Genomic DNA, 121896 nt, shown 5'->3' on the forward strand with positions numbered 1-121896 from the left:
CTCTGTCCAGCTAAATCAAGATTGCTACTTTTCCCTCTTCCCTGGAGAAACCTGAGGAAGAAAAGTGTATTTTTCCTCTGGAAAGCTGCTCCCAACCCTGGTTAGCTGGAGGTGAGAAATTCTGCACAATCCATGCTGAGCGGGGCGAGGTTAACTGGGAAACAATTCATTTTGCTGAGAAATAATGTGTTTAAAATGGGCTTTCCCAGCTCTCTGTGCTCACAAGTGGCTGCATACACAACTCAGAGGTGGAGTTTTTCCATTCCTTTGGGCTCCTTGTGGCCCTTTCTACCTGGGCAGATGGGTGTAAAAACCAACTGATGGCACTTTGCACACTGAGCATGGGCTGGATGACACTTTTTAAACAATTGTGTAAAAGCACATTTGGTGTAATTTTGTCCTCTGAATGAAATAAAATATAGAGGAGCGCTGACAAATGTCTAAGATGCACATCAATAAGATTAAATGGTGATTTTTAAAGAGCAATTTTAATTGCTTACAGTTGCAAATAGTTTAAATATTGCACTCACCTCCACATCCAATAAATGCACTGAGTAATTTTTTTTCACTAATCAAGGAAAGGTATTATTGAAAATACTCCAATATATAAATATTTACAAACAATTCAGATCTAATTCAATCTGACTAATTTCCTTGAGGTGCTTTTGTGGTTTCTTGCTGTGTTCTTTAATTGAACACAGCCATAGGAGAGAGGAGAGCAAACTCCAGACTTCTTTACCTCCCATGTAGCAAAACTTATTTAGAAAAGAAATTTAAAAGGCAGAATAAAGTAGTGTCTAAGAGTATTACGTGATGTTGGTTGTTATTTACAAATGAATGGAGATGGGGTAGATTTGAACTAGTGTTATGAGTTATTTATTTAGCACATTAGTTTTAGTACATTGTTAGGACAATGGAGACAGAATGTTAATAGCTCTCTGATTTAAGGGAAATGTTGAGGGGGTGTGGTATTACAGCATAGTATAAAACTATTTTAGTTTAGATTTTAGTTAATCATACTTAGAGTAAAACATATTGATAAGAATTTTATTTAATCATATGAAACACACGTAATGGTAGTTAAAATAAAGGTTCGTTTATGAGAGACAAAGTACAGAGATCTATTTATACTAACTTTCTAAAGATATACATTAAATAACTTTGTTGTAATTTATAATGCTAGTTCTATAGAGGTTTCTTGTGTTATTTGTTATGTCTGCTTTATTGCTTAGAAAACTTTTCGCTGTATTTGCAATGTTCACAAAACTTCTCTCAAGGGCTTGTCTTTTTAAACTATTTTCTCAAAACTCTCTAACTTTATGAATCTCAGCAATTAGAGAGTGAGAAGAGGTGATGGGAGTACTGGAAAGCATGGTGCTTTTCAAGTTGGAATGTTTGGGAATGTTAAAGAAGCAAAATTGTTTTACCCTGATGCTGGAATATTGTTTGGCATCTGGTAAGCTCTGTCCAGTCATCTGTATTTAGGTACATTAAATATCCAGGAGCTTGTCTCTTTACAAACTGTAGGCAGGTTAACTCTTTATGCTGGAGATGCTTTGATCTGGTGCTCCCAGCAGTTTCAGAGGAAGCAGGAGGCGCGGGAGCCCTGCTCAGCCTGGCTGAGGCAGATCCTGCTTCAAAGCCTGCAAAACCTCAAGGAGAAATGTTTTCTGTCCAACAGAACGTTTTTCTGCCTGCTAACAGCCAATTTGGGTGAATCTGCTGTGTGCTCCAGCTCCCAGAAACAGACAGCAAATGTGTTTCAGGGAGAGGAAGAAACTCTCCTTTGAAAGGCTGTTTTCATCTCGGGTGCGTGTTTCACCCACGGGCTCGGGTTTGGAAACAAGTGAGCACAGCTTTTCCTCAGTGCAGCCTTAGATGGTTTCTTCTGAGAGGTGACAACTACACCTACACCAGCCAGAATTGCTATTTCATGTCCCTTAGAACCCGTCCTCATTCAGCTCTCTTTCACTGCTGCAAGCTCCTCTTCAGCTCCTTCTCATGTCATTGGAAGCAGAATTTTGTCCTGCTGCCTGCAGTGGTGGCACCTACAAAATAAACATCTGCTGTTTCAAAATGCTTCAGTTTACTATACCCTTTACAGTAATAAAGCTAATGATTTTCTGTGCTGCAGGCCCACATTTGAATGGCTGAATGCTGCAGAATCTTGGAAAGGCCTGTGTGCAGAGTAAACCACATAACAGGTGAGGAACAAGGTGTGTGATATCAAACCATCAGCTTGGTTTCCACTTTCCTGCAAGATTTTGCCACTGAAATTGCTCTCTAACTGCTCAGTGATGCATCATGCCTGAAAATGCTGTTTAATTCCTGAATTTAGCCACATCTACTGCAAGTGCCTCCTTTTCCATGATAGATTATGAGTTTATACCAGCATTAAACTCTTAAGGGATATACACAGGGAGGTAAACACCCCTCAACTTCTCATTTATTAAAATTTCCCCATTGCATCCTTTCCATGTGTATTCTGAAGAGATCAGCTCACTTTAGCTGGCAGTAGACTCAGTAACATTTTTTCCCTGCTATATTTTTATTCTAAGTCAAAACGTGCATTTGAAGTACATTCATTACCAAGAGTTCAACATTCAAGAGCAGTCTTAAAACAGAAAGATGTTGTGCAAGAAAAAGAAAAATGAAGGGATAAATTTAAAAAAAAAGTAAGTAGTGCACCTTAAGATCTAAAATTAAAGAATTGCTTTTCTTTTGCTTTATATGCAAGAAATGTAAAACCACCTCTGAGGTTCAATTAACATTTTACCTTTCTGTGTGAACGTTTGTAGACAGAAAATTGCTACAGTTCCTGATGGGTTGTATGTGGCTCTGAATCATGCAGCACAGTCAATATTAGTCCTGGAAATCATAGCAATAAATAGAGACTGTCTAGGCAGTATAAAGAGAAAGAGAGGACGTTCTCTCATAATCAAAAGGGGTTTTTTTTTTTATTATGAGCCTTTTTGCCTCCTCTTTCATTAACCAAGGCACTTCATCTAGCTCTGCTTTTTCTCTTCTGGGATAGGGGCAGTGTGATTATACCTTGTTTTCTCACTGGTTCTTATTTTTGAATTGGCAAAATTCATTTTTTCTTACATTATTGAGAGCTGTTGAACTGGCTCTGAAAAGAGCAGATTCCTCTACAGTTATTTCTCAATTGGTGTAAAAGGATTCTAGTTTTTCTGTTAAATATTTATGTGCTATTGCTATTAATTTGAGGCTTAAGGTACATTTTGAATAGTTTTTTTTTCCTTCTTTTTAAGATATTTAGATAATTTCATGACATATCTCTATGGCCAAGAAATAAGATAATCTTCTGGTTTTTATTCTATCACATTTCAAATACATTAGATTAAACTGTTTAGCCTCTGTTCTCTATGCATTATGTAAATCAATATAAGTAATAATCTGATTAATGGTTATCTAAATGTTCTTGTTAGGCTCAGTTACATATCAAACCAAAAATCTGGCTCAAAAAACTTTTGCAACTATTCAAAGAAAGATATGTGATTAATGCCACTTTTTGTAGCCTCAGCGCTCAGCTTGGCAAAGGTTATTTATGGGATTAATTAAATCAGCAATGTGCTATTTGCCATGTGTCTGCCATAAAAATAAACTGCTAAAAAGCTCCAAAGAGCACAGGATGCCTGTGGCAAAACCTCAGTCTGAGCAGACAGCCTGATCTCATTTCCAAGTGATCTTTCCACCCTTCTAAAGGGGAATGCACATTTCTGTTGTACAGTGAGTTCTGTCCTAGCTCCTGTGGTTTGAAAATGAACCAGCACACAGCTCAGGGTGTGGGATCAGTGTGGATTTAATTGAGTTGCTCAAAGGTTTTCACTGAGAGGAAAATTTAGATTCTAATTAAAGTATATCAGCTAACTGGACTCTTCATTTTTCCTGGACAGCACTTCAGAGTTCTCCTCTGCCTGACAACATGCTGCAGAGCACTCTGCTGAAATGAAAAAAGCACTTCTAATTTAGTGTGGCAACTTTCTTATGCAAAGTGCTGCCGAGTTCTGGGGAGCTTTAATATTCATATTTTTTTTGTTTTGTACTTCACAGGTTTTAATCTGATAGCAGCGCATCACTGGAAACGAGAGTTGAGGGTTGTTAGAGAACCAAGTGTGTCTGCTTTGTGAACTTCATGGAAAACAAACCTGTGCATACACTAGATTTTTATCAAGACATTCTGTAAACAAAGACATCTTTGGCGTATATGAAATTATATTTGAATTACAATTTCCAACATCTTCTATAGGATAATGCTTTGAGATTGTGCACCTTTTATGAGCAGCAATTCACAGTGACATTGTGGCTTGTAAGGGAGGACAGAAACCTGCCACAATTCTGTCATACATTGAGATCATGCTTTCACTCTAAAATGGCTTAAAACCCCACACAGAGTGATGAATGTCATTATCAGAATGAATTTATTCCCTCACATCCATTAAGGACCTAAGGCTCTTGCAAGGTCTTGGCAGATCCTGATTGTTCAAGCCTTAATTCTTCCTTCTTTCGTCTGCATGTAATGAGACTCACCATTATTCCTGCACTTTTACAAGACTTTTGGGGGACTCAGAATAGTATTTGTTCTGAATATTTTCCCTGCTGTGGCTGGGAAAAGGGCAATAAATGCACTTTGGAAAGAGGGAAGCAGCAGAGCAGGGGCTGTAAGAGATGAGCAGGAGCAGTGTGTGGCATTGGCAGTTCTTAATTCCCCTCCTGTGGACACCGGGCTGCATGATACTGAGGGGGAAAAAAAAAATCAATTAAATGCTTAAGACTGCTAAAATTCTCATTAGCAGCATCTCAAAAGGCTGAGTCAAGCAGGGTAGCAGGGCTTGGAGATGGGGAAAGGGAAATTCCTCTGGAAAGGCAGCAGTTCCTGGGAGTATCCTGGTTATTGGTCTGTACCAACGGATTTCTATTTCTTCCTCTTCTTATTGATCCCTGTAAAATCATGGAGGACTTAAGAGATTTTAGGATGAGTCCAAGTTTCTCTTGCACTTCTCTGTTCTTCAGTTCAGGTAATTGCCTTCCACAGGAAAGGACTTTGATCAGAAAATTACTTTTGTTTTTTCTTTTTACTTCAGCAATCACACATAAGGATGTAAAAGCTGATTGAAAAAACCCAGGTTATTTATGCTGTCTCTTAGATAACTTTAAAGAAAACAAAAAAAAAAAAAGGAAAAATGTTTTTAAGGTCTCTGACACATGAGAAAAGAATCAGTTTTCCCTCTGCATCTCCCAAGTGCTTGGTGTTTCTGCCAGATTTCTGCAGGGTTATGCCCATTCCAGAAAAGGGATTTGTGGCCCTTTTGCCATTTTCACAGGTGTGCTGCCCCCCTGATTAATCATCCCCATTTTCCCAGCTGCTCCTCCTGGTGGGAATGAGAGGAGAGAAAAAGGGGGTGCAATGGGTGGACAAAATTATTGAGAAACTGCTCCTTCCTCCGCATACCTAAGGAGGAAAAAAATAATCTGAATAAAAGCTGTTTGTGTTTTCTACACAAAAGCCCCTGGCACTATCAGGCACATGGAAAATAAAACCAAGTACCTGGCACAAACTTCTGGGGAGTCTTAAGACCAGAACAAAGCTCTGATCAGCTATTAATATTTCACATAACTGTTCTCCTAACTTCAGTGCTTCCAAAATGGGTATGAAAAATCTTCTTACCATCAAAGGCGGTGAAATAATATGTATTTAATATGCAAATAGGCCTCTGTCTCCTGTTACTCTGATGTTCTACTTCTTAAAAAATGGGCATGTGCAAGCAATATAGGTCACAGTATAAATGGGAGTAAAAATTGCTCTTCTTGTAATATTCATTGCTATGAAGACAGATTAATAAAATTATAATTTAAATAATAATTTAAGTAATCTCTCTTTTAACAGGAGAAATGTGGGATTAAAACCATATTTTTCTTCTCTCTGTCTTCTTCCCCCAAGTCCCATAGTAAATGTCAGAATATGCTGCACTATTGAAGTTTTCCTTTAATATTTCACTCTGATTCTCAGGAAGGATATTTTGGGAAGCAATCCTCCTTGATTAATCTAGGAGAGAGGTATTTTTTTAAATATTGACCAGAAGCTGACCTTTAAACGAAGGCAGCTGTGCCAGCCTTGGGGGGAAGCTGTTGTGGTTTGCCAGGTGGCAAAGCTGATGATTTTCTTTTTTTTGTTTTGGTGGTTGCTTATTTTAGAGGGGGTGCTGAAGGGATATTTTAGTTATTTTCTGATCCCCCTGCCCTCCACTCCCCTTTGATTTGGTGTTGATTTTTTCCTTCCCTCTGCCTTCAAAAACCATCTCTGAGCCCTTGGTTATTTCCTGGTAGGGAGCTGTACAAGCGGGAGGAACGACTGGGGCCAAAATAAATATGGATTATAACATTACTACCAAGATGTTCTGTCAGGATTAAACACTTTGCTGGAATTACTCTGAGTTTCCAGCAATAGAAATGAGATCAAAATCTACATCTGAAACTGCTGAGAGATTCTTTTCCCTAATGTGATGAAAACTGTCAAGTGCAAAGGAGTTTCTGTCGATTCATAGTGTGACTTCAATGCTGGCTATGCAGAATCAAAACTTGTTTTCCTCAGCTATCAAAATGTTTCCTCATTTTTTGATCTTCTGACAGTAAAATAAATCTTATCTTCTTCACTAACAAGAAAGAGAAAAAGTCTGTCACAAAGGCTGGTAATGCTTTTATGGTTCCTTCAGTGCTGTGCCAGAGAGGAGCTTCAGAGACGTGAGAGAAGAAAACAGAAATTATGTGGCTCAAAGCTCCGAGGAGTTTGGAGCTTCCACAGTTAACAGCATTAAAAATGCTATTTTATTACTGCCTAGAGAGTTCTTGTTTTCTAAATAAAGAAATTAAGTGCTTATTAATGGAGTTTATTTCGAGTAGTAACAATTTTCTGCGATTCTTTTCCCCTGTCACATTATGTAGCATTTAATGGTGTTTGGTTGCAATGTTTTATGCATTTCAGGCTCCTTAACATTTCAAACAACAGAAATTATGGGGAAAGAAGGAAAGCAGTTATCACAAGAGAGGTTTTATGTGCTAAATATGCTGGTAAAAAAAATTAAAGCTCTATAAAATATCAGATCTCATAAGTGAAAAATTAATTAGAAATCCTTCTTTATGAGTTAATGTTATTTACCTAAAAATGACACCTCTTCAATCACTGGCTGAAAGCAAAACATTAACTGCTCTATACAAGTAGATCAATGATTTCTCATAAGAAAGGGAAATTATTTTACTGGCAAATACATTATTTTCATTTTTATTCCATGACACAGCTTTCTGAGGAACATATATATATATATATTTTAATGGTGTTCATGGGCAAATTTATTTGCTGAAGAGTCACTGACTGAAATAATTTTTAGCTCTCAACAAAGAGTTTTATTTTGATGCCTGAAGCACACCTTGAAGGCAGTGCAGCATGGTGTCCTGCCCGGTCTGATAGCACTGGTGATAAATATCAAGACTTTCAGAGGGGTCTTCCCTGCTTTTATTCACATATGAAGGGAAATTCCCATGTTTGGGTGCTGTTTTCTGGCCTAACAATACAGCCAGCACTCTTCCTTATATAGAATATATATATATATATATATAAATATATAAAATTATATATACAATTATAATTATATATATAATTGTATATATAATAATACATACATATGTATTATTATATATGCATATAGATATATATGTATATATACATATATATGTACATATACATATATACATGTATATACATATATGTTTAAAGCTTTAGGATTTGCTTCCCTTTTTGACAAACTTCCCTTATTCTTTTAAAGATCTTCTTGCATCTCCTCCACTGCTTGTTGCAATAGTTCAGATGCTTTTTTTGTGTGTGTTTCTCCAAATTAATGAACAGCCTTTACCTGGCATCCTTCTAGTAAATATTTCCATCAAATTTAGCACAACCTCATCAAAAGGCTGGAAGTGAAGGTAGGTTTCTGTTAATGAAGTGGTGATTCCTCTGTTGTCAATGACAAAGAGTCATTGTTTTCTTTTAAATACCTTACTCATAAATTTTCCTACTTTAACTTAAGAGAAACAATATTTTCAGGAAATGCAAGCCCTGTTAATCAAAGAGAACCATTGGTAGACAAGTTTAGAGTTTACAAATTTCTAAATACCTGCTTGTATCTGGCTACTAATGAATATTAATAACTTTCTATTGTTAATTGCCAAATTATTCTAATTGACAAATGTAATTTTAACCCTTGAACTTTTAAGAACAAAATTTAGAATAGCCTCCCACATCACTTTTTGATTTAAGAGCATTTTATTTTTTCCCCTCAGAATTCACTGATAGAGCAATATGTGTGTTTATTCATCTCATAAGGTCTCAACAACTGTTTTGACTGTATTCCAAGTAATTACCTAAATTTTTAATTGTTTTGCTATTTCCAGAGGTTAGAGACAGCATGGCTGCAAAAAATTCCCCATGTCAAAATCAGTTGCTTGGGGTGAAGGAGAAAATATTATGAATGTTCTTCTGCCAGCTGAGCACTGGCCATGTCACCTCCCTGCTTTGTTAGTGCATAGAAGAAAATCTAGAATTAGAGACTCCAAAGAACAAAAGTTGTGTGGTAAAGGGAGCAGCTCCTCTGGTCTTGCAGGAAATCAAAGGGCATCGAGGTCTTTTAGCTGCCACAGCATCACCATTAACCCTTCTGGGGGAAAAACCCTCCCAGCCTGCCCTGCCTGGGCTTTATTTGCTTTGTACCAAGGGCCAGAATGGTTTAATGAGGCTCAGGTGGGCTGAGGGAGTTGTCTCACTGTGAAAGAAGTGTTCAACTACCCTGGGCTGATGGCAAAACAGCTCTTTTTGCGTTTTTTCCTTCTTTTTCTTCTTCCTTCTCCTCCTCCTCCTTTTCCTTCTCTTTTTTTCTCCTTCTCCTTTTCCTTCTTCTTTTTCTTCTCCTTCTCTTCCTCTGATTTTCCATGTACCTTCATCACAAATCCAAAGAAGAATGGCTGCATTCAAGGAAATTACAGGTCAGCCCTAAAGCTGTGTTTTTAAAGTTTAAATAAGTCCATGAGTTCTACTGATGTAATAATTTGTTCTTTTTTTTTTGCAGTATGTGCATTAAATATTTAAGTATTTGTCTGAGTGTGGGCCTATAGCTTTCTGCAGTTCCTTTCACTCTTGCTCATGAATTTCATGTTTGAAATGCTTTTGTGGTCAATGTTTAAGATGTTTTATCATGCATTCCTAATTACTATATAAATTCTGAATTGGAGGGGAATGGCAGCAAGGTATAAAGAGAATTTGTTCTTTGTCATGGGGAGCTGTGTGCTGTAGTGGACCAAATAATTTTTCAGTCTCTTTAAATATGAGTCCCAGCAACTGAACAGGATGACTCTTTCATACCCTGGCACATTTATTTCTTTAGCAGCATGTATTCTGAGGAGATTTTTGAGATATTTTTTGCAAGTTGAAGGGTAGAGCTGTGACTCACATGGTGTGATTTCCCTTGATTATTTTAGGTATGATATCCTGGGACTGGATGAGAAAATGTTACCTCACCATTTATCTGTTGCTAGCTTGCTTTTCTTGGAATTATTTATGCTTTTTAAAGTAACTTCAGGAACTCTCCTATCTAAATCTGGAATAACATTTACTTTTCAGATGATCAGTGCTCTTTATTTAGGAAGTTGGGGATATATCATAACAGATATTTGCAAATTTTTAATGAACAAACTGAAGTTGCTCAGTGCTGGTTTGTTTATCCCCATTTTTGGTTTTTTGCTGCTGGGTTTTGTAAGAGATTTTCACTCAGTATCTTCCAGCTGAAATTTAAAGCAAAGTATTTTTGGGCTGTCTCCTTTATGCTTGCTACTGGATTTCACTGAGTTACCTTGGAGCTGCCTACTGGAAGTGGTGGGATTTTTATTCTCTATTTTAGTAGGCAGGGTATTCAAAGGATTAGATTTTTTAGACATGATTTCTTACCTCTTCAGAGCTTTTGTATAAAACGAGACTGCCTTGTGAAATTTTTGTGAGGGCCTGTCTATTTATCCATCCATCTTTATGAAATATTGTGAGTGAAGTGTATTTATAATAGTCTCTTATAAAGAGATTGCATCAATTTTAGCATTTTATGTGCTACAAAATGTTTTCTTGTTATGCATCTAAAACTACAGTAAAAACTCTCAAGTTATCAATTAAAATACACAAACAATCCCCCTGTCATTCAGATAATTTATTCAGATCTGATCTGGAGGGAATTTAGCCCAGACCTCAAGTCTGACTCCTCACAGCTGCATTTCCTAAGGAAGTCAAATTTTTTTATTAGTTACTAAGCACAGATCAGCTTCTGCCACTCAAGGTTAATTCTCATGCTGATGTCCTCTCTGGATAAGTTTTTTTTTTTTTGCTGCACTAGCAAGCTGAATCTGTGTATTATCAGCAGCTGAATAAATGAGGCATAGAAGGGAATGCTGAATATCTTCAAATCAAACTAATGCGTAAAATCACAAGTGAAACATGGTATTTTAAAATTTGTCGTTTTCTTTGTAATAAACATGGTTTAACTTTATCTCTCGATTTCTCATGCCAGTATTTGAAATACTGCACTATTGCATCTGAAATTGCCATACATTGCTTCGTAATCTTCATATATTATCAATGGCTCATGAAATTCAGTAAGAGAAAACAGGAAAAGCAATCAGGCCCTGGATGGCTATAGATGTATCCATGAAGAAAAGATTACTATCCACGTCTGTAAAATCAAATTTTTTTTTTTCCTTCCCCTCTGACAGTTCCAGCAACCTTTCCACTAAATTTAAAGGGATATGGACAGAGTCCTTCAGTGTCAACTCATTTATCTCTGCTATGAATGGCTTAAAACCAGAATAAGTAACCTAGATAATTGTGAGAAATCATCTTCAGGAAAAAGAAGAAGAAAGCCTCAACAGGACTTTTTCCCACTGTTATATTTCATAAATATTATTAAATGAAAAGCCTGCTAGTGGCTGCAAATGTAGAGATTTGGGCACAGCTATCTTTGTACACCTTACTAAATATTTTCAAATATTTTTTCTTTGATTACAAGAATGTCTCTGCTTTCCTGCAGCTCATGGAAATGGAGGCATTGGTGGGGAGGGGATAATAGTACCATCTCCTATTTATTTCTTACCCCAGTTTGATTCAAATATTCTATTTCTCTGTCTTGCATCAGGCAGTTAAAACTGTGACTAATTTACAAATAATTTAGGTTGATTTGGCCAATTCACAGGCAGAAGTAAAGACTGTTCAGAGTAACACTTTCAGTTGAAAGGTTAGGAGACGGTTTACATTCTATTTCACATAGAAATAATGCTTAATGGCCTGTGCAGGTTGTGTTATGCTGAATCTTTATTTCAATATAATGTGAGGACTGGAGAGGAAAGCCATGCAAGCCCTGTGGAGGGGTTCATGTGGGAATTACTGCTGCTGGCAATAATTAGGCAGGGACAGCACATGTTGTGTGCAGTGACTGGAGAGGGAGATGGAAGGGGAGGGAGAAATGAGGAACTGTGGAATTTGCAGGCAACCCTGCAAGAGGTGAGATGAGAATCTTGACTCCGTGTTTCAAAAGGCTGATTTATTATTTTGTGACATATATTGTATTAAAAGAAAATGATATATTAGAACTATACAAAAAAGAACAGAAGAAAGGTTTTCATCAGAAGGCTAGCAAGCAAAAGGAAAAGAATGCTGATAAAATCTTGTGACTGACCAAAGAGTCTGAGCCAGCTGGGCTGTGATTGGCCATTAATTAAAAACAACCCCATGAGACCAATCACAGATGCACCTGTTGCATTCCACAGCAGCAGATAATCATTGTTTACATTTCGTTTCTGAGGCCTCTCAGCTTCTCAGGAGAAAAGATCCGAGCAAAAGGATTTTTCATAAAATATGTCTGTAACAAGGTACTTGTTTTATTTTGGTGTGGAAAGCTGCGTATAAACCCTAGGTGGTTAAATACAGAGTGAAATGATCTTTTCTATTGCATTGGGAGAGACAGCTTATTTCCTCTTGGGACCTAAAAGTAGCATGTGCTATAAAATGCAGTGTTAATCATGGTGAGGAAAAGAAAACGAAAATCTCAGGGCATCCATTCCTCAAATTTCTGGGCAGACAGCTTTGTAGTGAGAGTGTGAAGGAGGCTGGGAGAGCCTGGATTTCCTTGGGGCAGTGTGAACAAAATGCTGACAGCTCAGAGCTTTGCACTCATCCCATGCAGTGGGATGTTTTGGAGGCAGCAAAGGTTGGTCAGGTCCCACACCAGAGGTGAAAATTCCCCCATCCTGGCCGGACAGCTCAGCTCTGGAGGCGCTGCTGTCCTGTTCTGCCCAAAGGGAACTTCCCTGGGGATCAGACAGACACCTTTGGATGACACCCACGTAAAGCTTGTGTAGAATTCACCTCTGAGAGTATCAATTGCACAGGCTTGTGTTGGTGAGGGTCACCCAGCCATGAGTAACTTTTAAGCTCTAGTTACACTTGAAAATAAAGCAGCAATTATTGAAAATATTTTCAGTTGTTTCTACCCCCCAAGACCAACCATTAAACCAAACCAAACCCAACAATTCAGACTTTATTTTTTGTTTCACTCTGTTTCCTAAGCTACATGTCAGGTTCTGTCTATAGCTGGTGCTCTGCAATACAGTTAATTTTGTATTTATTTCAGATGCTGTTCTGTATGCTCTCTGACTCATTACTTATATAAGAATAACATAATGCTCCAGGGGAAAATATTTAGCTGGTGATTTGCACTGAATTTTGTCTCTGATACTATTTGTTTGTTTGTTTGTGGTTTATTTTATTTAACAACAACAAAAAAAGGGCAAAATCATAAATTTCCGGCTCATTAGTTCAATACCCACTTAGGGTAACCACTACAGGTTCTGAAAATGCATTCAAAACACATAGGAAATATCTGAAATTCCATGTACATACACTCATGATTAACTCTTCAATATTGACTTGGACTTTGTTACAATTTTCAAGACTATTTTGTATGAGTGAGGCTTTCCTTTTGTAAAAGAAGAGTTGTTAAATATTAGGATTTTTTTTTAGTCTGTTTTGATTTTAGGTTTCTCTCTAAAAAGGTTTTGCAGCCTCAGAAGAGAGGAAATCAGCCTTAAAAGAATATTTCAAATTTCAAATATTAAAGAATATTTCTTCCCTCTCTGTGAGAGGTTTCTTTTCAAGTACTGAGACACTTTATTTACCTCATGGCAGTATACTGAAGAACACTGAAAGTGCAGATTCTTCAAATTTGTGCTGTTAAAAAGTGCTCAAAAAGGTTGTGCTGCTGTGAAACAGAAGCATATAATGAACAATTATTTGTTGCAAATTATTTAGCCAAAATATTTCTTAATTCTCAAAAATATCTCGTATTGTCAGGGCAGCAACAATGTGTTATTGTAAAAATCTTGTGTGCTCTGACACTAAAAATGCATGATAAGCACACCTGGTCCTGGGCTTGCTCATGGGCCCTTAGCTCATGAGAAAGAATTGCAATAGTTTAAGAAATTCAGAAATAGTAAGGGTTTCTGGTAATATAATAAAAAATATGTTGTGATTATAATAATATATAATATATAATATATAATATATAATATATAATATATAATATATAATATATAATATATAATATATAATATATAATATATAATATATAATATATAATATATAATATATATTTTTTTTGTGAGGAGGGTATGTTGATTCCTTCCCATTCCAAGAGAACTTAAGTCTGTAAATATTGTACTTCCAAACCCTTGCAGAAAACTGAGATGAAGCAGCTTCTCCCTATTTTGGATGAGCTAAAGAAGAAAGTGGTAAATAAAGAAAAAAAAAAAGAGCTAAAGAAGAAATAAATAATAATATAAAGGAAATAAATTTTAAAAATAAATTTAAATTATTGAATAAAAATATTAATTCAATAAATAAATAAAAATTACTATATAAAACCAGAGGAAGACACTTTTAACCAGCCACTTTAGTCTCTCTCTGGGAGTGAGGAAGGAAACATGAATTTCTCCATTGTTCTGGTATATTTCTAAGCACAGCAGATGATGTGTCCTACAGGCACAAAGTATGAGTACAAATAAACCCAAAGTTGCTCAGGTTCACAGAGGAATAAAACCAGGCTGGTCAGATTTTTTAATTAGAAGATATTTTCCAAGGCTATTTAACCAAAAGAACAACAAAAGGAATGAAGCGCTCAGCTAATTTCTAGCACCTCAAATAATGATCTTACTTTATACCTTGGGTTCCAGTGAGTCTTGCACAGCACACACCTGTCCAGAGATGGAGGAGATTGTGGTGGGGATAGAATGTAAGAAAATAACGATTTGAATAAAGGAAATAAAGAGGATGAGTGTTGTAAAAGAGTGGGTTAGCTGGTGAAGAGGGAGCTGGAGTCTGTTGGTTGTGCTGTGAAGGAGGAGGTGTCAGTGCTGTGAGGTGATGCCCATGAGAAATCACCAAGAAGGTATGGGAGCTTTGCAATAAGATGACATTAGATATTTAAAAAAATGACTTTTTAATGTTCAGAAAGTTACTGTCATGCTGCATCAGGAAAAGCTGCCATCTTATGTGAGTCTTTGGCTTTTTCATTCCTTGCTCCAAGCCTCCCTCCAAGCTGCTTTCAGGTGGATTTTGTATCCCTTGAAATTGCAGAGTCTCAAAAAATAAAGTGAAATGAAACTCCTGTTGTCCAGGAAACGCAACAGAGTTGACATCTTAACTGCTTTGCAGTAGAGAGAAACAACAGAGAAAGGCACTGGCACGAAGAAATTAATGGAGATATATTTTCAATCATACAAAAAGAATTCACCCAGAGAAATGAACTTATTGTCAGCTAGAATCCAAATGAGTTTTAAATTGATCACTTATTTATGGAAATTTCTAATTACTTTTTTCATAACTTATTAGATTTATCAGAAACAATTTCTTTTTCCAGACTGAATCCGTACACAATAATTATTGCAATGGTTCTTATATATCTCCTTCTGGCAAAAGATTATTTTTCCAGTGTGGGATGGCAGAGCCAACTAGAATAATTTTGTGTATCGTATTGTGCAGTAGCTACACTGCTCCAAAATCAAGAGGCTGAGGTGCTCTTGCCAGTTTATACTCATTTTGCCAAAGAAAGGCTTTTTACTTTTAATTTGCTAGAATCACAGTATAATTTAGGTTGGAAAAGACCTTTAAGATCTTTCAGTCCAACCATTAATCCAGTACTGTGTCCCCACGTGCACATTTTTGTGCACATTTTTTAAACCTGCTCATTTTTTAAACACCCCCAGGGATGGTGACTCCACCACTTCCCAGTGCCTGACAATCCCTTTGAGGAAGAAATTTTTCCTAATATTCAGTTTAAACTGATTGTTTCCCCAGCCTCTGCAGATACCGTGGAAGTTCTCAAAATTGACTTGTCCAAGTTCAAAGCTGCTTAAAATAAATTAAAATCAGTTTATTGCTGACCTCAAGTGTTATAAAGCAGTGAGTTTTTTGTTCCAGATAGGGAGAAAAAACAAAGTAAAGGAGGAAGAGGAGAAAAAAAACCCCAAACATGTGCACAGTTCCTTCAGGTATGTGAACAGTGACACAAAATTGGTATTTTATTGAACTGGACCTGTTTTCTGGGGCATGGCTGAGCTGTCTTTGTGAGCAGACACTGAATGGTTTCTGCACAGCCCCACATCCCCTTGGGCAGCAGTTGGAGCATCCTGGTGGAGCTGAGGTTTAATTCCATGTTGGGGGCAGTGGGGTAATGACTTTGTAAACCAATATCACCATGATGTCTTATGAAAAATCCCTTTGCCAGGATTTTTTCTCCTGAGAAGCCTCAGCAAAGAAATGCAAACAATAATTATCTGATTGCTTGGAATGTGGTTTGGAGGTTGCTCACCAACAGGTGCATCTTTGATTGGTTTCATGTGAATTGTTTTGATTTAATGACCAATCCCAGTCCAGCTGTGTCGAGACTCTGGTCAGTCACAGGTTTTTATTATTCATTCTTGTCCAGCCTTATGATGTCTCCTTGCTCTTTCTTTGGTATAGTTTTAGTATATAATTTCTTTTAATATAATATCATAAAATTATAAATCACCCTTCTGAAACCTTGGAGTCAAGTTCTCATCTCTCACCTTGCCCTAGAAACCCTCACAGCACCACAACAAACCAACATCTGTCTCACCTGAGTTTCTGACTTCTCTCTGAATTTCACATTTTGGCATTGCCCCCAGTTGTGTTGTCATCAGTGCACCATGTGAAAATGTGCAGTGGGTCTTTGATTTCACAGCAGTGATTGCCCTGCTCGTTGTCTCACGTTGTCAGCTGCTGTGTTTGGGTGACTCTGCAGCACCCTGCTCTCGGGTTTCTGTGGTTGAGATGACCCCTGAGGTGTTAGAAAGTCTTTTTTTTTCCAGCCCTGCAACCAAAGAAGTCAGGATTCCTTGGCTCTGCTTTTCAAGGTTGTTTATTTTCTCTTATCTATTACATTCTTTCTCTGACCCGCTGAGGTCTGCCCAGCAGGTCGGGTTGTGGCACAGTCCCTGCCCTTGGGGTGGTGTTGGCTTTTTATACTAAAAACTACATATACTTTATTTACAATAATTTTCCAATACCTGCCACCTATGTTAGACAGTCTGTCTCTACTCTAAACCAATCCAGAAGTGTCACCATCACAGCAGAAGATGGAGGACAAGAAGAAGAAGAAGGACAGGACATGCTCAGATTCTTCCATCTTGCCTCTTGAAACCCCATTCTAAAAACCCCAAAACTCTACTTTTTCACCCTGTGACAAATTCACTATCACTCTATTCAAACCCTTGTGGCTTGTAACTCTTCACACAAGGTTGGTCATTGTTTCCATGGGCTGAAATCAAAGGCACAGGGGTTTGTGACTCCGTGCCAGGGTCTGGAATCACCCAGGGCAGCCGGAGGGATGTCCTGTGTCCCTGCTCCTCCAAAGGTTTCAGCTGGAGCTCCCAGAACTGGCAGCTCTCACCTCCCCTTGTTTCCAAAGCTCTGCTTTTCCACTGAAAGGACATTCAGACATGTGTTGTGTAGACACCAACATAATTATTTCACCATCAGAGAACATATGCTTGTGGAACATATAGCATTGCCTCGTGTTACTCATTGTTCAACACATGCCAGAGATGTTTAATTATGTTTTTGCCCTAGCTTATGTCAGATATTTAAAAAGATGTATTTTTTTTTTTAATATCTCCACATGCTCAGTGTTTCCTTTCCTGAAGTTAGCACTAAATTAATTGATTAACCAGCAGAAGTTGTTTTCTGTGCTTTTCTTTTGGATTAACAGTGCAATTGTGGCACCCTGACATATTTAATAAAAACCACTAACAACACCCTCAGTGAGTAAATAGGCTGCAGAGATGTGAAATCACACGTGATAGTTGCCAGGGAATTTATGACAGAATATAAAGTAGATTTCTTTATATATTTTGTAACATTTTTAGGCCTGTGTTTTTTGGTTGGTGTTTTTTTTAGCTAGCGGTGTACTTTATCATGACAAGGACCTTTTTCTTCTCCCAAAACCTTATTTAAAAGAAGTTTTCTTAAACATACAACATAAAGCCTACTCCTTATTCTGAATTATAATGAAGAATCTTATTAATGCTGTTTACATTGAAATATTTGCAAATAATATTTTACATTAGTTGGCATGACAATGTGCTTCCTGGCACTGCACACAGATGCTTTCTGCACTGATAATCAGTTCTGCTGAGGCACTTCAAAGAAAATACATCAGCAAAGAAAGCATCAGCTTTATCAGTGCCTGAAATTGCATGCACTGTGCTAAGCAAACATTGTAAATTATAAACTAATTTTATCTTCAGGAAAAGGAAGCTTTTATTTAAAACTGGAAAAAGTTAATAATAGCTAAAAACACTGTGAATTCATCAATGCCAGAGTCATGGGCACTGAAGGAAACACTTGCTGTTACATTCAAGTGAACAGGCATTTTCATTGGAAAAAAGGATTAGCATTTGTTAATGGCATTTTCCAGGGAATGTTATTAAATGCCACCTCATTCAAAACCAGAGCTGGGTGAAGGAATTAAAACCCAAGCTGCAGGAGTGTGCAGTTGTGGTGTGTATAACACTCCCATGAGGTAATCAGCATCTCCTGATGCTTCATAAAATATAATCACCAGCCTGATGTGGAAGAAAATTAATTTTATCTATAGATCCACACATAGTATTTGGATATTGAAGGAGTTATGTTGGGCAGGTAGTGTGCTCAGCAGTTTTAGTGTTTCGAGGTCTGAAAGTGAGAAGTTGTGATGAAATTATCTTTAAGGTTATTAAGACAAAGTAAAGGATTATGTGTTCCACTCTTTTGGAGAGCTTTGCAACAGGCACACAATACATCTACAGAAACTGTTTGTGAAAATTGTTTTTTCCTTCTAATTACTTAGATGTTCCTTGAAATATAATAAAGCACATTGCATGTGTTGTAACTATTTTTTAATCTCTGTTATTCCCAATTTCCTGCAGTTTTCTCTGAGACTTAATGAAACTGTTCTTTCTTGGGCTATGTGTGATGGTCTAATTATCTTCCTCTAAGAAGTGTAAAGTTTCTATAAATATGGCAGGGTAAAAGGAGTAATGAAGCTGAGGGAAAGAAAATGAAATAATCATGCATCTTTATTAAGATGCCATAGCAATTTACTAACTTTACCAAAAGTATAAACCTTTGCTGGAGTGCTCAAGAGACATCAAGCTCTGAAAATATATTATTTTTGTTTTAAGGCTAATGCACAGTGCTCTGCAATAATGCAGCCCTCCATTCCAGTTATTTTGCATATTTTATATTCCATATTCCTTATTTTATATTTTATTATTTTATTTTTTATTTTTTATTTTTTATTTTATATTTTTTATTTTATATTTTTTATTTTATATTTTTATTTTATATTTTATATTTTATATTTTATATTTTATATTTTTATTTTATATTTTATATTTTATTTTATTTAATATATTTTATTTTTATTTTAATTTATATTTTATATTTTATATTTTATATTTTATATTTTATATTTTGTATTTTATGTCATATTTTATATTTTATTTTATTTCATATTTTATTTCATAATTTATTTTCATTTTTTAAATTTTATTAATTCTGACGAGTATTGTGGAATCCAAACTGCAGAGTATGAGTAAAACTAACTGAAAAACAAGCTGACTTTGTAAAAGGGAAAATAGAGTTAAAAATAGGTTTTTAGTGCTCTGGGAGGCATTGTTCGATTTGGGAGGCCCATTAGGGTTTGGGAAAGCCACAAATGATCTGTTTATGGCAATGCTTAACTTGCACTGTTTGCAAATGAGTGGTCATTGCTGGGGTAACCCAGGCAGGCACAGGGAAATTGGAAGCTGGGAATAATGAGGATCATGATGAATCATTCTGAGCAGGCAGCTCACAGTGTAATCCAGGAGAAAACTCAGATTTTAAAGCTCTGCTCACCACAGGGAGACTTTAATTGGCTTTGCTTGACAGATATAAAAATGTATTGGATGTTTCTGTATTTATTTTTAAATCATTTCAGAACTAGTTCCATACACTTTTTTTTTTTTTATTATTCCTTTCAATTTATCAGAATTAAAATAACCTGAACAGTGTGGAAATAGTAACAGGAGTTCAGTCTGGAATAAGAAAAGCTGCATTTTGAAAGCTTTAAATGCCAACCATGGCCATGGTGAGATCAGTCACTGTGCTTCTGGGCCATGGTCATTTGCCAGGTAGCTCTGGGGTGTTTGTAGGCTGTTTTTTTTTTGTTTGTTTTGATTGAATTGAGCAGCTAATCCAGTTTGGGACATGGAAAGGTGGAAATAAAGCCCTGACTAGCTGTGCATACATTACTGTCCTGAAATTGTTGTTGTACCTTCAGTGGGACACTCAAAATGTGGTTTTATAGGCACACACAGCATTTATTTACTACAAAGATGACAGATTATGGCTGTGTAGCCTCTGTTGCAGTCCTTTCAATGCTGTATGAGAATTCAGCAGGTAGGCACAGGTAAATCTCGATGTACCATGCACACATCAAAGAGAAAATCAGGTTTGCAGTTCAATGGCAAATGTAAACAAACAAAAAAAAATATGCTAAGGGCTGGTGTTCTGCTTTAATCCTGTTTCTGCAGCAAAAACAAAGAGAAGTGGGGCACAAGGCAGTCTTGAGAAATCATCTTTATGTTGACTTGCAGATAAAGAATTGTCTTAAGAACTGAAAGACAAACATTTTTAAAGGACAGGTTTCAAGGCAGTGGTAATCCTTACCACAATAAATGCTTATTTGGCACATTCATAAGGTATTACCAAGGTGGTTGCTCTCTTTTGTTTTGGCAATTTTTAGAAACTTTATACTCTGGAGTTAAATTACTGTCTCCTTGGAAGACAAAGTGAACGTTTTCTTCTGAAAGCATTCACAGTGTAATGCATTAAATAAATGATTGAAAAAAGAGAACTGAAACAGGGAAAGGGATACCCACCCAAGGTCATATTGATTTGTTTTTATTTACACATTCTATAAATGTCAGGGTTAGCTTAAAGAAAGGTTGGAAATAGGTCTGCATGGTGAAAACAAAAATCAGGAAGCCGAAGTGTAAATTTATGCTGATCTAGACTCTGTTTGTGTGACTGCAGCCCTGCCACTATTGCTTTGCTCTGAACTTAAAAAAGAAAAAAAATCTGACTGTTCCTTCTAAGATTGCACCCATTTCCTAGAGATACAGATTTTCTATACATATAGATTGGCTCCTATATCTATAGACATAGATTTGCTATACATATAGATTTCCTATGCGTTGCATCTGAATAAATAGGCATCTTGATTTTTATTTATTTTTTTCATTTTGTTGGACTGCTTTTCCTTTAATTGAGAATTTAAGGTGTTGTATGGATTTTTATGTAATTCCCAATACCATTGTGTACTCTCAAGATCCATCTTTTCATTTCAATCCCAAGAAGCCTCAGTTTATTTTCCCTGTAAAAATTTGTCTGAAGCCACAGCAGTTTTTTCTGCTTCAAAAGCTGTAATTACCAATTCAGCTCTCCACTATTTCAGCAAGAGAAATGTCAGAGTTTTGCTTTTCACTGGTGCCAGCTGCTTACCTAAGTTCAGTCAGCCTTCTGTTGGATAAAAATTAAATAGACATGTTGGAAATGAGTCACACAGTGTGTTCATCACCTGGAACAGGGGCAGTGAGATTGTCACTGAGATTTTGATTTGACAGAGGACTCCTGTAAAACACAGAATCCTTGCTGAAAACAGCACATAGTGCAGAGTTGTTTCATTTACATTTAGACATCAGCAACTGAGGCTGTTCTGGTCCTATGATCAACACTGCTGAAGGCAAAAGAAAATAAGGAAAAATTGTCCACTTTTCTTCATAAATTAATGACTATATGAACCAAATGATCCTTAAACTTCAGAAGGATAAAACCTAGTGAGAATGTTTGTTGTCCCAAGGAATAACTGGACAGATATCCATCTACACTATCCCAGACAAACAAAATCCTGCATGCAGCCTTGTGAATTAGGACTATGTTTATTCCCACAGCCTGTGACTGTGCAAGATTTTAACACTTTAGAACAAACAAAACCCATCTTATTAGAAAACAGCTGTAATAGAACTAAATTTTTATACCTTTGAATGAATAGTTGTTGGAAAGGCTTTTACCCAGAGGCTGTGCTGTGTCTCAATTCCCTTCTCCTTCCACAGAGTAATTCCTTGTGTATTGAACAAAACCCCAAAGCAAACAGAGAGAGAGAATAAGCTGATAAATATACTTCAGATCCTCATGTTCTGCCACAGCAAACATTCCTATTCTGTTTTTATCACTAGATAGATAGATGTAGGGCACAGAGTGATGATGTCAGGTATTCCCAGAGTCACTCACCTTTAGGCAGGGCAGGGTCCTGTAATGATGTGCACAGGCCAAGGAGGGAATTCAATCCACTTGTGTCAGTGTCTTGTCAAAGGGATGATCCCTTTCCCCAAGGGCTGGGGATTTCTGTGCCCAATCTCCCACAGAATTCTGCGTTGGGAAAGCAAAAATAATGAACTCATTCCTTGCACCTGTTTCCCAAAGGTCACCTGAGCATTCCTGTCTGAGAGCTCCCTTGCTATTGCACAAATGTAGAAAATGGATGATTTCTCTGGTGCTTTTCTCGTGAACTGTATCCCCTTTGTGCTGTTGATGGATGTTTAGTATCAGGCCCTTCTAGAGAGCATAAATCCAACATTATACATGATAAATGTTCACCACCTCACTGATGAGCTGGTAGTACATGTCCAGGTGCACTGCCACGAGGGCCAGGGTACAGCAGAATAGCCAAAATAGCAACCAATTTCCACTGCAGAATAAATCAATCTCCCCTTTCAAGTAATGAATGCCTTTGCAAATTAACCAAAAGTTGAGCTCCACTAGAAACAGGAGATATGGAGGCAGAGACATTCAAAGCTTTGAAATACAGAGTCCCTTATGTTTTATCACCAAAATAAGCAGCTCTTATGTTGTTGAAACAGATTGCTTATGTAGCATCTGTTTTGAACCTCACAGTTTGTGATTTACAAGCTTGGTCTAAAAAAAAATAAATAACTCTGTAGGTATGCTGAGGTCCTTTGCTGACCGAATTCTTGTTAAACGAGATCAGGAAAATTCTACCCTACTTGTGAAATGTGTGGATGGTTGGAAAGCAGCTCTTTGAAGCATGCAAAGTGTTCTCACTTTCATGTGATTTGTGAGCTATGACATGGGTATGATGGGGCATTTTCTCTTCTGCCATGTAAAGTACTCTCTAATAACTTTGCTTTGCTGGTGGTTCTTTGCATGGTTTTATCAAGTGATTGACCTTCTTTATTATGTAAGAAATAATAGAAGTATTTTCTTCTGATAGCTCTTCCAGGAAGAGAAGTTCATCTGAGCAGTGTGGCCTGCACAAGAAAAAAAAATATTTCCCATATTAAAAAAGCTATATCATCTTAATATTTTATTTTAATTAGGAAAAATACATTCAAGCAAGCCTAAAATTCCTCATGTATTTAATAGTCTTGCCAGTCCTAGATGGCATTGTCTTTCTCTGGCTCCCCATCAAATTCCAGAATATTAAGGTGTAACTGTGTTGGAATTAATGTAGGTTAGTTTGTGACTTGCATCAAAAAAGATTCTCTCACAGCATTGCAAATAAATTATGTCACCCATCTCAGTGCACGTTCTACTTTACATCTTTCATACCACTATTTTCTAAAAATGGCATCCCAAGCTCTTACTTATTTACAAGACCATCTGGATGGTCGATGTGTAAAAGAACTTTGAAATTTGTAAGCATGAATTAATTAAAGAACAAGTTCTGCTTTATTGAGTGCCTGTTTCTTGCTTTTCCTTCTATCATACTTTACAGGAGCCATAGATAATACGGTGAATTTCACAGGTAAATCTGGTTTTAATTAAAAAAAAAAACCCACCAAGTTTGAATTCTGGTAAATAGGGAATGAAACCTAGATGTTCATGAGAGACATTTTGTCATGAGACACAAAATATTTCGAAATGCTGGTCCCTTGTGTGCTTTCATGGCTCATCCCATGCTGTTGCTATCTCATGTGCACGTTAGAGATAATTTTGTGCTTTGTAGATGCAAAATTCCTTTAATTGATGGGAATTCTAAAAATGTTGATGGGCTGGGAGAAGCAGGGGGAGGAGGAAAGAGGAAATGAATAAAAAAGGGATGCATTCATGCTGGCTGATTTGAGTAGGAGGGACTGATAACTTTAAGGTATTGAGAGAAAACTTCAGTAGTGCTTGGATAAGGAGAGTGAAAGTACAATAGAAATAATAAATCTGCAGAAGAAAATGAGATTAGAACAAAGAAAAAAGAGAAGTGCATTAGGGACGTGTTGGCTGCAAAGACAGAGAAATTATTTTGCTGGGGTGAAAAAATGAACATATTAAAGAAAATTTATTTGAGAGGTGGAATGGCATTAGGAATCCTCTACCCTCCTTTCCAGTCTAGACAGGAAATACCTGTGACAACCTCCAGCCAGAATATAGCACTCTTGGCAGGGTTATTTCACAAGGAACCTGACAAGCTACTGCTTTTATTGCATGAGATAAAATACATCTTTAATGTATCTGGTGGAATGCTGTCTGGAGCAGCTCTGTTGATGATCTACATGCATATAGATATGACATGATGCAATTAAACCTCTGTAATTCATAGTCTTTAAAAAAGAAGATTATGCACAGGCTTCTCCTTTGCTGTTGTTTGTTCAATGTCAAATTATCTCTCCTGTCCATGTGCAGTGTGATACTGCCTGTAATTGAACTAGCATGCACTGCATCCCCACCAAACTGCTGTCTGCTGGGGTGCCTTGCAGCTAAATCAGGGCTGGGAACACGCCTTGGGTTTCAATCAGCATGGGGAAGAAAGCTGTCATCTGTGGGACAGCAACACAATTGAAGAAGTTGGGCGTAGAGTAAATGAGGCAAGGATTTAAAAGATTAAATGTGGCCTAGTGGTAAAACGTGGTGGGGCTGGATTTTGTCCAGTGGTGGCTCAGAGTGGCTCATGACAGGATGCCAAGCCTGGCCTTTTATGCTAAATGCAGATACTGAGACTTTCAGAGCCAGCCTACGCAACAATTTGGATTCAAAACAAAGAATTCTGAATTCATTCAAATTTCTTCTTTATTGCCTTGATCACTATGCAGTACCAAACCCACGGTTTTCACAGTTAGCCACTCTGTGGCCTTCCTTTCCTGCATATTTACTTTGTGGCTCCTCAGATCCATTCTGGGCTTGCAGTTATAGTTGCAATTAGAAGTGAAGTACTGAGACAATTATAGATGTAGTTGCAAATAAAAGAACAGGTATACAGCAAAGTTGTTTGTCTTGATAAAATTAGGTCTTATTGCAATGTGATTAGGTGTTTCCAACTCATAGTTTATGTTTTAGTCTTTCTTACTGCATCTTAGTGAATCCATTTGTCTAACACAGAAAAACAAAAAAAAAATTGAAATGTACAACACCTTGAAGCAAGGATCTAAGCCCAAAACCCTCAAAGAAACCAATTATTCTTTCTTGAGTGCTATGTTTGGTGTAAGATCAAAACCGTGCAATGTCACAAATGAAACTAAACCCCAAAAATACCAGGTGCAGAATCATGATCCATTCCAGGGGGTGGCAGCATAACTGAGGTTGGAAGGGTCCTCTGCTCTGCTGGTAAAATGCTGAGCTGTTTCTTGATGGCCATTCTGAACCTCTTCCCTTTTGACTCCTGCCTGGGATCTGCTGCCACCCCACCCCTCTGCTGGGAAAAGGCTCACGTTGTCCTTGGGGCTCCTTTCTCTGTTATTGTCTGCTGAGATTCATTTCAAAGGTAGAAAAATTGGCCCAATTTGCAGGCACAGAACTGTGTAAAGCAAATTTTTGCCAGGGCTTTCTCACTCTAAGAGGTGTGGGGAGAACCTGGGGCAACATCTTGCAGTCTTTTTAATTGTACTCATTGCGGTCTCAATTACTTGCTTTGTGCCAGGAGGAATAACTTTGTGCCAGGAGGAATAACTGCATTTTACTTCAAGGGGATAAAAAAGAATCCTAGCACTTGAGTGGTGCATCCTAAATCTAAAATAAGAGCAGCAGATATTCTTTTCTGATGATCCTGTGACCTGCTCCTCATTCATTCCCATGTGTGCTGCCCGAGTTCTGGAATTATTCATTTTAGTTCTTAGGAGCTTGCCCAGCTGCATCATGCAGAAGAAAAAGGGCCTTTTTTCTGCTTGCAGGTGAATGATCATGAGAACTCAAACAACCTGATTATCTTTTGAAAATATTTCTGCTAAGGTGTTTTTTTTTAGCCCACCATGTTATTGGCAAAGTTTCTGAAATAGCCAAAGTTGATGAGATGTGGCAATAGTTAGAATGCTGCAGGAAGCAGTGAAGAGTAACAGCTTTTTCTCCTAAAAAAAAAAAATGAAATTAATGAGAATGTCAGTTAATTGTACACATCCAAATGTTTTCAAATCTCACCCTGTGAGTGTTCCCAATGACAAGTGTGCTCAGTAAAACAATGAACTTGTTTGTTCAAATGTGAGGAGGGGGGGACTCCTTGTTCATCAGCCTACAGCTTGATCTTTTCAGCCAGATCAATTTGCTACATAGATTTTCAATAGTGCAGAAGGGCTTTTGCAGAATTAACTTTGTCTGCAGAAATTTATCTTATTGTGCTTTGTGTTTTGTTGGTTGGTCATTGCTTATAAATATCTGAGTGAAGGAGACTTTTTCCTTTTGTTCTTCCCCTTGTTTCCCCTCCCTACTGTTCCCTGTGGTTGCTTGAGGTTTTCTGAGGACAGAGGCTCTCCTGAGGTGAGGAGAAGAGCCCTTTCATTTGAAGATGTATTGCATTGGACTCAAAATCTTAAATAAGTTGACACATGAAAAAAATATCAACTGGAACGATAAGAATCATTTACTGCCTTGAAGACCTTATAATGCAAATTGTCAATAAAAAAGAAAGGGGAACAAAGTGCTACACTGCCAGCAATTAATAGATTGAGGCTCAGGGGGAAAGTAATGTCTTTATACAGGACAGAGTTTATTTTGAGTTTAGTTTTGGGAGTTTTGGCTTTACTTGGGCTTAAATTTGCCTGAGTGTCATAAGCTTGTTGTTCCTCTGCTGGTTTTAAGTTGTCTCTCACTCCCATGAACTTCAACAGCAAAATTGGGTTTATGCTGTCCTTGGCAATTGGTTTGTCCACCATTTACCATTTTTATGCACCATTTTTATGTACCATTTACCATTTTTAGGTGCCCTCTCCCCCTGCATTCAGCTGTGCAGTGCTCCAGGGAAAATCCCTGTGTGTGTTCTTGGGAAATCCTTCTCTCCTAAAGCAGGAGCAGGCACAGCAGGTGATGACATGGGGAAGGAAGCTCACTGTGATGACTTTTTTCCTGAAAAAAAAAATACCTGAGTGGTTTTATGGAAGTGGGATATGTCAAAGGTTTCTCTATGACTTCTAATTTTTACTGGAATTGAGCAGGGGAGGATTGGTTGTTCAAAATTGGATTTCTGCTCTGTCTAATGAGAATTTGGATGCAAATATTAAAGCAGCTCTAGGCTTGATTCTCACAAATACCAACAGCCCACACAGGCTTGCTCTGGAAGAAACTTGTTGAGTTTTTTTGTTTTGTTTTCAGAATTTCAACTAATTTCTGATTCAGTATTATGATATTTTGATAGTTCACATATTTCTTACTCTCTCTTCTTGTCACTTATCCTAAAAACTGAGCTTCAGTTTAGAATGTGTGTTAATACAATGGGTTGGAAAATCTTGTTTTATAAAAGTCTACTGAAACAAATAATTTACTGCTGCTTGGATTTCCTGAAGAGATGTTTATTTATAACCAAAACCTGATGTGGAACCAAGTGAGCTGGTGCTAAAGGAACAGCAGCTTACATGATTTGCTTTTTCAATTTTTAAGTTTACAGTGTTGCTACTGAATAGAATAAAAGGCCAGCTTAAAACACAAATAAATCAGAAGTTAATACACTGATAAATAGGGAGGAATTGTACTCTTATTAATAAATCTTAATCTTAACAAAAAAATACACGAATAAATTAATTAGGATATTAGTTTGTATCTATCAACTGGATGGATAAAATGTTTGTTGCACAAGGATAATTTCCAGAAAATATTTTAAAAACTCCGAAATCAACTAAGCAGCATATAATTTTGAGAAACCTTGTATTTTATTGCCAGAATGTCAGCTATTCAGAAGAATTATTTCTATTTTCCTGCAGACAGCAACAATACTCTTTTATGATCAGACTTTTCTTTTTTTCTGAGATGATGCTTTCCAAACATTCTGTTCTTTGATTTATTCTGCTCCACCTGAAGCCACGTTTGTGTGGCAGAGGCATTGTTGAGCTAGGCACATACTCTGCAGTTTTATGCTTAATTTTTACCACTGTGAAACAAAAATCACCTGTGCAGAGCACAGTCCCCATTTTTACTTTCTTCTGGTCTGATGGCAAGAAGTTTTCCCTTCTCTCTGCTGTTGATTGGTGAAGAACAAGATATCATTTGTTTTTTATAGGGTTTATATTGTGAGCTAAATAGTGTGACACGAAGTACAAATTTATATTGGAAAGCAGTTTTGGTTTTTTTTCTTGTATTTATTTCTCTGATTTCTTGTCACTATTCTTCACCCCTTCTCTCTTTGTTGGTGGTAAGTAGTAAGATGCTTGTTGAATGTAGCATAAAACCAAAATTATTAAAGAACAATAGTCAGTGACATCTACACCATGTAGATACATAGGTTCAAACACTATGTTGTATAGATTTTTTTAATGACATTTTTTAAAAATTAAAATGCTAGGAAAATTTATTTTCTATTACTGTGAAACTAGAAGCATATTTGAGTGAATAAGACGCTGGAATTGGAAGATTTCTTAACGTTTTATGGAAAAATAGCACCTAACATATCTCATTCCACTACTTTTGCAAAGTTCTTCCATAATTAATTCTGTCCATCTGCTTCTCTTGTTGCACTGCAGGTTGTGGTAGGATTTACTGAATTCAAATACAGCAAAACCACTGACTCCTGATATTTTGTTAAATGTGCAACTGCCCTTTCCTGTGACATCTCAGTTGGACTGCTGCTCTGTTAAATTTTGGGAGAAAGAGAAAATCCCTGCATGGGTCTCTAGACTACACCATATTCAATGCCCTAAACTCAAGAGAACTCTTAATTTTATCTTTTTTTTTTTTTTTTTGGTACGGGGGAATTACATCGTGAGCGTGCAGGCTCAAATTTTTGTGTTCCCTCCTGGTAATGCCTCTTGGCTGGAAGTGCTGGCAAACCCAGGCTCTTGAGGAAGGCAGAGAGGACTCTAAAGCTGATGCACAGCAGCAGAGAGGATTCTAAAGTGACACAGAGCAGCCTCTTTCTTTGCAATCCTTCCTCGTTTGTGCCTGACAGGAATGAGCCTCACCCCTCCTAACCGGAGAGTTGCCTGTCAGACGCAGGAGTTCGAGGTCAGCCCTTATCATTCTTGGCCATCAATTGAAAGTTTGCAAAGGGCTGCTGGCAGCATCTTTTCCTTTCTTCTTTATTGCTGAAAATGTCAGAAATGGATCACCACAAAGCCTCCTGGTGCATGAAGGGAGGAACAGTGTCACCAAGTGCTGATTCTGTTGTTCTTAAGGTTTTGTTCAGATATGTTTGTCATCCCCATTCAGACTTTACTGCTGAAAGAAGGTGGGAGGAGAAATTGCTGTAAATATCTGTAATCTCCTACTGTAGTTTGTGAAAAAGGAATCTTTAAAAAAATTTATTTTATATATTTTTAGCACAGTACTTCCCTCATACCTCAGTCCCCTGTAAACCAGGGTGCAATGTGGGATACTTAATTCTAGGATGTGGGTTCAAAATGCTGAATAAAATAAGATTATACAGACACTTTAGTTTCAAGCATGCTTTTCTCACACATCAGCTTACAACAGCCATCCCTTCATCCACAACCACATTTCTTCCACCTGGATGTGCAGTGTGCAGTAGTTTTGCTTTGGGGCATTTTTCTGCCAGGAGATGTAATTCAGGAGAAGAATTTCTTTTGAGAACTGAGAAAACCAGATTGTTATCTCTGTAAAGTCATGGTTTCCTTGAGATTTATGCATAATCCCAGACTGGCTTGGTCAAATATTTGTGTTCTGTCACCACAGTCCTGAGCACCTTCAAACATGAAGCATCTGAAGGATTTATCCTGTGGCTTGTTTTGTCGTTCATTTGGGGTTTAAACAAGCCAGGAGCAGTGCTGCAGTGGTTCTTCATCTGCTTTTGTATATGAGGCACTTGTTTAGCCAAATGCTGTTAAAAAACTCAATTTCTTTGGCTAAAGTTAATTTTTCAACTTTGTGCAAAACAAGCTACGGCTCAAGAACCACTTCTGTTTTGATAGTAAGTGCCCAAAGCCTGCACCTGTTCTTAGATAAATCATCAAATTTGATCTTGCAGCCTTATTAAACAAATATTTGTCTTTAGAGTAACCTTTTCCTTCGGGTTCAAGGGGTAAGAAATTAACAGTGTGTACAAAGAGTGGAACTCCTGTTTGGAAAGGAGTTTTTAACTTTCAGTTGAGAAAAGTTGAATTCAGCATTTCCATGGATGTGATAGCCTTCATTTCAGACTTTCACATGGACAACATGAGTCCTGCTGACAGTGTGGGTGGTGATACTCTGTGGAAGTCTTTAATCTGTTCCCGACCTCAGTCAGAGCTGGAGATGCACAGGATGTTACAGGCCAGGCTCTGAAGTTGGGAATTGGGCCCATTTCACCCTGCTAAACACATCCCAATGAAGCTCCGACAAAGAGAGGGGGAGGAGGTGTGAATTGTGCTTCTGAAAAGAGGATTAGCCGAGTTTTTCTTAGGAAACTCGGCTGTCTGCTTTGACAACCACGGAAATGAATGCTTAGGATGCCTTTTCTGTCCAGAATCACTGTTGTTCCAAAATCTGTGGTTTTTCAGTGAGAACAGAGATTGTGTGTGTAGGTAAAGATTCGGAGTATCCTCAATTATTGCCAGCTTTACAAGTCACCCGACCTGTGAAGAATGCTTGACTGCATGCATGAGGATTTCTGGTCAAGAGGATAATAAAAATAATGCTTGTTTATTTATTTATTTATTTATTTATTTATTTATTTATTTATATCCTTTGAAATCACTCTTGACACTGGAACTGAAAACTGGGAATTCAGACCTCACTGTCCTGGTGATTCTAGCTGTGGCCTTAGCAAATTAGAAACAAACAGGTTGTCCTGTTTATCCTCTAATCTCCTGTGTCATGCCTTTTACAAATAAGAAAGAGAACCAAACTCCTCTTTGTGCTTTGAAAAAATAAAAAGGCTTTCCTTGAGACTCCTAGAACATTTGGAACCTGAGGAGAGTGCTGTAATTGCTAATTACTGCTGTATGTTAGCACTGCTAATAAACATGCTTCTCAAGCTTATTACTGCTGTTCAGAAGAGCTCCGGGCCAGTAATAATATATCTAAGAATTTAAATAGGCTGCTAAACTGTTTGTACAGCAAAGGTATTTTTGAAATGCAACAGCAACTCACCACCATTTCATATTTTACACAACAGCACAGGAAATTTAATCAAAAGAGCAAAATGTCAACAGAACAGCTGACAAGCTTTAAGGTATTCACGCTTTTCAAGCACAGAGAGCTCTCAACAGCAGTAGTCTCTTGTACAAAGATTTATTCCCTCTGAAGACTTTTTTCATGGCTCATAAAGAGTGATGGATGAAGTTAATTTTTAGTTTAATCTCTTTCTTCTCAGTTCAATAATTTCTTTGATACTTTGCAAAAAATTAGTGGGGATATGGAAGCACTCACCAGTCATTAGTGATTGTGTGTTACACACTGTGCACAGGCCACAACAGGTTCCCTGACATTTTTGGAGAGTGGGAAGAAAGTTTTCCTTTCAGTAATTTTTTTTTTTTTTAAACAAGCAGCATTTTATTATTTATTCTTCACAACATATAAAGATTTTTTTAAAGTATGGCAAAGAAAGAGCATCAAAGTGTGTCTGAACTTTCGTTTATCTTGGGTTTTATGTTCTAAAAACTCTGTATTGTGCCATCTTTGCTTGGCACATTGCTCTTTAACTATGTATCTATCCTTGGAATGGCAGAAAATGTTTTCTCCCCCAAGTGATGTTTTTCTTAGCTCAGTGGACAATATTGCATCAAGGCCATGCTGATGTTCTATTCAGATTTTCTATCTTGCATCTTATGTTGGCTGAAGAACTATAATCAACCATTTTGCTCTTTTCATACATTTCAAAAATATTTTTGACTTCAAAGCTTGCAATTAGTGGAGTTCATTGTATTTAGAACTTTCCAGCTCTTCTTTTTGAAGAAATAATCTATTTTAATTAGTTTTCTTATCAGAAGAGGGAAAAACAATGGAGAAAAAAAGAGAAAACAGCTATATGTGAAGGAGATAATTTTTATTCATTTGAAGCTCCACATTGAAAATTGGCCCCTCAAAAATCAACTTGAATGAAACAAAGCAGGAAATTACTTTTGGGCAAAGATAGTGGAATGTCAGACTCAGCTTTGGCTGTGGAACATGTGCACTGCTTCCTTCAGACCATTGAGGAGGCTGGGGTGAAGTCACCCACAGACCCTGACAAGAAGATTTTCCTTATGCTGTAGTTATTGTGTTATGCTTGTAGATGGTGAAGGAGCCCATAGGAACAGTTCATTTGCTTTAGGCTTGTGTTGCACTTGAGGCAAGATACAGAAAAATTTTAAAGTCCAGGAAAGGCACTGAGCTAGAGCGATGCAATAAAAATCCACAGAACATTATAAATAAGGTGCATTTGCAACAGCAGAAATATGCAGGACATTTAAAGTAATTTTCTATGAGATACAGCTACTGCAACACCTGTGGGTGCTATAGCAACATTAATTTACTTTTTAATAAATGAAATTATTCTTTTCCCTAGGCTTAGTGCCGTTCTATTTATTTTTCCTAACTATGGCTAGAAGTATCAATAAAAATTATATGCAAAAAGAATACTTTTACTTTTCTTCTTACCTTTTTTGTTTTTGTTGTTGATGTTTTGGTGTTTTTTCCTCTTCAACATGGTTCTTTGCAGTGAGGACCTGCCATTTGTCAAAATCACAGTCCAGGGCCCCGTCAGTGCAGTGGATCCCCTGAACAAATGTCATTTATCTTTAGGAGTTTTAGCAGCTGCTTCTCCTGTTTCTTGCTTAGCTCAATCACATCAAGATGCACTTCTAGATCTGATCATGCACTGAAGGTAAAAGTTACTTAAACTTTCTAATTACTCTTACTATGGAATTATTGGATTGTTTTTCTAACTATTGAATTATTTAGTGAATCATTCCATCTACTGAATTCTAATTATTGAATTATTCAAACTATCCTAGCTGTTACTATTCCAGTTATTCTAATAAAATCGCATGTATGAGGTCAGAGGTCTGTCCTAGGTATAATATGTTCTTTTTATTAATTTCTTAACTTATAGTTCAAATGGAAGGTAATAAATGGGAGAAATTACTTGAAATTAGGGTGAAGTTCTGGAAAGATTGCTGCAAAAGAGTGCTCTAGGTAATGATAGTTGGCTAAACACCAATTTGCCATCACAAAAAAGAATGATACATTTGTGCTGCTTGTGCAAAACTCTCTGAGCTTAGAAGGAATTCAAGGGTTATTTATGCCAGGTATCTTTACATGAGTGAGGGGACAGCAGGAGGTGGATAATTGTTTTATTCTCTTTAAGCTAACTTTCTAGTTCAGTATTGCCTGGAACCAACTTTTGGTGCCTCTTTCCTAACACACAGAGCAATATGTAGAAATTGCCTTGCCTGCCTTTGCCAGTTGAAAGCCCTGTTGCTGATCCTTTTTCTCTGGCAGGATTCTATCAGGGAAGATGGTTGTACACATCCACTTCTACCATCCTGGCATTTTTTAAAATTGCCCTGGCATTCTAGTCCCCTGTCAAAGCAGGCAGGAGGAACTTTTGCCCTGTAAACTTTATATGAGTGTTCAATAATTTCCCCATTCTCTCATAAAATTTCTTAACAGATCAGGAGACAGCCTAAAGATCACCGACACCAGCCTTTTAAGATGTCATTTTTATTGACAAGAACATTTCATCTTTTTCCATCTTATACCATAAAAAGGGGTAGCACTTCTCTGAGCATAATATTCAAGGAAACAAGGAATGGTTCAGGTTGCATTTCATGGAATCACAGAATGGCCTGGCTTGGAAATGACCTTAAGGATCCTCTAGTTCCAAACTCCCTACCTTGGGCAGGGACACATTTAACCTTTAAAGGGACACCTTTAACTAAAACAGGCTGCTCAGAGTCCCATCCAATTGTGACCGTGTTCACAGGGATCTTAGGATGAGGATCTGACTCCATGTTTCAGAAGGCTTATTATTTTATGATATATAATATATTAAAACTATACTAAAAGAATAGAACAAAGGATTTCATCAGGAGGCTAGCTAAGAATAGAATAACAAAGAATAACAATAACCATTGTTTACATTTTGTTCCTTAGGCCTCTCAGCTTCTCAGGAGGAAAAATCCTAAGGAAAGGATTTTTCATAAAAGATGTCTGTGACATCCAACCTGGCCTTGAACCTTTCCAGGGATGGGTTTGCCACAGCTGCTCCAGGCTGTGTTCCAATGTCTTCTCCCATCCACACAAAGAACTTCTTAATGTCTAATCTAAATCTCCCTTATTTTATTTAAAGTCCTTCCCCCTTGTCCTATCACTGCATGCCCTTGCAAAAAGATGCTTTTAGGCCCCCTTTAGGAACTGCAAGGCCACAATGAGCTCTCCCTGGAGCCTTCTCTTCTCTAGACTAGACAAGCCCATTTTTCTCAGCCTGTCTCCAAGGTGCTCCAGCTCCCTGATCATTGTGGCCTTGCTCCAACAGGTTCACATTCTGTTTATTCTGGGGAGCCCAGGGCTGGATGCAGAGCTCCACTGGGATCCCCAGAGCAGAGCAGAGGGGCAGGATCCCCTCCCTGCCCTGCTGGGCACATCTGGCTCTCTGGGCTCTCACTGCTCACTGCCAGGTCCTGCTGAGCTTCCAACACCCCCATCCCTTCTCCTCAGGGCTGCTCTCCATCCATCCATCCATCCATCCATCCATCCATCCATCCATCCATCCATCCCTCCCATCCATCCATCCCATCCATCCATCCATCCATCCAATCCATCCATCCATCCATCCATCCATCCATCCATCCATCCATCATCCATCCATCCATCCATCCCATCCATCCATCCATCCATCCATCCATCCATCCATCCATCCATCCATCCATCCATCCATCCATCCATCCATCCCATCCATCCATCCATCCATCCATCCATCCACCATCCATCCATCCATCCATCCATCCATCCATCCATCCATCCCATCCATCCATCCATCCATCCATCCATCCATCCATCCATCCATCCATCCATCCATCCATCCATCCATCCATCCATCCATCCATCCATCCATCCATCCATCCACCATCCATCCATCCATTCCATCCATCCATCCATCCATCCATCCATCCATCCATCCATCCATCCATCCATCCATCCATCATCCATCCATCCATCCATCCATCCATCCATCCATCCATCCATCCATCCATCCATCCATCCATCCATCCATCCATCCATCCCATCCATCCATCCCATCCATCCATCCATCCATCCATCCATCCATCCATCCATCCATCCATCCAGCCAGCGTTTGTCTGGATTTCCCACCCAGTGCAGGACCTTGCATGCCAGCCCTGCGAACTCCATAGTCTCCTCCTCTTGCCAGCTTTTCTGTCCCCCCCGGCTGTCAGTGTCCCTCTGGATGGATCCCTGCCCTCCAGAGGCTGCACACAAAATGTGCTGCTGGCAGCTTGGTGTCCTCCATCCCACTGTCCACAAGAACAACACGGATGTAAACAGTGACAGTTCAAATATCACACCCTGAGGAACACCACTTTTAACTGGTCCCTACTTGGCTGACCACAACTCCTTGTGTGTGAGCACCCAGCCAATTCCTCATCCACCAAGCAGAGAAACTGTTGAAGTGGAATTGTTTTGCAATCACTTGCAAAAATTTACTTTCATTTAAGAGAGATGCTGCTGATTTTGTCAGATGTCTGGATCAAAGGGAGTCAGCATAAGCTTTTGGAATTTGTGTGGCTCCAAGAGCTTTATTTTATCATCAGGGTGCAGCATTCACACTGTGGGGAAGTATTTCTCACAGAGCTTCTGCTGGAGTGCTGGCTTGGCCCTACACTGTGAGGATTTTTCCATCTTTTTCCTCCTTTCACACAGCCCCTCTGCCCCCCTTCTCTTTTCCTCTTCCCTCCTCTTCCAGGCTGAGCTTCAAGGCTGGAGAGTGCAGACACATTTCTCTGCATTGGGAATGCTGTAATTAGCAAAAATTCTCTGGAATTTGAAAAGACAAGGAAAGGTCTCATTCAGCAAATATCCATTTGTTTATGAGAAAAGGAAGCAAACCCAGGAATTAAAATCAGTGGTATCTGAGGAAGCAGGACATTTTCCAAGGCCTTGGCATTTGATAATTAGCCTGACATTATGATTTTTCTAAGAGCTCCCTAAGTAGGCTGATGTAAGAGAACTAACAGAGGGTAAAGAAGTAGAAATCCTTTAGCAATGGCTTTATATGGGTTTATGTAACAAATCTCATTTCAGATTAAGTAATTGTTTCTCAGCTCATAGTTTTCAACTACACCAGTGGAAAAGGATTTTTCTTCCAGCCTCATTAAAACCATATGTCTGCCAAATTAGCAATTACAATGCTGTTTAGGAGACAATCTCCTGCATTGAATGACACTCCTTTTTCGAGGTCTCATGTATGAGGAATTTTGAAATGTAACAGGCTACCACTAGTGCTGTCCCTTTTTGTTTGTCTCAGTTCATCCTTTAAAGTTGACAAGCTGAGGAAATAAAAGTAAAGTATATTTAGATGTGCAGCCTGGCTCAACTTTAAGCTGGATAAAAAGGCCATTTGGTCTTCTGTGTGGTGGCACATAGAAACAGCTGCATAGATTGATAATATTGCTGGTACTGCACTTCCTGCTGTCACTTCTCCCCACAGATGTCACAAATAAAATATCGTGGGATGTCTTCCTAACACAATGAAAGGGGAAAATCCCTCAGTAAATCAGAGCTCTTAATGAAAGCAAAAAAACCCTCAAAACCCATAGCATATAGTTTTAAATGAAGTGAACATGTTAGTGCTCACACAATGTCTTGCACAGGCAGAATTTTCTTCCAGGTAACTAACCTGATGGTGGGTGGGAGCTGACATTTGGTATTACCTCAAACATGTGCTATTTTGTCTTCAGCTTGAGGGTCTCAAAGATCTGATGGTCAATCTGAAAAATTAATGCCTAATTAAGTATCACAGCAAAAACAGTCTTGATTCAGTGAAATGAAAAAAAATTATTTCATAATCAGGTATCTATAGTAAAAGTTGGAAAAAATGCATTTTTGAAAACAATATGGAAGTGGTAAATGCTTTGGGTAAATCAGAACAACTTTTAGATGCAGTATAGGTTAATTGCAGTAGTTGTGAATTTGTGACTGGCTCGGAGGTGGCACTGCTATAAAAAGCCACAGTGGCTACAAAGATGATTTTTGCCCTGTGTTGCCTTTGCCCTCTCAGGCCACGCTGGCCATTTCACATGGGCTTTGCAAGTCCCTGGAAGCTCTGGCAGGGCAGGGAGCAAGCAAGAGGCAGCACTGCTGTGCCTGCTTGTGCTCCCTGGGGAAAAACTAAAGATTCTGCTCATCCCAGACGCTCTGCAGGGCTTTGGCACCGCACAAATGAACTCATAGGACATGCAGAGCGCTGTGCTCTATGAGCAGTGGGAGTTGCCCACTGGAAATCAGCACCACACTTGCTCATCAGCCCTGGGAAATGCCCCTTTGCAATCGAGGTCCTCTTGCTGTGGATCAGCAGGAACAGAGACCCTGCCATGGACAAGCCAGGTGCCAAAGTCATGGTATTCACCACTGCACACCCAGGGCTGTCACTCAGGCGCCAAGAGCAGCCCCACAAGCACAGAGATCAGTACCCACGTTGCAGTGAAGTAGAAAAATCATAAAGAAAGGCTTCATAATATCAAGCCTGCTCTCCTTGTCAGGCTAGCCCTTTGCTAGTTCAGATGTGAAAGCAATCTTGGTGGGAGCAGTTTATTAGCATAGCAATCTATTCCTGGGTAAAAAACGACTAGTACTTGTATAAACTGTTTTTACATAGTTAGATTGAAAAAAGAAAATTATGGCTCACAAAGAACTTTTCCTGCACTTCCACATTGGGAGTTTGAATGACCAGTCAATACAGTGTAACTTGTTACTAACCAATAAAGTATGTTGGAATTTACTGCTAGAAATGGAAAAGTACAAAACCATGGCTAATCCAAGTTCTTCACCTGCACAGATAGCAGTGTCCTTGGGCCTAGCTGTGGTAGGATAACAAACAGTGAAAGGAACATGAGAAAAGAGAGATGTAACCCCTAAGGAATGAGGAAGAGTTGATGGGTAGTTTAACCAATAGATTGCTTAGCTTACAGAAAATTCATAAGTTATTACTCACTGTATAAGTGTCTGATGCTTTCTCAATAAACGGAATTGCTTATCACTCATATTGAGTGTCTGAGTCTCCCCTCCCTGACAAATGGCTCAACGCCGGCAAGGCCTTCATTCTCGGTGACAAAAGTAATTGGCAAGAAAGCTAGTAAACCATAGGAGTCACACGCGATGTCTGCAAAACTTAATGAAAATGAGTTATGTGAATAAAGAATGAGTGTTTTCCAACATGAAGAAAATGGAATAATTTATTCCAATACACCACACCAAGGGAACCAGTTGTGTCTGACAGCAGGAGATTTCCAGGAACAAAGCATTCAGGGTCCATGCCACCCAATTTCATTGAAAGGGTCTGGGGGGTTCTGCCTGTTTGGTGCAGGGAAGCCCTGGGGCTGGAAGATGACCCGTGGGTCTGCCCTTGGTGTGTGCCAGGTGTTGGATGGCCCGGGGCCATTGGGAGTCCCTGAGCTGAGGAGGAGCTGGAGGGCAGGGCTGGCCTGGCCGGGATGCCCTGTGGCACCTGGGACATGCCAGCACAGGTGTCACAGTGGGGGCAGCTGGGCACAGAAGCAGCAGCAGCAGGTGAGGCTGCCCCAGCGCAGCCGTGGCCTGTGGGCAGGGTACTCGCAGCCAGGAGCAGTGCTGAGCGCTGAGCCAGGTCAGGGCAGAAATCAGGGCAGAAATCAGAAACCAGAAGTGAATCCTGGAGAATCACTTCTCACAGGGCATCCAGGGGCCAGTCCCTGGCGGGAGAGCCTTTGGCAGGGCACACTGCTGGTGCTGGTGCTGGGGCAGCAGCACAGGCCTGCCAGCCCAGCTGCCCAGGCCCTCTGTGCTGCCTTCACATCCCTCGGCTCCTATTCCCACTTCCCTTGGCAGCGCCCCCCTCCCTCTGTCCCTGCCATCCCCAGTGAATCTGCCATCTGCCATTGTCCCCTGCTGAGGCCATGCTTGCCTCGCCCTTCCTGCTGTGGCTTGTGCAGGGCGTGGTGCAGTGGCCGCAGCCGGCGGGCGAGGGGCTGGATGAGGCCGTGTGGGAGCGCATGGGGCAGCGGGCTGAGCAGGAGAAGGCTCGGCTGAGGCAGGAGCTGGAGTACCAGAGCCTGGAGCTGGGCCCTGGCGCCTGGGGAGCACTGCTAGCCTGGCACTTCTGGGCTCTTGTGGCAATCCTTGTCCTTCTCCCTGCGATGTTCTTCGGAGTGCAGGCATTTAGACACCATCCGGGCAACAGTGGTCTGAAGGACAGCTCTGGCAGCAACCTGGAGGAGGAAGAAGACAACGTTGTTGCAAACATAGAATGTAAGGATGGAAACTGGGAAGACTACAAGGATGGAAATGAAGGCATGAAGGCGGCAGTGGTGTTGATGTAAAGGAAAAAGGCCATGGTGGAAACGAAGCAAAACAAGGCTCCAGTGATGCAAAGGAAGACTTGAACAATGAAAAGAAGGGAGTGGAAGTGCTGCTGGAAATGGTGAAGACAAACACAATGCAACTGAAGGAGAGGAGGACCACAGTGTTAATAATAACCGTGGAGGCCTTTCAGCAGAGCACATCCAGTTGCCTGTTGTGGAGCTGGACAAAAGCTGCTCGGTGATTTGTGACCTGATGGCCAGACTGACAGACGTCTTAGGACAGGGCTTGTCACACAGCTTCTACCCAGTGCCACAAGAAGCCATTGGAGTGGGCAGTGCCTTTGAAGGCTGGAGTCCCCGTGCAGAAGACGTTGTGTACCAGGTGCTTGTACCCCTGAGTCCCCCTCCAGGACACGCCTTCCACCTGGAGCTGGACACTGCAGGCATGGCCCAGAGGAACTTCTGGGTGCATGTGGAGTTGCTGTGCTCCTGCAGCAGCAGGCAGCTGAGGGAGGACATGCTGGGTTTCCTCCACCATCGTGAGCAGCAGCTGAGAAGGGAGCAGGAGCCCAGCCTCCTGCACACCCTGTGCACTGGCTCCTATCTGGATGTGGAGAAAACTGCCCAGTGGTTCTGTCGCTTTGTGAGGTTAACCTGGATGCTGTTGCCTCAATCCTGCCACTGGCATTTAACTCTGCTGCCCTCCAGGCAGTCCTGCTGAGTTCAGCTCAGCAAAGAGAAAGAAAGCCTCATGGCTGAGATGATCTTTGGGGTGCAGAGAGGAGACTCTGACATCTTTGTGGGCAGCCAGCCATCAGCAGTAGGCACGGCAAGCACCACGTGGGTTGAGACTTGTGCAGTGGCAGAGGCCAAATTCTTCAGGCACATTTCCAGGCAGGCCCCCCAGGACAGCTGCCACTGCAAGTGCCTGCAGCTGCTCAGCTACAGCCTGCTGTGTGTAGGTTTGTCCAGCTACACCTTGAAGACTCTGCTGATGCACCTGCTGAGCACCGTGCCCCTGGCAGGCTGGCACAGCAGGGATTTCCCGTGGCGGATGATGGACATCGTGGAGTACCTGCTCTGCTCGCTGCAGGCAAAACAACTGCACCACTTTGTCATAGGCACTGAGGGCTTCCTGGGGAGATCAGTTTGCCCTCAGACTTGAGGCTGGCTGAGCCTCCCAACCTCTTCCAGCAGCTGGCGAGCGATCCCGCTGCCCACGGGAAGGCTGTGCAGGAGTGCATTCACCTGCAGCATGGGCTCCAGCAGCTGCTGCTCTGCAGCCACCGACAGAGATGCTGGAGCCCAGGGCTGGGCTTGTGGGGCCTCTGGACAGGGCCTGTGTACATTAACCGCTTGTACTTAGGGCCTCTACTGTATATATTAACTTCCTATAGTTTTGTATTTCTTGTGTGTATTATTTCCGCATAGTTAATGCATTTCTTATATATATCGATACTTCTTATTTTGTGCTATATATATGCATGCACTGTACTATATATATACTACTACTATCTGTAGGGGGATAGAATATAAGAAAATAAAGGTAGTGTAGAAAGTAATCTTAGCCCTAAGGAGTTGCAGCTGGGCTAATTATCAAAGATTAGGAACAGGCCTGACTTTAACAGGCCACAGCTGTACCCAATGAGAAGAAGAGTGCTATAAAAGAGTGGGGTGGCTGGGTGAGAGGAGAACTGAAGTGACTTGGCTGCTTTGTGAAGAAGAAAGAGGCAGTGCTCTGAGGAGGTGCCCATGAGAAACACCAAGAAGGTATGGAACTTTTGTGATAAGGAAAGAGCTGTATGGAACCCCTGTAGTCATATGTCAACAAATATATATATATTGAGATCCTCTAGTTAGTGTATTCAGGTTTCCCAACTTTTGGTTTTTTTATTTCAGTAAACCAGGGCATTTCATTATCTGGATTGTGCAAGGTCTTCTTCAGTTCACCCAGACCTGTAGTCTACACACTGACTGTTTTTCAATTTTATTTTTATAGCTGCTTGTACTCTAATTTGGTGGGTAAATATGTGTACAGAAATACTGACAATTAGTGATGAAGAAAAGATACTTCTATTTATTGGGTCTCAAACCATCTTTGCTTTGGTATAGTTTAATCTGCACATGATGAGAACAGGACTGTTTTATAAAAATGTGTGATACAAAATATGTGTGAGATACATAGGGCTCAATTATAGCTACTAACGGGATATATAAAGAATATTTTTGAGCTAATCTGTCCTTATTTCATTAACTCTGGTAATAGATTGCACAAGTCTGTTCATAGTGGGAGCTCAGACATATCAGCCTTTAAGGTCTTTGTGTAAATACAGAGTAAAATGACAAGGTAGAAATTCATTATGTAGTTTTTGGTTATTAGATTCAAGCTCAGTAGCTTTAGTAGATTTATGGATGTCACTGTAGATTTACAATGTGGAAAGATGATAACAAGGTCCAGAAATCTGATGTTCTGTGGTGGTTTCAATATCTCAAAGGGATTAGCTGTAAGTTCTGATTTGAAGTAGTGAAGTAAATTAGATATATAATTTTCACTTATCATTTTGCATTGCTGTGTGTTGTGCTGTTTGTACAGAAGATACTTGACCTGGATAGTGTATATTGCCCAACTCATGAATCCGCTGCTGACACATATATATGTATATTTTATTTTCTATGTATGTATATATAGTGTTTATACAGACATGAATATAGAACACAAACTGGCTGTCTTGATAATAGTAAGGATAAAGACTACAGTGTTATTAATGCCTTTTTCTTTGAGATAATCCTTAGTTTCAAGATATATTTGCATTGGAAGTTACTGTTTTATATATATTGGAGGCTTTGGTGTCTTCTCAAAGTGCTAAATATCTTAATTGCTTTTAATGAAATTAGGAAAGAAGGTTTTCATTAGAACACTAAATCCCAAGATAGCAGAGGCTATCATTTATTAGTTAATTATTTCCTATTGATTTCCTGGGATGACAGGCTTTTTCAAAGGCTGTTCCTAATGTCATTTTTGTCTGTCATCCTTTGTGACTTGAGTTGATGTTTCTTTTTAAAGAGTAAAATAGGATCTTTTTGAAATCTGCTCTTTTATACTGAATTCCTCTGCCAGAGGCCTGTCACTCTCCCACTGAGGTAGCTGTTGACATTTACCAAAGCACAACAATGTTTAATTTAATATTTTGGTGCTTTAATCTCGTGTTCCCAAGACAAAAGTTGGCCATTTCTCTCTTCTGATATGGCTGATGACAGCTAAGTTCAGACCCTCCTTTCATTCTTCAGCATTTGGGCTAATTGGGGTTATGTTATTTTAGGGCCTGAGTTCAGGGCCCCTATTTGTGAAGCATTATGGTGTGAGTAAACCCTCTGAAATAAGCAAGGCTGGGTGCACACCAAGAGACGATGTGTGACATGCAAGGGAGAGCTGCAGCCTGGAAAAGGCAGGATTTGGTTGTTCAAGTTTGTAACTCTACAAAGAGAAAAATCCATTATAAAATCTCTCTAACTCGCAGGAAAGTCTGGAAACTCCCAGAGAAACTTTTATTTAGTATTTCTGGCATCGTTCCCCTTTATTCATCCTGTAGGGGATGTGAATAAAACCTTAGGAAGGAATTTACGCATCAGCTGAGTGTTTTGGAGTCAGCTGGACGCAAAAAGAGAGGATTTGAACAACAAATGGGAGTGTGAAGAGATGCACTGACAAAAGCATAAGTTCAAAAATGACAGATCACTTGCATCTACCAGATAAACAGGGAAGGAGCTGGCATTACACTGCTCAAAGCTCAAATGCCTGAAAGAGAGTGAAGACAACCACAGAGGGTAAAGAGAAGGAACTTTGTAGTGAGGAAAGACTAAAATTGGGGAAAAGGCTGAGACAGCTATGGAAAAACCCCTATTGAGTGGAATGATTTGGTGACATGGTGACTGTATTGGTGGTTTCCAAATAGAAATTCATAGCGTGTTATCAAGAAACAAGGAAAAATGAAGGAAAAAATCATGGGACTGCTTCTGGGGGAAAAAAGTAATGGAAGTGTCTGAGTCCTTTGTCCATCCCTGTTGTGTGTTATCCCATCCCTGATAATTATACTGGTAGTAAAGTAATTCAAGTAGTAACACCTTACTTTTTGGAAGGAATAAAGGTCTCGAGAAATGGGTGGAAAGTTTACCAGCTTCTAGTGAAAGAAACCAATAGCTACCGAAAAACGTAGGAGAGGGTGCCAGCTGGTGGGGAATGTTGTTTCTCTGTGGTGATGCTTCAAGGATGGTAACCCCTTCTCATTTGGGCAATTAAAACTGGAGCCAGTAATAAAGCAATGAAGTAGGACCAAAAAGAACGTGTTTTCTTAGCATAAACCTAAGTGTGGGACTATTTCGTAAGAAATAGCTGTATCTGTCTTAAAAAGGAAAAAACCCAAACCCATATCTAGTAATCTATTGGTGGGTGCTTTAATTAGATTTTATAATTAAAAATGCAATTTATCAAGGTCCTTCACCTTTAAAAAACTTTGACTTTGGATTGAAAAAATTAACATTTTTACCTTTAGAGATCAAATTGTTCTTTGTGCTTCGGGAAGGGAAGGATGATTTAAGATTTTTAGAGGCAGCTCAGTGGGGAACCACATTCTGACTCAATGAGCCACCACAAGTTAATCAGTACTTTTTATTCTGTATTGTTTTCTCTTGCCTTTGCAAGTCTCATGCTGTTCTTGAAATGCCTGGGAATTAAAAGAACCAATTCACTGTCAGTACTTGGAAAAAAAAAGCTGGTATTTCACAGTGAGAGGAATGTATATATCCTTCCTTTAAAACTTTTCACATTTTTTTTTCTTTCAGTATTTTTTTTTAATGTAACTGTTAGAACCCCCAGGAAAGAGAAATGCTCCTTGTGGAAATAAATGTCTTCCCGTTCCCTGCAGAGAAAATTATTAAGAACAAATTTACTCATAAAGTAATAAAATAAATAAAAAAGAAATTGCCACAAGCAAAAAGTGCTATTAATTCTGAGTAGCTTCAGGCAGAAAGCTGAAATAAACATTCTTAATACTTAAGAATGGCTTAGGACCTGAGCTATTGCTCATTCTTTTAAAGGCTCAGAAATACAGTAAGAACAGTTACAGCTCTGGATGTGAGTTCTGGATACATTCAGCTGTTTGAGATGCTTACTGTTAGAAGTTTATCTCATTTTTTCTCCACTATTCTTGCCTTTCCACATTACTCCCTCCCTCCCCCAGCTCAGGCTGATGTAAGGAGAGCAGCAATTCGCATAGTACCTTTGCACATACTTAGAATAAAAAAGCAAGGTTTGGGGAAGCTCAGAAAATCAAATTTTCCCATTCCTTACAGCACCTAGCCACATTTTGTACATTTGCTAACAGCTCCTGAATCCCTATGACCACTCACCCTTAAGGGGAAGGAAACATGTAGGATTCAGAAATGCTCATGATTGAAAGGAACAACAAAAATCAGAGGGGCCACAAACAATCAGATATTTTTATTGGTAAATTACACCCTTGGCAAGGAAATTGGTGTATTAGTCCCTAGCTGCTGTGCAAGCACGTGGCAGTGGGTTCTGGGTTATTGGTAAAAGGAGAGAGAAAAAGGAAGAGAGGTATTAAAGGGGAGAGAGAGGAAAATGGAGAGAAGAATAGGAAGAGAGAGAGAAAAAGAGATCACCAGTGCAGGTTGAAGCTGAAGGGATGTCAGTCCTGATTTCAGCATCAATCCAGCTGTGCTGCTCTGGCTGAGGAGATGGCCAGGGTCTTGGGGGCAATGCCCAGGCTTGGCACATATTTGTGGACAGGTTTTTCACTTGCTGTGCAAATTAGTTCTCATGCACAGTCTGTTCTTTGAGGTCTTTTGGAAATGGGTCAGAGGCTTTGGGGGTCTTAATCCTCCCCTCCAGTGCATGGCCACTTCTTGGCCTCATTCCTGCACTTGTGCTCTGCTGGGTTGTGCTGCTCTCCAGGAGCTACAAGGGTGGTGGGAATAAGTTTCCAAGGCTGATGGTTTAAAAACCAGGTGCTCTTTGGACACCTGTTAATTCTGGGCACAGTGATTGTGAGGAGCTCAGCAGCATTTCTCAGCTCATGGTGAGGATGCACCTCCACAGTCCACCCTGTGCATAAAGTCAGCTTCTCTGAGCCTCTACAAACCCATATCCCAGCTCCAACCTGTAATCAAGTGAATAATGATCTGAAAAATGAAGTTTTCCACTCAAGTGGAGTGAGGAGGAGATGAATTAATTTAAGATGTATTGTTATGTTTTCTAGAAAAATATGGATATACAATGAAAATTATTTGTAATGTGTGTATTTGTATGCTAGTAGGAGCAAGTGCAGTGACAGAACAGTGGGACTGAACCCGGGGTATTATTTTCAGGAGACAGAGGCTGGACAAGCATAAAATAGCTTTCAGACAGTCCAACCAGTTTCTGTACAGTCTCTGCTTGTGTGCTATTGGTGAAATGATTGACTTTTCCCCCTCTCCTCAACCCCCATCTGGCTTTCACTGCATCACATTGACTTTGGGATGCACAAAACAGATTGAACAAAGCGAGTCATTAAGTTAATCCCTACAGGGTAGGAGTACAAGCAGCTCAATTCCTGAAACCTGACTGAGGCGAGAGGAAATAAATCAAAACAATCACGCAAATGTTTTATTCCAGAACATGTGCCCAGGGAACTATCTGCTGGTGGTTGAAAGTCTTGTGTTTTATAAAAAGGAAATCATGTAAGCCTGAGTCTTGACTAAATAAAAAGCATGAGAATAAAAATCACTACCTGAAAAGTGGAAGGTAGTGATAGCTGAGACATGTTTTCAGTGCCAGGCAACATTTTGAGGGGTTTGACATAGAATTATACAACCTGTCATTAAGATGATGAGGTGAGATAAGCTTTCATTAAAATTGGCACTTTAAGATATGATACAGCTTCTTCAGTAGTTTCCTATGCCAGTTAGGAAGCCTGATGCCTTTGTTGTTACAGTACCTGGAAGCCATGGAACTGTTTCAGCAGATTGTAAGCTTAAATTCTTGAGGAATAAAAAGGGACTTGTAAAAAAACCCAAACTCCCATACAAGATAACAACCAACTACACCCAAAAATCCTATGAGATTTCTGGCATGTTTTTATTTGATTTGGAAATTCCCCTGGTAATGACATTAATAGACCTTTTGTATTCATTACCAGTTCAGTTTTGGTTTCTTGGTTTGGTCTTTATTTTAATGTTACTGTTTGTGGGAAGGGTATTCATGCACAACACATGGAGGATTCAGGAGCACCAGTGCCTCAACTCTGATTTCAATGCATGAATTTCAATTCATGGCATGAATGAGCTTTTAAAGACTTACAAAGCAGAGATTCCCAACTGAGTGCAGTGTTTAAGGATTTCTTGGTGGTGGTGGTGTGTGTGTTGGGTTTCTGGGTTTGTTTTTGTCAGTGCAGAGGGAGAGTTTTGCTGTAAATATGAAACCTGGGAGGAGTGGTGGGACTGGTTTCCCCACCTGCTCTGCTGCAGATGTGCTCCCAGTGATCTGAAATTCTAATTCAGATCTTCATCACTAATTATGGGAGACCTCAGAGCACAACCCAGGGACAGCTTGGGGCCAGCACTTGAGTTCACATTTTTAATGATGCATCTGCCTCTGCCTCCTCAGAGCTGATTTCACACTAATGTGGGAGGAAGGATGCTCACCGTTGTGATCCCTGCTGCTGGAAAGAATGAAAATAAACAATTTTTGTGAGGAGATAGAAGTTACATGTGTATATATTTTTTGGTGAAACTCTGCTAGACTCTGGTCTTTTTTCTGCTTTGAAAATCTGCACTACTCTTACTGATGCCACTCTTCTTTCTACAGTTTTCCAGAGGTGATAATTTGAACCTCCAAAGGCTTGTTTTTCACTTAGCACCAAGCTGACTCTTGCCAGGATTTAGTCAGGAAAAGAATTTCCCCGAACAATTAGAATTTCAATATGCTACTGCCTCTTCTGAGATGCAGAAGGTAATTATTTATGTGTCTGGATTGTATCAAGGTGTACAGACCATGGAGAAAACTTGGGAAAATGGGCCCAAGCTCTGTTTATTCAGCTGTGCATTTTGGAGCCAGCTGGACCTGGCTCTGCCCAAGGTGGGACAGCTCCTGCTGCCCTCTCACAGAAGTCACCCCTGCAGCCCCCACTGCCAAAACCTTGTCACATGAACCAAGTTCCTTTGCAAATAGTGCAGCCAGTTATATTTCTGTAGACAGAATTTGTCTCTTGCCATCAGCATCAGGCTGTGATGCTTTGTCATTACGATGACAGGACAAGAAGGGTTTGAGTCTCTGCAGAATTTGAGGACAGGTTGTTGCCAGAAACATCCTCTTCCTTTGTACAGCACAAAATCTCAAATCGAGCATGAAATGGAAGGGAGTAACAAGTAGGTGACAAAGTGGGTAGCAGGTTTTGAGGAAGCAGTTTTCCTTGTCTGTTTTTGGAATGAGGTAAGGAGCTTTCTGTTGAGAAGAAATTCATTGTGAAATGAATACCCCTTAAAAAAACCACAAACTTCATTGCTGTGGTTGGATGTTGCTTTTCCCCTTCATTTGTTTTTTAGGATTCCAAAGGTGGGTTGTTTCTTATTGAAAAAAATTTCTGCACTGTTGAATTGTTGGTAAGGAAGAATGAGGTTGCATCTGCATTGGAGTTGGCAAGATTTTTTTTTTGTGCTGTTTTGTTGAGGACTGAGGCCTTGCAGATAGTGATGACATATAATTACTTAGACACATTTGCCCTCTTGAGTGGGATGCTCACTGAGTGCTTCCTTCCTGTTGCAGTTCTTTGTAGGGAAGAGGTCCACATTCTGCAGAAAATTCATCTATCTGTTCTCTTAAGCTTGCAAACAACTCAGTGAAATGAACTGGTTTTGCTACAATAATCCTGTGTTCTTTGAATAACATCTATTTTCAAGCTGCCATTCATGCTAGGAGAAAATGCATTGAATCAAACTTTTCTCATGAGAAAGCTCAGATTTTTATTTTTGAAGTTCAAATAAATGATGCTGCAGCTTTTAGGCCAGTACATGTATGCAAGCCTTAGTGTCAGGAGAATTGCAAATGCCAGAGATGATTTTGTTGCTATTTTTCCATGAGCTTTTAAATCATGGTACTGCTTAAATACAGTCCTTGAAGTTTTGGTTTGATTGAACCCAAACTGAGCTCTAAGATAAGTTCATTTGCAGTCCACTTGAGAGCAAGGTATATAAAGATCACATTTAGACAGAGTTTTTTAATTCAATTACAAGAGATGAGGATTTTATTGATAGTTTGGTAGCAGCAGAACACAGAATGGCACAATATTTAGGAATGAAACCATTGTAAGTAACTGATCTGCCAAATAATTCTTTTTTATAAGCTGAAATGTAATTTCAATTCATGCTTTTGTGAGAAGCTGAAATGTAATTTCATTTAAGTATGGAGGTAGGATTGTATTGTTTTGATTTTAATTGGAGCTTGCCCTAGAAGGTTCCTTGCCTTTGATTAGACCATTCCTAGACCATTTTAGAAACTGATCTGTCAGGAATCAATTTTTACACTGCACTAATCAACTAATATTAAAGGTGATTCAGTAAAACACTGTGAATAACCTTGAAGAAATTGCAGCTGAGAACTTCATAGCAAAGTATGTTCACTATCATTATCAGCTGTTGAAAAAAGCCTGAGATTAAACAGTGTTAGGAGTTAGAGAAAAAAAAATGAAGAAGCAGATAGTCCTTTTTTTTCTATAAATTGATGACAGATTTGTCAACATATCTCAGTTTGTGTATTCTGAATAGCAGCTATTTATGGAAAAGATCCAAAGTTAAAAATATTAGGGAATTTTTCACACAAATCACTGAGCTGAGTGAAGCAATAAAGTCTCTGTATATGGTTCCATCAGTGGCGTACTCAGGAATGAGCTAAAAAGTTATTTCTGTAATGCAAAGTGGTAGGCTTTTCATGTATTGTTACCCAATATGCTGTGCATATATATGAGCTTATACATAGTATGCAATATGTAGAAACTTTATGGCATTTAACCCATCAAATTAGTATGAAGAGAAGTTTGCCCAGTAAAACAATTTTGGTGGCCAAGGGGAGGCTATATCAGCAGAAATATGAATTGAGGAGGAGTGGATGATCAAGCAAGCATAGGGACAGTTGCTTAAATCACTTCTTTTAATCCTATGGCATTATATAATAACTGAGCTTTTTTAAGCAAATTTACAGTCCCAAATTTTTACTTGTTCCTTTCCATTCAAGTGCATATTATCCCCATTTCTGCAAATTTGTTCCCCACAAGCTTTCTTTTAGTTTTTCACTCATTTTTCTGCTTGCCCTCTTTGCAGTACATCCTGGTTTCTTCCTCCTCTGTATTTGCTGACCTGATACACACAGATCCTGAAAAATTATGCTGCTAGATCACAACTCTGTGTGCTCACTGCCTAGCTCAGGGAAACATGGTGCTTCAAGGTCTGAAGCACAGCTCCCTCAAAGTGCAAATCTTTATTTACAGCTGTTTACTTACATCATATATGATGTATGGGGGTTTTGTGTGCATGATCAGGCCAGGGGAACCACAACTGGTGTATTTATTCTAATCTAAAAATATGACTCCAATTCCTCCTTGATTTACTCTGGCCTTGCTGAAGAGATTATGAAAGCGCAAAGGACCTTAAGTTTCTCACTCAGGAGAGAGATAATGCTCAGAAGTTTGCTGTGAAGGTACCACATGTGACGTGACAAATGCTAGCGGTGCAGGCAGGGCGGGTGGGATACGTGAAGCAGCCGGTGTGCTGGTCCTTCTGTGCTCACAGAGCACCAGCATCCAGGCACCACCCCGTCAGTTCATCAGCTCTGCACTTGGTCTGTCTGTAGGTGTGAATTTCAGTGCTGGTTCCTGGCCCAGGGCTCCTCACAGCAACAGGAGCTGAAATCCTGAGAATGAAACCACAAATGGGGAGAAGCGGCTTTGGCTGAGCCTGTTACAAACTCGGTCACTTGAGTGCTACCCTGAGGCACTCAACTCTGAGGTGTTTGCTATTCTGGACAGATTGTGGGAATCCAGGGCTCTGTGTGGGTGACACTTCCCCTAAACAAGCTTGTTGCAGCACTTGTCATTGATCTAGAAAGACTGATATCTCCTGTGTTCTGGTGGCTCTTTGTGAGCTGAGGCCTTTGCTGTGGGGCAGCACAATCTGCTCTGCCCTGTTACTCTTGTCAGGTATCATCCCCAGGGAAGAGCTGCCACCATCCCTTGTTCTGTGTATTTCCAGGTGTAGTGGGTCATGGCTGAGTGATGCCAAGGGCTCTGTTCCCTGGGTGGTCCCTTGCTTTTATCATGGATGCTTTCTGTGTGCTTTGGTCTCCCTTCCTCTCTTCTTTAACTGAGATAGTGACTTTTACCAGTCTGCTTATTCTCTGAATCTCATTTTTATCTTGACCTTGAATTAAACTCAAAGTTTTGTATAGCATTTGGCAGAAAGTTATGTGGCGTTTGCTTTTTTAAATTTTTTCTTTTTGCTACACTTTAACTGAATTCACTGGGATCCTCTCAGCCTTCAGACTTGGAGAGTTAAACTATATCAACTCTGAGAAACATGGAGCCTCTCATTTTATGCAGTTCCAAGTTTCAGCAGTTGGACTCAGATTTGTATATCACTACATAAAGAGCTGGCCAAATTTACAGCAAATGTGAGCCAGTTTAGTTCTGTAGGCAAGGAGCTTATGCTGATTTATTCTAACAGAATAGCAGGACCCAGCATTGTTTATGGGGTATCAATGGACATAAAACACCTCATGGAAACATTGCTCAAGCTATGAAAACACTAAAGGTTACTTCAGACACGAGTATGGGAAAGACTTCAGCTCAAAACATTCTACAGAAAATAGGGTGAGATAAGGGGGAAAAAGTAAATCTAAAAATATACAGGGGAAAAAACCCTATAAAATGAATTCTGTTGCCTACAAAGGCATTTTTTCCAGGGCATAGCCCAATGATTAAGTAATATTTAAACTCCAACTTGAAGCCTCACATGGAAACTAAGAATGCCTCTTGCTGAATCTCTGCCTTGTTTTTCATCCCTTCTATCAGGGATGAGAACTGTTTGAGGTTATTAATCATCTTAATCACATTGATCTTATTAATAAATATACAACCCTCAACCATATAAAAAGAAATAATTCAAATTTGGTTTCAAAAACCTGATAAAAGGAGGATAAATGGAAGGGAACTGGACTTTAAGGAAAAAAGTTGACAATGCTTTGTTGTTTGATACTGAAGTCTAAATTGGAATTCTGTAAGCACCAGTGGAGTAGATGTGTGAAGGTTTTCTTTGAAGGGAAATCTATATTGGAGCCTTTAATTAATAGATGCCTGAATGGGACAAGTGGCTTATTTGTAAAACAGAGCATGGTCTGGCTGTTAGAAGTGCAGTCTCAAGTGTTTGTATCCATGTAGGCTGGAGATTTTGGAAAGGAGGGTTTGTCTTCTGCCTCTGCAGTGGGTGGGAGAAGATAGAACACCCACCCCTGCTCTGTTTGTGTGGTTGATTTTAGCTTCAGGGAAATTAGACATCTTTCCAGTTTACTTTTATAAATATCAAAAGAATTTGTAGTAAGTTGGATACAATCCAGAAATATTCAAGTGAACAGGAAATCTTCCTCCTTAAAAATGCCATAATTTAAAAAATAAAACCTATGTTTACGTACAAAAATCCGAAAATGTTTTTAGATTACTTCTGCCATGCATGCTCAATCCAGGAATCCAATTGAGAGGCTTGTACCATGAATATTTTATTTCAACACATTTTTCTGAATTGATGAACAAACAGAAGAACTGATTTGGCTTAGATTTTATGATGATAGACAGGTATGTTCACATTTTAAGTCCCTAAACCTTTAATAGCAGTCTAGCTAGTCTTTAATAACCCTTTACCTTTAAAAAAATCAAAACTTAGGAAAAAAAAGTAGCTAAAAAGAATCCTTAAAACGAACTCTTCATTAAAAGTGGACATGAATCCTATCCCTTACCTGTTAAGGTGTAGCCTCTGTCCTTAGCAGCACTCCTTGGAATGTTTGTTCTTTCATGGATATGAATGAAATCATACAATTCCATGTGGATTTTCTTTCTGCACTTCTTTCCTTCAAGTCTCAGTTTAAAACCAAGCAAAAAAATCTAAAAGGTGTAGGGTAGGACAAGAATTCTTGTAATTCAGCAAATTAGAAGTGGGGTCTTTTCTAGTTATATTTTTATGCCAAGTTTTGATATGTGTGCTGGTGTAGTGTGATTTAATTGGATTTGTAAATGGGCAAAAGTTAGACATGCTACAGGCACAAAAACTCTGCAAGTAACATCTCTTCCATGGGTGGCTTACACAATTCAGTTAGACAGAGGGCAGTAATTCAGAATTCTGGTGATAAAGAACAAAAGCACTTTAACCTCCTCTTTGCAGAGAGATGGGAGGTGTGGATCCACTGACCTACAGCTACTGGAGAATTGTGGGCAGGAGGCAGCACACTGGCACTCTGCACTCATCTGCTTGCCTCCTTTTTAAGTTGCTTTGCATGTGGAAATGGACCACATGAGAATTGATGTTTTCGTGCCAAATGAGGATTCTCCTAATCTTGCAAAGGGGTGGATAAACTTGCTTTAAGCTGATTTACTCCTGCAATGTGCTCAAAACAGATGGAGAGGATCAGTGCCTTGATATAAAGCCTCCTAATGAACACTGCCAGGCAAGGAGCCCCCCGACACAAAGCAGAGCAGTGAGTGCTCAGGAGGATTTGTATGCTGAGGCAGGTTTTTATCTCTGGTACTTCTCCTGCAGCTGCTGTAAAAACTGGGCAGAAGGTTCATTTTTTCCCATGTGTTTCAATGCAGGAATGCTCTTGCAAGGGTGTCATCCTTAGTTTACCTGATTTAGAGGGGTCTAAGAAAGACACTTGCTTTGGAATGCTCTAGACCAAGCAGATTGGCCTGTCTGCAGTTAGGAAGTGTGAGGTAAGATCAGTTCAAGAGCTGTCATATTCTGATTTGATTTCTTAATATGGTTTCTGCAGTGCATACATATAACCTATCAAGTAATATAAATAGACATGCATTCCATTTTATATACAGCCAACTAATCATTTGAGACACTTGCCTTTTATGCTTGATTTCACAAGTAAACTGCTTTATTTCCTATGATAAGACAACAGGGGCATATTGGCTAATATAATTTTTAAAGTAGTTTTCTTACAAAGATGCAGGTAAAAGATTTTAAAATTCTAGATTAATAATACAACATGACTAATTATCTTGACATCACACAGTTTGGTGTCCTTTAAAAAGAGAAGAGTCAATTCAGTGTCTAACTATGCTTCAGCAGGTGTATTAGAGCTGGAATTACATTCTCATTCTTATGCTATTTCACCCTAAGCTATTTGTGTGCAGTCTCTGACCTTCCAAAACAATATTTCAAATCAAATTAGCATTTGTGATGTTGGTCATTAACTGCAAATTAATAAAAAAAGTTAGGAGGGGAAGACATTCAAGGACAATGTTGGTTCTTACATAGCTTTTCTGTCCTGTTCTTGCTCAGGGTTTTGCATTGCATCCTAGTTATTGTTTCACACTCATGGCTTTTAGGTGATTATACACATGTTGTAAATTTAAATATTTCAAACACCCTTGCTTTTGGAGTCTCCTGGAAGATGGAACCTAAAACTGAACTTGTTACAGTGATGTTACGATTTTTTAATTTCAAGAAAACAATGGCAGCATTGATCTTTTGGGGACTTTTTGTTTGTGTGTGGGTTCCCCCACCTCACATTTCTCCCTGTACTCCCCCGAGGGAGGATTAATGCAAGATGTTGAGGACATTTCTTTTTTCTGTGGCACAATAGCCTGTTGTTCACATGCAGAAGAGATGCCTGTTAATGACAAGTGGAATATTTGTTTTCCCACCAAGGCTGACACACAGTTTCAAAGGTCAAGCACTGTCTGATGCTGCATTTACTGGCTTAAACTTTTCTTTTCCCACAGTGGATGAATTTGTGTAGCTGCCCCAGCTGCTTTGCCATTTGCTGCAATGTGTCTCTAGCAGTTCTCCAGCTTCTTTGCTTTGCTCAAAGCTGAACACAGCACAAGCAGCTAATTAGTCTGTCCTGATAAATAAAGCAGTGCTTTATGGGAGACTGGGGCAGACCTGGGTAAGCATGAGCAAATGCCTTGGCTTACAAGTTGATTTTTGTTCAAAGGCTCCAATTAAGTGTTTTGATCCTCACTTTGATTAACAGGTGAAAATGCAAAATGAGACCGAGCTGGGGAATTGTGAGTGGGAATTTTTCCCCTGTCTTATATTAGGTCAAGTATTTCCACAATCTATAAATGTTTCTAGGACGTGCTCCAATTCAGGCACTTCAAGGAAAAGAATGTCCCATGGGAACAGCTGGGGGATGCTTTTCTGTACCAAAGACCAAATTTTGTGCTGTGTTTTGGAGTGGTTCCCTCCACAGAAAGCACGAGCTGCTGAAAGGAGATTTCTGTCCTTTTGCTGTCCCCCTCATTAAGCAGCAGGTTCTGGCTGAGCACTTTGCACATCAGTCACACAGGGCCTTTTTCCCTTTCTCCATAGCTGTGGCACCAGTGAGATAATGTCCTCTTGTATACAGGCAGGAAAAAACTTGGTGAGGCATAAAATCTGTTCTTTCCAAGCAGCTCGCTTCTGATGGAAAGAACAGCTTCCAGTCTCACAGTAAGAGGACTAACTTGTCACTCACTGCAGCAATTTACCTGTTCCAAAAGGCACAGCAATTGTTTCCAAGCATGAAAGCAGCCACTGTTAAAAATAGAAGTAACCAAAAGTGGGCAGAATTAAATTAACATTACTTAGGAATGGGTCGCCCTGTTTGTTTTGAAGCTCTCATTGTTTAAAATTTTTGTCTAAAAAAGCATCTAATTAGTGACCCGGAGGGGAAAAGGATGGTATTAAAATTAAAAATAAGGCTCAATCACAACTGTATTCAGAAGTACTTCAGGGTAAGATTTCAAGCAGCTAATGTCATGTCAGTGTGTTCCTTTATGCTTTTGAACAGTTCTTCAGTCAGGTGGTTGAGATTATGGTGTTTTTAAGAAAATAAATTATTTTTAGTTTAATTTGTTTTACTGCACATATTTTTGCCATTGAAATGGTGTGTCACTGACCCCCTTTTATAATATTGTTAGCTCAAGTGCAATAATTGCTTTTTCTTGCAGGCTGAGTGAGGCATCGACCTGTGAAGTATGAGTTAAAGTTCAAATTACGCAGCCTTTGTTCTTTGCTTCAGACTATCTGCTCTGAATATATAACACAGCCAGCAAGACATCAAATAAGATGTATCAAAAATGTATTTTCCAGTTCTGAGGGTAGATCGGTATCTGGGCAGGAGACAAGTGCAGTATATCTTTTTTAAAAAAAACAAGAACTTTACAGTGAGTTTTAGTAATGTATCTTATTTTATAGACTATTTCTTCTCTTTCTCTCTTTCTTAACCAATTAGCCCGAGTGTTAAATTGAACTAAGAGCAGTTAGAGGTTTTTGTTATAAAATAATATTGCAGCAAACTCCCCCTTAAAGCACCAGTTGATTTATCTGTATGGAGTATGTGGAAGTTCTTTCTGGTCAATAGGTTAAGACGGTAGAAAATAACAAGCAGGGCTCTCACAAGTGCAGGGATGAACTATCACAGGGAAAGGTCAGCATTGTGTCTGCTCCAGCAGTGTGGCTTTTCCCATCTATACGAGTTCCATGCCTGTCATCAGAGCCAAGCCATGGAGCTTAAACCAATGTCTAGCTGAGACTGGATATCAGAGGAGGGCTAGGAAGAAGGTAAATACTGTTTGCATTCTGACAATTCATTGTGGTTTCCACAGCAGTTTAATAATGTAGGCAGCCCCTTATGTCTTTCCTCTCCCATTTCCAGTAGGATCAGCCAGGCCACTTTCTGGAATATTGTATTTAAAACACCCTAAAATAATCACATTACATATTCAGTAGCATCTTGATTTCCCCGAAGAGCAGAATATTGCCATCCCTGGCACATTGATATGGTCCACATGTAATCAGATGTGTAGAGTAAGACCCTGTTCCTCAGAGGCCAAAACTCTTCTGAAGGCAAAGCCTCTGCACCCACCCTTGTTAAAATGCAAATCCTGCCCCTATGGAGTTGTTATTCTGGGCCATTCTTGGCTCCAAGCTTTTCCCAGTGCTGCTGAATGAAGATGCTCTTTCTTCACTGTCCAAAGCTGTCCATCAGTGAATTCCTCTGTATCTAGGTAGAAACCTCCACTGCTGTTGATGATCCTGGGAAATAGGATGCAAGGCTAAAACCCTTTTATGAAAATTAAGTGACCAAGCAGTGCAATACAGCCCTGTCTGTGAGACTGCCAACTTGTGCCAGCTTCGGTCAACATTATTCTTTGCTCAGAGGTTCCTCAATGAGATCAGATTTTCTAAAACACTTTAGTCTTGTGCATATATAAGAAAGAAAGGAGGGAAAACATTTTTTAGGTGGTGCTGATGTGTTGTTATAGTAACTCCAAAAGTCTAGGAATCTGAGTTGGCCTCTTGCAATATCCCAATAGCCAAACATTCCCATTGTGTTATTTCTACAGCACTATCTCCTTTGTTGGTGATTCAGTGATTTATCCAGTTCTCTACACTTAGCACACATACTGGAGGTAAATTATAAATAGCTGTACTGGTCAGGCCAAAGATCGTCTCAGCTGGTGTTTGTTATCCAGCACCATCCAAACAGAGGAGGCTAGGGAAGAATGGAAACATTGACCATGTTTTACCTGAGTCCTCTCCTTGTCTCCCAAATCCTCAGAGCCTTCCTCATCCAGGAATGGTTTCTATGTATTAAGTCATCTTTGTTGGATTCTGTTCCAGGAACATGGTCATTGCTCTCTGAGCCTGTTAACTTTTAATATCTTATATTAGAGGAGAGGAATTAAATCAGAGGATGGGTTAGAACTGGATGAAGTAATGTAGCTCTGTTCTTGTTTCAACCATTCTCTCACTAGGAGACTTTGGGAAATCATGTAATCTCTCTAAAGGTTTACAATACTTTCTTGTAAAATGTGACTAGTACTTACAAGTCTCAAAAGCATTTTCCTTCTCTGTACAAGGAGCAAACAAAATATTATTTTCCATTCTCACCTGTGTCCTCTATATCAAAGAAGCTCTGTGTAAAAAGCATAAGTATAAAAGTAGAAAATTTATTCCATTTAGACAAATTGCTGAGAAAGAACGCAAGACAGACTCCTGTGAGGTGGCATGCTTTTGCTTGAATTCCCTATTTTAAGTACCTAAATAACATTTCTACCCACACATTTGCGTCAGGTGCAGCCTAAGGTAAGTTTGGAATTTCTGTACCCTTGTCATAAAGAATCTATAAGTTGTGAAATTGGTTCTTCTCAGGATGCCTAGATAATTTACTCCATCCCGGAGCAGAGATTTTGAACTGCGGACAAAGGCTATTTAAAGGCTGTTTTATGCTAATGACAATATCTTAGAGAATGAGGCTGAAATTGTCCCTGTGTTGACTCTGCAGGAACAAACTGCAGCAGGGCTGCTGTTGAGTGAGGGAGGCACCTGCAGGAATTCTGAACACTCCTCCAGTACAGGCTGTGGACACAAGGACACAACTTCACAAGGAGTCTATGAAAACACTGAAATGCATTCTTTAGGGAGGTTGTGTGGTCTCCACCTCTGGAGTTTTTCGTGATCCAACAGGATCAAGTGGTGGGCAGACAGATCTGATCTCCTAGCTGACCTTACTCTGTGAGATCTCCTAAGGTCCTTTCTGACTTGAATTATCCTTTGATACTATTCCTCTTGGACAAGAGACAACCAGATCATATCTCTCACATCTTGAATAGTCTGTTACTGCATTTAAAATAGAGGGTCAACAGATTTTTCTCTGACAATTCTTTTAGTAAAACAGTGACCCTGCACTCATTTAATGATAAATCTTGTCAATGGTGACCACACTTAGGAAGGATTTCTAGGATTTAGTCTTGGAATGTCAGAGAGGCCTTTATCATAATAATGTAGAGTATCTTAAGTGAGTTGGAATTGCAGAAATTCTCCTCCTGTGTATTTTAGTTTCCAGTTAAACTACATGCCTTGCTCAGAGTATTGATATTATGAACATTTCCACTCAACATGTTAGTTTCTACTTTCCATTTCTGAGGGTTCACAGAATTTTGTTCAATTTGTAGTTGGAACAATTTTTCATTTCTGCTACTGAGCTGGATTCTGTTCTCCAAGTAGTCAAATTGGTGTTAACAGATTCTTTGAATGTTTCTAATCTGTTTTGATTCAAAACCAAAACAGATGAGCACAGCATACCTTAAGTGTCAATTTAAAATAACCTGGCTGTCTTCAATGTAATCTCCTGTGGTAGTTTAGCTGCTGGTGGGGGTTAATATCTCAATTTGCCAGGGCTGTCTCCAAAAGAGCTGTGCAGCTGTTTTGTGATGGGAAGGGCAGGATTCAGACTTCCACCTTAGAGGCCAAAATTCTGACAGTACTGTTCTCTCAGCTGCCATGGCAGAGTTCCTTTTCTTTTCTTTTTCACAGTTTCTGGCTGCCTTCTTCCTCATGTTCCTCTGTGAAAATAGGACTACTCTTGTCTCTGTTACAAGGAATTTTGGGAGGAGTTCTTAACCAGGCCTGCCCCAGACACTGCTGTAGTTTTCTCTCTTAATTTCTGAACTGGCACTAAGACACTGTTGGCACTGAAGTTGTGAGAAGCAGTGACATCAAAATGTGATTTAGACTTGAAGCTCAATAACTTTGTAGAAACACAAAGGTTTGAAAACAATAGCTGAACATATTTGTATAGATGGAAAAGAGTTTTTTTGCATGCCTGCAGCTGATTGCTTTATTACCTGTGAGAACTTAGCCCTCTTCTTTCTAATAAGTGACATTAATCCATGACATTATTTCCATGGATTAATTCTTAGATGTATTACAAAGGAGGGTAAAAAATAGCAAATATGTTTTACAGGCATAAAAGACAGGATGGTCCACATTCCTAAGAGGCAGCAGGGAGTGACTTTCCCATTGCACCTTTTTCCAAGGAGGTGTTCTTTGTGCAGAACATAGATTTAAGGAACACCCATTAGCCTGTTTTTCCAGGGAAAATGTACCCCATAACACAGCATGCTAATCAACAAGTTGCTAAATGTGAGTGCTAACACAGAAACAAGTCAGCCTAAAAAGGCTTTGAGATGGTTTTGCATGTGAGTAGAACACACTGCAAATGCTCTTTCAGAATCCTAATTTGTAGGGGGATACAATATAAGAAAATAAAGATAATGTAGAAAGTAATCTTAGCCCTAAGGAGTTGCAGCTGGGCCAATTATCAAAATTAGGAACAGGCCTGACTTTAACAGGCCACAGCTGTAAGCAATGACAAGAAGAGTGCTATAAGAGAGTGGGGTGGCTGGGTGAGAGGGGAACTGGAGTCAGTGGCTGCTTTGTGAAGAAGAGAGAGTCAGTGCTCTGAGGATCTGTCCATAAGAAACACCAAGAAGGTATGGAACTTTTGTGATAAGGAGACAGCAGTATAGAAGCCCTGCAATAAGATGACAACACTAATTGACTTTCCCTGATACAAGCACATTAACTGATGGGGGATATGTTTTCTAACACAATGTCTTTTCCTGGAGGCAGAATTAACAAATCCAAAATCTCACCAGTGTTGCACTGTCTTTCATAGAGAACTGTTTCAAGAAAATAACGCTGACTAAAATGAGGAGGAATCAGAATGGTCTGTCTTTTACAGTAGTCCTTGAATTATCATTTTGAAGGATTAGTTGATAAATGTAGAATGACTCTATCTTAAAAAGTAATCCAAACTGTGATCATGATACTTGCCCTTTCAGGAACCGATATTATAGGAATATTTGAGGATTTTTATTTATCATGTTGCTGGCAGTTTTAGGTGGGGTAACAGGGTGAAAGAACATGCTTTCATGACTTCTGGGAGGGTTCTTTTCTCTGTGTGTTTTCAAGGATTTTTTTTTCCATTTCAGAGTTTTCAGAATACTGTTTTATGTACACAAGTCCTTCTAGACTGTGAAAAGCTTTATGGGTTTAGAAGACGTTAGAGGCAAGTGAGCTCTCTTAAGATAGAGTTCCAAATGTGGAACAACAACAAGAAAAAAAACCAACCCAGCAGCTTCTTAGAAAGCCTCCTTGTGCTTTTGAACTTTAAGTAGTGCTCATATTCTAATCACTCTGACAATATGAAGATAGCTTGTAACTGAAAATCTTCCAGATGCATAATGTACAGTTACATAAGAATCTCAAGGCTTTTAGTTCAAAACAGTTATATTAAAAAACAACTTTTAGTCATTTCAAGAAATACCCTTACAGCATTGACTTTTAGTGATTCTGAATCTCAGCTGATATTTGTTTCATATGGAAAAACTGGCAATTTATCCTCTCTATTCTTGTGTTGTTGTTGGAATAGGTCACAACATTCTACCCTTTAAATGGATAAATGGTATGGCCTGGTTTGTTGTTTTTTCCCCACTGGATGTCCTAAAGAGAATGGCTTGAATTCAGTGATGTCAAACATCATTTGTACACATTAAACTACTTCTTGTCACGTTTTCATCTAGAGGAAGCCAGCCAAGGAGGAAAGTTGTCTTGTAGTAGGAACTCTACTGACAAAGAGGAGAGTCTGTTTCCCAGGGCACTTTCACACACCAGATCTGTCTCTGAATGTCTCTCCTCCTCCTTTGTGCTCCTTCCTTTCACACATGCATATTAGCAAGGAGAAGAATTTGATTGCAAATTATTTGCTTTGCCTTTTTCTCGTTGTTTTATCCTCATCCTATATAATTGTCACATGAAGTGTCCAACACTAGCTTTGTGTCTTTACACTGGAGTAAATCCCAAGCTCTTTAATCAAAACTCTTTGCTATCATTATAATCACCCTTTAAATCACCTAGTATCAATTTGAGTTATTGATTAAAAAGAAAAAAATTTCTATTTTATAGCTTTTCCACCCCAACCCATGCTATGCGGTCAAATTATTTTGTAAATTAAAAAATAAAATGAGTCAATATTTTTCTTCAAAAACGCATTTTGTTTTTCCTAGCATCTTATACTAACAGTGTGCTTCAAGATTTTAGTGGTTGTAAAATTTGCTTTGTGATGAATTTGGCAATTATATTCATCTGTGTAACAACACTTCAGAGATGCTACTTAAAAACTGGAAGGTAAAATGCACTTTCATAGGTAGAAAGTTTAGGGGTTTTTTATGCGTCAGCATTGTAGGCTGACTTCCAAGGAAGCATAGTTAGAATAGTGTCTTGTCAACAGATCAAGTACATCACTGAAATAAGTGTTTTTTACTTTAAACCATCTGATCTGGATTAATTATCCATTACAGCATCAAATCAAATAAAACACCCGTGTTATTTTGCCAGTCTGGGCAGAATGAAATGTGATTGTTGCCCAGGGACAGCACAACCTCAAGACTAAATGCATAAACTAAAGAACTGACAATGGGCTTTGTTACTTGAGTTTGCGTTTTATAGGGAATAAAACCCTGAGGACCATGTTATCTCTAAGAGGACTATTCCAAGCTCTGAGTGCAACTCTGAAATTTGATACTTCCATTGCTGTCTGATACTTTTTTTATTCAAAGAACTACATGAGAAGAATACTCTGTATTTTATTCATGCTGTCTTTCTATGAAGTAGAATGTCAATTAATCAAAATGGAGTTTGAAACAGTCATGCAAGCATTACTTTATGAGAGTTTTTTTCTCTAAGGTGTCTGGGAGATTGATCATTCTGCCTTGTTTAAGAAAATCAACAACAAAAAACCAATAACAATAACAAACCCCCCAACACTGCCATTATAATGACTGAAATTGTATGCCCTGCTAGTCAGTCACCCAGTAAATGAGTAGCAAGCCTTTTGCTTATCCCATCAGACAGTAGCTTAACAGATACTTCTGTAGTGGGAGGTAAAGGTTACATGGGCAGCTGAGTTTCAATTTACATTTTTAATAAAGGGCTGTGCCTATAAAGGTGGCTGGATTCCTTTTTTATTTTTTTTTTCTCAGAGGAATTATCTTTTTTTTAGTGAGGAACAAAGTGAAAATACTTAAATACTTGTCTTTTCCAGGTCTTCAGACTTGCACATGTACTTCATTTTAAGTACAATTTCTTATTAATAACATTATTTTAAAATGCAATTACTGGCAATAAAATTAATCATGGACTTAACTTTGAAGGTCAGTGACTTTGACTCCCAATTGTTTTTAATGGCTTTGGGTGTGTGTTAAAATTGTCCCCAAAGTGGCAGCTCTGGAGGCTGTTCCCTGTCCGTGTGTCCAGAGTTACAGAGCTGGGCGAGGTGTTCCTACCTCCTGCCCAATTTGTTGCTGCCTCTCGAAGGAGAGAGATAGTGGTGACTCTCCCTGGAATTAAATCAGGGCTAATGGAGTTATTAATTCATCCTTCAGAACAGGTATTTCTCCTAATTGCCATGCACCATGACAGAAAATGAACTTCTGGATAAGTAAGAGCAGACATTTCAAACCTTGGCCAGCCCTGTCCTAACTCTGCTGATAGAAATATCAGTGGGAGCTTCTACATCAAATTCTAAAGCAATACAAATGTTTTAAGTGCTTTGGAATAATAAAGAGTAGTTATGTACAACTGTAATCTTATATAAAATATTGTTTGAACTCTTTTAAGGAAGCAAATTGAACAGAAGTGGTATGTGCACAGTACCCTTAACATGGGTCTGCTCTATGTGAGGGGAAAAAAATCACAATCAGAATAAATCAAATGTAAGGCTCTGCTTTTAACTAGAGTTCTCATAAATTCTCAGCATATCATTCTGAATGTTGATTAAATTTTCACTTTTAGAAGACATAGTAGAGATGTTAAAATGAAGTTTGTCCATGAGGGAGATTCAAACTTTTCTTTACTCCTAGAAGCTGTGACTTTGTAGACTTCCTGACAAAGATGAACATGCTGTTTTAAAAAAAAAGAAAAAGCAAACAAAAACCCCAAGAAGTTTCTTGGAAGCCCTGTTGCTGAAACAGCAGCATTTTCAAGCCATGTGTGAGATGGACAATTACATGAGTCATGCCTGAGAGCAGTGGGAGGATCAGGTTATTTTGGGTCACACTTCTGGGCAGGTAGAGAGCTCTCCCACTGTTGTTAGCATTTACGCTCTTTTCTGTTACATTTTTTGCTTCCTGTGGATTTAAGGTTCCTTTTTATCCAAAGAGCAAGTGCAGGCTGTGTGTGGAGGGCATCCTTGGCTGGCTGCCTGGCTCCCACCCCACTGCTCTCTCACCCTCCTCCTCACCAGAGCAGGGAGAGAAAAGATGGGGGAATGTGGGTATCCTTAAAATCAGAGGGTTTTGGGAAAGCTGCAAAAGGCAGGCCTCAGAGACAGCAGAACTGGGATTAGAGCTAAGCAGCAGCTATAAGATTGGTCAGCAGAAAAATTATGTAAGAAGTAGAAGGGTAAGGACAAGTAGAGCAATGGTCTGTGTATTAATGCTTGTCTAGAATAACTCCCTAAGCTACACAAAAGTTTATCTTGGGAGATATTAGGAAGTTCTAAGCTTAATAATGGAGCTCTGTGCATTGTGTTTTAAGGCTTACAAACAGGTATTGTAGTCAAAATAAGCAAGCATTGTTTAACCAAAGATATGTGAACTTTTTTTATAGTGGTTGGATGCAACTACTCTCAATGTGCTTTTGCTTTGTGTGATTGGGCAAAAAACTTAGAAAGCGAGTTGTAGCATTAAGTTCTTGGTCTGCTGCCTGGGATGTGAGCTGATGGCATCTTCCCATTCATAACCATGTAATGAGAGTGATGCTGGAAAATAAACCAGCTCAAGGCACGTTCCCAGCAGTCCTATCCTGTTTGTGATTTGTACATAGCCCCCAGCTGGTGATACAGGAAAAGCTTCTAGCTCATATTAAGGCCAGGGACAGGATGCATCCATTTCTGTCATGGGCAAAACAGGCTCAGCTTGGCAAGGTTAAGCTATTTCCAATGAAAATAGATTTTTACAGCATGGCAAAAGATTAAAGCACTAATTCTGAGCAGTGAGAGGATGCTGAGTGGCAGCTCCTCCTTCATGCTCTCCCAGCCCTGGCCACAGGGATTGTCATGCTCAGTCAGGCCTTGTCCCTTCCCCTCCGGTTCCTTCGATGTCCTGGCCACTTGTCACACTTGTCCCTCACCCTGGGTGCCCATTTTTAAGTGATTTTTGGTTGGTTTTTTCCCCCCAAGGCATTGCCAGCAGAGCCTGCAGGGCCAGGCCGTGCTTCCCCTCACACGGGCGCGGTTATAAAAACACAGCAATCCTCTGTACACCGGCTAATTGAGACCTTTCAAAGACAAAAAGAGAAAAAAAAAAAAGAAAAGGAAAATTCTTTTGGTATCACATATTTGCTTTTTTAGGCCTTGTTCCTTAAAAGTGCTGAAATTTACAGCTTTTCCTACAAAAGGGAGCAATTGCTTGTGCTCCCAGTTTTCTGTCTGTACTGAGGCTGTGGGAAAAAATACTGTGATATCTTACGATTAAGATATCAATCTTAATCTTGATATCAATCTTAATTTTATCAATCTCTGGGATTGCTGTGTTTCTGATAGAAATGATGAGGCCTTGGTGTGCATTACCTCTCCCTCCTTGTGACAGAAACAATATTGGGACATCCACAGAAAGCCAACATCCTTGTTGGGTGCTTCCTTTTTCATCTTCAAAAAACTGAAGCAAACACTAAACAATCAAATAAAAAACCCAGAAACAAATACATCATTTAAATATGTATGCTACTCACCTCACTCCCTCCCAGAATTTTGGAATATCTTAGCTTTCATATAGTATGGGGGGGGGGGAATATCAGTGTTCATCTTGACTTTGCCTGAAAATGCATTTACTTTATTTATATTTTGCTAACCAGTTTCATGTTTTCATTAGACACAGGGAAAAAATTCTCTGTTTTTCCAAAGCAACATTTGTTCCTAAGTCATTTACTTGGTCAAAAAAAGTTCCTTCTCCTTAGTCTCATAGAAAATTCTGTAAACAGGGTGTTCTGTGGAGCAATATTTATCTATGAATTGCACTTACATCAACAAAATCAATATCTGCTGGAAATGCCTTGCAGATAGCTGCGGCAATGTCAATCATTTGAAAGAATCTTTTTATAGAAGGCTTCTCAGGCTGTCTTCTTGAACTTTCCTTTGAATTTTTGCATAAAATAAATTAGTCCTTCCATCAGTAAATTAGAAGATTGAAGCGAGTAGCTGTTCAAATCAACATGTTGTTATCATTAGGCACTTCAGATCCATATTAAAATGTGGATATATTAGCTGTCTTTCCTCCTCATTCCCTCACACCTAATCATAAAGCTGTCTTAGGTGCATGATTTGCAGCTGAGCTGTAAAAAGGGCATCAGTCTCTTCAGGCTGCCAGGAAGGCACAGCTTCAGGTAGTTACTCTGGCCATGGGGTGATTGAACTAAGAGGTGGAAAATGCCTAATGAAATAATGTTCTGGTCAGACAAAGCAGCTCAGGAAAAAAAGTGTTTCCTTTTGTTCTGGGTGTTGTTTAATCTTCTGGCACTTAGCTTGCATAGAGCTTTGTACGGTTTAGCTTTGATCAGCTTCAAATGTGAAAGAAAAATCTGTGTGTTGGTTTCATGTCTCTCTCAGGGTGCTTTCCTGGTGTGCCTGGAATGAGGTGTTCTCAACCTAATTTGAATCTGTTTTCCCTGTATTTGAATCCATCTATTCTTAACGTCTTTTCTCCTTTCATGCATTGATATCTGTGGCATGAAGAACCATTTTTTAGAGTTATTGCTAAAAGAGTTTGAGAGTGTTTAAGGCAAGGCAAGAGTTCTTAACTACTTTGAACTTAGTAAGATTTAACTGTGATGTTTTTGTGTCAGCTGTGATTGCTAATGTGTCCTGGTTTTGGTTAAAAAGCCACTGTCAATGGGTAATTGTTGTTTTTTAACAAGCCAATCACATGTATTTATACATATAGAGAGAGATCACCTCTTGTCTTTGTAAATACATTATTAAAATTTCCAGTGTCTTGTATCCTTGAGCCCAAATAGGAAAAGTAACAGACAAGGAAAAAAACTTGAGGCTCCCATTTACCAGTTGCTCATAGATAACTGCTTTCATGCTTCCCTGTTACGTGTAGACCATCCTCAAATCCACAGGACCAAATAACCTTTTCTTACTATTAAATATTCAGAAATTTCTGGGGAATACTTGGGTGCTAACAGGAATGTCAGAAGCACAAGTGCAGCTGAAATAGCCTCTTGTAAAGTGTTTCATTGCAAGTGCTTTAGGAGTGGTCACACAAATGCTTCTGCAAGCCTGTCAGGGTGGCAGCGTACAGAGTAATAGATGCTGTTATCCCAGGCAAGACAAGAGAAATTATTTCCTTCAAAACTTTCCTTGTTTTGCTTGGAGGGAGCAGTTCAGGACAAACAGCGATCTGGGGACATGATCAAGTTCCTAAGCCAGGAGTTTGATTTAATATGTTGTCTTTTCTCAAAACACCAAGGGAATGCATGCTATTAGAATGCACCAAGGAAGAAAGCTTGCAGAAAGGAAGCACTAAAAGCTTGCAGTTTGTGAGATAAGCAAGTTTCATCTTTGAGTATCTCTATAAACTTTGTGAAGAGAAACCACAGACCACTTTAGGAGTAGTACAAGAGAGAAGAAAAGGATGATGAAGTAGATAATTCTTAATACATAAATATGGTGAAACAGCTGTTTAGACAAACTCTTTAATAAATAGAGTAGAGCAGATAAAAAAGGAAATTGTGCTATTTTGTCACTGACTGGAGCTAGATGTGATATAGAGATATTTCAACCTAGTCTCATCAAGGTTGATACAAATGTGTATTGAAGCTGACTTGCTGATATAAAGAAGCACTGAAATCAGTATGTTTCTGAAAGAAATTGAAGTCACTGATAATGATTTAAAAAAACCCCAAAACATAACAGCTCTACATTGGAAAATGAGTAATTTTTAGCCAAGTGTGTTTTTCAAATGTTTATAAAAGAAGGTTGTGTGAAGAATTTTCTCTTTTTTTGTGCTTCCTGGGTGGTTGGTGCAGCTGTGTATGAATGAAAGTTACTTCAAGCCACTTCAGCTACAGAAAGGAAAAGCCCCAGAAGGCAGCAGTGTCTTTAGGTGGTGTAAAGCTCTGTGTGACTCTGAAAGCTATCTGTAAGGATATATGATGCTGCATGTTAGGATGTACACTGGTGAAATTACTTTTTTATCTCTGTGCCTGTATCTCAGGGCTTATTCAGAGACTTTTGGCCACAGTTTGTGGTTTTTCTTCTTAAGTAGCTATGGAATGACTGACCAAAATCTGCTGAAGTTGCTGAAAAAACTTATTTAAAATTGTGCTCAAGTGAGCCAGGTCTTGTAAAATCTTGAGTTGAAGCTGATGTCATGGAACTTAAATAGTTCACAGAAAACTTTTCAAACTTCTTGCTTTTTAGAACTGTAATCTAGATACTAAACCCTTTTAAAAAATCTTTTTCTTATCCTTTTCCTCAAGGGCCCTTCATTCTGAAGTGTGCTCCACTGACTGATTTTAATGCATTTAGGTATGAGAACCAATTCATTTTCTCTCTGCAAGGTAATGATTAAAAAAAAAAAAAGATAATTATACCAGCTGCAATCACAACCCAAAAAGCATAAAAAAAAAAACCTAATAGGAATCACATTCATCAAGATCTTAAAGAGAGAATATGATTGTCCCAATAACTGCTTATGACTGGTAGAAATGTGGAAATATTTATCTAGTCTATAGGTTTGCTTGTGTATTGCTCTCAGTAGAACACTGTGTACAATCTGTGGGCTTTTTAGAAGTTTTATCAGTTCCTTTATTGTGGGAGCAGCTCAGGAAAGCAATGCAACCTGTTCCTGTAGGAATGTCCCTCTCAGTAACACCTGCAGCAGCTCTGGCACCCAGGTGTGTGTGTGACACAACAAACAGGTGAGCCCCAAGTACTCCAGAGCAGCACTCTGCATTTGGGATGTCGGTGAGGAATTCTGGTTGCAGTTCTCCACGTTTGGATGATTGGAGGAATGTGATTTGCCCTTCATAAACACAGCTGGGTGGGATTAGGTACTTTGCTTATTGTCTAAGTGCTAAAGGTCTTGCATGTAAACTCTTGTTTTGCATGTAAACTCTCAACCCATCTTAAAATAAGAAAATTCCTGTAGAAGGAAAGTATGGTTATGTTTTCTGGAAAAGCAAATTTTGCCAACTTCTCTTCAGCTTTTGATAGATCTGACTGAGAATCTGCTGCTTTTTAAACCTATATGAACCTAGAAGGCCAGGAAATAAGAGTTTTTTAAAGATACTGGGTTAGATCTTGCCCCTTGGATACAAAATGGAACAAGGACGTGCTGTTTGTCTACCGTGGTAACACTTGGAGCCAAAATCTTGGCTTAACTTGTGTTATTTCACAGCTGGATGAAAGAATGCATTAAGAAAGATTCAAATCAGGATTTGGAGCACTGTGCTTCTTTTAGGGTAGCACAGGTCTAGGTGACTGCGTGGGACACCAGTAAAAAAAACTGTTGCCAAACTTGACTGTTTTCAGTTTCTTAGCCATTATTGGTGTTGTTCAGCTCGTGGTGGCTGTGGTGTGTGGTTGTGCAAGCAATGGCTTTGCACCAAAGCCAGCTCTGATTGAGGCAATAACTGGCTAGGGATTCATCCTGCTCTGCTGTTAGCGGTTCTAAACCATGATACAGATTTGGTCTGGGAGCCTGTAGGATGCTGTAAAGCAAGGAGAGGGGTGGATTGGAATGACAAGTTAGAAGATGAATCCTACAAGGGATAGATAGCCATTATAAATCAGTTAATAGTGGAGAAGCACAGTAGATGTTGTCTGAACTCTTCTTTGTTAAAATAAATGGAAATGTTGTGATCAGATCCAAGGAAGAACAAGAATAAACACTCTTGAAAGCCCTGTCCCTTGATGCCAGTTCCTTATCTACTTGGCATTGTTTAAATCTGTTGATGCACTCATGAATTACCTCAGGAGCTGGCTCTTCTGTTTTAATCCAATACACAGTTGGACTGAGGTTTTCAAAGCAGATCATTGATTAAAACTGATGGGAAAAGGGTTTCTAAATTATCTGCGTGTTTTGAAAAAATTTAGTCTTTGGGTGTTAATCTGCCTTTAATCTGTTCTTAATCAAGCAGAATTCTCACAGGGATTTTGTTTGAGTGAAACTATGCAGTTTGATCTTTTGGCAAGGAGGTTTTGCAGGAAACTGGTTGCTGCAAGCAGAATTTGTGCAAGAACACTTCCAAAGTACATGAGAATGGCACCTTTTCCCAGTTATAAGTAGCTCCATTCCTTTTGCTGATTGAGTTGGTGGTGTTTTGGTAAGCAAGAATGTACAAACAGGTAATCTGAAATGCAAACAAAATGGAAATAATTGCTTCAGTTGACATTCTACATGTTTCTAGTTGACGTTTTTTATTTCACAAAAATTTTTTTTCTTTCGTGTGTCATAATTTTAATTTTCAGTGACTGCTTCTTACGAAATGGAGACAATGTTTGCAGGGTGGTGAACATAACATAACTGTGTGTGCTCTGCTTCTGTTTCTGAAGAGACATTCTCAGAAAGATGAGTGCTGTGATCCCCTGTCTAAGCACCATCATTAGTGGTATATTCATCTGAATCTAAACTCCAAAATTCTGTGTGTCTATATATTTTTGCAAAGATATTTGTGACTCAAACCAACGTGCAGCTCTACTGTTAAGAAAATCCAATTTACAGGCTTGAAAGAAAGTAATGTTTTGCATTTTCTTTTTGGCAGTTCAAATGATACCTTATTTATTTTGAAGTGAGCCAGAGCTACTCTTCAGATTTACGTTATGTAAAACTGTTAGAAAATTACATATATCAAGGAAAAAAAGGCAAGATGTTCTGCTGTGATTTAAATTCTGTAAGACAAGAAACTCCAATTTTTTCCTTTTTTTCAGTAAAATAGTGATGATGGGGGCAACATCCCACTCTTGAAGTCTGGAGAAAGTGTATAGGGACACTGTATTACATAATGCAGTGCTGCACTTGAAGTAGGCCTAAAGCTTTTGTTATTTAAAGCACAGGGAAATTGCAGTCCTGTAAATTACAATACAAAACCTTCCAGAGATGCCTGTCTTTCCTTACAGCTCCTGTGCACCTGTTGGGGTTATTTTGCATCAATGCTCCTGGAGCCAGGCTCTAATTTTGCAAGTGCTTTGAACTGCAGTTAACCTCACTTCTGTTTAGAAATGATTCTCAGTAAAAGGCACTTCTGAGAAGTGTCCACTGCCCTTTTGGATTCCTTCAGGACATTGAATGAGGGAAATCTCAGAAAAGTAGTAGAAAAAGAGTGGGAAACACTTGATTAAACAATGAAGTCTGTGCACGTGTAGCTCCCCTACAAAACTGTCTTTGCTAACACAAGCATATCTTTTATTTCTATAAGAATTCCTTGGTTTGGTGGTGATTTATTTGGGGAACTACCCAAACAAATGTCTGGTGGGAAAGGGAAGAGCCAGGTGGCATTTGTCATGAGATACTTTTAAATTTTTCCTGCTGACAACAGTGACAAAGGTCTGTATCACACTTAGAATTTCCAGGGTTCTCCTGACCTGTGTCATGATCCTGTCATGCTTCTTGCTATGCCTTATCTGGCAAATCAGTGATAAAATTCTGCCACAGGATGGGGGCTAGATTCAGCAGAATTCACCTCCGTTTTTACCAAGCGCCAAAGTTGAGTTTTGATCAAGAGGTATTGAGGAAATTCATGCATTATTTATGTCTGTCTGTGTGGAGGATGATTTTCACAATGTATTTGTGTACAGGAGTCAGAATGATTAATGGAAACAGAGCAGTCACTTTATAAGGAAGAGACAAGGCTGGGGAAAAAGGCAGCTAGGCGATAATAAGGCTGAAAGTTGATATGATCAGTGTTCACAAAATCATGAAGGTCATGGGTAAAATGAATTCAGAGTTATTTCCCTATCCTGCAGTGTTTCAGCTGCAGTGGATTGATGAAACTGTTAGGAGTTTGGATTAAAGCTTAGGAGAAAGCTTGGAATTCTGAGATTTATTGCCAAAGGAAGATGTGGAGGCAGATTCAAATCCGTGGCCAACAAGTCCACACAAAGACACAGAGAATCGTCAAGGGTGTTCTTTCCAATATCTTTCACCTAATAAGATACCAGTGGAACATCCCAACAGGGAAATACTTGTGTTCCTGCATTTTTAATCTTCTGTATATTAAAAACTGTACCTATAGATAGACCCTAGGATTTGAAGGGAGATTTTCATTTCAGCTGGATTAATGCTTCGTTATTTCAGGAGTAGAATAATAGGGAAGGTCTTTCAAGAGGGGTTTCAATCTGAAAGTGCAGCATAAAACCACCATTCAGTAATTCTTCAGCATATTGTATGTGGATCAACAAAGGAATGCTAAGAAATTCTGAGGTAAATTTTTGGTGAATCTAAATATGACAGTGTGTTGGCATGGCAATCCCACCATCTTGCTGGTTTACTCTTGCTGTCCCCAAAACAGGGCACTTGAAATACAAAGTATGTCGCAGCTGAGCTAGATGGGGTGTTCTGGTGGCTGGAGCAGGGGGTATTATCTTGGAACAGACGTTTTTGCATAATCAAACAGGAGCTGTGTGTGTTTGGCAGCAGAACAATCGTGGAGGAGACATCTCAGCGTCAAGGTGAGCTTGTAACAAACACCTGCCCCTGTGGGACCATGAGCTGTTGTGTGACTGTAACAGGAAAATTTCAGTGTTCTCACATGTCCAGTACCACTTCATATAAAGGGTTAGTGTCTGACTGATGTCTCATAATGGACATTTGTCTCTGGATCCCCCGAAATGGTGACAGCTCTGAAACAAGCGTCCTGGAGGGGGCTCTCAAGATAACAGAGATTAGATTAACAAAAGTGCTGTATGTTTTAATACTTAATATCTGATTTTGTTAATTTTCTAGACAATGCATCCTTAGAGTTTGACAGGTCTTATCAAAGTTTCTGTGGTGTTTTCTTCTCTGACTTTAACCTCACCTCTGTAAAAGCGAGGGCCTGTCCAGTCTTGGAAAACTTCAAGCGAACCTGATCAGCTTGTCATACTCCTCTGCTTTTCTTTGCTGTGCTGTACTTTTATCTATCCCTAAGGCATCCTAATTTACAACTCCTTTTTTACTAGGCTATTAAAGAGATTTTGTGCAGTGACTTTGGTTTATTATCTGATGCTCTGAAACACTGGGTCAGATAGAACAGCACTGCATCAACTGGAAATTGATTTCAGGCAGGGTGTTTTGGGTTGTTTGTTTTAGGTTGGGGTTTTTTTTGTTTGGTTTTTTTTTTCCTGATTTGAAATCTGTCTGATAAATCAAGCAGTTGTTTTTTGTGGCCTTGCCCCACATGGTAAAGTGTGCAGATGAGGGGGAAATTGCAGCTTCTTGGGATTCACTGTATGCCATGAACTTGGGTTTCCTTGTTGTTTCCTTTTATAACAAAAGAGGTGGTCCTCTGGCATCAAAAAGTGTATTAAGAATCAAAAATTCATGATGAAAGAAAAAGGTGGTTAAATTGCAGTTGCAGATATTTTTTAATTAAATTGTTAGACTTTCATTAATGTGAAAAACAGATGATCCCTTGTTGTGGGAGATTTTAATGAACTCTATTTATGGAATGCATGAACAGCCTAAAGTTTTTTCCTTTATCCACCATTTTCTCAAAGGGCATAAGAAACTTTTGTTTCTCTAGTTTTGATCAGCTGCAGCTGGGATATTTTTCAACTGTGACAGAAAGATTTCTGACCTTGAATCAGTGATTCTGGCTGCAAGTAAAACCTGAATGGATTGCTTGGGCCAGAGAACAATTGACAGCTGTAGCACAAATCTGAGTCTGCTGAACGTTGAATCTCTTGTGGTTGAGACCTCAGGCTGCAAAAAGCAGACAGTCCATCTGAAGTCTCATATTTTTTCCTGGTGAAGGATTATGAGAATGAAGTGGGAAGTTTTTTAGGAAAAACATCAAGAGGAACTAGATTCTGTAATGAGGTAATGGATAGGGTAATAAGGGGATAAATTCTTAAGTATCTGATTTTTTTATAGGAAAAATTCTGGTTTCTAACAAAGGATTTTGTGATAGTCAGAAATAGAAGAGAATGAGAGAGCATGAGCTCTCTCACAAAGCAGAGAAAGGGCATAAAATACTGTTCTGGACACACTGGCAAAGATATCTCCATGTCTTAGAAACATCCAAGAGTTTAAGATCATGAGAAGAAATGTGTAAGGTGAGAAGATCCACAATTGTGGCTGAAGATCTGTTCTTACACCCCTCCATTCTTGAAGTCTTTCATGAGATGGAATGAGCATGTAATTTTTCTGACTATTCTGTAGCACATCTATTAATAGCATTTTTTAATTTTCTGTAATTGCTGTCTAGTTTTTCTCAGCTGATACACTGTCTAGCTAAATAAGAGCTTGAATAGGTGGGTCACCATAAAAGAGGAATAGTTAATGTATGGAGAACTTTCTGACCTACAGAACTGTGGCAGCAGAAGCATTGGGCAGTGCTGGCTCCAGGCTCCCAAAAGCCATTCCTGAGCAACAAAGAAAACTAGTTTGGTTAAAAGGAACGTGTTGTACATGTCACTCAGTTATTAAATGAAAAAAAAAGTTGTCAACAACTTGGATCCTTGTGTGTTACAGTTATTTCCCACGAAGAAATGATGTTTCAAATAACCTGGTACTTCAGGCTCGAGTGCCTTGTAAAAGCAGAAATATTGCCTGTGGCTGCATTATGATGTTGAAAATTTTGTGGTTCTGTGACTGCCAGTCCCATTAGAGGCTCTGTAGAGATCAATAATTGCTATGAAAAGTCATGTTTCTGTGCTGGAAAACAGATGCTTTATAGACAATTAAAAAATAAAAAGGCCTCACTTTTTCTAAAACAGAAAAGATTTATAACAAGACATATATTTGGTTTTATACATTTGAATTAAATAATTCATTTACTTTTGTTGAGATTTAAGTAGTCAAGTATTACGTGTGCTCTCTAGCCAATATTCTTTTTTGTTCTTTGCACTTTTCATATTATTGCATTGGAGCATTCTGCTGCCCAGTGTCCTGCCAATGAGGCTTTGTGTCAAAATTCCATTTGTGTTTTAAGGTAATCATTGCCTGGGGGAGGTTTTGACGGAAGGAGTCAGTGGGACTTGCTTTCTGTCCTGCTCTGCATGGACTAACAAGAGTATGAAAAGATTAAGCATGGCTCCAGTGGCAGGTCATTCCTGGACTTTGGTTGGGATTTCTTGCTTCAGCAATAATTTGACATTTTATTAACTGTGATTCATACCAACTGCTCAGAGTCACCGGAACCAGGAGGATGGAGCCCTTACCCTAGAGCTCAGTAAAGATTTAAGGATTGCATGTATGACAAAGATATTTCCAAGAGGAGTAAGAGCACCTCTGTGTCTTGGTGGGGAAAATGCAGATATAGGACCTCCTTCCTTGAGACACTCAACATTCACAGAATCACAGAATAGTTTGGGTTGGAAGGGATCTCTAGTCTAACCCAAAATTTAATGAGACAAGACTGCAATAAGCAAGCTGACTCATCCTTCATGTTATCCTTAATTTATTGTTGAAGTTATCCCTGCTCGGAGGAGGAAATAACAATAAGCAAAAACATAAATTCTGCTGTGAATTTGTAATTTCATAATAATTTCATAAAAATCTCATCAACATCTGTGAGGTTTCTGTTTTGCTGCTTCTTGGGAATTCCCTCCATAGGAACTAGAAATCCTCCCAGCCCCTGTGTTTACAGACTACTAATCCAAGTCTGGATGCTATTTTGCTGTTCATGGGAGCAAGTACCAAAATACTTTTGTGTATCCTAAATGCTTGAACATGTGACTTTTAGGAGAGCAAACAGTATTTATGTCCTTTCCTGATGTTTCAGAGGAATAGCTTGTATGATTAAAGGGAAATCCTGTAGCATGTGGACCTATTTTCAAAATTAAACAGATTTGTGAATAAAAAGAAGAGTTTGGACATACAGAAAAAATAAAGCCCTGAAGCAAAGCAATCCATTATAAAATCCTTCAGTAAAAATATTCCTTTGATGTTAATTTTTATGGAAATATTGGTTAAAGCTGCATGTACTTTCCAGAAAGGTAGGATATGATTTTATGTTAGTTGTTAAACAGGTCATTAATATTCAGTGCCAAAGTCATTATTTTCCAGCAAGTAATGTAATTCCAAGCTGTCCAGAGAGAAGGAGGGAGTCTGCGGTGCACATGCTGAGAAATGTGGGTATTTGTTAAGGTATTGGGTGTTCCTGGGCACTGAGAATCCGTCATCCTGAGAATGTTCTCTTCTAGTGCATTTTAATGAGTGCTGCTGAGCTCTGAATGGTCTGTCAGCACTTTTATTAGGCATCTTATTATTAAGGAGTTTATAGCTTGGCTGTAAAGCCCTTGCTGTAGGCTAAAAGTAGTTAAATAATACTTTCAGAGGGCTGTTTTGTGCCAAATTTAATCCAGATAGCTTTAGGCATTTTTCCATGTCTGTATCAGAAGGCAATATTCAAGTTCTGATTGAAATATTTTGAAGTAGGGCAGGGCAAAATACAAATGGCCTAGACCTGCAGCTTCACTCGCAGGAGGCAGTAAGACAGCCTAGTGCAGCAGAATGTATTTTTCATGGAATAACCATGTCCAGGGACTGCAGCAGAGGGACCCAGTGCTTCAGGGTGAATGATAAAGTCCTTATTGAAACAGAATCCTGGTTTGCCTGGGTAGGGTCTTCAGAACTGGAGTACCCTGAGGCAGGCTGTGAAAGCTCTAAATGACTCCCTCTGACAGAAATAGATGACATTGTTTCAAATAAAAACTATTCGTTTGAGATGCTCTTGAAACGTCCTGTTACTTTTTTTCTGGGTAGTACCCAGAGAACAGCTCAGCAGTGTAGGGAGCTTGCAGGACTCTGTTTTCCCTTTGTTCATGGAACAAATGCTCTCATTTTGTACACCAGCAATCGCAGTTTGCTGGGGCTGTTCTGCCAAGTCAAAGCAAAGAATTGTCAGGAGGAGGTGACAAAAAGTACTGCATCGTTTTATTTTCACCTCAAGACCTTGGACATGGAAGTGTACTCCTCTTAAAACTTAACAAAGATTGTTGTCAGAGAAGTTGCATCAGCCTGTTGCTAAAGAATCTAAGCTTAACAGGTTAAAAAAAAAAAAAGATCTAATATGTTCTGTGAAAACGTACTGAGTGCTTGTTTTATTTCAGTACAACACGAGGGGACAGATTGCCACATGGAGTACATGTTGCTTCAGTGATTCTCACAAAGTCTTTTTTATCAGCTGACGGTCACAGGCAAGTTCCTGAGGGTGAAAAAATTTCCCCATGTTCTTGTCAGCAATGCTATGTCTGGAGAAACTTTTCAGAACTGATTGGCAGTGCCTTCCTCCCTACCCAGCATGCTGTGGAAATCTCTGGTTGCTTAGGAGAGCTCTGTCATGTGGCAATGTCACCCTGGCCATGAGTTCCAGTCTGTGCAGGCTCGTGGTGTCAGTGGACACAGCTCTGGAGCAACTTGAAATAGAAGTTGGTAGAGGTAGACAGGTTTTATCAAGCCATTGGTGGTTGTTTGGGGTTCTCTGGTTTTTGGGGTTTTTTAAAATTTTTTTTTTTTTTTTCCATAATATTTGGTCCCTGAAAGCATAGAATTCAAGGAAGAAAATCAGAACCAAAGGAATACTTCCTCTGTACATCTCTGTCATTTACCTTTCATCTTTATTGCTTCACCTGTGTCCCAGCAAAGGCAGCTGCCAGTTCCAAGACAAACCATCCCCTGGTAAATAGTTTCAGGGAGCTTCTGTGAGAATCCAACTGCAGTGGAACATGAATTATACAGAAATCCAACCTGTGCAATTTCCGGCCGAAAGCTGATTTGTAAGTTTTTGCAGGTTAAAGAATTGTTTTTAAAATTAGCAGGGAGTGAATATTAAAGGTGAAACCCAAGCACCTCTGAACACAGTCAGGAACCTGATTCTGAAAATGTGGATGTGATTAATTGCATCAGGCTATTAAGCATTACAGCTGTGCTAAATGTTGGACAATGTGAGAGTATCAACCTCTTCAGTTCTTCCCCTTTATTACAGCGGAGAATCCTCTCTGTGGTAGCTTTCAATTTGAACCACAGGTTATTCCTGTTGTTGAGTTTTCATCAGACCTATGGAAAAAGGAAAAAGATAAAGGGCTCTAAAAGATTATTCAGTAGTCTTTCTTCTCAATAAAAACTAAGTAGATGATGTTCAAAATCTCTCAAAATTTCTCAGACTTTGAGAGCACCTTCAGAGTAAAGGAACTGTCAATTGCAATTTAAAATATACCTTTCCTCCTGTCCTGCTAAAGAAACTTGTTTTTCCAATATCCAAGGCAGCTGCACTTGCCTTCAAGTGTTTGCTTCTGTATATTCCTGCACAGAAAATCTAATATGTGGTTGCTGAGCTGCATAGTTTACGAGAGCTCATCTGCAATGTGGAGAGTTTTTCACTGTATTGATTTGTGGAAAAAGGACTGGGTTTTTTGTCCTTCAGTATTTAATTTGTTTTTGGTACTCTTTTCATGAAGGGTTATTTTTGCCATGCATAAAGTGGATTGCTTTGTTCTGCGCATATTTAAGGTTTCAATTAAATATCCAACAGAACAAACATGAAGAGGCATAGATACTTCAGGTACAGACAGCTGGAGCTAAAAGGCATTTACATCGCAGGATGTGACTCAGTCTACAGCATTAATCTCTGTTCTATAACTAGAAACATTTTTTCAACTTGAGGAAATACTCTTATTTTTGAGCCTTTTTAATGCTTTTGTGTCTTTGAAGGAAACTGGTCAACAGTTTTGGAAATGTAAGGGCTGGAGGAGGGAGCATAGACTGGCATAGAGGATGATCATGTTTTCTGCGCTTCCTTAGGCAATCAAGCTCAAAATGAGCAGGGAAGTCTGTACTTACACTGAGTTTGATTATATATTTCAAAGCCCAACTTTGTGTGGAAGTGCTTTGATGAATTTTTAAACAGTCTCACAGAAATTCCGGAAAAACATTTGTACTGCCTGTTACTTCAAAAAAGTGGTACTCAATTAAGGTACTTTTTCTTCAGTTAGTAGTTTTTTGCTTGGTTTTTTTGTAAATCCAAATGCTAACTTTTCATAATTACATCCTTGTCTCAGATGTGATGATTGAGCATAAGCAAATTAGAGTGGAGGTTTAAAGAATATGTATATTCATAGAATATGTATATAAAGTCCGCTGGGATAAAAGAAATATGGCTCTAGTTTTAAATAAATTATTGAGGCACAGGATGAACACCTTATTTACATCACTGCAGATCCTTATCAAGCCTATCTCACTTTTATGAATGTGCAGAAACAAATTCTGTGCCTGAGAGGCATTCTCCAGGTGGGGTGATGTGAGGACAGAAGGAAAAAATGACATTGTCTTAGATAAATACCCCAGTGGCTGCTAAGGACTAGTCAGAGGAAATCAGGAAGAAAATTGATGAGATGACAAAAATAAAAGAAATATGCCCAAGAGAAGGTGTTTTAAGTGCTGGTGAGACAATTAAAAAGGGAGAGAGAGTAATGATGAGCTATATACAGGTTTTCCTACTTTCAGGTGATGACAATCCTGCCAGCATCTGCACTGCCTGTTCAAAAGGGCCTAATATTCATTTAGCCTTCTGAACTTGTAGTATTTATTGTTAGTTTATACCTTACCTTTAACAGCTGTAACTTTTCCAGTAGTCTGAAATATGTCAAACTATTGTTACATAAGCCCTGCAAACAGTGCTGATTAGACAGTGCCTCTTTTTCTAGCTCAGAAGCAGAAAGAGCCATTAGGTTTATCCAACGTGACTTTTTGCATCTCACAGTCCATTACATTTCCTCTGGATGCCCCGTTTTACAGATGAAGACTGCAGTAAACAAGTAAATTAAGCCAATTAATCTGGGAGATATTACTTTGTACAACACACTGTGTAGCAGGGATCAAGATGCATTTGCTGTCAAGCATCTGCAGCAGCCAAAAAAATGGAGTGAGATATGCCTAGGTGGAATCAATTGCTGTTTGATAGATATTTCTGTTGCATTCCAGCTTCCCCTTAATCTAGGATCTTTAATAAAGAGGCTACCTGACAGCTGGAGATGTTCTTATTTTTATTGTTATCAACTAGGATTTCTTGAAACAATAATGGATGTCTCCAAAGGCAAGAGTAGTGATAATTTTATGAGTCTTTCTGCTGGTCTTGTGGCTTCGAGTCTGTGCTTGTGCCTTTCATTGGTAAATCAAAAATTTCAAAAATTTATTTTAAGTGGTTCTGTACCACTTTATTGTAAATCCCTTCTTCCTTTGGACTTTATAACAATCGCAATTGGTCTTTTACTTGTGTTTACTGGAGTCAGATGGTGTTACAGCATTTAGCTGCATTCTCTTTTTCTCAACTTTGTGTTCTTTCAGCTTCTCTGACAACCCTCAAAGACCTGTCCTATGGTATTTTCTGAGCTTCATTTTGAGATATTGCTCTTAGAGGGAAAAGGCAAACTCCCCAAAAATTAAAAAAAAAGCTAAAAATGAATGCAAAATGCACCTTAAACCTTTCCTAAAAGATTGCAAGCGCTATCAGCTGTAGTGTCAATGCCAGTGCAGGATGTGGAACCACAAGGAAGATCCTCAGGAGAAAGGAAAGATGGCCTCAAGCTGCAGGCTCACATTTGCATCTTTCACATTTGCACAATCTGCATTTGATTAAGGTTTGCTGGCAATAGGCAGACCCTTAGTTCAGGTCTGTCTTTAAAATTTCATAGGTTATCCTTCCTAAAGGTTAAATAGAAATCACAACATGCTTGTTGTTTGTGAGTAGAAGAATTGCTTTCAGCAATTCTGAGCAAACTGAGAGAAAACAGGAAATGTCAAATAATTGGGTTAATGAGAAATTTGGCTTTGTATTCCTGCTGTTTTTAGAATGCTCATAACTTGAGAAGGTCCAATTCCCAGGTTACACCACCCTCGCACCTCCACAAGCTCTTGGATCTAGGGAGAAAGGGAATGCTGTGATAATGCAATCCATCTCTGTGGCTTTGCATACTTCATGTTTCAAGAACTAGCTAAGAAAGGTGAACAGTGGTAACCTTAGGAAATAGCAGGTATTGAGCCATTCCCCTGTGCAAGAGCAGACATTTATTTATTTATTTGACCATATTTTCCCTGCTGGTTCACTAGCAGGATGTTCTCAGCTTGTGGCACACTGAGTGAAATTTGGGAATGTGAAACTTTCTCAAACTGTCTTGGGTTCATGACTTTAATTTTTCAAGACTTTAAAGTACTTTTGACAACTGGCAGATAGCTCTACAATTTACCAGAAAAAGACCATCACAGTGTGAAGAGACATTTAAGTGCATATTTTTTCATGCTAAAAATAAATCCAATTATCATTCTTTGTATCACAGCAGGCACTTTACAGAAAACTAATTTGTGAAAACAGAGAAAAGTATGTCCACCAAGGAATATATTATAAAAACCAATATAGCAAGTAGATGTGTATAACTTCACTGCATCTATTCTCTTTCGCTGTATGTTTTTATGTCCCCATTCTGTCAGTCTGCAGTTTTAAACAAACAGTTCCACATGCCACTGATATTTTTGCTTAAAAGACAGAATCTGTAACCCTTCAGAGATTATATTAATAGCTGCAGCACTTTGCTGTACGTGGTATTTCAGCATTTTCCTTACATGCACAATCTAGGAGCACTAAATCTGTAATCACTAACCTTTCTTTTCTTACTAAAAAGCACTCTTAAATTAAATGATGCATTATTAATAAGCATTCTTGAAAATGGAACCTAGGAAAGTTAATGCACTTGATATTCTATTAAAAAGAATGAGCTGCACTGAATTTCTCTGTCCACCTGTTCTGGCATTACAGTGCTTCCCTGTTTATTGTTCACATGATTTATTTTAGCTTAGTTTTTTGCTGCCTTATAGCTTATTCCTTTGCAAAAATATACACATAGGCAAAGGAATTCAAGGCCAGGCTGGATGGAGCCCTGAGCAACCTGGTTTATTTTTATTTCATAAACATATCCAGTAGGTATCTTTTGTTTTCAATTCATACATTAAAGCATAATAATCAAGGAAGATTATAATATCCAAAGATACTTTTCCAATCCTCTTTATTTTTGGGAGTGGGGAGTGTATTTTGAGGAAGGAGTGCTATGTAAACTTTCCGTGTTCTTCAGTATTACCTGGATCTTTTAAAGCCACTGCTGGAGCTTTGTGGTGCCAAGCCAGAGGGACCTTTGGATATTTTAAATAATTTTCTCAAAGTTTGGACACAAATAATTTATCATCAAATCAGGTCTTTAATATGGCATTGATTAGAGAAAGTCGTATGTGGAAATCTGTTGTGAGTTTTGCATCTGCTTTTCTCTTCTGATGTTATGAAGGCATTGGCATGCATGATTTTAGGTTAGTTTCTTCTCAGAGAGGAATAATGTCTCTCTAGTGAGCTGGTAATGAAAGGAGAACTGCTTGGAACATTTGCAATTTATGCAGCCTCGTGGGAATGTATTTTGTACTTTGTAAACCTATCTGGGCAAATAAAGTAATTGCTCACCATGGCAAATGTCTCCTGAATTCCACAGCTCTCAGGAGCTACCAGTTTTTCATCTCAGATGGGTAGCTGTCCTGAGTTTTGAAAAGCCTGCTTACCTGGACTTGAACTCATGTGTTCTGCTCTCATTTTGCAGAATATATGTTGTGTAATGCATGCTACAGCATGCATCTTGTGGGCTCATTCAATGGCCATTGCACACAAAGAGGATACTGTAAGATAAAGTCAGTTTATCTTGTAAATGAAGCACACTGATGCTTTTGGGGAGCTAGAGGCATGAAGCATTTTTAAAATACCTTAAAAAAGAAAGCGTAAAAGAAAATGAAAATGTTTTTTGCAGGGCTTTCGTTGTGTTAAAGAACACAAACCTTGTGTTTGAAAAACCCACATATGCTTGGACAGCATTGAGATTGTTCTTGTGCATGGATTTTTTTGAAATGGTACCAAAGGAAATGTTACATAGCTAAAGTATGATAAAAAGATTTTTCTGTTTACCTGTTCAGAGGAAGCATAAGATCTGTTGCTTTACTCCTTGGGTCTTTTCTCTAATGTAAAGTTCTGAATCCACATTATGCAGATTATCTTCCAGAAGCATTTATAAACAGAGCAGTGCTTGGTGGTAGAATGGATGATGTGGTGATTCAAGCTGTGGCTGGAGGCAATGGAAAATCCAGGTGTGCTAACAGCGCCAAAAAAGCTGGAGTAGATTTGCTGGAAGTTTTTTTAGGCACTGCAAAACCCCTGCTGCATTCTAGGCACTGGCTTTGTTGACTGCCTAGTGGTGAGTCTGATTTGGAGGCATTAGACTTCCATATGTCACTAAATAATTCCATTTCCTGGGGGAAGCTCTTGGGAATCTGCCTCTGTGCTAAGGTTTATATTTTAAATTAGTTAACTTGCTGGTTTATGTTTTAAATTAGTGAACTTACTGGTGCCTGGGATGATGGATTTCTGCCTCCTGATTTCTAAATAAGCTTTTTCACATGCTTGTGTAATGTCTAGCAGCAGCAACAGGTATTATCCATAAGCAAACACCAAGGAACAGACCGGTGCATTTGTATTAGGCTTTAGCTTGGGAATTTTTCTTCCCGCTCTCATATCAGGAACTCTGGAGCTGAAAAGAAATTTTCTGTTTTGACCAAAAGACTTTGGGTTTTTTTAACCAAATAAGCAAATATTGGCACACCTTCATTCATTTTTTAAGGCAGAATTTCAGATCAAGACAAGGGAAGGTGTCATGCCATGTTCCCTTACCCCACAAAAGTTACAGTAGATTGGGGCTAATGCTAATATTCCCCAAGAGTTGGATATTCCAGTACAAAAGCTGGCCTCTTCCTATTCTAAACACAAATTTAAGTCCTTAAACCTCCCTTTCCTGAGTACTCTAAACAAAATTATCTCAATTTTGAGAACATAAGTGGGCATAGGCTTAAGAGCTTTTAAAAGTCTCAACTTGGCTTTACTGTAACATCTGAGATGTTTGCATAAGGCAGGAAAAGTGTTTATCTTTCCATCTCATCATGGCTGCCCTTGTATTATATCTAGCAGCATTTTGCTCCAAATGTCCAGCTGTGTAAATTTGTTGCCTGAAAAAGAAAACTTCATATTTAATGATTCCACATTGAGCTTTTGCAAAGTAAATGATGTGATTGTTGTAATCTTTTCAACTTACGTCAGTTGATTGTTGTAGCATTAATCTTTCAACTTATGTCAGTTGATTTCTTTGATTAAATGACAAATAATTTTCTTTTGTACAAAGCTATGCATAGAGCTTCCACTTTCTACTTCCACACTGTCATTTGGAACCTTTTGGTGCAATGATTGAAGACCTGCTTTGGAGTGGTTTTGATGCCTTTTGACACCTTTTTCCTGTTTTCTGTGGCTGTGCTATGCATTGCAATCTGTCAAGGATAAATACTTAGCCAGAATAATAGTGGATTTTATATACATTATTCTGTAGGTGGTATAAAATACGTGAGCAATTTAAAGAAATCTTGAGGGGCAGTGTCATTTAAAATTCCATGAAACACGTCACTTAGGTTATAAAAGTCCCAGATGCTTTCATTTGCCATTCTAGAGAAAAATGAAGAGAGTTGTCAGGCAAGATTTCCCAACTCGAAAAGCTCAGCAGAAATTTAAAGGGAGAAGTTGAAAGGGAGCAAACCTCTTGGGAGAGGTTGTCCAAACAGTGAGTGGGTGGTTGGTGCCTCTCAGGGAGGAGTCCAAGTACCACAGAATATTTGGGGTTGAAAAGGACCTTTAAAGACCATCTAGTCCAGCACCCACCCCTCCTTTATCCCTTGGCTGTTTTCAGCTTTACTGCCCCAAGGTAAGAAGAACAAACAAATAAAACAAAGCATCAGAACCCAACAGTGATGTTTTTCTCTTTTATTTAGGGGGCAAAAAAGGGCTTCTGTGCATAGAAAATGGCCAGGAATATAGAGCACTGCCATGTAACCATGACAGAAATTCAATATATGCTTTGCTATATCCTCCCAAGAGAGCAGGAATGTGCAGGGTGGGTGGGTGCACTCTCCCAGCTGTGTTTTGCACACAGGGTGTTTATTTCTTTGGTGTTTGTATTTGGGGCTGTAAGAGGAGTTCAAGGTGCAAGGACCCTGCCAGAGGCAAAAGAAAAGAACTCGTGTGGTTGCAAGCAAACAACTCCAAGTTTATTCCTTTGCTTGAATCTTATCTTCTTAACAGAAGCCTAGTAGTTCTGACAAGCAATACAGAGATTATTCCTATCAAGAGAGTACAAAAATCAACATAGGTTATTTATAAGAATAAATAATAGATAAAGATAATAGATACTTAATTATAAGAACAAATAAATAATCTAACTATAGAGATTATCTATAAAGATCAATATGAAGAGTATTTCTAGCAGCTAATACAGAGAATATAACAATCAATAAATAGTCTTTGTATAAATCAATACAGGGACCATTTCTAACAGTCAATACAGAAACTGCAAAAACTACACAGAGTATTTCTAGCAACACAGAGACTATTTGTAAGAATAAAAACAGAGTATAAAAACTCGAGGGTATTTCTAACCATCAATACAGAGTATTTCTTACACCAATAGAGGGTATTTCTGACAAAAAATAGAGTACATCATTATACAGAGTACATCATTACACATAATTATACATTATATATAAACTAACATTAATTATAAGAGTCATTACAGAGTCTATTTAATCAATACAGTGACTATTTTTTAACAATAAATTTGGAGACTATTTCTAATAATCAATAGATACTAAATCCAACAATCAACAGTCTAACAATCAATACAAAAAGAAAACACTTATTAAAGCACAAAGCCTTAGTTAGTGGAATGAACTAATTTGAATGGAAAGTGGAGCAGGCTACCTGCAACTACCCAAATATATATATCCTTGAGTTGGGCCCATGGAGAAGGAAATGGCCCTGAGCAGCACAAAGAGCTTGGTCAGGAAGGCCAGCTCTTTCCAGGCTTTTTCTTTATCTATTATTTATTCTTATAAATAATCTATGTTGATTTTTGTACTCTCTTGATAGGAATAATCTCTGTATTGCTTGTCAGAACTACTAGGCTTCTGTTAAGAAGATAGATTCAAGCAAAAGAAGAGACTTAGAGTTGTTTGCTTACAACCACACAAGTTCTTTTCTTTTGCCCAGGAGCCCCAGGTCAGGGTGTTTCTGTTTTGACCAGAAGACTTTGTGGTTTTTTCAACCAAATAAGCAAGTCTTGGCACACCTTCAGCCATTCATTTTTTTAAGGCAGAATTTCAGATCAAAACAAGGGAAGGTGTCATGCCACGTTCCCTTACCCCACAAAAGTTCCAGTAGGCTGGTGGCTAATGCTGATATTCCCCAAGAGTCCTGTCCTGGTGCTCTGCAGAGCACGAGCAGGGCAGGGACAGCCAAGCTGAGAGTACACCATTATACAGATTAATTATAAGAGTCATTATAGAGCCTATTTAACAGTGACTATTTTTTTTTAACAATAAATTTGGAGACTATTTCTAACAATTAATAGATACTAAATCTAACAATAAGAGTCTAACAATTGATACAAAAAGGAAAGACTTATTAAAGCACAAAGCCTTAGTTAGTGGAATGAACTAATTTGAATGGGAATTGAAGCAGGCTACCTGCAACTACCCAAAGATATCCCTGAGTTGGGCTTGTGTGCTGCTGGATCTTCTGTGCAGGTGTGGTGCAGGCTGTGCCCAAGCATCCTGGGGGGCTTCCAGGGCTGCAGTTTCCCTCTCCAAGCACAGCTGGTGATGCCAAAGTCTCACCTTGCGCACTTTAATCCTCAGGAATTTTACCTTATTGTATTTGCGGGATGCCCCATGGCAGGAGGGAATGATGCATCTGACTCCATGTTCTCAGAAGGCTAATTTATTATTTTATGGTACTATATTATATTTAAAAAATACTATACTAAACTATACTAAAGAATACAGAAAAGATACTTACAGAAGGCTAAAAAGATAATGAAAACTTGTAACTCTTTCTAGAGCCCTGACACAGCTGGGCCGTAATTGGACAATGAGTCAAAACAACTCACAGCAGAATAAATGAAATAATATATGATAAATATATATATTTAGATATAAATGCAATAATAATAAATGAAATAATGAAACAATCACCTGTTGGATAAGCAATCTCCAAACACATTCCACATGTGAGCACACAACACAGGAGAAGCAAATGAGATAAGAATTTGTTTTCCTTTTTCTCTGAGGCTTCTCAGCTTCCCAGGAGAAAATCCCAGGCTAAGGGATATTTCAGAAAACATGAATGTGACATTTCCTCCCTGCCCTTGGGAACAATTCCGTTTTTTTCCGAGGGCTGCAGCAGCTGGTTGATGCCCACCACAGCCATCAGCACCAGGCACATGTGGAGGATTCCTGCACCCATGGCTGATCGAGAGGGAGAAAGAAAGGAGGGAAGAGCCAAGAGTCACCTGTGTTGCCTCAGGAAGAGAAAGAGGCTCCTCTCTGGAAAGAAAGCTCTGGCATCCTTGCTAGCCCTGCAGAGAGGCTGGAGGCCAGAGGGGCGAGTTCCAAAGGCAGCTGCCCAAAGAGGCTCCAGGAGCACGAGGGGAGGAGGAAGGTGCAGGACACAGGGACACAAACCCTGAGCAGCCAGGTTTGAGGAGAGAGAAGCTCAGCATGGAGGATGACAGGAGAAGCCAAGCCCAGTGCCCCAAGCAGGAGGAGGAGAGGAAGGGCCCTCCAAGCTGGCTGCAGGCTGACAATGGAGACCTGGCCTAGATGTTCACAAATGGGCTGGGGAGAGGGAATACAAAGCCCTGCTTTCCAGCTGATCCCACCACTGCCTTGGGCCAAGGCCTGATGGAATCCTGCTCAGCCAGAGCTGGCACTTGAAGGGCTGGCTATGAAGTCAAGGCCCTCTTCCCCTCCCAACACCCTTCCCTTGGCATGTTCTTGTTCCTGGTTTATTTGCATTAACGCCCTACAGATTGGCTTCCTTAGGTTTAACACCTGCACTGGCAGAGATTTGGCCTCCCCTCCTCACCTCTGTGTAGCTAAGGTGGGCAAAAGGAGAGAGCAAATTCTCTTGCTGCTCTGAAATAAAACAGCAAAGCGTGCAACCCAAATTACCTGCTCCTCATCCTATATTATCTCAGCTGTGGAAGGGCAGAAGCAGGCAAGGAGAAACTCCCCTCTAAGGTTAGGGTGAGAAGTGCCTCTCTCCTGTGGTAGTGTGTTGTTAAGTTTCTTGTGTTATTCTCCCAATTTATGTATTGTTCTCCCCTATTATGTGTAAAATGGTTTCGTTCTCCCAGTTTTTCCCGCCACTGCTAGCCTGTCAGCTAAGTTGCTATAGCAACTGCTATTCATAGTTGCCGATATATAATTGCTCCTCCCCTGGTTTCCCTTATAAGTGAAAGTTGTTTCCTCCCTGTCCAGTCAATCACTCCCTTCCTCCTCCCAGGTTTCGAGAACCTTCTCCTCTCTAGAGATGGTGGTTGGCTGGGGTCCCAGGACACCTCCTTTACCTTTTGATTATTGGTCTCCATGGAGTGTCAGTTCTGTGAAGTTCATCCCCTCACCTTTCCTGATTGGCTCTGTCTGTACCCACCCCCTTGCTTTATAATCCTGTTTTCACCCCCTTTGAAAAGAACTTTTTCCCGGATGGTTTCCTGGTGTTTTGAATGCGGCATCACCGTCAATAAACCGATGTTTAACCCCCGGGAAATGGTCAGTTCCGTTCCTCTCCTATACCAGCGAGGTACGCCAGTCCGCAGCCAGCACAGCCCGAGGCCATCAGACGCCGGAAGGGTGCTGGCCAGGAATTGCAGAGGGGCGTCGGCCTTTCGCCCTCAGCTAGTCGGATTCTGAACTTCGGGCCACTTACGTTCATCTCTGCAGATGGCGCCCAACGTGGGGCTTTACCCAATGACCCACAGGAGAACACAGCGGACTGGACTTTAAATCTACTAGCCGTCAGACTTCCTCCGGTGTCAGTGGACTAATCCGCCTGAACTTTTCGTCTGCAACGCTCTTTGATTAGGTGAACCCCGGACTCGGTTCCTCCCCTGCCCTTTTAATTTTCCCTGGGAGCTCTACGAGCGGGACTGCCGTCTGCCGCCTTTCGCGCTCGCGGTGCCCCGGCACGGTGGCGCCGGGCCCAGTAGCGGGGCTCTCGGCGCGGCGCTGACTGGTTGCGGCGGCCTCATTCAGCGCGGGGCGGCTTTTCTGCGCGGTTTGCCGTGGTGGGGTCGCTACACCCCCACGATCATGGGTGTGGGTCAGAGCAAAACCCAAAAAGGAGTTTTTTTTGTAGTTAAGGGTTTATTACTTGGAAGAGGTTTTACTGCCCCCAAGAAAGAGTTGATAGTGTTGATTAGATGGGTATTTTCACATTTCCCTGAAGTTTCCCCAGAAGTTGCGAAAGAGCCGCGCTTTTGGGCAGCCGTTGTGGCCAAATTAGACCAACAGGTTAACGCTGGGGAACCCCAGTTGTCTAACGTGGCATACTGGGCAAGCAAAGTATTAACTTCGCTGCGCCCAGCCGGGAGTTCACGAAACGATCTTTCTTCTTCTTGTTTGTTCCCTAGTTCTCCCAGTTCCCGTATCCTTACCCCCCGGCCCTCTCCCTCTTCACACAGGCAGGAGCCCTCGAAAGGGGTTTTAAAGGCCAACAAAAAGCAGGGAAACCATTCTGCCCCTGCTCCCTCTCGACCTGCTCAGCCTCCCCTTCCCAGGAGCCCTGCCCAAGTTCCTCCATCCTCCCCTTCTACCCCAGTTCCCAAGTCCCCAGTTTCAACCCCTAAGTTTGTTCCACTTAGTAATGAAATTCCACAAAGTAGCCCCTTTACTGTCCAAGATGGCGGGGACCACGCGGTCTCTGCCGCCAGAGCTCCTTCTTCTTCCGTTAACCCGTTCCTCCCAAGCACCAACCCCTTCCTTCACCCTGATCACACCCCTTGCCCAGTTACTCCTCTCTCATACCCTCCCTCCGTCCCGCTCACTCCTCAGCACTCCGCCCCACCTTCAGCTCCTCCTCAAACCCCTCCCCCGGTTCAGCCCCCCACTCCCTTCCCTCCCGCTCCAGTTTCGTTTTTCCCTCCGCCTCCTAACGCCGTCCGGGGGGCGGAGAAGGGTACTTTGCCACGCCCACTCCCTTGCCTTACGTCAGCTCCAAACCCCGCCTCAACCTCCTCTAGTTTCGGTTCCCATGCCACCCCCCCCAGCTCTCACGCTTTGTGTTCAGAGGAGAGGGGGGGGGGAAGCCGGAAACAGGAGCAAGCTCCCCTATTAGAAGCCGCTCCAGTTACATACCATCTAAGGGAAAGGGGGAATGCACAGGTCCGAATAAACGAACTGTGCAAAGCTCAGAAAGATTACTCCCGGGAGTCAGAATTCTTCCGGGGTTTGCTACACAATACCCTTGCTCAGGGAGATTTGGTACCGACGGATTTAAGGTCCCTCTTCTCTAGCCTGCTCAGACCCATGGAATTTAGAGTCTGGGTGAGGGAATGGAGGAGGGAAATAGTGGAAGTACTCCCAAGTTTTTGGGGGAACCTTACACTGTCCCATGACGCAGATGGTCAGTTAATTACCCAAGAACATCTTTTGGGTGAAGGACAGTGGGCTGAAGGGGCAAATCAAGCTAAAGCCTTATTCCCATCCCAGCTAGTAGAGACGGCCCGAGCAGCTGAGCGGGCCTTCTTTAAGTTAGAGGTAGTTACCTCCCAATGGGAAGATGCTGAGGTTTTGCAAGGAGCGCAAGAGCCATACATGGAATTTATCGAACGCCTATACAGATATGTAGAAGCGCAAGCGTTCGGAGAGGATGACAAGGAAAAAATGCTTGAACAGATGGCTTATAGCAATGCCAACGCTGACTGCCGCAAGGCTATAAAAACTCTCCCTCGAAGTCCTAAGCCCACAGTAGAAGCCATGATAGATGTCGTAGTGCGTCAAGTCCCCCTGGCCCCAAGGCCTAAGAGAACATCTGTGCATTTTGCTGAATGCCCCGAGCAAGATTTCATAGAGGCTGAAGCTTCCCCCGTGGCCGGTCCTTCTACTTCTGAGTCCGGCAGGAGGACATCAGCAACCCATCCCTGCCATCTCTGTGGCAAGGTGGGGCATTAGATGCCTCAGTGTCCCATGCGCCAAGACTACATAGAATGGAGGCAGAAGCAAGATAAGAAGAAGACAGAGGAAAAAGACCATCCAAATGAGTCAGGCACCTCATCCCGAAGCAGAAGATGCAGAAGGAAGCTGAGTCACAGGTTCAGGCGTGCTCGCGGTGACGGAGAAAACCCTCCCAAACACCATCAGTTTCCTCAGATGTTTACTTCCTCCCCAATGCTGAGACTGCTGCTCCTACCCCTCTCGTCACTGAACTACTTCTGGTTTATTAATCCCAACCTCCCTCCCCCATTTCTTCTTCTTCTCCCGAACTGGGTTTATTATCTGGGGCAGAACCATCTGTTTAAGTAATTTGCGTTTAACTGTTCACCTTTTGTCTTTTAGTACATTTCCCCAATTCACTTTTGATTTTCATCCTCCTAATTTGCAAGCTAGTCCGGAGAAAACTGACTGCGCCGAGTGCCACTGTCCCTTGCAATGTTCAGAAGACAAAGACACTCGTCATGACCAGCTGCGAGTTCCTGCATTCTAAGCTTAATTTGGACTTTTCTCTTCATTTTAATTTTTATTTGGTAAAAAACGGGGAGATGTGGTAGTGTGTTGTTAAGTTTCTTGTGTTATTCCCCCAATTTATGTATTGTTCTCCCCTATTATGTGTAAAATGGTTTCGTTCTCCCAGTTTTTCCCGCCACTGCTAGCCTGTCAGCTAAGTTGCTATAGCAACTGCTATTCATAGTTGCCGATATATAATTGCTCCTCCCCTGGTTTCCCTTATAAGTGAAAGTTGTTTCCTCCCTGTCCAGTCAATCACTCCCTTCCTCCTCCCAGGTTTCGAGAACCTTCTCCTCTCTAGAGATGGTGGTTGGCTGGGGTCCCAGGACACCTCCTTTACCTTTTGATTATTGGTCTCCATGGAGTGTCAGTTCTGTGAAGTTCATCCCCTCACCTTTCCTGATTGGCTCTGTCTGTACCCACCCCCTTGCTTTATAATCCTGTTTTCACCCCCTTTGAAAAAAACTTTTTCCCGGATGGTTTCCTGGTGTTTTGAATGCGGCATCACCGTCAATAAACCGATGTTTAACCCCCGGGAAATGGTCAGTTCCGTTCCTCTCCTATACCAGCGAGGTACGCCAGTCCGCAGCCAGCACAGCCCGAGGCCATCAGACGCCGGAAGGGTGCTGGCCAGGAACTGCAGAGGGGCGTCGGCCTTTCGCCCTCAGCTAGTCGGATTCTGAACTTCGGGCCACTTACGTTCATCTCTGCACTCTCCCACAGGCCTTTTAAGGCAGATTATTAATATCATAAATTCTCTTGGCTTGTACAGTTGTTCCACCCCAGTTCAGCCCTCGTTCCCCACATTTGTATATTCCCTAGGATATTCTCCCCTCCCCTGATCCCATTGATCCCAGTTTCCTGCAGTGTTCCACCCCTGCTGCCCTACAGGTTCCCCTGTTTGGCTGCCCCTCCTCTGCACCACTTTCACTGTTCCCATTGCCTCTGTCCCTCAGATCTGCCCCTTTTCCCCACAGAAAACCCTCAGTCCGAGTTCTTTTTTGTCCCTGGACTCCCTTAGAGTATTGTCATGGACATATTTTATGAAAAATCCTTTAGGATCCTTCTTCCTGAGAAGCTTCAGCTTCTCCATGTTTTGCTGCTTTGGAATGTGATTTGGAGAATTGTTTACCCAGCATGTGAAATTGTTTTTACTTGATGACCAATGACAGCCACCTGTGTGGAGGTTGTGAGCAGTCATAAGATTTTATCTTCATTCCTTTCTATTCCTTGCTAGCCTTCTGATGAAATCCTTTCTTCTATTCTTTACTATAGTTTTAATATATAATTTTCTTTTAATAAAATGTATATCATAAAATAATAATTCAACCTTTGGAAACATGGAGTCAAGATTCTCATCTCTTCCCGTGTTAGGATTGCCTACAAATCCAACAGAGTATCAGTAAACTTTCTAATGTTTTTCAGCAGGTGGAAATAATATATGATAAATATATATATTTAGATATAAATGCAATAATAATAAATGCATTATTAAATATTAAATAAATGCAATAATAATAAATGCAATAATAAAAATAAAAAAATAAATAATAAATTAGAGTAGCAAGGAGAAGGAAGTTCCCTCTGCTTTTCAGCCTTATCTCCACTCTGTGTTTGTAATGACTGCTGTAGATTTCAAGAATGCAAGTTTTTTATTCATCACTGGTCTTTAACTGACTTACATTCAGAGATTAATGCAGTGATTTTTTTTTTTTTTTTGCTGTTTGATACTTGACTGTTATCAATGATCTAATTAAATCTTCTGTATTCTTTGTGTTGCATTAGAGGAACTCATTCATTTGTGGATTTTTGTTTGGTTTTGTTTGTTTATCAAATTGTGATAAAACTCTACAGACACATAGCACTACAGCATTTTAGCAAGTTACATCCTGTCATATATAGAAATTGTGTAACTATGAAATTGTAGCAAAAAATTTGCAGAATTGGAGCTGAATAAGGTAGGCATCCAAAATTTAGAAATACGGATTTGCTAATGATGGAAAGCCTCAACTGAAATTTCCAACAGTTTCTCTGGAAATGAGATCTAGCTTTAATTTTTTGAAGGAACCACTGTCAAATTTTCAATTTTGTGAACAATATTTGTGACTTTATTGTGATGCTCTTGTGGGAAAAATATTCTTACTGCAAAAGTTTTATTTATCCAAAAATATTATTTACCATCAAAGCCTTTTTTTGCTATATCCTAAAATGTACCATGAAAAACATACAGGTATTTTTATAGCAGCAATTAATCATACAATTGATATCAGGACCTGTCTAACATTTATTCTCCTATTCTAATAGCTTCTCTCCCCCACCTCCATCTCAGGTGATGGAAAAAATTTTCTCTTCAACCATCATCAATGAGCTCCCTGTCACTAGGCTTAATCCACCTATGTTTCTTTTTAAAATATTTTTAAAATTTATTTTCTTGTGTATTTCATGTCTTTTTACTCCCACATTATTGCCTTAATGATTTTTTTAATTTCTAGGTGACTGTTAGGAATTGTCTGCCATTAGACAACATCACACTTTCAATATTTAAAAACAACAAAAAACTTCTGATGCAAGTATTGTTAACTATTAATTAAAAGTAAATCTGAAGGTTGCTCATATTATTGTTTTGTAATAAATGGAGAAGTTGCTCCTTCCTTATGTAAGAAACAGCTGGTTAAATTCAGTGTATTGGCCTCTTCAAAGGCTACTGAGCACTAAAATTTGCCAAAAAAAATTGGGAAGCTGTGTACCAGGGTAATTTGTGTCAAAGCATGACAACTGAGACACATCATCTCGTAGGAGGTCTTGAACATCTTCTTTTGGAAATTTATAGATCCTGTGGAGGTGTTTTTGAGATTGGAATGAGGGAAGAAACAGGCATAAAAATAAAACATTTTTAGCAGTTCCCACTATATTGCTCTTGTCACTACTTGCTTTATTTATGAGCCTATTGGACCCAAATACATACTCACTCTTACCTGTGACAAACTGACAAGTGGGATATAAAAATGAAAAGTTTTTTCCCTTAGCTGGTGGCTAAGGAATCATTGATCTTCCATAAACTAACATTAATCTTGGAAAGGCAACAGGAGGCTTATAGGTCTTCCATGGACTTTGAAAGAGGTAAATTGGAAAACAAACAAAAAAACCACCCTCTTTTGTCCATATTCCTTATTGTTGGTAATATTTTATGACACTGTGGTTGCCAGCTGGTCATAACTTATAGTTCATTAAAGTTTTATGCTTGGATCATAACTATACAGTCTTTAAAATAATTAACTTAGGCAGTGCTCTACAACATAAATGATTGGAAAACTAAACTTCCTTTGCTGCCTGTGTCATTAATAGAAACTCTCAGGTGATGAACTCTTAGACAATCCTCTGAAATGTTCCACTTAACAATCATTAGAGAAATTCCAAAATAGCAACAGACAGGATCTTATTTTCTTGGCAGATCAGGTAATTTAAAAGACCACAAATGTACATAGAGGAAATTATTTTTAGCTTTCTTAAATCAAAATATCAGGACTTGGGAGTGTGATATGCAGACATTTTGGGGTGTAGGTTGTGTGTTTTTATTCCCACGTCATCTAAATTTTCTTCTGCATTTCCCATCCTCAGTTCTACAGGAAAATTTTATGTAACCTGTGATGGCTTTTTTGTTTCTATGAAGAAGGACCTGAATTGGTAGAACTCAATTTGGATTCCAGCTAGGACACAGTCTTTTTGAAGAAACTGTTAGTATTTTAAATTTTATAAAATGAGTTTGTACATGGTTGATAATTCCTTATTACACAGTAAACACATGGACCTTGCTTTTAGCTCAAAACTCCCCTAGAACCTGGCAGCAGCAAATGCAAGAATTTTGTATTTTCTTGCCTCTACAATAAAAACAAGCCCCCTTTCCCAGCCCCTCAGTCTATCACATTGCCATAAACAGACTTTGCAGTTTAGCAACTTTCTTTCTCTCTGGTTAGTAAAACGTGTAGGAAGAAACAACTTGTTCTTGTGCAGCTTGAGAACAATTTCTGAACGCTGATGTTTTTGTCTGGCAGATCAATGAAACATCTTCCTGCCATTTATCTGCTCTTTCCTGTCCACTAATGCCTGTGCATGTAAAAAGGGTTTTTCACCAAATATCTGTGCTCTTCCCTCTTTCTGGAGGCATTCACCAGCCTGTCATCATTGCTACAACACATGGACAGCTCCTGAGAAAAATCTGGACATGCTAGCTGGTGTTAGAAGAGTGAAAAAGGACTGACAGTGAATAAAATGTCTTTCACTGTCCATCTTTGGCCCTGCTTTTTGCAAATATTGTCCATTTGGTTGTAACTTCAGCTCCATCACTGAAGCCTTGCTGATCTTTTATAAATATCCTTTTTTGATATACTTTCAGGTTCTGAAATTGACTATTTACTAAGACTTGGCTATCTTTGTTATTTTTGAGCACCAGTTCAGAATGGGAATTGGTTTTCTTTTAGTGGCAGCCTTGATTCAGATGGAGGGGGTGTCTCAAAACCCCCCTGAAGCTTTGCTACATTGAGGTGCTGTGGTTCTGGATCCAAGGGAACCAAAGCCTGAACCATTCCTGAGCTTGGCTTTGCGAATGGAACAAAGCAGTTTTTGGAGAAGTTCAGGTTCCCCAATTCACCCTGTTTTAGGCAGACACAGAACCTCACAAATTCTTGAAGGGAGGTTGAAGCAAGGTGAAGCCTGGGCGCCTCTCCTGGGTAACGAGAAACTGGACAGGAAGAAATGGCCTCAAGTTGTGCCAGGAAAGGCTGGGATTGAGGGTTAGGAAAAATTTGTGTCAGGCATTGGGAGATGGTGGAGTCACTGTCCCTGGAGGGGTTTGTGACACCTGGGGATGTGGTTTACTTGAGATTTGACAGGGCTGGATTAATGATTGGACTCAATGATGTTAGAGGAGTTTTCCAACCTTTTTTATTTCACATTTGAATTTTCCATTTTTCTCATCTCTCAGGCTATTCTGGTGATTAAATCGCACATTATGCTGAGTTCAGATTAAGTGTTTAAATGTTTTCAATGTTTGCATGACACAGTAAATAATAGATAAAACGGGTAGATAAAAGGGTGTTCTGTGGCAAAGGTTTGGTTTTTACAACCATTTTTATACCCTGCGAAGGAGGTGGAGATGGGTGGAGCAAGGTGCTCATATATGAAAATAGACCTGCAATCCCATAATGATCCCTTTGGTTCAGATATTCTCAGGAAAAAAAAAAATGTATAGAATGTATGCTGTAAGGTACCAAGTCATCTAATCCTAATTATGAATGTTGCATATTTAGCCATACAGTAATGACATGACTGGATAAAGAAAGAAAAGTTTATAATGACAGCATGCTTTTCCATAATGAACACAGCTCCAAATAACTCTGGAAATCTGTGTATTATCAGTTTCCATTGTTCATACATGAACAATGTTTTATTGCTAGGGGAATTAAATTCTTTTGGCTTACTAATTTGGAGGAAAATGTTGAGAGTTGATAGGATTTTTTTTCAATTATGAAGCACATATAATATTCCAAATGTGAACTGTGACTTCTATAGGGAAAGAAAGATGAAAAGATCAGTTTTGCATGGCTGGAAATTTACTTGATACTAAAACTTAATGGATGAAGACACTTATAACAGTATGATTTCACATCTTTTATTCATGTACAATTTTACCAAAGTATTCCCATCAGCCTGCTATTTTCATTTCCCATATATTTACATATACTTTCTCAAATAATGTAAAAATCTCTGAAAAAAAAAAAATTGCTAAATTATTTTTTTGAGAGCAAGAAAATCAAAGTGAAAGAAAAGAGCGTCAAAAGTTCAGCTCTGGTATAAAATATCAAAGAAATTTCTGGTATAAAATAGCAAAGAAATTAAAAGCTGGGGAGGCTGCTAGGTTTTGGCTCTGTATTTTTTATGTCTTTTCATTTCAGATCACTTATCTTGGAGCACCTTTGATTCTCAGTGAGTTAAGAGCAGAACCTCTCTCCATATACCTCATTATGGGCACATAGATTCCTATTTCTAAATATTTGAATATTTTGCACTCCTAGGCCTATCTGTTAATGAACAGACTGTACAAGAAGAGCAAACCAGCACCTCATGGCAGCACATTGGTCAAAGGAAAAGAATCAATTACATATTCTGTGCTGGGAATGTCCCTTCATGGTGCTCTTTTGAAAGGGAGGAGAGGCAAAGTTAATTCACTGAATAATATGTTGCAAGTGTGAGAGAGCAGAACTAATCATTCAAAGAAAAAAAAAACACCTAAATTGCATTAATGTGGTCACTTGGAGGGCCTGAGAAGGGAGAGCAAAGCATCACAGTAGTTATTTGTCGTTGTGCAGAGACACAAACACACCTGGCAGAGAAAAACAATAGCAGTGAGTGATCTTTGCCTTGGGGCACACAAGCACCTGGTGTCCATCACCTGGTGACTTCTGGTGGGGCAGGATGAGGCCAGGGGGTCGGAAAGAGCCCAGGAGATGGTTTTCTTTCAGAAATAAAATGTTTCTTTCTGCAGCCTGCAGTGAACATCCTAAGAACATCCTAATAATCCTTCACTGCCTGAAGAAGGAGGTGTGTGGTTCTGAGGTGCTAAATGAATGTTGGACCAGGGTTATTTTGAGTTCTATAAATAACTGGTGAAAGACACAGGTGTTGGAGAGGGAGTTTGGTGTAATTAACAGATCAGCAAATGTCTGTGTTCAAAAAGGAAGGGTGTTCTGTGGGAAAGGTTTGGTTTTTACATTTTTTTTGCATTTTTATACCCTGGGAAGGAGGTGGAGATAGGTGGAACAAGGTGCTCATATATTAAAATAGACCTGCAATCCCATAATGATCCCTTTGGTTCAGATATTCTCAGAGAATAAAAAAAAAGTGGAGAAAAGGAGGAAGTAGCTCAGTGTGCAAATATGGAATAAACCTGTCTCAGACACCCTTTCCAATGACAGTCATGAATGGAATATTTATGGCATGATGATCCTTTCTTACTCTAGCTTTTAGTCTGAGTACTTCTTGTGCACCACTTTTGACTTTTTGAAGAACAAAACAAAAATCTGATTGTTGATGAGCATAAAATATTGTGCTGGACTTAGAGAAAGGTTAATGTGTTACAGTGTTAAGCACTCTGAACTTGTTCAGTTGTATATAAACCACAAAGCATAATAAGTGTGAGTTTTCATGTCACATGTCAATTCTCACTTCCCAGGCTGTGGCTGGGATTTTATATGAGTACAGCTGATTATTTTGAAATAATAATTGTCTATTTTGGAGTATTGTAAAACAAGATATTCAAGGGGGAAAAACAAAAGCTCTTTAATGGATGAATTGCGAAACTTTTCCGGCTCCACCTGTATTTCTTGGATGTTTTGGAAACAAATTTATAATGATGAGAGGAATATTTGGGATAGTATATGTTGGAATTCAGCAGTTGTATATCAATGAGATCCAGGGAAGACAAAACAGGCCCCTAAGGTGACTTGGGGTGAGTCTGGAAGCTGAAAGAGTTTGGCTGCCTCACTGTGTGATAGTTCTGTCACAGATGAGTTACTAAAGTAACCTTGAGCTTATTGATGTTCTTTAAATGGTCCAGGTCATTAGAGCTCAGCTGGTAGTCCCACTGTTGTTTGCATCAAGTTCATTTGCTTGCTTTTATAAATATATTTCTTTTATTTTAAGGCATTTATTTGTGACCCCATTTTTTTTACATGATCATTTTCCAGGTATGCTACTCACAAATTGGTACAAAGGTAGGTCAGATTTTGGCCTAACCAAACATGAGAGATTCTTTTATCAATAATTTAAAAAGAACAAAGCACTCATAGTCTTTAAAAATTGCAGAAAAACATTCTTTTACATGATGTCATAATTTAAAACAAAATGAGAAATTAATGCTAATTATTAGTGTCGCATTCTGTGGGACTTCTGATTGCAAAAGTTTATGTTAAACATTTCCAAGAAATTCATGGAATGAGCTGCCCTAGTTTGTCTTGGCTTTCTGTAATATTTTTGCAGGAGACTTAGACAGTAATCAAATCCACATCTGCTTTGTCTCAGAGAAAATAGTGATTTCTAAACAACACTAATAGTTATGAGATATTATTTTCATAGCTATAAGGTCATCTAACCATGGGCCAGGCATTGTGCCATGAGCTGGGCAGGCAGAACAAAGCCTTTGCTCCACAAACAGAGAACCTGAGGGTGGGTGAAAGAGAAATCCATATAAGCAGGTCTGTGTCGTGGTTTAACCCCAGCCCCATGGAGCCACTGGCTCACTCCCCCACCAGTGGCGCAAAACTTGGGTTGAGATAAGGACAGTTTAATAGGGGAAGCAAAAGCCACACAGGAAAGGAAAGGGAAAGAATGGACTTAATTCCCTGCTTCCCAAGGGCAGGCAGGAGTTCAGCCTTCTCCAGGAGAGCAGGGCCCCATCACAGGGAATGGTGGCTTGGGAAGGACAAACACCGTCACCCCAAATACTCCCTTTTCCTCATTCTTCCCCCCACTTTATCCACTGCCCATGATGCCACATGGTCTGGAATGTCCCTGTGGTCAGTGGGGTCCCCTGTCCTGGCTGTGTCCCCTCCCAGGCACCCCCAGCTCCCTCACCACGGGGCTCACAGACAGCAGAGAAGGCCTTGGCTCTGTGCAACAGCCACAACAAAAACATCTCTGTGTGATCAGCCCTGTGTTCAGCACAAATCCAAACACAGCCCCACAGCAGCCACTGCAAAGAACATTAACTCTAGCCCAGCTGAAACCAGCTCAGCCCAATATCACAGAGCAAGGGCAAGAATTAGAGGAGGAGAGAAGATGAGAGACCCTTCTGTGTTGTATGGTGGAAGCGAAAGAAAGCGAGCAGAAGCAAAGGAACCAGAACATTTAATCAATTCTTATTTTGAATAAGCAAAATTCTGTTTGGGGTGATAAGGTGCATTTGAAAAGGTGGTTTTAGAAGAGACCTTGCGGGTGTGGAGTCTGATTAAACTGGGTGAGACAGAACAACTCAATTCAAGGAGCTAAGGGGCAACCACACAGCCAACATTTGGTGGAGGTAGGGATGCTGAACCTTGATGAGTACAGCTTGTGATAACTTGGACTTGCTGTCTCCAGGGTCTTCTGGCTTCCTGCTAGCTTGAAGTGTGAGTTTTATGAGCCACCACAATCTGCCCAGCTCAGGGAAACTCCTTCCTGTAAAGAGGAAGAATGATGGAGAGAGCTGAGTTTGTAATCACCGACAGCAATACAGGAGAATAAGAGAGAATAAGAGCTACAGAGTTTCAGAAAAGGTAGGAGAAATGGGAGAGGAATTAAAAACGGAAAATGACACCAGATTGTACAGGAAGTTACAGTTTCACCCCCTGGCATGAAGCAAGAGGAAATTGCTGCAAATTATGAATTAAATGAGATAACAATGCATATCAGCTAATGGATTTCATAAAGGTGGCTGAATTTATTTTAGGAATTGTTTTTAAAGTAGGTTATCAGATCTGAAATGTGCAGCTTTGTTTATTCAGTTATTTTGTACAGCTATTTTCCAGAAAGCCCAGGTGTGAATTCCTTTTCCTTCTCTATTTTTCTCTTTTAGTTACAGAGATGATTACAAAGGCTTTTGAAAAGTTTGCTTCCTCCACAAAATATTTAAAGTTCATTTCCATCCTTTTGAATACAAGATTAATTGTTTTCCTGCAGTAAAACATTATATTGAATATAATTGAATTCTTATAGCTTACAGCATGGCTTGCTTGTGAATGTTTACGAGTAACCAATTTTTCCTTCTATAAATTCATGCATAATAAAGTAGTTGTGATTTCTTTGGGCTTCTAGAGATGGAAAGCCCAGTTCTATCCATGTGTCATGTGAGTTAACATTGTTACTCATCCTTTCAGCAGGAAAATCAAGCTACTCTTGTGAAGTCCAAAGATCACCCAGTCCAGTTCTTTCTCTCTCGGCTGTTCTCAGCCTTGCTGGCCCAAGGTGAGGAAAATAAGTGCCAAAGAGTCAGAACCCAATAATGGTGTTTATCTTTTGATCTGGGTAAAAAAAGGGCTCCTGTTCACTTATCCATGGATAATGGCCAGGAATATAAATAGGAATATAATTCCATGCTAGCATGAAATACTCAAATAAAACAGCCCAAAGACATGAAGCTGCTCTGCTACATCCTCCCCAGAGAGCAGAAATTTGCAGGGGTGATTTTGAGGGACAGAATGAGCCCTTTAAACAACTGCTGCAAGTCTTCTCAAGAAGGCTTTACTTTATAACTGCAACTCCCTTTGGATTAATCATCTTGTCTTGCATGTGCCTTAATACTGCTTCCAGAAGGATCTTCTCCATAATCTTCACAGGAGTGAGGTCTAGATTTCTCCAGGTATTGCTTTCTTCCCTTGGTAAAAAGAGGAGTTTCTGGCCTGTCTTGTGCACCAGGATGGAGAGTCCTTGTGCTCTTAAGGAAAGTGCTCCTAAAATGTGGCCAGCTCAGGTCAGCTCTGCTGGCTCTAAGGAGAGCTTCCCAGGAGATCCCATCCATTCATTATTTGAACAACCTCAGGTTCACCCTTCCAAAATTCAGGGTCCTGACTTTGCTCTTTGCCAATCTGTGTTCCTTGAGATCAGGAACTCAGCCAGGGCATGGTCACCACAGCCCAGGCTGCCTCCAGCCCTAATTCCTCTGAAAATGCTTTTCCATGCTGCTGGGCACCCCATCCAGCCATGCTCCTACTCCCTTTGCTTTGTCTCATACCTGACACTTTGTCTTGTTCTCCTGGACAGCTGTACTTCTTTCCCAGGAGATATCTGGGTGGTTGAAATCCCACATCAGGATGAGAGCTTGGGAGTGGGACACTTCCTGCAGCCAAAGCAAGACCTCATTGACAGCTTGCCCTCATCGAGGTGTGTGCTGTGCCTGATCCTTCATTTTCACCCAAAGGCTCTCAGCCTGTTTGTGGCTGTGTTGGGAAGGATGAGAGTTTGACAAGAAAGTATGCTTAGCAGAAAGATTTTTAAATGTGGAGTCTGATGAAGGAATAGAGATGGAAGCAAGTTTTGATAAAGAAGAAAAGAATTGCTGAGCCAGTCTTACTGGATAACCAAGGAGGCAAAGGGTGTGTGAGTTAGAAGGGGTTTTTATGGCTTAGAGCAAAGGATAAACCCACCCCAAACAAGATGTTTTTACCAAGCAGAAAGAGAGCACAGGCAAACAAGTCAGCAAATGTTGCAAGTAGAAAAAAGGTCTCAGAATTTTCCACTGCAAGAAAACTGAAAAACAACTTCTAGCTTAAACTGTAATGCACTGACTTTTAGTGACTGGAGAACAGTAACATGAATATGGTAATTACAGTAGTTATGATAGGCTAGAGATAAAAGTTAAGGTATAGATTGGTTCTACTGTATGAAGATGCTCAGCAAAGAAAAGTATATAATGCATTGTAACCAAAACAAGGGTGTGTCCAGGCCTGCCTGCAGCTGGAGCTGACAGCTGTGGGCACAGCTCTGTCACCCACCACCCTGGACTGCTGTAACATCTTGGATGGAATAAAATTGCATTTTGGAGAGTCCCACATCTCTTATTCAGGTTCTTACATGGCTGCTCCTCCCAATCTATCCATTCTTTAACACCACCTGCAGCACCTCCTTCCCAGCCTCTCCTAAAACCAGCAGGTTCAGAAGCAGTGTCATTTCAGCAGCTTCCAAAACAAGATTATGCAAACACACGGGGATGAGTTCACACCAGGCGACAGAGAATTCAGTGGTGCTTTTTTTTCCCCTTGATCATGTGCATTGTCTAAATGTGAGCTCCAGATTTGTTGTGGGCTGACATGCTCTTGATAAACAAATATTGGGATTTAATGAGTAAGCACGGGGTGCAGAATATCACAGGAGAAACAACACATGAGTTTCAAAATGGTTCTAATGGGCAGTGAAGCCTTTGCAGCATAGATGTAGTATCCTACACAAAGAGTCTCTGTATGTAGCAGGATAATGTTCTTTGATGGTCTAACAGTTTCTTCTCCTCAGGGATACCTCTTTTACCTTGTAAAAGAATCTTTGAAATGTTTGTATCAACCTATTTTCATATCCCTTGTCAGTTTTAGATGGTTCTTTTCAGTTTAGTTAAATGAATTTCACTTTTGACGTATACTCTGAAGTGTAGTTCTACTCCATAAAAATGACACTATTGAGTCCTATATTTACTTTACTTCAGCAACTAAATGTCAAGTATATTTACTGTTGAAAGTGTTGCTTGATAAATCCCATATCTGAAAACTCAGGCTAGATTGTAGTGCTGCATGTTTTTTGTGCTTTTTTTTTTAATCCATTTTCACTGATGCTGGAAAAGTTCTGCAAGGGAAATTATGCTGCTGGACTTGCAGAAGTACAGATAACCAGAACTCATTGGACAACTGTTCTGGTGATGCACAAGAAGGCAAATAAATCTATTTTCTTGCCCTTTTCCTGGAAAACATAACCTAACAGGTGCTGAAACTGCCTGGCCACAAATTTGCTGCTGCTGATGCTTGCTTTGATTAAAGAATGAAAATAGTTACAATAATTAATCACCTTTGCAGAAATTATATGTTCAAAGAAACATTTCTAAGCATGCTGCATCTGCTAATAATTAAACTAAAATATTTTCCTTAGTGGTTATTGTAATGTGTTGTAATAAGAGCAGATGTTTTTTAATGAACATACTGTGTTTTAAAGGGTTTGAAAACAAAGCCATGCAAGAATTATTGGTAGTTGATAGTTTTTTAAAAGGCTTTGTTCACTGGGATTTTATAGCGTGCTTCCTACTGACATGGATGATTTTTGTTTGAGTGAGCTTCACTGTTCGTGGTTTCTCAAATTTCACTTCATTTCTCATCAACAAAGCCTGATTTTTTTTAAGTATCTGCAATCCAGGCATTCCTGATCATTTATCTTCCTATGTGTTAAAAGTCTGTGTCATTATAGAGCAGCCGTTGTCTTGCTGGTGTCAATCTGAATTTTAGACTGGAACCTTTTTCACAGGCTGTGACATTTTAATGCCTTAGTCTTCATCTATCAGATTATTTTGGTTCTTTGTACCATGAAATATTCTTTTAAAATCATTCACTTTGTTAGGGAAAATCTATCTGTCAATGACTGGCTTTAAAAAAGCCTGGCTCTTAGCTAAGGAATAGCATATCTGAAACCTGGAAAGGTTTATCTGAAAGTAGGTAAACAAAGCTGCATGATGAAGTTTTAAATTAGCATCTTAATCTGAGAAGCTGATCTTGCTGCTTTTCTGGCAAAAACTGTTCTGAGGCTGCCCAAAAAAATGGATTTCAGTGCATGGCTGATGAACATGCTGAAGTGGGATTTACCTATTTGATGAACTTTCTGATTTCAGTGCTCCTCGAGTCAGGCTGACTGTAGTGGGAGTGATCCTGGTGTCTCCAAAAAGTTGATGTATATTTTTCCACATGTCTGGAAGTTGTGCTGAAATAGAGGTTGAGTGTGTTAGAAGGTGAATCTTGTAGATAAAAATCAGGCTGTTTATGTGAAGGTCTGTTTTGACCAAATAACCAGAAATATGGGAATGTGTCTGAGGGTTTGGTGTTTTTTAATTTGCTTTGATTATTCAAGTAAAAAATTATAAATAGGTATTGATCTCAGTGTGATCCCTTGTGCCACTAGTTATTTGAAATTTTCTATATTTATCCTTCTTGGGGTCCAAGGAAGAGATGGAAACTGTGTTCAGCAACTTGTGAAGCTCAGTATAATTTCTGGACCCATATCCCCTTACCAAAAATCCAGAGAGAGCAATTTGTGGTTTGGCCAGGTAATTCAAACAAGCTATTCAAACAGAGGGTAGCAACTCTGACTGTGAACAATGCTGGGTGGATTTTAGGATATAAGTGAAATGTTCACCCATAAAAGGTGCTGGATTGTTGTATATATTTATTTAAAAATATCTAGGGTGATGTACCACTAGATGCTGTGAAGGAAGACACCTACATTGTTTGGCAGTGTATTCCCTAATTTCTGCTTCTGTATTCATTGGCTTTTTTTGTGTTGCATGTGGAAAGTGGGCCTCTAAGGGAAGGGGGTTGGGATGGAAAATGTCACTCAATGACACAGGAAATACCAAGTGGTAGCCAGACAGACATTAAATACTTAATTCCTGTCTTAGAAATTGTTAGATAAGATTTACACAACCTATAAACAAATGAGACTTTTTGTGTTAGGAGTGGATACTGTTTGCCACGGGGCTGGAGGGATCACCAAGGTCACTGGGGAGAGGAGAGAGGGCTTTTCAGAACAGAGCATTCCCCTCAATGCCTGAGCTTTCAGCTGCTTCTTTCCCACACAACTGCTACCCCATTTTATATTTTTTCCCCCACCATTCAGTCTTGACTGATTGGTTTCAGCCAAACTGAGAAAGATGCTGCTGTTGAAAATATTCAGCAAAATCCTCACAGCAGCCAATTTATGCTGGACACTTATTCTTGTACTTGTAGGGGCTGAGTTCTGCCAGCACAGAAATGTGTCCTGAAAAGGCAGAATTTTGTGTAGTTTATGATCTTGGTCTTGACTTTTCTAGGTAGGAGTTGCTCTTCTTGCTTCTGTTGGTAGCTATGAATTAAGAATTAGTATATTCCTACAGGTATATAATAAAATACACAAGAAATGCTGTGCAGGGTGTCCAATGTTTTTGCAGAGCCTTTGACATTTTGCAGCTTTGCATGTCAGTTCATTAGAGATTAGAGCTCATTAGCACTTTTCACTCACTTAAAGCATGAAGGGGCATGAAAATGGAAATGCAGAGCAGACTGTGGATTGTTGTCATAATTCTTTTACCTCTGGGAGCTCTTTCTCCCAGATTCAGTGCTGTTCACAGTAAAACAAAAGAGGTTCCTCTCCTGTATGAGCTGCAAATTTCCTTCTGAATAAACATTTTGCGGATTTTATTTGACTAGCCTGTTTAGCACTTCAGCATCATCAGCTGCTTCTTTATTTACAATATTTTTGGCAACACTTTGGGTTTGAACTTGACCCCCATGTTTGGATACTCAGGTGTATGTGGAGATTTGAACAACAGTAAATTTTTCTCTGTATTTATTACTTGTAAACCTTAAAGATTTTTCTTTTAGAACAGGCTGTGAACAGCCACAGGAGACCATTCCCCAGTTGCTCTGTATTTGTTCCAAGGCATACCTGGTTGGAAGGAGCCTGTAGTAAAGCTACTCTACACAATCACTGTGTGAGTTTGAGTTTTGGATTCTCTGCCTCCTTTTGGATGGTCCATCCACACAAACCTTTCAGTCTGCTGTATGTAAACAATCTGTTTTTTCTCTGAATTATCTGGAATATTTTAAAGCACCTACTGGAAAACTTTGTTCCATTTACAGGCAGTACTTACAAACCCAAAGGCTTTCCCTACAATTTCTCACTGAGGGAAAACATGGACAAAAGGCTTCATTACAAACTGAATGTATTTTCATTTAATCTAAACAGGATCCGATTTAGAAGCCAGAGAATGGATGAATGAGGTTGCCCTGTAATTGAAGCATGTGAAATGAATACAATTAACTTTTTCCTTTCATGCCTTTCTCCATTTCTAATTTTCTGTCAGTGTTGCTGAAATACAGAGATTAAACTGTGTATCCTGTGTGGGGAATTATCTGATTTTCCTGCAGGAATATTTTTAGGTAAATGTTGGTGTTACTTCAGTGGGAAAGTTCCTCAGAAATCAGGCAAATGGAAGCAAACTTTTTTCTCTCATTCTTAAAATTAAAACAGCTTTAAGCAGACACCCAACTTTTTTTTTTTTTTAAAGTCAATGTGCTCGAGGTTGCTTTTTGTAAACTTACAGAACTGCTTATGAAGGTTAAGAAGGCAAATCCTGCTGTAATTTTAATTACTTCATATTGCAGCTCCTTCCCAGGACACTTGACTGCAGTGAGTTGTGCTATGTAGGATATTAAACTGCAGTTGGCACACAGGAAAATGATGCACATTACACCACCCGTGGTTTTAATGCCACATAAAAAATGACATTATGGGTCTCACAGAGTTTAGGAGGAGAGCAGCCAGTTGTTTTACAGCACCAAATCCTGATCCTGTTAGAACCACTTCCATGGGCTTGGTTCATTCCAAAATTGTGAAATTTGGTAACTGCTCGACTACAGAACAATAGCAGAAGTATTTTCAGAATTAACAAAATATCAAACAAACCCCAAAGCTATAAAATAATAACCCAACAACAAATAAAACACCATCCTCACCCAAAAAAAAAAAAAATCACCCTCAAGAACCCTTCAGTCCTTCAAAGGCTTTTTAACAGATCAATGATGTTGTATTTAAGGCAGAAACCAGAGTTACCCATCTTCTCCTGCAGGCAAGGAGGGGATAACTTCACAGAGCTGAAATACAGGCTCACCTGGGAAGGTGAGGAAAAGGTGCCAGAAAAATTCTTTATGGCCTGCACAGGTGAAGAACAAAATCCCTGCCTTAACCAAAGCTTGAAATAAACACAAATTTCAACAAATGAGCAGGTTAAAATAAACAAATTTCAACAAATGAGCAGTTCTGCAGGTTAAAAAAAACAGGGCAAATATTTCTTATTGGTAGCAAACGCGGTTGCATATATGCTGTAGCAAATGACTGTTCCCAGTGCAAATATTTCTTGCAAAAAAAATCACTTAATATCTCATTTTCCCCTCTGATTTTACGCCTTTCTTATTATTTTACTCTTGTTAATTTGCAGTAGATTTAGCTGAGCTCTCCTGCTTCAGAAGCAGAGGTAGATTGGCATCAGTAGACTGGCAGCAGTTGGAAAAAGCTTCAAAAGCAAATGCTCAATTATTCTGAATGTGAATGGCCCCCATGTGATTTGGAAAACTAATTACATCAAAGTTTGTAAGGGGAAAAAAAAATCTATTAAGGATTTGAAACTTAGCAGAACTTTTCCACTGTGATGAACAACTAGAGTTATTTGATTTTTTTTAATGTACAAATTAATAGTGACTATGAAATTTTCTTTTGATTCAAGATCAATATGCAGAAGTGCAGCATCAGGACTTGTGTTATGAATTTGCCCAAACACAAAATATTTTACAAGGGTCCAAATGTTGAATGAAATTTTGTTTTTCTTTTTTTACAGCTGGGAGAGCTCTGCAGAAATATTTCAAAACTTCGCAAGGTTTCTAAGACTCCTCTATTTTCTTAGGAAATTTAAGTCTTGAAGATTTCTAAGCTTAAATTTCCAAATTTTCTTTAATCTTTTTGGGGACTCTTGTGTAATGTTATATCATGGGATTTCTAGCAATTATAAACAAATGTAAAATTTAGAATTTTTTGGGGGTGATGGTTTTTCATTTGTTTTCTAAATTTTACCAAACTTATCACACTTATGGCGGTTATGATATTTCTTGTAGTGTTGTGAGGTGAAAAAGAGTTACTGGTATTGCTGTGGTTTTGCAAATTCTTTCTCTTTGAAGGCTGGAGTTTTCATAAACAGAAAATACAGATTTCTGTGGAGTAAAAACTAGAAAGAATCTTTCAGTGAGAAGTGAATTGCAGCCCATTGTCAGAGACTGATGGTGAAATTTTTAGGGATGTGGGGAAAAAACCAGTGAAGCCTGTATGAATTAATTTGGAGTAATTAATGATAATACAAGTTATGTTTGCTGTAAACTATGCAAACACAATTTTGCTTTACAGTCATGTTAAATATAACTTCATGATTGTAATTTAATTTTCAGAAAGTCCAATAAAGATTAATTTTTGGTATTAAATTATTTCAGCACTTGTTTATATTTTTGTTTACAGGCAAAAGTTTTTAAGTCTTTGACATACATGAAAGACAAGTGGGAAATATATGATATTTATCCCTTTTAAACAAGGAAGTGGGTTTAGTTCTTTACCATTTCCTAAGTTTATGGTTCTCCCTTTTCTTTTTTGTTTGCGCTGATTATTCTTTTTGTACAAAGATTGTCGAAATTGGAGAAAAATATAAAAATTTGGAGGCGCTGTATCCATAGTGGTTATGAAAGTTTGACCAAGAAACATAAGCAAAATATGCCTGTTGTATATGTTTTATGTTTTAACATTAATTTTACTGCAGGTACTATTGGTCTTTTAGGTTGAATAATTCACAAGCAGATATGAAAGGTTCTAGTATTGGCCAAAAAAGTGTGTTAACTGTCAATGAAGTTCTAAATATCTTTTCTGTTTAGGTGAGTACAAAGAGCAAAGCCAGGAAAAATGGGTGTTAATTTTTAAATGAGTAATTTTGTCTAATGTAATTTCTGTTCCATATGAATAGTTGAATAACTTGGGTTGTTTGAGCTGAAGTGCTTCAGAAAATGAGTGTGAAACGTAACTGCGGTCTGAGAAAATGCATGAAAACTCAGAAGGGAAGAAAAGATAAAAAGAACTCGTTTGGATCTGCAATACTTTTTCTGCATCATCTCATTTTCAGCTGGCATCAGCCTCTCCAAAAAGGTAAATCCTAAATCCCCTGAGTGGAGGCTGTGATTAGTGATAAGCAAATGCCAGCAGGTGCTATGAACTCTATTATTACTTGCTTCAACTCCTGAACCATTTCCCAGCATTCTGAGGCTTTTATCAAGCTGACAGGTTGCCTGAAAATTAGGAAATTTAGGAGGGCTTTTAAGAGATGCAGGGCTAGAAAAGAAGGAAAGTCTTATAGTCATATACAAGGATGTATATGAGCATTTGTGGAGCAGCCTTGGATAAAAAACTTCTTGGGAAAGGGCATTGAAATGCAATAAAAAATGGGCAGTTACCTTTCACAAGCACTTTTTCAATTTTTAACCACTGGAATAGAAAAATAACTGAAGGCTTCACAGCACTTCCAAAAGTTTTCCTGTTCTTTTTAAAAGATCTTATTTCTGCCTCTCCCCTGTAAGAAAATACTGGAAATTGCATTTTTTCCTTGGGAAGACTTTTGAGAAGAATTATGCTTTAAAGTAATAATTTTTTGGGTAGTTATATTTGGTTTTTTAGACAGGAAAATTGTGATTTTTTCACTTGTGCTGGGTGTCCTTAGCATACCCTTCTGTAATGACCTTTCTTTTGCAATTTCCCTTTCTAGCCTGCATAACTTGCTGACCCTTTGTATTCCTAGGCCAGACTATTTTGTGGAAACTTTCATTTCATGTTTTCATGTTTCATTTCATGTTTTGGTCTAGAGTTGATGTTTCCTTCTTAAAGAATAACTGAATAAAGCAAGGGAGGGGCTCCACCATAATTTCCATGATCACATTTTAGTGCATTTTAAGCTACACTGGTCAAGTGCAACATTTTTTTAATCACCAAGTGACTTTAATTTGGGTTGGCTTTCATTATCATTGTTAATGTGAGAAGGCTGTGTGAGTAAAGCTCTATTCCTTTAAAGCTGATTAAAAAAATAATAAAGTCTCCCTTCTGTTTCACAGAAAATGTGTTGCTCAGAGTAAATTATCTGAGTGAACTCATATTAACAAAATGAGAATCAAATCAGCTCATTTGCTAGGCATCTACAGGGAATAAACAGATTTTTGAGCTTTTAGGCCATGTAGAATTTTTTTCATTACTTTTTATTTTTTGGTGCACACTATGACTTTCAAGTTTCAGTCATAGCTGTCAGGATCAAAACAAAGTGAAATTCTTTAAGATTTTGCTTCCCTTTCAATTGGAAAGACCAAGAAATCTCTTAGGTCCTATTCTTGTCACAATCTAAGACCTTCTGTACAAAATATTTGAAGGATGTGAAGGTGTGTGTAGTGTTTCCATGACTAGAACCTCCAGTCTAAATTCACCAATGAATAAAAAAATCACAAATATCATGAGAACTGCCTCATGTACCTTGTATTTCTTCCCATGTGGTTTGAGGCCAGCAGACCAGTGCTGACATTTACTGGTAAAACCGGCAGGGTTTTTCACCCCAGGTCATTCCTGGGATCTGTTCTGTCTGCAGGTCAGAAATGTGGCAATGGATTAAGAGATCTTAGGGCATGCTATGATTTTTCAAGGCCATTCATATTTCTTCTTTAGCAATTAATCTTCTGACAATAGCCAAGCAAGTGACATGGATATACTTGGATTTGCAAGAATTCAAAACCCTATAAATGGATTAAGTAACAGGCTGCATCCCACTAAGGATTTAATTGTGGTACATCATTTTAGACATGTTCATACACTTGAACATTTCTGCTAATCTTGCTCACACCACCTAAAATTTATCTAAGTGTCCTTTTGAGGTGGAAGCCAAAAATTTCTTAGCAACACAGAAGAACAGAAATAGTCTTGAGGGTGGAAAAGGAAAGGCTGGATTTGGAAGTGGGATGGAATATGAGGAGGCAGGAAGCTGATGACCTGCACGGGGTTGGGGCACTGTGGTTATTAATTGTTGGGGTGTTGTTGTGGGTCCCAGGATGAGGTGAGAGATCAGAATTTGACTCCAAGTTCTCACAAGGCTGATATAATATAATATGATATGATATAATAAAATAAAATAAAATAATATATAACATAACATAATATAATTATTAATATAATGTAATTATTAACATACTATAATATACTATACTATAATATAATATATAATTATTAATATAATACACTATACTGTAATATACTATAATATATATAATATAATATAATATTACATTATATTATATTATATTATAGTCTATTATAGTATATTATATTTATATTATATGATATTTTATTCATTATATTACATGTATTATATTTTATTATATTTTATTTTGTTCTATTTATTATATTTATTATATTATCTATTCTGATATATTACATATTATATTATATTATATTATATTATATTATATTATATTATATTATATTATATTATATTATATTATATTATATTATATTATATTATATTATTAAAGAAAGAGAAAAGGAGCCATCAGAAGGCTAGAAAAGAATGATAATAAAAAACCTGTGACTGACCAGAGTCCTGACACGGCTGGACTGGGATTGGTCATTAATTAAAAACCATTCACATGGAACCAATCAAAGATGCACCTGTTGGTGAGCAACCTCCAAACCACATTCCAAGCAATCAGATAATTATTGTTTGCATTTATTTTCTGAGGCTTCTCAGGAGAAAAATCCTGGCAAAGGGATTTTTCATAAAATATGTCAGTGACAGGGCACCAGTTCGGGGCCTCTGGTTTTACCAGTTGTGCAAAACTGGTTTTTACAAGTGATGGGATTTACCCATCACTTGTAAAACTGTTTACCATTTACTGGTGCTGCAGAGACAATCTGGTTTGGTTCAGTTTCCTTCAGGAATTTCTCCTCCTTGTCTCTCTGATGGATAAATTAATGAAACTCAGGGACTGGTGGTCTACAAATTCTGAGGTCTACAAACCTTGCCCATCAATGGAGGACAAACTCATCTCTCTTCACAATTAGTGAATTCATTTCACTGTATGCAAAGGCCCTTGAGCTTTGGAAACACCACAGCATCCTCAGATATTTAAATCTTACATTCCCAAAGGCGGAAAACCAGAACCTGAGTGTGTTTCTTCCCCTCTTATCACTGTTGCTGCTTTTAATGAAGACATGGGATATTTTCAGGTTAAGAACAATTCACTGCTCAGATAAACATCAGCCTCAGAGGCTGTGAGGTTTTACAGGAGCAAGAACTGGGCCATAGCTCAGAGCAGTCACAGGTTCTTTGTTACAAGGCAATACAGAACTTTCTAACCCAACAGACAGCTGCCACAGGGTTTATTTTGCTTTTCTAACCTATCACCTTTATTTAATTCTGTTGCACTGTGGATACTTTTGCCCAGTGGGCTTTTAACTCACAGGCACACATATACTTCTATTCTAACTTCTGAACTCTGATCTTACTCCATACGACCACACCCCTACACTATAAACCCTTCACCATTTTACCAATGCAGTCTCTCACTAAATTAAGGCATATTCTCTCTTACAACTACAGAAATGTAAGTTCATTGTTTTTCTGTTTAATGTCTTTTCTGCTTAATAATTTTTCAGCTTAATTTTTCTGTCTTAATTACTAAATAAAAATAATTTTATTTTTATATCAATCCAAGCATCCAAGCCTCTCCCAAGGCTGCACATCAAACCCTCCCCTGTCTTCTGCGGAAGTTTCTGTTTTTTTCAGATTCCCACCCCCTCTTTTTAAAATTTATTTATTTTTTTAAATTTCCTAACAAACGGGCTTTGTCACCGGGTTTGTAGGAGCTGCGAGAGGGGCAGTTTGTCTGTCTGTCCGTCCGTCCGTCCGATCCCGAGCCCTGTTGGCTGCGCTGGGAACGGGCAGCGCCACCTGCTGGCCAAACCCCGCCACTGCCGGCCCCGGGCGCCTCCCCAAATCCAAAATCCAGCCCCGGAGAGCTCCGGGTTTGGCAGCTGAGGGAAAACCAGCAAGAACAGCTTTTCCTCCTAAAAATGCTTCATTAGCAAATATTAATTAATGTCCCTTCCTTTTTATGTTCCCCTGGTTTGCTGCAGATTGAAAAGCTGGCCTCGCCGCAGATGCCATTGCAGAGTGATGCTGCTGGGTGATGCTTTGTGGAGCTGGGGATTGAGGGAGAGGAAAATGCTGTCGTGTAGGACATAAATACATGTGAGGGTGGCAGAAGTTTGAGCCTCCATATCCTCGAAGGTATTCCTGCACTTAATTAATACATTAGAAATAGATGACTTTGGGGAATTGGCCTCTGACTTTAATGGAGAGCTGCGGCAATAAGGAGAAGAGTTTTGGATAAATGCCATCCATTCCCAGCCTCTTGGGATTACTCAGTAAAACTGACATGTCTGATCTGTGGGAATAGGTGGTCTGCTTTGGAAAGCCTGATTCTTTTTTGTGTGAACAACCACAAATTCAGTCTTGTTAAAAAAAAATCCACAACAAAACAACTAAACTTTATAAGTTTTTCTTTGAAGAGTTTTACAGCTGTACTATTTATACAAGCTATTTACTAGAGAACAAAGTGCTGTCATGAAAATTTGGGATTTTACACGAATGCTGGTAAAAATTTCCAGATCAAGTGCAGTAATAAGCATAGGGCTGATTTTCAGGGTAAGAATGATAAAAATCTCTTCTAGTATACAGGCATAAGGGGTTTTAATCTAAGAGGTGACTGGAAAAAAATCTGGCAAAAATAGTTGTATGTCTTTCTGATGAATTACTTTGCACTTCTATCATCTGTCATCTGACCTTAGTCCTGTGTAAAAGACACAAAACACTGTCTTCTACTTGAAGCAAGTGCTCAATTTATATAAATCACAAAAAGAATAGATCATTTATGTTTGATGGATATGAATAATCACTTTTTTTGGAGATGTGGAAATTTTGACTAAGTCACCCAAATTGATTATATTTAGTCATGAAATATAATTCTGGTTGGTTTTTTTTAATCCAGATTGTTTTACCTGCCCCTTATAAATGTGTCAGAAGAATTGATTGATATTTTAAAAACATGTCCAGAATTGGAGGCAAAGGATGAAAATGGCAATCAAACTGTTTGAAAACAAGACTAAATTTAATATCTTCCAGTTTTAATCTTGGTATGATAGACTTATTCAAATACCCCATTTCCAAGTATTGCACCTGAACTGGAATTCAGCTTTCACTATTTTATGGGCAGATTTGTTGAAATGGTTCTCACTGCGCTGCTTATTTATCTGATTTCCTGGGTACAATGTGTTAAGGCATCAAAGAGGGGAAAATTCCAAGTGCAAGTGGCTGATTCCTGGTTGCTGCGTCACTGAAATATTTTTAAGTGCAGCGGATTCCTTTCATTTTTGTGCAGTAGATTTATCTCTGCTAAGCAGAATGCTGGAGCTTCTGGAGGCTGTCAGGTTCTGGCACGGAATTCTTTAGCCAGAAATAAAGGCTTGTTTTGGAATCATTGAATACCTCAAGCATTGGTGGGCTTCATTCCTGTCAACACATTTGGGGCTGGTAGAAGTGTCCCCTCCTCACACCATAAGTGTTATCTTAAAATTTGAGAATCCTTTTCATGTTCTGTCAGGCCCTGGGTGATAAGAGAGAGATTAGAGAGACTTGGGGAGTCTCTAGAGAGGTAATAAATCTTCTTTTATTTTTTAATTGGGTGTTTTTTGGGCTCATTCTAAATTTAAAAAAAGAAAAATACTAACACTGAAGTCTGAAATCAGGTGAAGATCAGGTTGAATGAAGACAGTCAGGTCAAATAATGGTAGATATGACTATGGGGCTAAGGAAAAAAGCAGTAATAGGTTGTTATCTGTGATCTGTCTGAATATCTTTGTGCTGTGATTGAAATAGAAATTTGCAAAATTGTGTGTGTGTGTGGGCATGACTTGCTGGCATTGCCTAAATGTTGTTGTCTCCATGCTTTGATAATGTTTTCAATCCCAGCTCCTCAATTCACAATGACAATTTTTCTAGGTCACTCTTAAGGAAGTGTGAAATCTGGCATCAGAATTTAGGACGGAATTTATTCTTGTGCTAAATGTCTGCATCAGAATTTCTGGATTTTCAGTACTCCCTGGAGGATCTTTAATTATCCCTGAGAAGCCTTAATGATGGAGATCCTCCTCCCACTGTGGGACAAGGGTATGGAGCTCTGTCAGTGCTTCCCAAACCTCCTGGAAACTTCAGGCACTAAGACTAATTGTTGTTAAAATACTTTTTCTGACATTCACCTAAAAATGCAGATTTCCTGCTGCATCCCACTCCACAGAATTAGCTAAGACTGCCTTGTGTTAATTGAGGCCTGCATGTTAATTGAGCTGAAACTTTCGTAGGGTCTGAGTGTTTTTTTCATCAGAATTTATTTTGGAGAGTTTGGTTTTGTTCAATTGGCTTATGGATGCAATTAGAATTAGCATATATCCCTAAAGCTGTAATATTTCTTCAGGGAATTGAATTTTCAAGTAAATAGGAATGCTTTGATTGTGTTCAATATTTGCACATTTAAATCTGAGCTTGGCTTTTCATCTTGGGAATCAAAACAAAGCCCAGCATTTCTATGCTTTAGGAGCATTTGTGCTCTAGAGCTGCACTTGCTCTCTAGAATAAGTTATTTGCAAACCCCAAATACTGGAAGTTGAAATCCAAACATTTTCCTTGGTTTTTCTTTGCTCCTTATGCTTTCCTCTGAAAGTGCTAAATAGATTCAGACGTTTCTCAGGCTGCAGCCTCGTCTTTGTTGAAAGCTTTGGGGGATTTAACACACTTTTCAACAGACCAGCCTCCAGCTTTTGGTATGTAAATAAGCTGCTGCTTTAGCTCTTGTGTTTTATAGTTTTGATATAACAATTAAGGAAAAATTACTTAATCAGCTCCTGAATAAATGCCCTTTCTAGGAACTGGGAAAGTCAGAGAAGTTGAATTCTAAGCCAGCAGGCAATTTGTGCTAAATCCTGAATCATAAAACCACTGAAGGGGTTTGGGTCCCTCCTTGTTCTCTGATCAAAGGAAGAATAATCAGAAGTTAAATGTAATTAGAAGAGTATTTGTTCCTTGTTATTTCAAGATTACTTTGACAAGCAAAAATAGAAGTAATATTAAGCATTAAATATTGAATTCTTTGAGTAATAAATCTCCCAAAATAATTTCCCCAAGAATTTTCTCAAAAAGTGACACAACATTTTAGCAGTCAATCCAGGACTGACCTGAATTTATTAAAATTTGTTTAAATACCTCACACCTATCTCCTTTATAGAGATACTAATGAGAAATGCAGTAGACTTAGGAAGACTTGACTGCTTTTTCTTGGATTGAACTAAACCCCTTTTTCTGCCATTTTCTGATTGATGCACTGTAAAACACGAATCCTCGATCACTAGAAGTGATTATCAGGTAGAAGATTTGCTATCCATAAGAAATTACATTATTCATGTGACAAAATTAATCATTGCTAGGTTCTATGACAATACAGCGGTGAAGGTCACTGTGGAGATACTTTTAACTGTTCAATCAGGAAAAATTTGTAGAGGTGCATGAGCTAAGCATATAATCTAACATAAAATCAAAATACATTTGTTTTTACCTGTGGTATTTGCAGGGTTCCCCAGAGGGAGGAGGAATTGATGAATCTGACTCCATGTTCTTAGAAGGCATATTATGTTATGTCATGTTAAAAATATAATATAATATAATATAATATAATATAATATAATATAATATAATATAATATAATATAATATAATATAATATAATATAATATAATATAATATAATATAATATATAATTTTGATATTATATTAAATATATATAATATTTATATAATATTAAAATTAATATAAATTAATATGAATTAATATATTATATTATATTATATTATATTATATTATATTATATTATATTATATTATATTATATTATATTATATTATATTATATTATATTATATTATATTATATTATATTATGCTAAAACTATACTAAAGAATAGAAAAAGGATACAGACAGAAGGCTTAACAAGATAATAATTAAAAACTTGTGACTCCTTCCAGAGCCTCAACACAGCTGGACTGTGATTGGTGATTAAGTCAAAACAATTCACATGAAACCAATCAAACAATGACCAGTTGGTAAATAATGTCCAAACCCCATTCCAAAGCAGCAAAACACAGGAGAAGCAAATCAGGTAATTATTGTTTTTATTTTTCTCTGAGGCTTCTCTGCCTGCCAGGAGAAGAAATCTTAGCAAAGAGATTTTTCCAGAAAATATGATGGTGACATTTACTTTTATTCCTTTCCTGACAGTTGATCATGTTCTGTGGTTGAGTCTGGCAATAGATTTATGTGAAAAAAACCTACAGAATTTAGTCTTTTCCCAGTGCAGGATGCCACTTCTGCAGCTTGAGCCAGCTCTATGAGCTGGGCTCTGCTTTTCTTAGCATCAAAGAATCCCAATCCACCATGGCAAAAACTCTGGGCAGTGGCTGCTCTTGGAATGGAGTCAGGTTGCATTTGTGCCTAAATGTTTCAGGCCAATGCATGACAGAAACAACAAAAAAGTAAAGAGGATAAATGATGTATCAAGAAAATATAATTTAGTGGGACAAATTGATGAAACATAGTATTTTATAGAGAGAATGATTCAGTTATGTTTCTGGCATAGTTGTATATATATAAATAACATTCTTAACTTTATTTCAAATACGCAAGATTCTTCAAGGTTACCAGTTTTTTGCTTTAAATGTGGGGGAGTTTTGTGATGCTTGGTTGATAGTTGGAATGCTTGATATGAAGAAAACATAACTTATTGGGAAAAATTGATGAAACACAGTAATTTATAGAGAGAATGATTCATTCATGTTTATGGCATAGTTGTATATATACATAACATTGTTAACTTTATTTCAAATACACAAGATGCTTCAAGTCTATCAGTTTTTTGCTTTAAAAGTGGGGGGTTTTGTGATGCTTGGAGTTCCTGATATCAAGACAATATAAACTTAGTGGGACAAATTGATGAAACATAGTATTTTATAGAGAGAATGATTCAATTATGATTATGGCATAGTTGTATACATATATTAACATTGTTAACTTTATTCCAAATACACAAGATGCTTCAAGTCTATCAGTTTTTTTGCTTTAAAAGTGGGGGGTTTTGTGATGCTTGGAGTTCCTGATATCAAGAAAATATAAACTTAGTGGGACAAGTTGATGAAACATAGTATTTTATAGAGAGAATGATTCAATTATGATTATGGCATAGTTGTATATATACATAACATTGTTAACTTTATTTCAAATACATAAGATGTTTCAAGTCTATCAGTTTTTTCTTTAAACGTGGGGGATTTTGTGATGCTTGGTTGATACTTGGAGTGCTTGATATGAAGAAAATATAAACTTAGTGGGACAAATTGATGAAACACAGTAATTTATAGAGAAAGTTATTCAATCATGATTATAGAGAGAATGAGTCAATTATGTTTATGGCATAGTTGTGTGTATATATATATAACATTGTTAACTGTATTTCAAATACACAAGATGCTTCAAGTCTATCAGTTTTTTCTTTAAACGTGGGGGATTTTGTGATGCTTGGTTGATACTTGGAGTGCTTGATATGAAGAAAATATAAACTTAGTGGGACAAATTGATGAAACACAGTAATTTATAGAGAGAATGATTCAATTATGATTATGGCATAGTTGTATACATATATTAACATTGTTAACTTTATTTCAAATACATAAGATGTTTCAAGTCTATCAGTTTTTTGCTTTAAAAGTGGGGGTTTTTGTGATGCTTGGTTGATACTTGGAGTTCCTGATATCAAGAAAATATAAACTTAGTGGGACAAAATGATGAAACACAGTAATTTATAGAGAGAATGATTCATTCATGATTATGGCATAGTTGCTTATATACATAACATTGTTAACTTTATTTCAAATACATAAGATGTTTCAAGTCTATCAGTTTTTTGCTTTAAAAGTGGGGGGTTTTGTGATGCTTGGAGTTCCTGATATCAAGACAATATAAACTTAGTGGGACAAATTGCTGAAACATAGTATTTTATAGAGAAAATTATTCAATCATGATTATAGAGAGAATGAGTCAATTATGTTAATGGCATAGTTGTATATATATATATATATAATATTGTTAACTTTATTTCAAATACACAAGATGCTTCAAGTCTATCAGTTTTTTGCTTTAAAAGTGTGGGGTTTTTGTGATGCTTGGTTGATACTTGGAGTCCCTGGGTCCATGATCTTGGTTTCTATTTAACGTACCTATGCATAAAGCAGGGAGAGTATGTACTATGAGAAAAAACTGGAGATCAATGCAGCCTACTCAGCATTACAGCCTGGATTAATTTATTGGTCTGGGTTCCACTGGAACCCAGCTAGTTAATTATATCATTATCCAGTTACACCCCTGTGCTGCTGATTTTCAGGAGTGGTTTCTTTAAACATTAATCTTGCTTCTAAAAATTCGCTGTGAAATTCTAGATTTGACGAGCTGACAAAGAACAGACAATGCCATTGCTTTCCTTGTCAAGCAAAGCAGATAAAAATCTGGAATGAACTCTGTGAGAGCTCTGCACAATTACCAGAGCCACCGACTCTCTCTGGCATTAAGGCAACCTCTGAGTGAGAACATGAAATGAGGGTTTAAAAGAAAAAAAAGCTCTGTTTTGGTTCTGGTATAATTTTCATCAGCTCCAGTAGGAGTTAGAGTGGGTTTTGAAGCTGGAGTGAATTTTTCTGGAAGTTGGATAACTTTGTTGCCTTGTCCTGGTTGTTCCTGCGCTGCCTAGCTGCAGCTGAAAGCACAAATGCAGGGATGCTCTGCAAGGAGTCACTGCTGTGTGTAGTGTGGTCCTGAACAAAAACTGGCATTATTTAAAAGCAAATCTAATGGATTTTTGGGGTTTTTTTTGTTAAGGTTGGGATTCAACATGTAAGATGCTATTTTTTGTTTGGATTCAGATGTTTATTAGTTCTTATTTTTATTATAGACTTACAAACTAGGAGTTCTACAGTACTTTGACAGACTAAGAATGGAGTTGTATTTCTCTTTTTACAAGGTTTTCCTAAGGATAAGCTATCCAATTAAGAAATGCCACCTAAATTATTTTTATTTTTAACCTAACAACTATTCATGGCCCACAATGCAGACTTTTTGTCTATTTACACAATGCTACTTAAATTTATGAAGGAGAAGGTGAAGAAGGAGGATTAGTTTCTGCCTTCAAACTTCTATCTTGTTTTATGTGTATTATTATATTCTAAAAATTTAAACCTTAGGTTTTCCACCGTGTGATATTACACACTTCTATTCAAACTTCACACTCAAAATCCCAGTTCTATAATTTAATTTTGGAAGCTTTCTCAGGTCAAATGCAGTGTTCTCTTTGGGGGTCAGTGCCTGACAGCACAGAAAGCCTGAAATTCTCAGTAATCAGGGTTCCAACACAAATCCACACTAATTTTACAGGCTCCAGGGTGAGATGAGCTAGAGAATTGCTCTTTATTGCCTCTCACTTCTCTCCCTTGGCATCCCTCCATAATGTTGTGTGTCTGCTTATTGCATTTTAAATTCAGAATCTGAATGAGGCAAATAATGCTCTTCTCCAGCAGCTCCCTGTGAGCACAGGCACCTGAAACACCACCCTGAGCACATTTCTGTGCTGCACAAATCAACAGAAATGCAGGGAGCCCTTGTTCTGCCTTTGGTGAGAAACAGAATCAGAGCAAAGGGAAAACACCATGGTGACAATCTGCCAGCTGAGTCTTGTTTGCCTTTGAGTTAAATGTTCATGCATGTGGCTCATACTCGTGGTTGAAATGA

General features: G+C 39.0%; 1 protein-coding gene and 2 long non-coding RNA genes across 3 annotated transcripts in view; all 3 read left to right on the forward strand.

Annotated features, from left to right (window-relative positions):
• Positions 1–4417, forward strand: part of LOC135449125 (uncharacterized) — a 4989-nt gene extending 572 nt beyond the window's left edge. The window contains exons 2-4 of the long non-coding RNA XR_010440651.1: positions 1–111; positions 2135–2204; positions 4075–4417. This is a non-coding gene — a long non-coding RNA (uncharacterized LOC135449125). The remainder of the gene's footprint in view (positions 112–2134; positions 2205–4074) is intronic.
• Positions 4418–39868: 35451 nt separating this feature from the next.
• LOC135448731 (inositol 1,4,5-trisphosphate receptor-interacting protein-like 1) lies at positions 39869–41046 on the forward strand. Its single transcript, XM_064714937.1, is given in 2 exon segments — positions 39869–40739; positions 40742–41046. Coding segments are annotated over 2 exon segments (1176 nt in total).
• A 293-nt stretch (positions 41047–41339) lies between these two features.
• Positions 41340–116259, forward strand: LOC135448653 (uncharacterized). Its single transcript, XR_010440547.1, has 4 exons — positions 41340–41385; positions 109903–110081; positions 114099–114252; positions 116023–116259. It is a non-coding gene; the product is annotated as an uncharacterized LOC135448653 (long non-coding RNA).
• The last annotated feature ends 5637 nt before the right edge of the window (positions 116260–121896 follow it).

Source organism: Zonotrichia leucophrys, chromosome 5 (genome assembly GCF_028769735.1).
Source record: "Zonotrichia leucophrys gambelii isolate GWCS_2022_RI chromosome 5, RI_Zleu_2.0, whole genome shotgun sequence".
NCBI classification, from domain to species: domain Eukaryota; kingdom Metazoa; phylum Chordata; class Aves; order Passeriformes; family Passerellidae; genus Zonotrichia; species Zonotrichia leucophrys.